The sequence below is a fragment of the Pelophylax lessonae genome (genome assembly GCF_965119305.1).
Source record: "Pelophylax lessonae genome assembly, chromosome: 4".
Taxonomy (NCBI): Eukaryota; Metazoa; Chordata; class Amphibia; order Anura; family Ranidae; genus Pelophylax; species Pelophylax lessonae.
The window spans coordinates 309,422,984-309,549,152 of NC_138771.1; the positions used below are offsets into that span (position 1 = coordinate 309,422,984).

A 126,169-nucleotide genomic window follows, 5' to 3' on the forward strand; every position below is an offset into this window, starting at 1 on the left:
AAGCCGCAGTCAATGTGAACAAGGGCTAAGGTCACAAAGTGATTACCAGCCGGAGACAGAGCTTTTCAATATCCTTTCTTGAACCACTCCCTTACTGGCTCTGAACTCTGCAGAATCTCGCTTGCTAGCAACAGGTTTGCGAAAGTGCGACATCTCCCTAAGGCCATTAGCGGGGGAGCTATTCTTTTGGAACTGGCAAGCAGTCACTTAGGGCCGATTCGCACATAGTGCAGTGACTGGTCTTTTTCCACACTGGAAGAATGCCATTCACCTCTAGGACACACAAAAAACAATTGATTTCTTCGTGCCCTGTTTGCACTGCAATGCAGCCTGGAGGTGTGGTGCAGGGAGCTGCGGTAAAAATGCTGCATTTTATTGCAGTGCACAGGAAGGCTTTACATGTCACTTAACACCAGCACAATGTGCTGTGCTGCTGTACAGGGACAGGAAAGAAGTATCACTTTGTGCACTTTACATAATGTTCGTTTAAAAAAAAAGAGCATTGTGCAGTGAAATGGAAATCAAACTGCCCCCTGCTGCAACCTGAACAGAGAGCTGCCCACACACTAAACCAGAGTGTGCGCAGTGTGAACGGGCCCTTACAGACACTGGCAATTTGCAGCCAGTTTTTATTTATCCGTGGTGGGGCAAAAACTAAACAAAAAAAACCTGGTAAGTGAACACAAATAAGGTGCATTTGAACACACACAAAAAAGTGCACTTAGGTGTGTGCTTTGTCCACCCCCTGAAGGGGTAGGACCTCTACCTTGATTCCCCAGGGTGCAAGGCTCCTGACAGGGACAAAGGGTTCCAATGGTCTGCCTAGCCAGAAGGCCTGGCAGACCACGTTCTTCTGGGCAGCTGAAGCTGACCCTGAATACCTGGTCAAGGGGCTTTTGTAGCCAGTATCTTAGATTGCCCATGTGACATCAGCCTTATGGTGGCTGCGCCAACCTGCCCTACATTTGTCACCTCTGCCTTCCTGCCTAGTTTGGCCGCTGGGAGTGATAAGAAATACCTGGTACTTGTGGGTATGGGAGAGTATGTGATTCACTCCCCTTCCTCCCATGTGACCGTTCTGGAGCTTGGCAAGTGACTGCTCTGGCACCAATGCTGCCACATGGAGATAGGGAGAGCCCTTAGCCTTGTGTAAGCCCTAAGTTGACTAGGCATTTGTATAGGGCTTCTTCTACTTTTAACTTCCCAAGGCAAACAGATCAGTAGGGTGAGGGAAGAGAAGGTAAGCATAAGCTCATGCTGGGGCCAATATTAAAGCGGTTGTACAACTCGCTTGGTTATTATTTATTTATTTATTTTTTTTTTCGTTTTACCCACAGGTAAGCCTATAATAAAGCGTACCTGTAGGTAAAATTAATTTCTCCTAAACCTGCACAGTTTAGGAGAAATTCACCCTGCATGCAGCCACTGACATCAGCGGCGAATGCGTTCTGAAGGTCTGTCGTATCGTGCCGGAACTTCAGAGGTCCTTGCTGGAGCCCGCAAACCTGGAAGAAACACCAGGGGAACATGTCAGCCCCCTCAGAGAAATCTTTTAAATGCAACACTTGCCAGTGGCAATTATCCAATGGCTAATTTTCTGTAGTTTGGAGAGATCTTTAATTTCCCAAGACGGTTCTTTACCATACCCTAGTCCATTGGTCTCCAAACTTTCTAAGAAGAAAAGGGCCAGTTTAGTGTCCTCAAGACTTTAAGGGGGCTGGACTGTGGCCAGAGGGAGTAGAAAATGCCCCGACATCACTGGCCCATCATTAGTTTTAGTGGGAGAAATTGTGCCCCATTGTTGATATCAGTGGAAGAATATTGCACAATTGATGGTGTCACTATAGGAAATGGTGCCCCATCATTGGTGTCAGTTGGTGAAAAAGGGCCAGATAAAGGCAAACAAAGGGCCACATCTGGCCCCCAGGCCGCGATTTGGTGACCACTACCCTAGGCTATCCAAAACCTAAAAACAGGTTGGCTTTACACATTCATGTACAGTTGTGCTCAGTTTACATACCCTGGCAGAATTTATGATTTCTTGGCCATTTTTCTGAGACTATGAATAACACAAAAACATTTTTCACTCATGGTTAGTGTTTGGCTGAAGCAATTTATTATCAGTCAACTGTGTTTACTCTTTTTAAATCATGATGACAACATAAACTACCCAAATTACCCTAATCAAAAGTTTACATACCCTGGGGATTTTGGCCTGATAACTTGCGCACAAGTTGACACAAAGGGGTTTGAATGGCTATTAAAGGTAACCTTCCTCACCTGTGATCTGTTTTCTTGTAATTAGCGTGGTGTGTATAAAAGGTCAATGAGTTTCTCGACTCCTGACAGACCCTTGCATCTTTCACTCAGTGCTGCACTGACGTTTCTGGATTCTGAGTCATTGGGAAAGCAAAAGAATGGTCAAAGGATCTGTGGGAAAAATGAGGGGTTCTGTTGAAACCAAACCACGGTCAGGTAAACCTACTAAAATTTCAGCCACAACTGCCAGGAAAATTGTTCGCAATGCAAAGAAAAACCCACAAATAACTTCAGGTGAAATATACTTCTTCTCAGGTGAAAAATACTTCTCTCTGAAAACATGCGGTGTGGCTGTTTCAAGGTGCACAATAAGGAGGCACTTGAAGAAAGATTGGATGCATGGTCGAGTCGCCAGAAGAAAGCCATTACTACGCAAATGCCACAAAGTATCTCGCCAAACCGCACAGAGACAAGCCTCAAACCTTTTGGCACAGTCATTTGGAGTGATGAGGTCAAAATTGAGCTTTTTGGCCACAACCATAAACACTACATTTGGAGAGGAGTCAACAAGGCCTATGTACAAAGGTACACCATTCCTACTGTGAAACACGGAGGTGGATCGCTGATGTTTTGGGATGTGTGAGCTACAAAGGCACAGGAAATTCGGTCAGAATTGATGGCAAGGTGAATGCGGTATGTTATCAAAAAAATACTGGAGGAAAATTTGCATTCATCAGCCTGGAAGCTGCGCATTGGACGTTCCAACATAATGATCCTAAACACAAGGCCAAGTCGACCTGCCATTGGCTACAGCAGAATAAAGTAAAGGTTCTGTAGTGGCCATCTCAGTCTCCTGACCTCAATATCATTGAGCCACTCTGGGGAGATCTCGAACATACAGTTCATGCAAGACAGCCTAGGAATTTACAGGAATTGGAGGCTTTTTGCCAAGAAGAATGGGCAGCTTTACCATCTGAGAAGCTTAAGAGCCTCATTCACAAATACCACTAAAGACTTCAAGCTGTCATTGATGTTAAAGGGGGCAATACACGGTATTAGGAACTGGGGTATGTAAACTTTTGATCAGGGTCATTTGGGTAGTTTCGGTTGTCATTATCGATTTTAAAGAGAGAACACAGTGGCTTCAGAAAAGATTGTGTTCTCATTCATATTCTCGGAAAAATGGCCAAGAAATCAAATTCTGCCAAGGTATGTAAACATAGGCGATCCCAGACATAAACGTCCACACGCCCCCCAACGAAGCCGGCTGTTTATCCATATGCTGACCTGGAGACTTGCGGGACGCCGCGGTTAGATCCATGACCGGCACATACTACATGCCTGTTTTTGTCTTTTAAATTGTAAGTAGTTTTTTTAATAAATTTACCTATTGGTTTACGGGATTACGCTATGGGCCTCTGTTTCTTTCTACATATGGCTTTACGTTCAATGGAGTATATGAGAAGTTCCAAGTGTGCCACATATTAATGTGATCGGTTTAACAACACACCGGAAACGGCTTTCGGCTTTTGGAGTCTTTCGAAGCACCTGAGCTTGATATCGGTTGACCTACTGGTTTACTACTAGCTGGGAGAGGCTGTCTCATTAAATTGAGCAGCCACGGAATTTCGGTAAGCTGCTTGTTATACCTGAGCACAAGGGTGTCCCCTTCCTACACTTTTCCCTGGTGTCACTGGAAGAAAGTTATTTTGCACGTGGATTCACATCTCTGCACTTAATATTGGGACTATTCATTTGGACATTATCCCCTCTCCTTTTTTGTTTTCTTTATATGAGCTTTTCAGCTATATAATTGTATACTGATTTCAGCGCTGCACTTTTTGGTTTTTATTGTATTTTTTGAATCACTGTTAGTTGATTTTGTGCCAGCTGCTCACTATTGTTCTTAATCATTTGGTTTTCTGTCACATCTAGCGTGGAAATTTTTCTTCTATTTATATTACATATGTAAACTTGTGAGCAGCTGTAATTTTATATCCTTATTGTGAAGTATGAAGTAAGGCTCCGTGTACACTACAGTTCCTAAACTTGTTTTTTTTTTTTTTTGCCAAAGCTCCTAAACTCAACTCCATAAAAGCCTGGGTGTTCTTGTACACATAGGCTTTTAGGATCGTTTGGGAGCTGCTGCAGTTAGGGGAGCTTCAACCTCCCTCTCCTGAACATGGAAGAATTGTGTTCAGGATAGGGACATTTTGACCAGCGGCCACGAACGTGGCAAGATTTTGCCGCATTTTGCGTTCTCCCACGGCCGGTGGTCAATGTAGGCTATGTGTATGTGAAGCCTTAGGAGCCCAACTGAATTTTCAGTTTAAAACCACTAAATACATTGCCGATGCCAAAAAAAAGTGCTTAATGTCTTACAGAGTAGAAAGTGTGTGTGTGTGTGTGAGCAATGGTCTCTCTACATTGGTCGGTCTGATCCCCCCGCTACTGAATCAGAACCAGAGCTGTCAGCAGGAACAGTGAGCTGTGGCTTGACTCAGCAGGGGGAGAGTCAGACCTCTACAGGGACACCAAAGGTAAGTCTGTAATTCTGCTATACAATGTCATAAAATTATTTTTTCAGGTCAGCTTGTGGAAGTGGTTGCTTTGTAAACCAATGTGCAGAAAGGGAATGTACATTAGTGGGCTTATATAAGGGAGTTCAGGGTGAATATTACCAGTGTGGTGATCTTCATTAGTAGTCCAAAGCACAGGGGGAGATGGCGCAGTGGAAGGATGCAACCGATTTCCACATCTTTAAAAAAAATACACCCCCCCCTTAAAAAAAAAAAATGTTCTCAGTTGGGCCCCAGCAGCTTTTAGCCATTATGGGCTAGTATGCACATTATTGCAGATTTCCCTGGCTAATGATCCCCTCCAGCATCAAGCTGTCAGCTCTCCCTTTTGGTCAGACGCTGCCATCTTCTCCTGGTATCCTCTCTGGGTTCTGACTCTTCAGGCACTTGATTGGCTGGGTTGCAATGATGTCACTCATACATGTGCACAGGAGTCCCATCATCACAGCAAAGAGCCATACCATACATATGTGCACAGCTTGGTGTACACATGCTGACAGGCCATACGAAGGGTTGATGGCAGAAGAGCTCAATAGGGTCTTTTTTGTAAAAAGAAAAAATCCTTACTTGTCACATTAGGCTTTTTTTTTTTTTTTTTTTTTATATATATATAAAGGTCATCAATGTGTTTAGCAGGTACTGAAATTATTATTGTGCATTTAGCCATTTAATTTAAAGTGGATCAAAAGGCAGTTTTTTTCGTATTGCATTCTATGCATTAGGATAAAACCGCTTCTCTGTGCAGCAGCCCCCCCCCCCCCAATAATTACCTGAGCCCCATCACGATCCAGTGATGTTGCATGAGAACCTTGGCTGTCTGGGACTCGCCCTCCTTATTGGCTGAGACCTCAGCCGGTGTTCCGTGAGAATTACCTACCCTGTGAGAAAAACCTACCCTCGTCACTTCCTGCCAGGAACAGCTGAGCAGCGCAGCAGTGCGCATGCTCACAGCCCCGGATACGTAATGGAGCAGCTGAGGATCAGAAGAGTGCGCATGCGCACTAGTATGAAACGATCACGGTGTCCGTGAAAAAAACCTACCCACGCGGCGGTTACATTAAAACAGCTGTGCTGCAATACGAGTCCTCTCCGCTCCTGTCCCTGTCACTACCCTGATCTTGGCTAGTAAATATAAAAGCGGCTCTAGGCTCCGTGATTTATCTTTTCATACACCCGCCACTGCTTTTATATTTACTAGCCCAGATCAGGGAAGTGACAGGGACAGGAGCGGAGATGACTCATATTGCAGCACAGCTGTTTTAATGTAACCGCTCGCGTTACACACACTGCCGTGAACCGGAAGTGACGAGGGTAGGTTTTTCTCACGGGTAGGTAATTCTCACGGAACACCGGCACCAAAGTCAATGAGGAGAGAGAGGGGGTGGGGCCGAGCTGTGGCTCTGTGTCTGAATTGACACACAGATCTGTGGCTTGGCTTGGGTGTCCCATAGCAAGCTGCTATGGAGGGCCTAGGAGCGCTGGCAAGGGACCTGAGAAGAGATGGATCTGGGCTGCTCTTTGCAAAACCACTGCAAAGAGCAAGCAGGTAAGTATAACCTGTTTGTTTTATAAGAAAAAAACAAGACTTTAATATAACTTTTAAGTTGACCCTTACCAATCATTTTTCTTTGCTATCTCCACAGGCTGCCTCGCCACTGCCGGTGCTTTGACATATGGGCTTATTGCTTTCAAGCAGGGGAAAACCCGCCAGTCCCAGCTTTTGATGCGCACACGTATTGCTGCACAAGGATTCACAGTCGCGGCCATCATGTTTGGAGTCTTTATGGCTGCCGCAAAATCCCCACCTTCTCCTAGTTAAAGTCCTGATTTTTTGGTTGAAAGAAATCATACTTCAGCTCATCATGAGTAATCGAGGACCTTATGGGGTCAAGCTGAAGCCTTTGGAAAAGAGTTGAACTTTCTTATCAGGTTATGGGGTAAATGTTTGTGATCATAATAAATATCTACACCAAGTATACCTGAATCTTCTTTGTAATGGCAACATGTATTGATAGCCAACAACTACTAAAGCCAACCGCTGTATAACTCTTCATATCTTGTATACCACAGCATCAATTTTGTTTGAAGAAATATGCTGTTGCCTTTTTTCAGTCCGCTTTGCCAATGGTTGGTGATTTCAATCCCATGCTTGTTACAATTCCATCATCATGGTAGTAACCTTTTATTTTTTTCATGCTGAAGAAAAGGTTTCTGGACTGCTTATTAAGGTGTGCGGGAATCCTGCATGCAGGGCTCTCTAGTTCTCAAGGGTATATAAAGGACTTGGGTGCTTCCAAAGTAGAGCATATGGTGCAATGTATCCCTAAGTGATACCTTTTTTGAATTGGTTTACGGGTTATTTTCTCAAGAAGGGGATTTGTAAATCTAACAACACTGGTTTTGCTGTTTAGTAAGCATATATTATCAATATATTTTTTGTAAATAAAACCCGAAAGCTACCAGGTTCTTTTTTTGTTTGTTTTAAATATAAAGTAACTTTAGAGTATGAATGTATTAAAACTTGGGAGTTATTTGATCCTTTGTTACAGTAGGTAACTGAATGAATTATAGCTTCTGTAATGGCTTTCTTCTACCTACATGCTCTACAGGACATCAGGTTCAACTGCATCCATATCAATGATTGGTCTTTACATGGACATTTAATACAAACATCATCATGGCACAGTGTTACTCAGATTTTAACCTCTCGTTGCTTGCTTCTGGGTTAAGGGTGCGTGCATAAGCACCCCACTGACAATCACAGCAGGAAGTCAGTCAGCAAGTCCCAGCCAATGATTCATGGCTGGGACCTGCTGATCAGCTGTATACAATCAGGGCCCAGTGTAGACAATCAACAGATGCTGTACAGAGGAAACATCTCTCTGTTTCTTATCCCTGCAAAGCAGGAGACATTTAGTAAAAATCTGCACCCATTACATGTTGTTAGAATCACATTTAACACATTGCCCTAGAGGATAAACTAAAACTAAAATCCCTGCATCCTATAGATGACATTCTAAGACTAACCTATCTAGCCCTGTAAAGAAGAAATCCGTATGCATACCTTTTCTGAAGCTGAGCTGTCAGCCAAGCCTTCACTTTTGTGAGATAATGTTCACTCACCGGCCACTTTACTTGCTGGTATCGGGTTGGACTCCCTTTTGCCTTCAAATCTGCCTTAATTTTTCATAGCATAGATTCAACAAGGTATTGGAAACATTCCTCAGAGATTTTGGTCCATACTGACATGATAGCATCACGCAGTTGCTGAAGATTTGTCGGCTGCACATCCATGATGCAAATCTCCCATTCCACCACATCTCAAAGGTGCTCTATTGGATGAGATCTGGTGACCGTGGAGGCCATTGGAGTACAGTGAATTCATGGTCATGTTCAAGAAACCAGTGGTGAGATGATTTGAGCTTTTTGACATGGTGCATTATCCTGCTGGAAGTAGCCATCAGAAGATGAGTACACTGCAGTCATAAAGGCATGGACACGTACCATGGTCAGCAACAATACTCAGGTAGGCCGTGGCGTTTAAACGATACTCAATTGGTACTACGGGGTCCAAAATGTGCTAAGAAAATATCCCCCACATCATTACACCACCACCAGCCTGAACTGTTGATACAAGGCAGGTTGGATCCATGCTTTATGTTGTTTACGCCAAATTCTGACCCTACTATTTAAATATCGCAGCTGAAATCAAGATTCATCTGACCAGGCAATATTTTTCCACTCTATTGTCCAAATTTGGTGAGCCTGTGTGAATTGTAGCCTCATTTTCCTGTTCTTAGGTGACAGGAGTGGCACGCGGAGTGGTCTTCTACTGCTGTTCAAGGTTCAATGTGTTTTGTATTCAGAGATGGTATTCTGCATACCTTGGCTGTAACGAGTGGTTATTTGAGTTTCTGTTGCCTTTCTACCATCTCAAACCAATCTCCTATGACCCCAACAAGGCGGTGCGACTCAGTGTTGTGCGTCTGACCGGGCGGTGCGACTCAGTGTTGTGCGTCTGACCGGGCGGTGCGACTCAGTGTTGTGCGTCTGAACGGGCTGTGCGACTCAGTGTTGTGCGTCTGAACGGGCTGTGCGACTCAGTGTTGTGCGTCTGACCGGGCTGTGCGACTCACTGTTGTGCGTCTGACCGAGCTGTGCGACTCAGGGTGGTGCGTCTGACCGGGCTGTGCGACTCAGTGTTGTGCGTCTGACCGGGCTGTGCGACTCAGTGTTGTGCGTCTGACCGGGCTGTGCGACTCAGCGTTGTGCGTCTGACCGGCTGTGCGACTTAGTGTTGTGCGTCTGACCGGGCTGTGCGACTCAGTGTTGTGCGTCTGACCGGGCTGTGCGACTCAGTGTTGTGCGTCTGACCGGGCTGTGCGATTGTGTTGTGCGTCTGACCGGGCTGTGCGACTCAGTGTTGTGCGTATGACCGGGCTGTGCGACTTAGTGTTGTGTGTCTGACCGGGCTGTGCGACTCAGCGTTGTGCGTCTGACCGGACTGTGAGTGTTGTGTGACTGACCGGTGTCAAGTGAGTGGAGCGGAATACCAGAGGGTGAGAAGGTAGCGTTAGGAAGCCAGGAAATAGCCACATAGGATAGACTTAAATCGCTGAATCCCCATTAGATTAGATTTGTAGGTACAATGCCCGGCGGGTGTGGAGATGCGACTCGGTGTACATCTTGTGATATGTATGCGTTCCTCGGACATGTGATCGAGGGCGAATACAAATGCGCAAAATGTAAGCACGTTGCTTCCCTGGAAGCTCAGGTCCTGAATCTAGGGAAGCAGCTGGCAACACTGAGACGAATGTCCATACCGGAGGAGAGCCAGGATCGTATCAGTCAGGTGCAGACAGGGGCCTGCACAGAGGTGGGCGGAGTATTGGAGGTGCAGGCATCAGAGCAGAGTAGAGGGGTGACAGTTAGGAGGGGTAGAAGGGGACAAGGCAAGGAGGCTGATCCTGGGCTGGAGCACCCCAATAGATACGCCCCGTTGTGTGATGTTGGGGAAACCAGTCAGGGACCAGCATTGCTGGAGCAGAGCGACGCCCCTAGCTGCCAGGGGAAAAACTCCTCCAGTGAGGCCGGGAGAAAGGGAAAGGAAAGACAGGTGCTGGTGGTAGGGGACTCAATTATTAGAAGGACAGATAGTGTAATCTGTGACAAAGGCAGTGTGCGCCGAACAGTCTGTTGTTTGCCGGGCGCTCGGGTTCGGCACATCGCGGATCGGGTGAACAGATTATTGGGTGGGGCTGGGGAAGACCCAGCTGTCATGGTACACGTGGGTACCAATGACATAGGCAGAGGAAGAAGGAGAGTCCTAAACGATTTCAGGGACTTGGGCGCTAAGTTGAGGACTAGGACCTCCAAGGTAGTATTTTCCGAAATACTACCTGTACCTCGAGCCACACCAGAGAGGCAGCGGGAGATTAGGGAAGTTAACGAGTGGCTGAGGAGCTGGTGTAGTAAGGAGGGTTTCGGGTTCCTGGAGAACTGGGCCGACTTCTCAGTCGGTCACCGGCTCTTTGGTAGGGACGGATTGCACCTAAATGGGGTGGATGCAGCCGTACTGGGTGCGAGGATGGCCAAAAAGTTAGAGGGGCTTTTAAACTAGGGAATGGGGGGGAGGGTACAGATGTAGAATTAGCCAGTGGAAAGCAAGTTTCAGAGGGAAGAAATGGGGGAATTAGCGGTAGGGTGTTCGGAGCTCCTATACCCAGGGTGGGTACGGGGAAAAATCAAGAGAGGAGCCTAAAAACATCAAAATTACGAGGCTTGTATACCAATGCCAGAAGCCTGGCCAACAAGATGGGAGAGCTGGAGCTGCTGATGTTTGAGGAGGACTTAGATTTTGTGGGGATAACTGAGACTTGGTTTGACAACTCTCATGACTGGATGGCGACCATTCAGGGGTATTCCCTTTATCGCAGAGATAGAGAGGGTAAAAAAGGGGGAGGGGTATGTTTGTATATTAAGAACAGTATACAGGTAAATATGAGGGATGATATTAATAATGGAGCTATGGACGAGGCAGAATCCCTATGGGTAGAGCTTCAAAGGAAAGGCACGGTGGGGAAGGTAATATTGGGCGTATGCTATAGGCCCCCCAACCAGAGGGAGGAGGGTGAGGCGGACCTCATGTTACAGATAGGATTGGCAGCAAGGATGGGAAATGTCATTATAATGGGGGACTTTAATTATCCTGATGTAGACTGGGCAGAAGGAACCGCGCATTCAGCCAAGGCTCGGCAGTTCCTAAATGTTTTGCAGGACAATTTCATGGGTCAGATGGTGAATGCACTGACAAGAAACAATGCGGTACTTGACCTACTGATTACCAACAATACAGACCTGCTCACGGATATAGAAATACGGGACAACTTAGGGAACAGTGACCATAGGTCAATTGGTTTCAGTATTAATTACAGTAATAGGAAACACAAGGGTAATATAAGGACACTGAATTTACAAAAGAGCCAATTTCCCTAAACTGCGCTCGCTGCTAGAAAATATCAAATGGGATAGAACCCTGGGAACAAAGAACACGGAGGAAAAATGGGAGTGCTTCAAGAGCATACTTAACAAGGGGGTGGGCCAGTCCATTCCACAGGGAAATAAATTTAAAAGAGCAAAACTAAACCCTGGGTGGCTAAACTCCAACATAAAAATGTATATTAGATCTAAAGAAAAGGCCTTCAAAAAATACAAGACTGAGGGGTCATTGACAGCATTTAAGCACTACAAAGAGTGTAATAAGAAATGTAAAGACAAAATCAGGGCGGCTAAAATAGAACACGAGAGACATATAGCGGAGGAGAGTAAAAAGAACCCCAAGAAGTTCTTTAAGTATATAAACAGTAGGAAAGCAAGGCCAGAGCACATTGGCCCCATAAAAGATGATAAAGGAAAAATGGCCACAGAGGACAGAGAAAAGGCGGAAGTGTTAAATCATTTCTTTTCTTCAGTCTTCACAAAGGAATCGGGGGGCTACACGAACCCCGCTTGTAAGGCCGAACTAAATAATACACCTCAGGAAGTGCCGCCATGGCTAACAGAGGATAGACTTAGAGCTAAACTAGAGAAACTTAACATAAATAAATCCCCGGGACCGGATGGCTTGCACCCAAGGGTTCTTAATGAGCTCAGCCAGGTGATTGCCAGACCATTATTCTTGATCTTTAAGGATAGTTTACAGATGGGTATGGTGCCAGCTGATTGGAAAAAAGCCAACGTGGTACCAATATTTAAAAAGGGGCCGAGATATATCCCGGGTAACTATAGGCCGGTCAGCCTAACATCAGTAGTCTGCAAAATTTTGGAGGGGATGATAAGGGACCACATACAAGACTTTAGTAATGAAAACGGTATTATAAGTAGTAATCAGCATGGATTCATGAAAAATCGTTCATGCCAAACCAATCTATTAACCTTCTACGATGAAGTGAGCTGCCACTTAGATAAAGGTAAGCCTGTGGATGTGGTGTATCTGGACTTTGCAAAGGCCTTTGACACCGTTCCCCACAAACGCTTACTGTACAAACTAAGGAAGGTAGGTATGGACCATAAGGTGAGTACCTGGATAGAGAACTGGCTCCAGGGGAGAGTACAGAGGGTGGTGATTAATGGGGAGTACTCGTATTGGGTGGGTGTGGAAAGTGGGGTCCCCCAGGGTTCTGTCCTGGGACCAATCCTGTTTAATTTATTCATAAATGATCTAGAGGAGGGGATATCTAGTACAATCTCAGTATTTGCAGATGATACTAAATTAGGCATGCCAATATCTTCTATGCAGGATGTGGAAATCTTGCAAGCAGACCTGAACAAAATAACGGGGTGGGCAACTACATGGCAGATGAGATTTAATGTAGAAAAATGTAAAGTAATGAACTTGGGGGCCAGAAACCAGAAAGCAAGCTACTCACTAGGGGGGGGGGGGGGGAACCTCTGGGTGAGTCTAGGATGGAAAGGGACCTGGGGGTACTGGTAGACAACAGGCTTGGCAGTGGCATGCAATGCCAAGCCGCCGCAAGCAAAGCCAACAGAATACTGGGATGTATAAAAAAGGGGATTCACTCCAGAAATAAAGAGATTATTCTCCCGCTCTACAAGACTCTGGTCCGGCCACATCTGGAGTATGCTGTCCAGTTCTGGGCACCGGTCCTCAGGAAGGACGTGCTGGAACTGGAGAAAGTCCAGAGAAGGGCAACAAAAATAATTAGGGGAATGGAGGACATCAGCTATGAGGAAAGACTACAAGCACTGAACTTATTCTCTCTGGAGAAGAGACGATTGAGGGGGGATATGATATCAATGTACAAATACTGTACTGGCGACCCTAGCATAAGGAACAAACTATTCAGAGAAAGGAGATACAATAAGACACGTGGCCACTCACTAAAACTTGAGGAAAGGCGGTTTAACCTTAAAGTGCGTAAGGGGTTCTTCACTGTAAGAGCGGTAAGGATGTGGAATTCTCTTCCACAAGCAGTCGTATCAGCGGGGAGCATTGATAGTTTCAAAAAACTATTGGATGGACACCTTAAAGACCACAACATACAGGGGTATACAATGTACGGTTAAAAGCAAACACACACACACATCATAGGTTGAACTGGATGGACTTGTGTCTTTTTTCAGCCTCACTAACTATGTAACTATGTAAATATGTAAGGCATTTTTGTCCACACAACTGCTGCTCACTGGATATTTTCTCTTTTTCTGACCATTCTCTGTAAACCCTAGAGATGGTAGTGCATGAAAATCCCAGACTATCAGCAGTTTTTGAAATACTCAGGCCAGCTCTGGCACCAACAACCATGCCATGCTAAAAGGCACTTAAATCGCCTTTCTTTCCCATGCTGATGCTTGGTTTGAACTTCAGAAAGTCATCTTCACCACGTCTAAATGCCTAAATTAGGTTTCTGCCATGTGATTGGCATATTAACAATTTGTGTTAACAAGCAATTGAACAGGTGTACCTAATAAAGTGGCCAGTGAGCGTATATTTATTCGTACACAGGATCGTTAGCAAATGTTTTTTCTTTTTTTTTTTTTTTTTTTAATAGAAGGGGGGGGGGGGAGTTTTAAGGCTAGTAAGGTGTATCTGTGAAAAACATGGAACCTGGCTGCTTCCTTGCAACTGGCCAGGGTGTCATACTGAGTTACTTTTGAGTCACTTATTAGTGACCTGAAACAAGTGGATAGATAATAACTTCTCACTTTCCTGATCTGCTTACTTGTTTCAGGTCACAGACTCAGAAAGGACTGAAACTATTAAAGCAGAACTAAACCCTCTTATCCTTTACAGGCAAAGAAGCCTTTTAGCCTCAGTTTGATCTGCAATTGCCAGGGTGCTGCGCATGTGAGCAGGTATGACACCAGCTATTTTGATGTCTTCGTTTGAGAGCACAGGCAACTGTGACAGCTATTTACGGCATACCTTGAATGGAATGGTTTTGGGAAACGGCTAAATCGATAGGTTTGGTTTCATTTTATGTCAGTATAACAACCAGACAACATGCATTTTTTAGAAGGAGCGGTCAAAAACAGCCCTTGCTTCTGTCTTGTGTTGGGTCTACTCTTGCTTTTTAGGCTCCATGTACACGGGACGTTGTTAAAAGTCCCTTTGAATGCTGGAATTTTTAGGACGTTTGAAACGTCCGTTCGGGTCGCGTTTGTACCTGCGTTTAGCGGGCGTTTAGCAGCGTTTGCGGGCGTTTGCGTTTAGAAGCGTTCCTAGAGGTCAAAAAAATGATTCCCCTTTAAAATGGAAAAAATGCAAACGCTAAACGCGGGTCATCGCGTTCGGACGCGTTTGTGTTTGAAACGCCGGGAAACACACGTTCGAACGCAAATAATTGCTTTCTAAAAAAAGTCCCTGACCGCAACTGCCTGCAAATGACTGTAAACGACCTGGTGTACATGGACAGATAAGATAAAATGTAGATGGGTTCAGGGGCTTCTGAAAAAAACGCCCAACTGCTCCTAAACGGTCATTTCCAGCGTCCCGTGTACATGGACCCTAACACTTCCAAATGTGAAGCTTTGGTGATCAGAGTCCCTATTGCTTTCAAAACTCACATTTCAAACTTTTTATTGATATACTTTTTAAATGACATGCTGTTATGTGGCAGTCAACATATGATTGGCAATATGCAGCTGTGCTTCTAATTGTGAATTTGTTATTTTAGAGTTAGGCTCCTTTCACACAGGCTTTCCGTTTAGGTCCCCCTGTCAGTTTTTTCAGGCGGACCTGATCGGATGCTCCATGTACCTTTCCGCTGACACCCGCTGCTATCCGATCAGTGAAATCCAGACGGATGGTAACCCTATTTTCTATCTGTCTAGAGGATCGGATGAAAACGGACAGGCGGTCTGTTTATATCTGATCTCCCATAGAGGAGAGCGGGGCTCTGACAGATCTGTCTCTGCAAAGTAAGCGGAGACGGAGCTGTCATCCGCCTGCTCAGCAGGGATCATCGGATCGATTCCCGCTGAGCAAATCTAAGTCCGCCGGGTGGAAAGCCCATGTGAAAGGACCCTAAGGGTCCTTTCACACAGGCTTTCTTCAGTGGGGGATCGATCTGCTGATGCCAGAGATGTATAGTAACGAAGTAGAACTACTTAAGTACTGTACTTAAGTACCGAAATGCGGTATCTGTACTTTCCTAGAGTAGAATTTTTTTCTCCTACTTCTACTTTTACTTCACTACATTTTTTCGATGATTTCGATACTTCTACTCAAGTATTTTTTTTTGTGCTGCATAGTTACTCGTTACTTTTAAAAAAATTACCACTGCCAGAACAGTAGATGGCAGGTTGCATAAAGCTCAAAAAAATGTGTATAATGTCATTTGTAAATCAGCGCATACGAAAATAAAGGCTGTGTATAATAAAAGCTGCTATACCAAATCTTTCCAATAAAAAGAAAGTATGAAACAAACAAATAAATGGTGCTACAGCGCTTAAAGTGCATCAAGAAACTACTAACAAACACAGGTTAATCATTTGAATAAATCATTTGAAATAATAAAAAACAATATGATGTTCAAACTTTTGACTTCTTTCTTTAATAACTACATAACACAGTACTTGTACTTCTACTTTCAGTACTTGAGTAGAATTTTTTTTTCAAAACTACTGGTACTTTTTACTTTTAGTACTTAAGTAGCAAATTTTTTGAAAAAACTACTTGCAATACTTAAGTAAAAAAAATGTTGAATACTTTAGTACTTCTACTTAAGTAACTTTTTCTGCGAGTACTTCCACTTCTACTCAAGTCACTTTTTGATCGAGCACTTGTACTTTTACTCAAGTAGAAATTTCGAGTACTTTATACAAGTCTGGCTGATGCCCACTGAGCAGGTGTGGATGACAGGTCCGTCTCCTCTCACTCTGCAGAGACAGATCTGTCAGATCCCCCTCTCCTCTATGGGAGATCGGATGAAAACGAACAGCCTGTCCATTTTCATCCAATCCCATCCGATCCTCCAGACTGATTGAAAACGGAAAATTTATATCAATACTTACCGTAATTTTCCTTTCCTGATAGAACTCCATGGCAGCACACGTATGGGTAGGCTCCGCCTCCTCTCCTACCCTATAGGACCCCACTCCCATAAATTTTTGCTCCAAGCCAGGAGCCGTGTTCCATATATAGACTACTCCAGCAGATGGGAGGGAACTCCTGCTGCCATGGAGTTCTATCAGGAAAGGAAAATTACGGTAAGTATTGATATAAATTTTCCGTTTTCCTGACAGACTCCATGGCAGCACACGTATGGGAAATAACTAGCCATACACACCCGGGTGGGCAACTGCTGGTCAAACAGAAATAGGTTTAATTTGCACCGTCAACAGACAAAATTTTTAAACCAAAATCAACTGAGGATAAAGAAGCAGGTTCAACACAATAGTGTGACATGAAAGTGTTAATTGAGGACCATGAGGCCGCTCTGCAAATGACATCTGGTGCAACATGAAGGGAAGCCGCCCAAGACGTAGAAATCCCTCTGGTGGAATGAGCCGTCACCACTTCCGGAGGAGCCAGTCCCTTGGCTCTATATGCCCACTGGATGGTCTGAACTATCCAGCTAGAAATTGTTCTGGAAGAAGCCCTCTTGCCTCTGTTCTTTCCATAAAAGAGAACAAATAGATAGTCTGACTTGCGAAAGGAAGCTGTGAACTTCAAGTATGTTTGAAGGACTTCGCCCACATCCAACGGATGGGTACTCTGGTCATCTTGAGACTTGAATGTAGGTAAAACAATCTCTTGGTTGACATGAAAAACTGAATTTACCTTCGGATTGGACCCTAGCATAGGGACCAGGACAACCCGATCAGGAAAAAATGTCAGAAAAGGTTCTTTGCAACCTAGGTCACTAATTTCAGAGACACGTTTAGCCGATGTGATGGCTACTAAAAAGGCCGTCTTCATAGACAGATTCTTAAGGAAGAAGGAATCTCCATGTTCCAAAACTGTTGTTGAGAGAAACTCAAGGACTAGTGGAAGGTCCCATTTGGGGAACCTGGGTTTCCTGGGAGGTCTCATTCTTGACGCACCTCTGAAAAACTGCCGGACCAGAGGATGTTTTGCCCATGAGGTCCCCGTGAAGGCAGAGATTGCTGAGATCTGTACTCTGAGAGAGCCAACAGCCAGAGATAGGTCTAAGCCTGTCTGGAGGAACCCCAGAATGTGATGGATCTTAGGATTAGTGATGAAATCGGATTCATTAGACATGTAATCCTCAAACTTAGACCAGATCCTCTCGTAGACTTTGTTGGTGCCCGGTCTCCTGGCACTCATCATTGTGGACATTGCCGCACTTGGACAGCCAAGAGCCTTTAGTCTTTCCCTCTCAAGGACCATGCCATGAGATGTAACTGCGCTGGGCATGGATGCAGCACTGGACCCTGAGATAGAAGGTCCGACCTGAATGGCAGGGGAACAGGATCCCGAAAGCTCAGTTGGAGCAGCAGAGGAAACCAGGGCCTCCTTGGCCAAAACGGAAGAATTGCTATGATTTCTACCCTCTCTCTCCTGAGTCTCTGCAGGAACTTGAATATCACTGGGACCGGGGGAAAAGCATATGCTTTGTGGAACTTCCAGTGGTCCGTCAGAGCATCTACCCCGTAGGCTTGGGGATAACGCCATCTCGAGTAGAATTTCGTCAGTTTGGCATTGTTTGGAGAGGCAAACAGGTCTACTTCCGGAAGAATCCCCAGAGAGATGACCCACTTGAAGGTTTCTGGATGAAGAGACCATTCGTTGTTGTCTAGATTGGTTCTTGACAGAAAATCTGCCTGAACGTTCTGGACTCCTGGAAGATAAGCAGCTGATAGATTGGCAAGATTCCGTTGGGCCCATGCCATGATCGGTTTCACTTCTTCCAGAAGGGAGGAACTGCGGGTGCCCCCTTGCCTCTTGATATATGCGACTGCCGTCGTATTGTCTAGCCGTAGAAGGACCGAGGACCCTTTCACCAAGTGACGGAAAGCCATGATGGCACGAAAAGCTGCCCGAAGCTCCAGGACATTTGAGACCAACCCGAGGGTGGGAAAGTCCCACCTGCCCTGGGCCACCTCTGACAGGCAGTGCGCACCCCAGCCCGTCTGGCTGGCATCCGATGTCACAACGATCCAAGGAACGGGAACGATCGAATGACAATTCAGGAGATTTTCCCGTTGTAGCCACCAAGACAGACTCGCCCTCATAGAGGATGTTATCCGTACAGGAGTGTCTGGATTCCCAGAGCTCCATTGGCGGAGGAAACCGATTTGAAAGGGCCTCATCCTCCACTGTGCCCACTTGACCATGGGGGCCGTGGAGACCATGGTCCCTATTATTTTCAGACACTGTGATGCCCGAAGATAAGGAGTTGACATTGCCGGTTGTATTCTGCTGCGGATCACCGGAATCTTCTCCACTGGAAGAGAGATGGTGCCTCTGGAGGTGTTGAAGAGTGCCCCCAGGAAGATCAAGGATTTTGACGGATCCAGATGGCTTTTCTCCAGATTCAAGAGCCACCCGAATTCTTGAAGGGTGGAGATTACCTGAGATCTGTGTTGCAGAATCTGTGCTTGGTCTTGAGAAAGAAGAAGCAGATCGTCTAAGTAGTGAAACAGTCGGATCCCTTTCGATCTGATCAGAGCTACAATAGCCAGTAAGACCTTTGAAAAGACTCGAGGTGAGGTGGTAAGCCCGAAAGGGAGACAGGTAAACTGGAGATGCACTTGACCCACGGCAAAGCGAAGAAACTTTTGTAGTTCTGCTGCCACTGGGACATGGAAATAGGCATCTTTTAGATCTATGGAGATCATCCAATCTTCTGGTTGCACCACTTGGCGGATAGTGAAGAGTGTCTCCATCCTGAACCTCTCTTTCTTTATGAAAGAGTTCAGATGAGTCAGGTCTATGACCGGTCTCCAAGAACCGTTTTTCTTTAGCACCATGAATAGAGGTGAATAAAGGCCTTGAAACCTTTCTTCGGCCGGAACTGGGATGACAGCACCTTGAGAGATCAGGGAATCTACGTATGACAGAAGAATTGACTTCTTTTCTTCCACGCGAGGTAGAGCCGTAGGGATGAACCGCAGAATTGGAGTTTCTTCGAAAGACCAAACGTGACCATGAGACACAGTCTTGACGGTCCACTGGTCCGTAATCAAGGCTGCCCAAACGTGCGCAAACTGACGTAGACGAGCGCCTACTCGCAACGCTTGAGCAGGCCTGATATCAAAAAGACTTTGTGGTCTCCCGACCACTAGAAGGTGTTCCCTTGTTGAACTTCTGACCTGTAGGTTGAGATCTTTTCCAATTCTTTCTGAACTCACGTCCAGGCCTGTAAGATCGAGCTTCTCTGGATCGATCCGAACTTGGTTTGTGCTGAAATCTTCTGCGGTCAAACAAACGGCGATCCTGAGGGAGGAAACCTGATTTACCACCAGTGGCACGGGTAATGGCACTGTCCAGCTTGTTGCCAAAAAGGGACGCACCCTCAAACGGAATCCTGCACCAGGCTTGTTTGGAAGCAGGATCGGCCAGCCAAGGACGTAACCATAAAGCACGTTTGGCCGTGACAGAAGAGAGCATGACCCGCGCCACCAGGCGAATGATATCAATGGAAGCCTCTCCCAAAAAGGCCGTTGCCAACCTTAGTTCATACACAGCCGAGCTTCTGGCTGCTTCCTCTGAGACACCTTTCAGTGTGGTCTCCACGTTATCTACCCAAGCCTCCATAGCTTTGGATGTGGCTGCAAGGGCTAGGGCTGGCTTGCAGGTCATACCAGCTAACAGATAGATCTTTTTGAGATCCGTATCAATTCGTCTATCCAGACCATCTTTAAATGAGACGGAATCTTCCAAAGGTAGGGTAACGTGTTTGACTAGCCTCATCAAGGCTGCGTCTATTGTAGGTGCAGAATCAAGATGCTTCACCTTGTCGGTCTTAAAAGGATATAACCTGGAAAATTTGGACGATAAGGAATTCTTTCTCTCAACTCCATGCCATTCGTCTGTAATGATTTCCCCCAGCTCATTCAGAAAAGGGAAATGATCCCGTTCTTTCTTGAGATGTTTAAAGTATTTCTTCTGTTTTGCTGGGGAGTCTGCTGGCTCTTCCCATTTTAACGCCTCTTTTACCGCTCTTACTAGCGGAGAGATCATGGCAAAATCAAAACCTGAACTTTGGTCTTCTAGGTCATCCTCACTTTCAGAGGAATCCGAGAAGCGACTCGGCTGGGAAGTGCCTGGCTCTACGTCTTCCCTCTGAGGGAGAACAGGAGTATCGGTTGTATGCCCAGACAGCCGGTTGGAATCCCAATCCCTTAAGGATTCTTGCACGATCCGTCTGACCAGGGTTTCCACTGGTGGATCTGGGACTTGTTTTTCCTTGATTGCCCGAGAATAGCAGGCATCACACAAGGATCTATCCTCAGGGACTACAGCCCTACAACCCCAGCAAGATTTGTGTGCGGGGCGGTCAGCATGTCGGGAAGACCGGCTTGGACAATCATCATGGCGCCTAGACCTAGACCTGGATCTATGGTGCCTGGATTTGGATGATGCATGGTGATGGCCTGAAGGTGATCTATCCTTTGATCCCGATGCAGGACGTTGGTCAGACCTAAAAGGGCTGAAAACAAAGGAAAGAAAAGCTCAGGCTACAGTAAGCCAGCTGGCAGACAAGCGAGAGTTAAAAGCTAAAGCTCACCTGTTGCGCAGGGACTGGCCACCGGGGGGCGGTGAGGCATCCATTGCAAATCACAGCGAGATAACCTGCAATAGGAAGGATGTAAGAACTCAATCTTACCTTCCCATAGCCGCCTTTCCCCTCCCCCATTCAAGCAGGACTGACCCAGCACAGGACTTACCAAACACAGGCAGAGACACAGCGTGGGGAGGCCGCCGCAAAAGCCCACAGACATCCCAAGAATGACAGCTCCATCAGCTGTTTAAATTTCCCGGGAGCCGTAAAGCCACGCCCCCCCCGACGCCACCGCGCCATGGAGGACCGGAAGTGGCGTGCGCACATGCGCAGACCACTTAGGAACCAAGCCTCGCAATGAACACCCAACTGGGAATCAGGAGGCAGGGGGAGGAGCCGAGAGCGACGGCCTGGAACGCAGGAGCGCTCCAGCCGCCATACTAACCAGGAAGCAAAACGATATAAAGTATAAAGTAAGCAATACATTACCACCGATACCGACAGCAGGACCTGGAACGCTCCTCAACCGGAGACTAGCGTGTGCGTCAGGGCATAAGGGCCTCCCGCTAGTAGCAAGGACGTTTGGCCAAGCGATGCAGCCCACCTCTCATTCAGGATTTATGGCATCTTCCGGCATCATTTCAAATTGCCCGGGTCCACCCAGTAGTACTGAGATTGCTGGACTAAGGTAGAAAGGCATCATCCAGGAAAGCCACACGCCACCAGGTATGTAAGAAAACGCATCCTATAAGGTAAGACTTCTCTTGCGGAAGGAGGACAAAAAAGGAACACGGCTCCTGGCTTGGAGCAAAAATTTATGGGAGTGGGGTCCTATAGGGTAGGAGAGGAGGCGGAGCCTACCCATACGTGTGCTGCCATGGAGTCTGTCAGGAAAATAGGGTTTCCATCCGTCTGGATTTCACTGACAGGATCGGATAGCAGCAGGTGTCAGCGAACATGTCGTCGCTGACATCTGCCGCTCCATAGGGGTGAATGGAGCTTCCGATCAGGTCCGCCTGAAAAAACTGACAGGCGGACCAGCTCGGAAAGGCCGTGTGAAAGGGGCCATCATCATTTTTCATATGGTGATTCTTATTTTATCCACCTCTTGTAGCCTTTTACTTACAAAGTATTGGCTGGAAATACATAATTCGTTCAACACTATGCTGTTCAACATACTACTATCAGTTTAAAGTGTATATGTGTGGACAAAAAATATTTAGTACAGCCCTAAAATACATTTGCATTTCCTTATGTTTTGCCTTTTTAAAATTCTGCAGGTACAAAACATTACCCATTGGCCTGCCAGAAATCCAGTAAGCTCTTGAATTTTTATACAGTAGTATGATTGCACTGATGCAATACAATAGAAGATAGTGTTATCAGCCCTGCCCAATTCACTTCTGTGTGCTAAAGAACACCTCCTGCTTATGTTATGAAGATGAAAAGGTGATCTGTAGTTATAACACAGTTCCTTTCCTAAAATGGTGCTCCTCCATCAGCACAGTACAGCCAGTGACTGTTATCATCCTATGTCAGAAAGTATGTTGCAGGCAGGATCATCAAGTGAAAATAAAGGGGAAAAAAGAAAACAAGGGGAAAAAAAAAAAGAAAACTAATGCAACCTCCACATCTAAGGATTGATAAACTGCAACATACCAGTAGTTTATTTTAGGTGTATTTGAAGATGTAGTACAACAGCTTCCTCTAGTGGTCATGTTTGGTCACTGAATCTCATTAGTTATATTGCTGAATGGAACTATTGTGAAATAAAATACCATTTTTGGCGAAGGTTGATGTTGAACAGGTAATTCTGCCACGAGAAACAAATCGCTAGTGGTAGGATTGCTATAGCGGAAACATGTCTGTCCTTTTGGAGTTGCTCCCTTTGTAACCATACATAGTGAGATGGTTCCATAAATATATTGATGTATGTTTTAAGAAATAATATTTTAAAACCAATAAATAAAGGCCGTGGCCATCTGGTTATCCAACAAAAGAGTGTTAGTATTTATTGGTTGTTGTCTGGAATGAATGGTAGCTGCTTGCCTTCCCATAGCCAGCTTCAGTAGCTAGCCATGTTATTCAGTGCAGCTGCTAATGACCATGGAGCACTAGCAATTTGTAATTGCATATACAGTAAAACCTTGGTTTGAGAGTAACTTGGTTTAAGAGCGCTTTGCAAGACAAGCAAAATTTTCAAATACATTTTGACTTGGTTTACAAGCGATGTCTTGATATACAAGTAGCCTCAAGTCACAGCTGAGTATAAAAGAGAAGAGAGGCGCCTCTAAGTGTAGCAATATGGTTACATTTAATGAAGGTACAACATTTAGCAACTCACATGGTTGATGATTGGAACAGGCACATCTAAGTATGCAAGCATCCAGGCTAAAGCTGTCCACATAGACCATCCTCCGCACCGCCATCTACGTCATCCCTTCCATGCTGCCCCTCGCTTTCAGATCCCTTTACTGCAGGGTGGTCTTCCCGGTCAGGATTACAGACTGGCAGCCGGCGGTGCAGAAGATAGTCCATGTGGACAGCTTTACCCCGGATGCCTGCATACTTAGATGTGCCTGTTTTATTCATTAACCATGTGAGTTGCTAAATGTTGTACTTTCATTAAATGGAACCATATTGCTACACTTAGAGGCGCCTCTCTTCTCTTTGATACTCTGTAGCTCCTACTGGATTTTGCTTCTAATCCCCTTGTGGAAGCGGCTATTTGTGGATGGACATTGTATGGTTATATAACCTATCGCAATGCTATAATCTTTTTATATGGACTATAAACTGAAGGACTTATGAATAAATGGTTGTGGAACGAATCATCTGAGTTTCCATTATTTCTTATGGGGAAATTTGCTTTGATATAAGAGTGCTTTGGATTACAAGCATGCTTCCGGAACGAATTATGCTCGCAATCCAAGGTTTTACTGTATAAACACTGTAGCCTGCTACACAAGCCACTCTGTAGCAACCACAAATCACCAGAAAAGCAGAAAGCTTTATAGCTGATAAAGATTTTAGCTACAAAATTGCTAATGTGACATGGCCCTAAGGCTAGGTTCATATTTGTGCACCAGTATCACGCATTTTAGTTCACTGTACAATTATAAAAAAGGGGCATGCAATTCTTTTTTGTGATTTCTGCATGCAATTCTTGTAACGCATTGTTTTAACAGACGTGTGCAGATTCAAGCTTTATACGTTTGATCTGTGAATGAATGAAACAGTAAAAACAAAAGTAACAATGTTACTTTGTATCTCTGAAACTGCTGTGAACTGTTTTAACACTGTCATACATGTTTTTTATTTTTACAGCAGAGGCTATAATAGCTGCTGTATTGACACAGCAACTCCTGACTGTTATGTAGGTAGGCATCTACTCTCCTACATGTATAAATTGGTGCTTACTCACAGACCCCTCCTTATTTTATCAAAGAATGTAAACCCTTTGGGCTCACCTTCGTGGGACTGTGGCTGCTTCCCCCCCCCCCCTTTTTTTTTCCTTCTCAAAGATGTGGTAATGGATGTTGCAGGTATATTTTGTTGCAGTATTGGATGTATGGCTCATTTAGGAATTCCCTGAGTTTTCCCAGGTGGGCTTTGAAAGCCAATCTGGACGCATGAGATTATTATAGGATGCTGGCCCAGGGTCTATATAAGGCGACTTAATGCGGTTTAGGTCCTCTTTGGGCTGAACCCCCCCCCCCCAGCCTGTTGCAATATTTTATGTGATTTTCTGCCACCCTAGATCCAGGAAGGGGGGGTGTTGTTTTTCTTTATATATGCTCAAGTTCTAATAACTGAGCAGATAAGTTGGTGAATCTGTTTCTTTTTGTTATTTGAATTCAAATCTTCTTACAATGATTTATGTTGTATTTGGTAAATCAATAAGGTACCGTGGCCACTTTATGCTATGTCCTGTGTACAGTGTTTTCTTTATTATTAGTATTGATGGTATGGTGGGGATTTCTGCGGCCTGCAATCCCATGGGAGCGAGAGCTCGGGTCTAAAGCTAGATACACACTATACAACTTTTGTTGTTAGATTTCCTTTAGATTTACCTTCAACTATGTAGTGCAAGGGCCTGACTGATTGCATACAAATTGAAAGTGTTTATATTTTACCTCATATTATATGGTTTTGGTAAATCTAAAGGAAAAAATCTAAAGACAATTGTATAGTGTGTATGGCCCATAAGTTCTCCCCTCCACAGATCCAGAAAATTCTGCACCTGGCCCCCTGGCACCTGGCCCCCTCCATTAGTACTCATATTCAAGAATCCTCTTACAAATTTTTGATTAGGTGGTACAGAACACCCTCTCTTCTCGCTCAGATATTCCCAGGGATGGATCCTAGTTGTTGGTGGGGCTGTTCCCAACGCGGTACATTCCTTCTTCTTTGGTGGGATTGTCCAAAGATTTTGTCTTTCTGAGAATCAATTACACCCTGGATCCAGAAAATGACCCTTTGCCTACTTTAATGTATCCCTCTTCAGGTTATTTTGCATGATGTAAGGTTCTCAGTCCAGCGATACAAGAAGAGTGTAACTCTGTAAGATTCTGGTACCCTTAATTTCCATTTCCTTTTCAACTTTGCGTCCCACCTTTCTAGTTAGGTGGAACGCATACACCTTTAAGACGGATGACGTCATCGCCGAGCGCCGCAGAGCGGCTATTTCAATCGCCGGCGTTCTCTCTCACGTTGTTCGTTCAATGTGCCTATGTGCCTACAAGCTCACAAGCCTTGTCTCGCTGTCGGAACCTCCAGCTATTTTCCTTTACCTGGAACAGACCGGAACCTCGCAACTGATCCCGTATCTCGCTACCGGATCACTCCCTCACTACTGGACCCCTCTACTTACTAACCTTACTAAGTGATAAGTACCCCACAGGGGAATCCTCCATACTAACTTACACTATCTACCTCTGCACATTAAGGACTGTTACTATCTATCCATACCTATTCTATCATCTGCATTGTTACATAGATTGCTAGCTCTTGAGTCTACTACCATCTATCCTTGCACTGGGTTAGTCTATCCTGTATATGTCATCTGCTGTCCTTACCACCTGTTACCATACATGATTACTAACCTATCTGCATTCTACCTATTACCATCTACAACTCTCCTGAACATTACTATCAAGTGCTTACCATTACTGTCACTGCTCACACCTGTCCCTTCAGCACATCACCTCCATACTATCATATACATCCTATCACTCCAGGAACATCTTATTGAGTGTGTGTATATCTGTATGCTGAAGCTGACAGGCCCACAGTGATGAGTCTTGAGAGTTGGATCTGGTATTCCAACACATCTCTACATGACTACTGAGTGGAGATTCTGCAGCTGCAAATCCAGCTTACTATAAAACGCAGGAGCGTTACAGATTGAACGAACCTAAAAAAATGGATTCAGCAGAATTACCCACTCAAGTGACACAATTAACACAACAAGTAAATGCATTAATACTTGCTCTTACTGAAGTAAAAGAAGATAATCAGACTCTGAGACAGCAGGTAACCCGTCTTTCACAGCTTACTGCTGCTCAGCCCCCTGAACCTAAAATAAACCCTCCTCTAGTGTTTACAGGTGATCGGAAAAAATTTTGTGAATTCAAAAACGCATGTCAATTGCTTTTTTTGCTAAAACCTCGTACTTACCCTACTGATCAAACTAAAGTCTGTACCGTTATTTCATACCTAACGGGTGATCCACGGGCCTGGGCAGACTCTCTCTTTGAGAAAAATGATCAGCTTCTCAACTCCTATCCTTTATTCCTAGCGGAACTCGCTAGTTTATATGAAGACCCCAATAGGCAGAGTACTGCTGATATCCAATTGAGGGCTTTAAAACAAGGTAGGAGACCTGTAGAAGACTTTGTAGCAGAGTTCAAAAGATGGACCCTTGATTCAGGGTGGAATGATACATCTCTGCGAACTCAGTTTAGACTCGGGTTGTCAGAAGCCGTTAAAGACGAGCTCGCCCGAGCGGATTTACCTGGCACTCTGGATGCCTTAATACAACTCAGTATCAACATTGACAGGCGACTTTGAGAAAGAAAGGCTGAGAAAATGGGAATACCATTATCTAGTCCTTCTCGGATTTCGTCCGTTGACCCTACTCCTATGGAGGTAGGAACCATACGCCCACCTTTATCAACTACTGAACGAGCCAGGAGAAGATCCAGTAATCTCTGCATGTACTGCGCATCCCCGGATCATCTGATAAGCGTCTGTCCCCTTGTCCGCAAAAAAGAGGGTGAGTGTTCACATGTCTTGCTAGGGGGATTAACGACTTCCTTTTCTAATCCCTATCTCTTTGTTCATTTAACATTACAGTGGGACCAGACTAGGATTACCACCAAGGCTATGATCGACACAGGATCCTGTGGGAACTATATCGATACACGTTTTGTTACCTTAAATAAAATACCTATTATTTCAAAACCTAAACCTGTTTCTGTTAGTTTCATTAATGGTATCCCGCTATCTTCTGGTCCAATCACCAATCAGACGCAAGCACTCCTTGTCACTGCTAACGAGTCTCATATGGAGACCACCTCTTTTGATATACTATCTTCACCCCATTTTCCCATTATTTTGGGACTCCCTTGGTTACACACACATCAACCAATCAAAAAACATCAAAAAACGGACTTTAATTTTCTCTTCTCACTATTGTGAGATTACGTGTAACCTCCCATCTTATGGAAAGATCCTGTCTGTGGTGTCAGATGAGATTGCACCACTATGCTATCAGGATCTGTCCGAAGTATTCCTTGAGAAAAATGCTCAAGTGTTGCCTCCCCATAGGGATTATGATTGCACTATCGATCTTCTCCCTAACAGCAAATTGCCTTTCGGTCATGTTTATCCTCTTTCACAGGATGAACTCTCTCATCTCAAGGAATACTTGGATGAGAATTTGACAAAAGGGTTCATCAGAACCTCTACTTCTTCCACAGCTGCAGGACTTTTCTTTGTCCGCAATAAGGATTTAAGCCTTAGGCCTATTATCGATTACAGGCAATTAAATACCATTACGATAAAGAATCGCTATCCTTTACCGCTCATCCCTGAACTCATTGAACAAGTGCGTGGGGCTACTTACTTCTCTAAATTGGACCTAAAAGGGGCATACAACCTAATCCGAATCCGTGACGGAGATGAGTGGAAAACAGCATTCAGAACCAGATACGGATTATTCGAATATCTTGTGATGCCATTCGGGTTGTGTAATGCTCCCGCAGCTTTTCAAAGGTTCATAAACGACATCTTTAGAGACTTACTTGATGTCTGTGTTGTGGTATATCTGGACGATATACTTATCTATTCTCTATCTCTGTCTGAACATATAAAACATGTAAGACTTGTGTTATCCAGATTACTCGCACACAATCTATACGTGAAATTAAAAAAATACCTATTTCATAAAGAAGAAATATTATTCCTAGGATACATCATATCCAAAACCGGAATCAAGATGGATATGAAAAAGATATCGTGTATTCTGGATTGGCCTGTACCAACAACTTGTAAGGCATTACAGCGATTCCTTGGATTTTCAAACTTTTATAGAAAGTTCATCAAGAACTTCTCTGCTATTGTGAGACCTCTCACACAACTTACAAGTATAAAGAAACCATTCAAATGGTCAGAAGAAGCAGATGGAGCTTTCCGCTTGTTAAAATCAAGCTTTACTTCTGCTCCCATACTACGCCATCCAGACCCATCTCTCCAATATATTCTGGAGGTAGATGCGTCAAATATGGCAGTAGGAGCAGTTCTCTCCCAACGACCAACAAATACTTCACCACTCCACCCAGTTGCTTTCTTCTCAAAATCACTAAGCAGCCCAGAGGTGAATTACCCAGTGGGTGAAAAGGAGTTGCTTGCCATAAAACTGGCACTGGAGAATTGGCGACATCTACTTGAAGGTACCCAATTACCAATACTCATATATACAGACCATAAAAACCTTCAATACCTCCAGACTAACAAAACTCTTTCCCACCGGCAGGTACGATGGTCATTATTCTTCCTAAGATTTAACATCCTAGTGACCTACACGCCTGCAGACAAAAATAAAAAAGCGGATGCGCTATCACGATTAACCGAAGATAACTGCGCCAAAATCCCTTCTATTCCTATAATACCCTATGAACGTATTATTGGTGTTGTTCGTTCCCTGAAGGAAGAGATTTTGCACAATATAGGATTGGATTCACCTCCACCACAACTAAGTACTGATGCAGAAGGCTTCCTCTACTACAACGACAAACTCTACATACCCCCTACTATGCGTACCAAGATCTTGGAGTTATCACATGATGTGCCCATGGCAGGACATATGGGTATGACGAAAACCCTTAATTTGCTTACCAGGCAGTTTTGGTGGCCTGATATGAAGACGTCTTTACAAAAATTTGTTTCTTCATGTGACATCTGTGCAAGGTCCAAAATTGACACTACAAAACCATCTGGTCTACTCTGCAGTCTACCAATACCCCAGGTTCCATGGGAAGTTGTCTCCTTAGACTTTATAGTAGAACTACCACCTTCCAAAGGATTTAATACCATTCTAGTGTCAGTGGACCATCTGACAAAGATGGCACATTTCATTTCTATTCGCAGACTACCTTCATCTAAACAAACAGCGGAACTACTAATGAAACATGTGTTCAAGTTACATGGAATTCCAAAGACTCTTTTGTCCGACCGTGGTTCACAGTTCATCTCCAAATTTTGGCAAGCTCTATGTCAAATACTACGGATTGAGCGAAAGCTCACTTCTCCCTACCACCCTCAGACCAACGGACAGACTGAAAGAGTCAACCAGTGTATAGAACAATATCTGCGTTGCTACACATCATACCTACAGGATGATTGGGTGGACCTCCTCCCTCTGGCGGAATTTGCTTATAACAACGCAACCCACAGTACTACTAAGCAAAGTCCGTTCTACTTGAACTATGGGTTTCATCCCACACTTCTTCCACCACGCATCCTACCATCAAGTAACCCAGTAGCCTCGGATTATCTTACCCAAATAAAAGACTCTCTGGGTTTACTTCATACCACCATCTCACACGCTCATAGTCAACAAAAAAGGTACTACGACCTTCGTAGAAGACCTTCTCCGCAATATGCTATTGGGGACCTCGTTTGGCTATCGACAAAAAACTTAAGGTTAAAGATCCCTAGCAAAAAGCTTGGACCTTTATTTCTGGGACCCTTCCCAATTCAGAAACTTATTGGAAAAGCTGCAGTGCAACTCACCTTACCGGCAGATCTCAAGATACATCCCATCTTTCATGTGTCGCTACTGAAACCCCATGTTCCTAACCAAGGTATAAGGCCTACCATCTTGCCTCCACCTCCAGTACAAGTTGAAGGCTGAGAAGAATATGAGATTAAGGAGATTTTGGATTCTCGTATCCACAGAGGAAGACTCCAGTATCTCATAAGATGGAAGAACTATGGACCCCAAGACGACACCTGGTTGGATACCTCTGATGTTCACGCACCTAGGCTTATACGAAGGTTTCACTCGAAATACCCAGAGAAACCAGTGCTATAGGCCTTCCAGAGCCGGCCTTAAGGGGGGGGGGGGTACTGTAAGATTCTGGTACCTCTGGTACCCTTAATTTCCATTTCCTTTTCAACTTTGCGTCCCACCTTTCTAGTTAGGTGGAATGCATACACCTTTAAGACGGATGACGTCATCGCCGAGCGCCGCAGAGCGGCTATTTCAATCGCCGGCGATCTCTCTCACGTTGTTCGTTCAATGTGCCTATGTGCCTACAAGCTCACAAGCCTTGTCTCGCTGTCGGAACCTCCAGCTATTTTCCTTTACCTGGAACAGACCGGAACCTCGCAACTGATCCCGTATCTCGCTACCGGATCACTCCCTCACTACTGGACCCCTCTACTTACTAACCTTACTAAGTGATAAGTACCCCACAGGGGAATCCTCCATACTAACTTACACTATCTACCTCTGCACATTAAGGACTGTTACTATCTATCCATACCTATTCTATCATCTGCATTGTTACATAGATTGCTAGCTCTTGAGTCTACTACCATCTATCCTTGCACTGGGTTAGTCTATCCTGTATATGTCATCTGCTGTCCTTACCACCTGTTACCATACATGATTACTAACCTATCTGCATTCTACCTATTACCATCTACAACTCTCCTGAACATTACTATCAAGTGCTTACCATTACTGTCACTGCTCACACCTGTCCCTTCAGCACATCACCTCCATACTATCATATACATCCTATCACTCCAGGAACATCTTATTGAGTGTGTGTATATCTGTATGCTGAAGCTGACAGGCCCACAGTGATGAGTCTTGAGAGTTGGATCTGGTATTCCAACACATCTCTACATGACTACTGAGTGGAGATTCTGCAGCTGCAAATCCAGCTTACTATAAAACGCAGGAGCATTACAAACTCATTCTTTTCTAAATGCTGCTATGTGCCTGATTCCAAGGTATTGGAAATAGGCTTCATGCCCAAGACTGACTGGAAACAAAAAGTGGACTATATCATGGAGGCGGAACCCTGGGGGCATACTGTTGAGGACCAGCGGGACCGTTTTCGTGATATTTGGTCGGGATGGATTTACTACTCTAATGAGATTCCTGATGCTTTATATCCTTTTTGGATTCAATAGTAGTCCCCCTAGGTCCAAATTCCACATTGGAATTTTAGGCCTCTATGCAGTTTTAGGTCTTGCTGAGGTGATCCTGATACTTCACAACCATTCCTGGTTTTATTCTTCTGTTATGTATTTCGAAGTGTTCATACCCTCTACACCCATGTTCTTCCAGGGATGGTAAATCCCCGGTGGTTGGTATTAGGAGAACCCCCATTAAGACCATAGTTGTTTTGATGTTTTTCTTTTTGCTATTTTCTTTTTTTTTTACCCTTATCCACTGTCTGTTAGTGATGGTCCTTTATTGTACATTTAAATATGGGATGACGGTACCTAGAATTTGTATGATATTCCTTATCTGGGTATGTCTTTCTACTTTACAGGTTAAACTTTGATAAGTATATCAATTGATGTACTTTGTTTCGCCTATGGGCACAATCTGTTGATATGCATTCCACCCTATTGTTCTGCCTTATTGCATACTGTCAGGACTTACTGTATATTACAAATGTTGTTCCCTTTTTATTTTTTATTTGATATATGTATTAGTTCTTTTTTGTATTATTGTCTCGTACAAATTTTCAATAAACAGTGATTGAAAAAAAAGAAATGCAGTGAGGTTGGGAGCAGCAGCACGGGAGAAGGACAGATCATACTACACATACCCAATGTACTTCAATCAAGTTTTTTGGGCATGTGTACCACACCCAAAGTCCATAACTGGTGATTCTGTGAGGCCTAATAGTTAAATTTAAAACAAGTGCAGCTCGATGCTCTATATTAAATCCTTTGGTCTGCAGTCTGTCAGGTGCCGGCCTCCAGGAACTCGTCTTAGCCCTGTCTCCACCCTGCACAGCAAACAAATAAGGAGTCGCCGCACACTGATGACCTCACGTCATACATGTTTATTGCACCCTGGCTGGCTAGATGACAGTTCCTGACTGTGGCCACACCCCTTTGATGCTTTGCACCTCAATGGGTTTAATAGTAGAGGTCCACAGTTAAGCTTATTGGAGTGAAAAGTCTCAGCGTGGCCACAGGCGAGGACATTTATCTAGCCAGCCAGGTGCAATAAACACATATGGAGTGAGGTCATTAGTGTGCAACTCCTCGTTTGCTCTAAGGCTCAGTTTACACTGGGACAGCTTCAAGGTCGCCCGACTCTGAAGCCACCCAGTGCAGCGCGACTTCAGCGTGGCTTGCAAACTACTTCTCTAATAGAAGTCAATGCAAGTCGCTCCGAAGTCGCCTCAAATAGTGCAGGAACCTTTTTCTAAGTCAGAGCGACTTGAGTCACTCTGATTAGAACAGTTCCATTGCACTGAATGGAGCGCGACTTGTCAGGCAACTAAGTCACCTGACAAGTTGCTCCAGTGTGAACTGGGACTTAAATAAAATAGGTGTTTCATCTTATCACTAAAAAAAAAAAAAAAAAACCTTCTTATAAATAAAAAACATGGAAGCTGACATTGCTGACCACTTCTTTGAAAGTTGTTAGGATGTTAAACCAGCCCTTTAGCTTCAATACTTGGAGATAGTAAGTTGAAACAAACAAGCAGATACGGACGTCTCATTATTCTGATCTGCTTACTTGTTTCAGGTCACAGGTTTAGAAAGAATTGAAGCCATTAAGCCAGTATAACAGCCAGGCAACTTGCATTTTTAGTGGGAAAGGTCAGAAACAGCAGCCCCCATTTTGTCTCTGACATAAGTATAACTGACCTGATGTCCTACAGTTTAGCCATACATAAGGAAGGAGTCATCTGCTCCTTGTACAGTGAAATTACTGTTGGGTTAGGTCTTATCCTGATAATTTTGCTGTGTACAAGTATATTTAATAAGAAATGCATGCTTTGTCCTACTTAGAAAAAAAGACAGTCTTGTAAATTCCTAATTCTGTGCGCTAATGACAGTGCTTAATGCCAGAGGCACCCAACCTTGTGCCCAGAATATGTGCACTAAAGCATATACATAACATGGGAAAGCTGTAAAAATACTCATTTACCTGGCTGTAGGCATTGTACAGGCAGCAAGTCATACTAAGTATACAGTAGATAACCACTATTTAGAAATCCTTCACTAATACTATATTTAGAAAAAAAATGACAGTCTTGTAAATTCCTAATTCTGTGCGCTACAGACAGTGCTTAATGCCAGGGGCACCCAACCTTGTGCCCAGAATATGTGCACTAAAGCATATACATATTATGGGAAAGCTGTAAAAACACTAATTTACCTAGCTGTAGGCATTGTCAATTTTCACAACACAGGCACTGAAATCGTAGCTCTTTTTTATGACAGCAAGTCTTGGCAGCCTGCCCACTTCTAATTTAAAAACAGCGGGTGTTTCTAAGCTGTTAGAGTGGTATGCAAGGGCTTGTTTTAAAGCCTTTTTAATGCTTGTTAAGAATGTGTAATTCGTTTAAAGCAGTAGTAAACTTGAGGGGGAAAAAAACTCTCCCTGCAAGGTAAAGGAAGAATGTGCTAGTATGCATTGCAAACTAGCAGATTATGAAAGACTTACCTTAAAACGAAGCCCTCCAGCGGTGCATTGTCATCGCTGGAGAGGCTTCCATCTTCACCCAGTCTTCCTTCCACTTCCACAGTCGAGTGACAATGACGTCACTTCCGTGCATGCATTTGGGAGTTGCGGCCACAGCACACAGCTCTGAAGGAGCGGCACGGTTTTGCCGTTGCATGATAGCACATGCGCCAGTAAAGTCACGGGCTGCTGCTAACTAGAATATCTCCTAAACAGTTTACCCACCACTTTAATGCCCCTAGTTTTGGTACATGGGCGCTTTAAACATAATACAGGCAGCAAGTAATACTAAGTATACAGTAGATAACCACTATTCGGAAATCCTTCACTAATACTATATAGCGTTGCAAAAAAATGAACATATATAAATTCAGCATACACCCAGACGGGCACTGAGATGTAAAATGAGCAAACATGTAAAAAAGGCTGGTGGGCAAAAATAACTCACAGGCTACTGGTTGGTAACTACAGCAAATGGCACAACACTGGCTATGAACATCATTTTGTGCCTCTAAACACCTGGAAATGCCTATGTGTGCATGGACACATAGACTAACATTGAGGGACATTTAGAGACAGAGAAAAAACCCACCAAACTCGAAAAGTGCCATTTTTAACACCCTGTGTGCACGAGGCCTAAATGAAACACAACTGAGATTCCAGCAAATCTCAAGCTGGAACTACGACTGCTGCTGCTTTTTCAATTTACAAATCACATCAGTTCTGCAGATTTGTAAAAATCTCTGACCTTGTGTTTATGTCATGTAGATGCCAACAAAGACTAAACAATGGAGGGTGTGATACATAGAAAGGCGATGATACAGCAAGAAGAAGTATAAGGACCGAGAGAGCCAAAAATGCTGGTTTTGAAGTGTATCTAAACCTAAAAAACAACAAAAAAATGATCTAATACAGCTTTCCAGCAGATATGGTGGCTGCATTCATTTTTAGGCTAAGAACATTTTCAGCAAGTACAGAAATTACCTGTTGATTTTGGCAGAAATGTCAGTGTCTTTGTCACTTCCAGTGAGTTTAAGGCTCTGTTCACACCTGAGCATTTTCGAGCTCGTAAAACGCTTATCTCTGAAGTCTCAAAACGCCCAACAAGAAAAATCCCATTCATTTCAATGTTCACATATAAGCGTTTTGTCGCCTGAAGCAAAACGTCTGAGGTTTAAAAAAAAAATTACATGAGCTTCTTTTTTGGCAGATTGCAAGCGTTTTTGTTAGATGTCAATGTCTGCCTCCAAACACCTGCAAAAAATGCCTAAAAAAACGCCCGAAAAAACGCCTGAAAACAATACACTCAGGTGTGAATGGAGCCTTAAAGAAAGCACAAAGATCCTAATCGTTATTGTGTAAACTACTAGTCCCATCAATCAACCACCTAATGGAGATGAACAAAGGCGGATATTAGAAGTTAGATGTTAGAAGCCCAGTCTGTGTGACATCCATAGATACAATGGAAAAATTAGTGTAGACACGAAAAGACAGGAACTTTTTGAGGACACATCACAGATGTCATGTACTTTTACAATTATAGATTCAACTTCTTTATGTCACAAAAACACCACAACAAGTTTACAGTTTATCATTTTAGATTTATTGATTTGGAAATGCATTGTGCACAAATCATATGTGTCCTTTGCAATGCAGTACGTTTCCCTTGCTCTCTTGTTCATTATATAGTGAATCCAACTTGTATTGCCATGACTATAAACAACATTCCACCAAGAGACAGATTGCCTTGATTATCTATAGACGGATGTACAGCAGGAATCCTTTAAATACCATTCAGCATAGCAGAACAGAATGCTTACATTCAGCATTATTGAACAGAATTGGAAAGATAGAGTCCTCCACAGCAGCTGCTGCATTTGCATGTTGGCTTTAGAGAAGACCTGTCAGCATTTTAAATGGAAGGTATGAGATGAGACTGATAGGTACGTATCACAAAATTATTTTACTTCTGTCTGGTGGAACATGTGTGTTGTGCATTATATTGTTCAGTTCTCCTGCTGCTGCGTCTGGTTGGGTGTAGGAAACTATGTACCTCATTGGATTCCATGAATGATTTAGACCAGGGGTCTCCAAACTTTTCAGTGCAAGGGGCACATTGTATATTTTACAAATATTTGCAGGCCTAAAAAAAACCCAACAAACAATTCTAAGTAAATGAGCCTCACCTTATGTTAGGGTTCCCATCAGGGTCTCCCCTTACATCGGGGTCCCCTGTCACAGTCCCTCACCCCCTACATCAAGAACCCTATTAGAATCCACCCTTATCTCAGAGTCCCCAAATATATCAGGGTCCCCAACAATGTTCCATCCTTACAAGATAGTCCCCATCAGAGTCCCTCTTACCACTGGCTTACAGTAAGACTGTAGCTGCAGGGTGGGAGCTGAGATGCAGGGCAGGTCTGGTCAGAGGAAGTTCATAGTGGTCCCAGTAACCAACAATGGGGATAATGACAACAAAGCAGGGGGGAACCTGTGCTGGAGACTGGAGGCAATGGCAGGATGACCAAAGGCAGCCTCTACTGACCTGAATACTCAATCTGTTCACATTGAGGCTACACCACTCTACTGACCTGAATCCTCAATCTGTGCACATTGAGGCTACACCACTGACTCTAACTGCGGCCTGGATGTTACCCATGGGCTGTAGTTTGGAGACCTCTGTTATAGACAGGTAGAGCTGGATGAAGACTGGATCTAGCAGTACACAATGCAACATTTTATATGGGGAACCAATGCAGGGGAGGCATCCCCTTTGATAGACATTACATCAGCATTTTACTTGCAATATATAGCATTTCAGCACTGCAAAAACGGACATGACTGATACAGAAGAACTACACCAACAAATGCGGCTCCATATTTTGATCCAGCAATAAAGACTTGTGCCAAATTATACTTAAGCGATTGGACAAAACTGCCACTTTTCTAAAAGCTATACCGAAACATACCTGTAAATTATATGCAATATTGATAGTATCCCTCCCTTTAGAAATTAAAAAAAAAAAAAAAGTCATGTTTGTTGACCTGAAAATAAATTAAAAGATAATTTTAGAGACTGCTTTTAAAATACTGGGATGACTGAGAGAACAAAACAAACACAAAAGCCTTTGATTAAAATAATACTGGATTAGAACTCATTTATGGTTTAATACTACCAATAAATATAGGAAAATGCTTGAAAGATGTATCGTGTATTATTAGTTCGAAGCGTTCTAAATTACAGCTATTTTTTATTTTTTTCATTAAAAAGGAAGGCTTTAGAGATCCCAAAGTTGGTTTAACTGAAATCTGTACAAAGGCATAATAGGTCACCACTACAGGTAACATACAAGTCAGACTTCCCATAGTACAATAGGTAGGTGGGGACAAATATTGTTTTATAAAAGAAATATACGTTTCACCATTCAGCTTAGGATTTCTCTAGCTTCCAGTTAAATGTCTCTGGAAACTGGTGCAAGTCAGCCAATCAGAAATTGTTCTGTTATTGGTTATGACAGAACTCTCTCTCTTAGCTGCTATACAACTGAGAAGACCAATAAAAAAAATTGTTCTGTCAAGAGACAGCTTACATATGTATTAAAGTGGAAGTAAACCCTCCTATCGTTTTAGCCAAGGAAGCTGCCATCTTGGCCTCTGTTTAATCTTCAACTGCCATGAAGCTGCACATGTGATCAGTTATGACGATTGCCATTGGATGGTTTGACAGTTTGGTTGAGAGCATAACCACGGTGACAGTTCCATTTCCAGCACGTGCCGGGAATGTAATGTAATTTTAAAACGATGGGTTTACTTCTGCTTTAAGAGACCAGTTAAATGGAAGATACAGCTGGACAGAGAAACTTGTGCAGTCTAACTGGAAGTGTTATACAACTAAAATTAGATTTTCTTTAAATAAATGATCAGATTCGTTAAAGAATTAATTTATTTGATGTTAGCTATCATTTTTCTATCAAGACTTTTGTCATAATGCCTCTGCATAGTTTTTGTACCCTATTTAGAGGGGATTTACAGTACTTTGCACCTTGCCTCCCAAGCTTTACTTTTCCTCAAACAATTTATGACCAATAAACAAGCAAGCATTCTAAAAAGACAGGCACACAGAGAAAAATAAAAATATCTCATAAGCTTTTCTTCTACCCACCACATGCTTCTGTAACAACAGCCAGCATACTTAAATGATCAAATCACAACTCAAAGTTGACGTGGTGATGCTTTACTGAGAGTTGTAGTTTGAGTTCATTAAAAGGTGTCTTAATGAGGGGAAAATGTGGGATTGGTGCCTTGGTCATGTTTATACCATAAATGCATGGGCCTCTGACCCGTGTGGATGGATTCTTTGGTATAATGTGAAGCAGGGAGGTGAGGTGAGGTTGGATAGGAAAGGTTAGCGAGACAGAGGTGACTGTTTCATTGAGATAAGCACAGATCTCATGCGAGACACATCTTTTGACTGCTTGCTGCTTTTGGGGTTGAAATCGCAAAGTCGGGCAACGCGTTCCCATTCAGTGCCGGTCTCATCATCCTTGGTCTCAGAGGCAAGAACCTCATCCGATGCTCTGGTAAAGGAACAGTAGAGAGGTTAGAAACAATACCTGTGCAGATCACCAGTGAGCATGCTTACTCCTAACATCTGCACATGTTTGAGGTGAATCTTTTCAGGAGAAATATGGGAGCTGCCATTGTTAACGCCCTTCTAAAATTCAACTTGCCTAGCTATTTTGCAACCAAAGCGAAACACTATGCAAAGGGGCACACATAGGAAGATTGTTTCCATAATAAACGTAATAATAGGCCTCTTGTAATACCTGGTATTATGCAATGCTTTTAAATGTTTAGCACATGGGATGGTACTTACATTGAATGAGAAGTGTCCCTTGTGCTGGTGTCAGTTGTCTTAGTTAAACTCTTCTGCCCTCTGTCTTCCTCCCCATTCCCCTGCAGCAGTAATCTTCCAGTGCTTTGGGGGTATTAGGAGCCACTGCACCTGTCATATGCACTCGTCTGACTATGCCGACCCTTTCGACCCACCTCCTTTATTCATAGAAGCAGAACTTTAGCTTCCAGCAATGATTGAAGGCTAAGCAGATGAATGGACTGTCTAAATCCTCCATTCACAGTTAGCTTTTCATTGCTGGAACTATAGTACAGCTTCTGTGAATGAGAGAGGGGTGCAGAAAGGGCAGGTATAGGCAGCACTCTTGATAAAAGCCTATAATACCTCCAGTGGCTCAAATTAATCCCTGTAGTCAGTGCTGTATTTTGGCCTAGGCCAACAAGGCCTAGGGCGTAACTTTGCAGGGGGGCAGCAAAAAAGCCGCCCCCTTCCACCTGAGACTCTATTGGCCACTGGTTGCTAGAGCTACCTCTCTCATCCCGCCTCTCTCTCACACACCCCCTCTCTCTCACCCCTCCTCTCTCTCATCCTTCTCTCTCTCTCACCCCTCCTCTCTCTCTCTTTCATCCTTCTCTCTCTCTCACCCCCCTCTCTCTGACCACTGGTTGCTAGAGCCTCCTCTCTCATTGCCCCCTCTCTTTCGCTCTCATCCCCCCTCTTTCTCACACCCCCCCTCTCTCTCTCACCCCTCCTCTCTCTCTCATCCCCCCTCTCGCTCTCTCACCCCCCTCTTGCTCTCTCATCCCCCCCTCTCTCTCACTCACCCCCCTCTCTCTCACTCACCCCCCTCTTGTGAGATCTCAGGGGTTAATGCTGGGACTTGTAGTCCTTCAATCTTGGAGGGAGCCACATCCGTTAAAAAAAGGAGTGGGGCAAATTTACATAGGAGGGGGAGAAAAAGAAAAAAAAAGAAAGAGAAAAAAAAAAAAGGGGGGGAGAGGGAGCGCCCAATATTAGTCTTGCCTAGGGCAGCACAAAACCAAAATACACCACTGCCTGTAGTACCAGATTACCGCTGTGGCGGTATGGGGGGGGGGGGGTGGAAGATGACCAACCAAGAGAGCAGCCACCGGCACAAGGAACACTTCTCATTCAATGTAAGTAATGTTCCTTGTTCTTGTATAACCTTAGATAAATTAAGTCTACCCTGTGGAGTTGGTCCTGTGGTCTCTCCTAAAGTATTCAAGCATAGTTACCGATTGGCTGGCTTTACACAAAAATACATTTCTCAAGTTGCTTTGGTAGAGACCACATGACTGATGCTGGAAAGGTAAAGAATTGTAAGTACGCCACAACGTTTTTTATGTTGGTCCTTTGCGTTTCTTCATTTTCCTAAGGGTAACACAATGGTTATTTTACAGTTCAGGTCCACCTAAATTGCTCCATGTTGGGCTTCACACACAAAATACAGATGATCTAAAAGAAATTAAGACCTTAATATTTTTTTCTTTTTTCTCAAGTTAATGAATAGAAGATCAATTAGCGTTTTATTAACTGATATTCATTTAAGAACCAATATTGTGAAAAATATTGCATTCTTATGACTGTGAAATTAAAAAGGAACCCATCTCCTGAATTCTATCACTGTATGTATTAACCCCAAACACCTAAATACGCTGATCAGTCATAACATTATCACCACTGACAGGTAACGTGAATATCACTGATTATCTTGTTACAATGGCATCTGAAAGTTGGTGGGATATATTAGGCAGCAACTGAACATGCTGTCCCTGAAGTTGATCTGTTATAAGTAGAAACAATGAGCAAGAGAAAGGATTTGGGTAACTTTGACAAGGGCCAAATTGTAATAGCTAGACCAGTGGTCCTCAACTCCGGTCCTCAGGGCCCACTAACAGGCCAGATTTTAGGTATTACCTTGGGGAGATGCAGACTAGAGTTCTGCAATTACTGAGCAGAAAATTATATCACCTGGGATATATTTCAGTTATCTTGCAAACCTGGCCTGTTCGTGGGCCCTGAGGACCAGGGTTGAGGACCAAGGAGCTAGACAACTGGATGAGAAATCAGAGCAACTCCAAAATTGCAGCTCTTGTGGGTCTTTCCTGCTCTGTAGTGGTCAGGACCTGCCTAAATGGTCCAAGGAAGGAAAACCAGCGAACTGGCGACAGTCGTGAACGGTCAAGGCTCACCGAGTGAAGGCTGGCCTGTGTATTCTGATCCAATAGAAGAGTTATTGTACCTAAAATGAATGAAACAGTTAATTCTGGTTCTGATAGAAAGTTTTCAGAGCACAGAGTGCACTGCAGTTTGTTGTGTATGGGGCTGTGTAGCTACAAACTGGTCAGGGTGTCCATGCTGACCTTTATCCACAGCCAAAAGCACCTACAATGGGCAGGTGAGCATCAGAACTGGACCGCAAGAACAATGGAAGAAGGTGACCTGGTCTGATGAATTCAAGAATGGTTTGAGGAACACAACAAAAACTGTGGCATCTGTGGGATGTGCTGGAAAAACAAGTCTGATTCATTTAGAACCCACCTCAAAACTTACAGGATCTGCTATTGACAGCTTGGTGACTGATACCACAGCATACCTTCGGAGGTCTAGTGGAGTCCATGCATCGATCGGTTTTGGTGAGTGGTAATAATGTTATAGCTGATCTGTGTATATAGGTTGCCATTGCTGACCTCTCTTTTTGAAAAACCGAGTCGGACAAGTCACTGCCTTGGAATAAGCAAGCAGCAAGATAAATCTGGGTAATCTGCCAACTTCATCTAGGTTAGTGTCTCTGAAAGTGTTAAAGCCACTGGATTAAATGGACAGCCAGGACACAAGCATTTTCAGAAACAAGAGCAAGCATTGGCAGCTCTCCTGTTTCTCTCATGATGTGCATCTCTGCTGGGTAACATTCTTCTGAGCCCCTGAAAGTCATAAAACCCCTGGGGCCAGAGTAATCCATTGAGCTTCACCCATACCTGAGATAAGCTTTGGAATAAATAACACTTTATATTAAATTTATATTTGTTATACATTCAATGTAATTTTACCTAAAATGGCAAGGAAACTAACATGTTAATAAACAGGGCACCAAACAGAAGTACCATATAAATCCATTTCAGATGTGCTATCATATACTATACTAGACAGACAGACAAAGCTATGCACAAGAACCTGATTATATCACATGACCACTATATTGTGATAGCTGTATTCTATTCAGCAGCAGAAAGATTACATCAAGAATTAGGAGATAAAGGATAGAATAAAGAGAACATACACGTAGCCAATGACCTCAGCATTAGGCTGCTGGTAAAATGCTTTGTCCGCAATCCTGGGTTAACAGCGTGCAAAAGACAATAGGAGAGAAAGATGTGAAGAAGAAAACAGAGAGTTAGTGCACACTAATGTCAGAGTCAAAGCAGCTGTAAGCAAAAACTGAACATAGACTTTAAGGACCTGTTTTACCTCCCTAAAACATATCTAATCAGCGCATCAAAATTCCATGTAAAATAGTCCCCTTTAAATGCTATGTAACTGTTCAGATCTGCGCACTTTGGTTTTATACAGTGCGCTGCGCTTTTGCAAAATCCTGCGTGCTGCATCTTCCATTATATCCAATGGTAGTGGTCCAAAAATGCAACGTGTGTTTTTTTAAGTGTATTTGTGGAGTCATTGTCCATTTTCCAGGTGACCGAGAGAGAAAATCACATGCAAAATGAAAAAATTGGGGGGTGGGGCTTGGTGGAGAGGAGAACATCCGCTCGAGCGGCCCGAGCGGAAGTGGGAGCTGGTACCTGTCAAAACGAGGTACCCGCTCCCCCCCCCCCATATCAGGGGGTCAGGAGACCCTAAAGCGGAAGTTCCACTTTTGAGTGGAACTCCACTTTAATGTAATTGTATGCTTACCAGACCAATAGGAAGTATATAAGAGATGTTTATCATCAGCGTTTACTTACACTTTAAGATTGACTGTTTATAGGAGGAATGCTGGGCCTAAACTTACCTCCCATCACTGACAGCTATGACATAATGAGAACGAAGGGCAGCAGCATGCAGTTCCTATTTCTTATAATTTTCCCACTTTTTTTTGACTGGTAGAGCAATGGCAATATTAAAAAAATAAAGTGGCCTATTTATAAGGTGGCTAAAGTCAAGATGATTTTTATTTCCCCATGGAATTCAGTAAAGTATATTACAGTAAACAATAAAAATATTATACAACACAACCAAACCGCAGTACTGCCCCTTCCACTCTCAGACTGAGGCTGCATTCATAACTGAGCTTAGCGTCTTTAAAAGTTTTTTGCATGTTTTTATGCGCCTTTTTTATTAGCCAGTAGACAAAACTATCATTTGTTACATCATTTGTTGCTAGGTTTTTCAGCTTTTTTAGCTTTTCCATCAGCTTTTATTTGTTTTCCTATTAATATTATTTATTTTTTTAAAGGAGTTAGCGTTATGGTGGGGTTAGGGCTAGGTATAGGGGTTAATATTTTATTTATTGTCTTAATATTAATTTTTTTGGTACGGTTAGGGTGTTAATATTACTAATACTAATAAAATAAATGTAAAATAAATACATAAATAAATACAAATAATAATAAATAAATGCAATAAATGAATACTATAAAATAATAAATAAATAATTAACCCCTAACCTAAAATATATAAAAATAAAATAATAACAATATTATTATTAAAATATTAAACAACCTAACAAAAAATGTAAAAGGTAATAATAATAATAATAATAATAATAAAGGACTATTATCATTATTATTATTTTTTGTTTGGGTGTATATCATTATGTTTTTTTTATAATTTATTTATTTATTATTACATATTATTAATTTATTTTATTTATTATTTAGGTTGATTTTTAGGTATTTGTGTATTTATTTTAGTTATTTACTTATATATTATTACTCATTTTTTTTACATTATTTTCATTTGAGCAGAAAATCATGCAAAGATGCACGACAAAATGCGCAAAAGTGCATTTCTATTAATTTCTATGGAAATATAAATGTGCCAAAAACGTTCAAATCTGCCCAATTTGAGCTACAAAAAAGGCTCCAGAACTTTTTTGAGCTTCAGGTGTTTGGCTTCAGGCAACTTGTAGTGGAGATGTGAACCAACTACATAGAGAAGAATTGATTTTTTTCTCCTCCAGTATTTTGGAGCTTCGAACTTTAAGCTACAAAACGCTGAGTTGTGAATGGGGCCTGGATGCTGCTGAAAGGAGGATTACAGGCGGCTGTTGTTCACTGAGATTCTGGATCTTTTGCCAGCTCTCTATAGAAATATGTTTAATGATAGTTAAAGAGACAATAATTCAATTAAATGATGTCTTTTTATATCTGCCTTTGGACTGTAAGCTTTATGAGCTGGGCCCTCCTATTCCTTCTCTATTGAACTGTATTGTATTTGTATTGTCGCCCTTAATATTATAAAGTGCTGCGTAAACTGTTGGCGCTATATAAATCCTGTAAAATAATAATAATAGTAATAATAATCTGTCAAAGTTTCTGCAAACTCCTGAGCTGGACTAAATCCAGATTTATTAGTTAATTCCTGTTCAGCTAGTTCTAGGTGTCTCTGTATAGTACCAGCTGTCTTCTACTGCACTCTAGTGGCCTCAACACCTACAGTGCTCCATTGTGCAGATACTGACTTTAATTAGAAGAATGGAACTTTTTTCTGCACCTCACTACTGTCCCATCAATCATAGTTAGGTGGCTGAAGACGATCAAAGCCATAACTTGCTTTTGGTATTTGATTACATCTGATCTCAGGGGGAACTAAGAGTCAACCCTTGCAGTGGGGCTACCTCCACACTGCAAGGGTTACCTATTGTTTAGTCTAGGGCAGTTGTCTCCGGGGTCCAGATGCTGCCCTTTGTTTGCTTTTATCTGGGCTTTTTGGATTATCCCCCCCCCCCCCCCACTGTCAGCAACAGTGAGGCATAGTTCCTGCCACTAACACAGACAACTAGACACTATTTCTCCCACTGACATCAATAATAAGGCACTATACCTCCCACTGACATCAGAGATGGAGCACTATTCCTCTCACTGACACCAACAATGGGGCACTATTCCTCCCACTGACACCTATCATGGAGCACTATTCCTCCCACTGATATCAATGATGGGGCACTATTCCTCCCACTGATATAAGCAATGGGGCACTATTCCTCCCACTGATATAAGCAATGAGGCACTATTCCTCCCACTGACACCAACAATGGGGCACTCTTCCTCCCACTGACACCAACAATGGGGCACTCTTCCTCCCACTGGCACCAACGATGGGGCACTCTTCCTCCCACTGACACCAACGATGGGGCACTATTCCTCCCACTGACACCAACGATGGGGCACTATTCCTCCCACTGACACCAACAATAAGGCACTCTTCCTCCCACTGACACCAACGATGGGGCACTATTCCTCCCACTGACACCAACGATGGGGCACTATTCCTCCCACTGACACCAACAATGAGGCACTCTTCCTCCCACTGACACCAACGATGGGGCACTATTCCTCCCACTGACACCAACGATGGGACACTATTCCTCCCACTGACACCAACGATGGGGCACTATTCCTCCCACTGACACCAACGATGGGGCACTTTTCCTCCCACTGACACCTATAATGGGGCACCATTCCTCCCACTGACACCTATTATGGGGCACCATTCCTCCCACTGACACCAATGATGGGGCACTATTCCTCCCACTGACACCAATGATGGGGCACTATTCCTCCCACTGACACCAACGATGGGGCACTATTCCTCCCACTGACACCTATAATGGGGCACTATTCCTCCCACTGACACCTATGATGGGGCACCATTCCTCCCACTGACACCAATGATGGGGCACTATTCCCCCCACTGACACCTATGATGGGGCACTATTCCTCCTACTGATACCTATGATGGGGCATCATTCCTCCCACTGACACCAATGAAGGGGCACTATTCCTCCCACTGATATCAACGATGGGGCACTATTCCTCCTACTGACACCAATGATGGGACACTATTCCTCCCCCTAATATCAAAGAGGGGGCATTGTTTACTTCCACTGACATTAAGACATTTTCTCCTCCAGCTGGCCACAGTCCAGCACCCATAAAGTTACCTGGCCCATACAGTAACCTGGCCCTTTGTTTAGAGTTTGGGGAGCCCTGGTCTAGGGGATGAAAAAGCACTTTTACTTATCTGATTCTTCACTCTCCCAGCAGGTGGCACTCCCTACACTCTGGCAGTGGACTGCCCCTCAGCATTCTCACGTCCAGTGCATCGGTCTGGATTATGTCAAAGGACCTTAGACCAGACCACCGGATTTCTGGAGAGAAGGGGCTGCAAAGATCAGTCTAGCAGCACAGAGGGATCGGAGGATCAGGTAAGTAAAACTGCTTTTCTTGGTTCCATAGGGAAAAAACAAGCAGTTTACCCCAGCAGTGCAGGTGCAGATTCAGAGTTCAGCTTTAGTTTTAAAATAACATTGGTAGTCTATCACTTTTAGTATCACTAAACTACAGCATTACTGAAAGGTCATTCAAGTTTATTAAAGTAAATGTAATTTATTTTATTATTTATTTTATTTTATTTACAGGTACTTCTATAGCGCTGTCAATTTATGCAGCGCTTTACATATACAGTATTTATCGGCATATAACACGCACTTTTTCCTCCTAAAAACGGATATTAAAAAAAAAAGTGCCAAGAAACATCGCCGAGAGCAGAAGGGGTGGGCCGGACAGAGGAGAAGGAACGACGAGCTGTCATTAGAGCAGAAGGGGGCGGGCCGGGCCGAGGAGAAGGAAGGACTAGCTGTCATTAGAGCAGAAGGGGGCGGGCCAGGCAGAGGAGAAGGGAGAACAAGCGAGCGCAGTGATCGGAAGTCCCGCCTATGACAGACGTCACACGTCTCGGCAGAGGAGGCAAGACTTCCGATGACTGCGCTCGCTCGTTCTCCCTTCTCCTCGGCCCGGCCCGGCCCGCCACCTTCTGCTCTTATGACAGCTTGTCCTTCCTTCTCCTTGGCCCGGCCCGCCCCTTCTGTTCTCGGCGCTGCTTCCCGCCCTTTTTTAAAACCTATTCGGACAGTACCAATGGCGCTTGCGAGGCTGCATATTTGGACACTGCGCTTGCGAGGCTGAATATATTGAGGCTGCATATATGGACACTGCTGATGGGCTGCATATATGGACACTGCATATATGAACACTGCTGGTGAGGCTGCATATATGGACACTGCTGGTGAGGCTGCATATATGGACACTGCTGATGGGCTGCATATATTGAGGCTGCATATATGGACACTGCTGGTGAGGCTGCATATATGGACACTGCTGATGAGGATGCATTGCTGGACACTGCTGATGAGGATGCATTCATGGGCACTGGTGAGATGTCATTTGATTTGAAAAAAAAAAATGTTCTGAGTTCAAAGCTGTTTATTTTAAATTTAAGCTTTTTTTCCTGAAATTTCTCTCCAAATATTGAGGTGTGTGTTATACGCCGGCGCGTGTTATACATCGATAAATACGGTATATATTGTACATTCACATCACTTAAATCTTATATTAGCTTTACCATACTAACATTTTCAAAAGTCATTTTTAAATCTGCAGCTTTCATTTAAATAATACCTAGCGATTAGTGATGGGCTCAGATTTGTACGGGATCCTAGTCCCAACCTACTTGAGCAATCCCGCCAGGAAGCCCTCACTGCACACTGCCAATCATAGGAAGAGAGGCATTTCCCAATCTGTGTAGCTGCGGGCCGGAAAATGCCTCACTGCCTATGATTGGCGGTGTGCAGCGATGGCTTTCTTGCGGGATTGCTCAGGTAGGTTAGGACTAGGATCCTGAACACGCCTCAGCCTATCACTACTAGCAATCCTGTCTTAAAGGTTATTCTTTACACATTTTCTGTTATAGGGCGACAATGCCCTGCCCCTGTTTCCCAACTGCACCCCTGTATTGTCACCCTGGGCTTTCGACAGGGGACTGTATACAAATGGTTGTTTAGATACATTATGCAGGTATGGTCCACTTTATGCAGGTATTGTCCACTTTTTGTCCTGAGAAATGCCAAGGATCCATTACTGGAATGCATGCAGGTAGACGTTAAGTGGCTACAAAAAGAGTATAGTGGATCAGCAGTAAGGCTAGCCATACATTATAAAATTTTCTTGTACCATTTTACTTTAGATTTACCAAAACCATATAATATGAGGTCAAACCTAAACACTTTTTATTTGTATGCAATCAGGCAGGCCCCTTGTACTACATAGTTGAAGGCAAATCTAAAGGAAATTGAAGAAGAAAACTGTATAATGCATGGTCAGCTTTAATCATGTGGAATGCAACTTTACAAAGTTCCTGCAGTCTATGCTGCTTAGGTAACTTTTTGATCATGCTTTTATTGCATATAGGAAATGGGTGTTGCCTTACAGAACAACTGACTTTAGCTTAATGATTAACTCTGGCGTCTGCTAGTGTTAGCTCATTGTCTCGTACACACCTTACTACTACATAGTACAAAGTACAAGCAAGACAAAAAAGAGCTGAGTGCAAGAATTATGGCAGCCATACACAGCAATCTTTAGCCAATTGCAACTTCTTGCATCCACATTATAAGCACAAAATGACAGAACATATCAATGCAACCTACCACCAACAGCTTAGATCATTTTATGGCTTCAATTGTAACTGCTGGGGGAAGGTTACATTGATCTGGCACAGTACATATTGCGGATCCCATTATGATGTGAGTGGGAATCTGTCACATCTTCTTGGATGACAGCTGGAGTAACCACTGTCTGATGGCAATATGCAGGCTGCCATTGACAATATACAGGGACAACATGACTTGAAAATACTTTCAGCTAGAGATGGGCTCGGGTGTGTTCGAGTTCCCACATGCCTGATCCCGCCAGGAAGCCGACACTGCACTCTGCTAATCACAGGCAGTGAGACATTTCCCGGTCCGCAGCTGTACAGATCAGGAAAGGTCTCAGTGGCTGTGATTAGCAGAGTGCAGTGTCGGCTTCCTGGCGGGATCAGGCACGTGGGGACTCGAACGCGCCCGAGCCCATCTCTACTTTTAGCCCTGGTTCACATTGATGCTACTTTGAAATCAAGCTTCTTCACTTGCAGTAGTGCGATTTCAGGTACTACTTGAAATATATCTCTGCAGCTTCATGCACAAATGTCTATTGGAAGGACTACTTTTGCAAATCAGTGCTGCGGCACCACAAAGTTGGCGTCACACCGATTGAAACGGTGTCACTGCCAGAAATAGGCTGCGACTTGTCATGCAATTTGACCTGTCAAATTGCATGACAAATCGCTCCTATGCGAACGAGGGCTTGGAGATACAGTGGTGATTTATTCTGCTTACCCAGGGAAAACATTACACTCTGTAGCAGATCTCTATTATAAGCTATAACCCTTAGGCTCCTTTCACACATATGGACTGTTCGTCCATTTTAATCTAATCCGCTGACGGATGAAAAACAAACATTAATGCATTCCTATGAAAAAATGGATGATAATCCATTTACATCCGTTTTCATCTGCTTCTGTCAACATCCGTTTTTTGAACAGATGAAAGTCCTATTTTTCATCTGTCAAAAAAAAAAAAAAAACGGATCGGATGAAAAACAGATGACAAAGGATGAAAAACGGATGAAAAACAGATGACAATGGATGAAAAACGGATGACAACAAATGAAAAACAGATGACAATGGATGAAAAACGGATGACAACAAATGAAAAACAGATGACAATGGATGAAAAACGGATGACAACAGGTGAAAAACAGATGACAATGGATGAAAAACGGATGACAACAAATGAAAAACAGATGACAATGGATGAAAAACGGATGACAACAGGTGAAAAACAGATGACAAAAGATGAAAAACAGATGAAAAATGGATGTCTAATGCCCCGTACACACGTGCAGATCGTCGGCCGAACGATCGGCCGTCTTTTGTCCCCGGGCTGTCGTGTCTGTTGAAAAGTGCAAAAGACTGCACAAGAATTTTGTCGGCGAACAACAGCCGACTGCAGAAGTGATGCCATGTGATGGTTAACTTTCCCTGTGTTTTTTCTTTTCTGAGCATGCCCAGTCTTGCAAATCTGCTGTCTTTCGGCCGAATTCTGTATTGACTGGCGAACAATCGGCCGCTCTGATGTCGGCATACAAAAATTTTAATGCCTGCACGACAGATTCTTTTCGGCCGAAAGTGCGCTGTCGGCTGTTGGAAGCATCATACTAACAAGCATACAATCGGCCGATCGGTCGTCGGCCGAAGCTTTTCGGCCGACAATCTGCACGTGTGTACAGGCCTTTAGGATGGCAACAGCTGAAAAACGGATGACAACGGATGAAAAACAGATGACTTAGGATGGCAACAGCTGAAAAACGGATGACAACGGATGAAAAACAGATGACTTAGGATGGCAACAGCTGAAAAACGGATGACAACGGATGAAAAACAGATGACAATGGATGGAAAACGAATATGAAACTGATGTTGACTGAAAAAACTGATGACAAAAAAACCGTGACTGAATTGATGAAATTAAACCGTCTGTATGTGTGAAAGGGGCCTAATAATTTTTATGCAAAAAGTTATACAATGTGTCTATAAAGTATAAATATGTCAGTACATAGTATTTAAAAAGCAACTGTGGGAAAAAAAATCACCGGTTAACAATTCACTGGTGTTAAACTTAAAAAAGTTTGTATGGCTTACCTTAAATGTGACTTCTATGTTAGTACTTTACATTTTTTAATATCAAGCTTTCTGTACTACAGACAGCCATGAGCCTGCAGTGGGTGGGTTTGGTGATAACTCCCCTGTATCACAAGGGGGATTTGTGATGATCACCAATAAAATGGAGCGAAGTTGTCTCCTGCACTTCTGCAATGCCTGGATTAAAAACTGAATACAGATTAGCGATGAGCTCAGGCATGTTCAGATCCTAGATCAAACCAACCTGAGCAAGCCCGCCAAGAAGCTGTCACTGTACTGGGCCAATCATAAGCGGCCAAGGCATTCCCTGCCCTGCAGGCGCATGTATACGTGCTTCCTGGATACATGCGGCTGCAAAGCAGAGAATTCCACAGCTGCAGATCATTGGCCAAGTACAGTGACAACATCCTGGCAGGCTCGCTCAGGTGGGTTCATACTAGCATCCAAACAGACCTCAGCTCATCCCTATTATTGATAAAGTAGGCCATGCTGCTGGCATCTAACTCGAGTGAAATTAAAGTGAAATTATACTTATGTTATGTCCCTAGGTAAAATAGTGTATAAAACTTGCAAGGATGTTTAGAAATGCTTTTGCATTGTTTTATCTGTTTCTGTTCTGTAGATAATGCTCTTGCTAAAATTAATACAAATGAAAGGCTTTGCCTTTACTGTAACAACATGAGCAGCCTCTATGGCAGGGTTTCTCAACCAGGGATTCGTGGAACCCTAGGGTTCCTCCTAAGGTTGCTAGGGGTTCCTTTAAAAATGGGCAATTTCTGCCTCTCAGATAAGTTCCCAATGACACCATTGTTCCTTTTAGCTATCTGTAAGGGGGTAATTCTTCCCAATGATGACAAGAGTAGGGAGCATTCTTCCCACTGACTGTCACAATTATGTGTCATTTTTTCTATTTTAATTTTTAGCAGGGGTTCCCCGAGACCAGAAATTTATTTTAAGGGTTCCTCTGTGTTGAAAAGGTTGAGAAAGGCTGCTGTATGGTGTAATAAGAAACACTGCAGCAGTTCTGCTATGGTAAATATTTAAAGTAGTTGTAAACCTCAGACATAAAATATGAACAAAACATATCCCTCTATAGTGTGCACTTTAAAAGAATGTAAAATCCGCACTCAGTGTAAATAGTGTAAATAAGGAAAAATATAGCAGCCACTTAACAAACACCAGTTAATATATTAAAAAAGAAAAATAAGTAGCTCTCCAAATAATGCAACAATATATAACATTCAATTGTACAGAAAAAAGTGTTCATGTGTAAAATAGAACTCAATCTTAATAATGGAACACCAAAAAAAAATCAAAAATAGTCCATAAGTGAAAAACAATCCAATGAAGAAATGATCCATGCAGAGTGAAAGTAAAGGGATCCATCATCAGCAACACCCTCACACTCAGGATTCTTACCAGATGTCCAGGACCATAAATTATAATGGTTAAACAAGCAGCAACAAATTTATCCAGGAGGGTAACCTTTATATGGATCACAGATCGTATCGGGGAGACGTATACACGTATAATGATATAAAAAAAAAAAAGGAGAGCTCCCATAGTGAAGCCCATCATAATATCAAAGAGTTTAATTTAAAAGATGGCTTCAATGGCCGAGTCCCATCCTCCCAAGACGTCTTGATGTTGACGAAACGCGTCAGTGAGTGGCCTAACAAGGATGACATCACGCACTCCAGACTTGCTAACCAGCAATAGTGTTTAAAGCTGACAGCCTGCTGCTCTTTTGTTATACAAAACAAATGCTTTTTCTGTGTTGTATGAAGGTAATTGTAGCCATCTTTTAAATAAACTCTTACATTATGATGGGCTTCACTATAGGAGTTTTCCTTTATCGTTAGTCTCCCCAATACGATCTGTGATCCATATGACGATTACCCCCTGGATGAACTTGCTGCTGCTTGTTTGATCATTATAATTTATGGTCCTGGACATCTGGTAAGAATCCTGAGTGTGAGGGTGTTGCTGGTGACAGATGCCTTTACTTTCACACTGCACGGATCATTCCATAATTGGATTGTTTTGCACTTATGAACTGTTTTTGATTTTTTTGGCAGTACCGACGCCAGGAAAAAGTGGCTGTAAAAACACGCTTGTTGTAGCTTTTTGCATTGGCGTTAATACATGTTTAGCGTTTAGCAGTGTTTCTCTGCATCTTCTATTTTCCACTCCCAAATGCAAATTACTACAGAGCATTGTAACTAAGTCGCATGACATGTCAAAATCAATGGTTCCCTATGAGAGTCATACCCTGATCTGACTTTCAGCCCATTCATTTGAATGGAAGCCGCATCCAAGGCAGATATTTACAGCTGTAACGCAGGTCCTCAGAACGCTCTGGCCCTGGGTTTTTTTGCAGCTTGAAAACGCCTATGCCACTTACCACTCCTAAAGGCCTATGTGTGCATGGACATACAGAATACCATGGAGAGGCATTTTTTAAGTTAAAAAAATCTGATACTGATAAAAGCGGCTTTAAAAAAGGTTTCATGCGCACAGGGCGTTTTTACAGCCGCTTTTATCAGCGTCAGATGTTTTTTTTTCTCAGCTTAAAAAACGCGTCTCCATCGCCTAAATAGCAAATTGGATTGTGCAGTAATTATATAATTTTTTTTTAATAAGCTTAGTTTTTCCTTTTAGTTTAAAGGCTTCTATGGGGTCATACCCAGAGTACATCCAGCCCCTTAAAAGTCCATGGGAAGCTAGAATTCTACATAGTAATATATGGAGAATATTCCCTTGGGGGAGGAGAGGCAAGAAACGTGACTTTTAATAGCTGTATCTGATTTACAGAGAGCTCATGGTTGGTGATCAATCTTTACACCACTCCATTCAAAAGTCAAAGAGCTTTAGATGGAGTTGCTATTTAAATGTTAATACAGGCTATTGTAGACAAGCACTACAGAATAGGCAGTCAGGCTACTGACCTGTTTGTAATCTTATTCTTCTCTATCTGTTCACTCTGTCTCTGGTACCACTCCTCTAGATCTTTCTTGGCTTTCTCTCTCCATTCCTGTTCCGTCACCTTGGCAGCCGCATCTGTTACATGCAAGTGACAAACATAATAGCAAATTGTGTAAAAGGAGACAAGTGCACTAAGGAAAGTTGGCTGGATTATTTCATTTGCTGAAAGAGAAGAATGTTAGCATTTGAACCAATTTAGCTTTTCTATTTTTTTTATAATCTGCGCTGGAAAATATTATGATAGATTAGCTGACATTGTATATGTTTCAGTGTGGGAGACCATATATGTACGGAGACAATGCATACAGAACCAGGATGACAGAATTGTTTAGCAATACATTATTTATTTTTTTATGGTCCTTGATTAATATAAATTTATTGCCAATGTTTACTTACATTCTCCTTGATCTAATGCTGTCCCCAACTTCTGTCTAGCGCTGGCAATCTTTTTCTGGTCTTTCTGCCTATTTTCTGTCAGCCCATCCTGTCATTTATATGTCGCTATATTTACTCTCCTGCACTGTGCGATAAGTCTCAACGTGGTGTCAAACTTCTATCTTGACATAGTACTGCATGTGAATAATGTGCTCCTCGCTGCCCTCAAAAGACTGGGGAGGTCCAATATGACTAAGTATAGGAAACAAAGAAGGCATGTGGGCCTAGCGCATCACCCTCAAAACAAGTTTTATTAAATGGTATAAAACGGAGGTGAATGTACTCACAAGCCAATGCAAGCATCATAGCTAAGACATAACATCATCTGCTTAAGTCCATATACGTCAATTCACAATGCTTGTAGACACATCGGCTAACGAGTTTTGAGGTTACCCAGGTGTCAGAAGTGCTCTAGGCAGTCAGTCCAGGGGGTGTCTTTCTCTTATCAGGTTCTGAAGAAGAGGGTAACCTCGAAACACGTTAGCCGATGTGTCTACGAGCATGTGTCTATGACAATTATGAATTTACGTATATGGACTTAAGCAGGTGATGTTATGTCTAAGCCATGCTTAGACATAACATCAGACCTAAGCGCTAGGCCCACACGCCTTCTTTGTTTCCTATACTTACTGTCATTTATATTTCCTATATTTATATTTCCTATATGTCATCTTTGTTTCCTATACTTACTGTCATTTATAACTGGAATTTTATAATTAATAATACATTGCTAACAGGGAGAGATTTTTGCTTTTTACAGTTTGTTGAGATCAGATAGTGCAGTGTATACCACAAAGTATATATATATATATATATATATATATATATATATAGGCACTTCAGTTTATATCAGTTTATGTTAGTATTGCTGAAAAAAACAGCGTGCCCCCCCCCAGTCCATACCAGGCCCCTCAGGTCTGGTATGGATTTTAAAGGGCGCCCAAAATAAAAAAAAAATAAAAAAAAAAACGACGTTCCCCCCTTACATCCATACCAGACCCTTCCCTGAGCACACAGCCTGGCTTCCCAGGATGGGGGTGGGGGCGAACAAACCATACCAGACCACATGCCCTCAACATGGGGGGGTGCTTTGGGGCAGGGGGGCTCTGCCCCCCCACCCCAAAGCACTTTGCCCCCATGTTGATGGGGACAGGGGTCTCTTCCCCACAACCCTGGGCTGTGGTTGTGGGGGTCTGCGGGGGGGGGCTTATCGGAATCTGGAAGCCCCCTTTAACAAGGGGACCCCCACATCCCAGCCTGACATGGCTGCATCCTATAAGGCTTGACCCGTTTCTTGGATTCGCTCCACTTCCTAAGGAGCAGATGTTTATCATAGCTGCAAAAGACATAAATACCAGTATAAGTCTAGTATTTAACCAAAACATTGGTAAGGGAATAAAAGCGGGAGGAAAAGGGTATCCAACCCTAAAATACTAAAATATGGCTAAAGTTCAAAATTTGCGGTACTCTAGGATGAGGGTTTATCTGTTAATCTCCAAACTACACTTGTTTTCTCTTTCTTTCATAGTCCCAAATGGGTACTGGCTGTATTTATCTATGGCAGCAGCACTATCCAAACAGGATGGTTATACATCCTTTCTTAATCTTATAGATACTTTTGGAGCTACTATTTTATACCAACACAGAGAACAACATGGACATCCTTATCCTTCTGGGGACATGTACTGTATGTGTGCACCCAATCCTTACATGGGTTTCTATCACCACAGCTCCCGGGACAGACATTCTTAGTGGCCCTCTTCCTACAGTACCGCATATTTTTAACTTTAGCTTTATGTAAGTATTTTAGGGTTGGATACCTTTTGCCTCACACTTTTATTCCCTTACCGATGTTTGGGTTAAATACTAGACAATACTGGTATTTATATGTCTTTTGTCTATTATAAGCATCTGCTCCTGAAGAAGTGGAGCAAATCCACAAAACGGGTAAGGTTTATAGGATGCAGCCGTGTCCCCAATATACAGTTTATTTTCCATTTAGACCATACCATGCAATTTTTGCTATTTTAACTGACTCAATGACAACGGAGTATTAATGTCTTACATTACTGGTAACTGCAATGTGCTACAATGATATATAGGTACATACATGAAATGCAATATGTCTATGGTGTGTGTGTGTGTGTATATATATATATATATATATATATATATATGAAATGACCAATATTTGTTCATGTAAATAAACAAGTCAATATATTTTTTACGTTGTTTGTCACTTGTCTCATCTAAAGTCTCAAACTACCCCATTTATTTCCAGAGCAGGTAAGTATAACATGTTTGTTATTTTTTAAACAAAAAAAAAACCCCAAGACTTTAATATCACTTTAAGAAAAGAGAACACCGACACACAGTTGCAATAATCAGTTTCTGTCCAGCTCAGGGGTCTTCAAACTATGGCCCTCCAGTTGTTCAGTAACTACAATTCCCATCATGCCTAGTCATGTCTGTGAATGTCAGAGTTTTACAATGCCTTATGGATTGTGTAGTTCTGCAACAGCTGGAGGGCCGTAGTTTGAGGATCCCTGGTCCAGTTCTTGTGAATATGTAAAGTACTATAATGAGACCGTATAGAAAACACTGTGTTCCATGCAGTTCTCTGCCCAGCCTCCCCCTTCATATAGTATTCTATCCTTCATTCCCCTCTGATCTGTTCAACGTTGGGAGTGAAAAGAAATACCCAGTATTTCTAGGTATTAGGATCATGCAACTCAATACATTCTGTTGCATGAAGGCCCTGTGTAGCCTCTCTTCATCATTTTCCAGTACAGATTAAAGGGAAAACAAGTTGCTATGGGCAACACTGACAGTTCTTTTAGCTAGTTTGGTAAATAAGAACTGACACTATTGTGACAGGTTTATAAACTAGAGAAGTGGTCTCCAAACTGTCGCCCTTCGCTTCCCTTAATCCAGGTCTTTTGGTACTATTCTTCCCATTTATATAAGGTACTATTCCTCCCACTGACACCAACTGGGGGGCACAATTCCTCCTACTGACACCAATGATGGGGCACCATTTCTCCCACTGGCACCAATGATGGGGCATTATTCCTCCCTATGGAACCAATGATGGGGCACCATTCCTCCCTATGGCGACAATGATGGGGCACCATCACCTCCCCCTGACACCAGTGATGTGGCAGCATTCCTCCCACTGACACCAATAATGGGGCAGCATTCCTCCCACTGACACCAATGATGCAGCAGTATTCCTCCCACTGACATCAATGATGAGGCAGCATTCCTCCCACTGACACCAATAATGGGGCAGCATTCCTCCCACTGACACCAATGATGCGGCAGTATTCCTCCCACTGACATCAATGATGAGGCACCATTCCTCCCACTGACACTAATAATGGGGCAGCATTCCTCCCACTGACACCAATGATGTGGCAGTATTCCTCCCACTGACACCAATGATGCGGCAGTATTCCTCCCACTGACATCAATGATGAGGCACAATTCCTCCCACTGACACCAATGATGCGGCAGTATTTCTCCTCCTATTGACCAAAGGCACTAAGTAATTTTTTTACTCCCATTATTCCCCCTGATGTTTAGAAAGTTTGGAGACCCCTGAACTAGAGAAAGAGAAGACACAATTTGTTGCCCAGGGAAAGCAGACTTCATCTGGCATTTGGTGTTTTAGTTTTCTCCATATTTTTAAATAAGCACCACCATGAATTGAAACCACTGCAAATCTTACCCAGCTCCTCCAAGCGCTCCTTCTGCTCTTCTCTCCATTTGCGGAGACTCTCTGGCTCTTGGGTGAGGCGGTCAGCTTGTGCTATAGCTGCATATCCATCGTAACTTGAAGAATCCTAGAACAGGTACAGCATGTTGTGTTATAACTTCCACATATTTATCATATGTAGTGCTGAAATCCAGAGAACTAGGCCTATTTTACTGTGCTTTTCCCATAAATTCAGATCTTTGCAGCCATACAAGCCCAAGGAGCTCATATCAAATAGATAAGTGTATTCTCCTTCTAATGAAATGATAATTACTTTTTTTTTGCCATTCAAAGTCCCACCCCCAGGGGATCTTTTTGCAATAGTCTCTATCCAGGGATGTTGGTAATTTCCAGGGTAACCACCGCATCCGAATTCTCTATTCGATAATTACTTATTGTTTACAAGCTGCATGGTTGCTTAGAAAAGATGGCATAAAAAAGAAACAAGTGACAGCTTGCCTCCTCAAACCCATTGCATTGATATCCTAAGCCAGTGGTCTCCATACTGCGGCCCAGGGACCAGATGTGGCCATTTGGTTGTCTTTATCTGGCCCTTCGGCAATGTTCCTTTCACGGATACGAGACACTATTTCTTTCACTGATATCAACTATGGGGCACCATTCTTCCTACTAACACCAATGATGGGGTACCTTTTATTTATACTGATACCAATATTGAGGCACTATTCTTCCGACTGACGTCAGTGATGGGGTACTATTCTTCCTACTAACACTAATGATGGGACACTATTCTTCCTACTGACACCAATGATACGGTACTATTCTTTCTACTGATACCAAAAATGAGGCACTATTCTTCCTACTGACTCCAATGATGGGCACTATTCTTCCTACTGACACCAATGATGGGGTACTAGTCTTTCTACTATCAATGATTGGGTACTATTCCTCCCACTGACACCAATAATGAAGCACTATTCTTCCCACTGACATCAATGATGGGGAACTATTTTTCCCACTGACACCAATGATGGGGTACTATTCCTCCCACTGACACCAACAATGGGTACTAATTCTTCCACTATCAATAAAGGGGGAATTCCTCCCACTGACACCAATGATGTGAACTATTTTTCCCACTGACACCAATGATGGGGTAACTATTCCTCCCATTGACACCAACATCCTGTCCTCCAAAAGTCTGAAGGACAGTAAACTGACCCTTTGTGGAAAACGTTTGGAAACCTAAAACTAGGTCTATGTGACCTTTCGACAAATCTGGGCCTGATTCAGGGGCTATTTGATATAAATCAATCAAAATTCCAGCCAAATATAATAAGATAAAAATGAATAGCCCTTTGAAAGATAAAACAATAAACCAGCATTTGATGCAATTTCCAGCTTCAATCCATAGATTTCCCCTGCAGTATTTTTTCTGCCACTAGAGTCCTCAGTCTAATGTCCAGCATCATTCAACCCGGTAACTCTGAGCCAAAGTCATTCTGCATCTGCCCCCTTTCTGTGACTAGACAGTGAAAGGAGAAGTAGCTCAGCAATAGGCTAATATCTCCATTACTCTGCTGTCAGCACATAAAATGACTGGCTCCTTGTGCTGCTCCTAACGCTCAAACTCCAGCCCTGCTATACAGAGACTACAAGAGGCTGATACCAGGTCAAATTCAGGTACTTACACTGCTTGTGCAAAAAAAAAACATTTCAATGATGTATTAATTATTACAAAGCTGTATTCATTTTTGTCTTTTACATCTGTCTAGAGTTCAGCTTGAATTATTGCTCCATACAAACAAAACCAATCCCTCATTTCTAAACACCACAAATATAATTTTAGAAAATTGCCTTCAGTAGAAAATTACAATAGCACAACACTTTAGTTCTCATGCACAATAGACGGTTTTTCAGCTGCTGTTTTTGGCTTCAGACATTTTCTCTGCAGCCAATAAACCCCCCAGCATGTTATCCTATGTGTCCATGCACACATAGACTGTTATCAGCAGCTTTTGGCAGGGGTGTTTTCTGGCTGGAAAAAAAAGCTCAGAACTAGTGGGTTTGTAAGAGGAGTTTTCCAGCTGTAAAAATGCTCTAAGGCCCCTTTCACACAGGCTTTTCGATCAGGTCCATCTGTCAGTTTTATAGGCGGACCTGATTGGATGCTCCATTCACCCCTATGAAGCGGCGGATGTCAGTGATGACATGTCCGCTGACACCCGCTGCTATCTGATCCGATCCTGTCCATGAAATCCAGATGGATGGAAACTCTATTTTCCAACCGTCTGGAGAATCGGATCGGATGGGATTGGATAAAAACAGAAAGGTGGTTCGTTTTCATCTGTTCTCCCATAAAGGAGAGCGGGGGATCTGACAGCTCCGTCTTAGCACAGTGAGCAGAGACAGACCTGTCCTCCGCCTGCTCAGTGGGGATCGGCGGATTGATCCCTGCTGAGCAAAACGGAGTCCGTGGGGCGGAAAGCCCGTGTGAAAGGACCCTTAAGGCGCACACACACACTATACGAAAATCGGAAGTAAAATTTCCTCCGACGAACGACCTGCCGATTTTCGGATTGTTAAGGACCATACACACTATAGGATTTTCTGAAGACTTTTTCCTTCAGATTTACCTTTTCTGTGTAGTGCAAGGGCCTGCCAGATTGCATACAAATTGAAAGTGTTTAGGTTTGACCTCATATTATATGGTTTTGGTAAATCTAAAGGAAAAAGTCTTCAGAAAATCTTATAGTGTGTGTGGCCCATTAGTATAGTGCTTTCGACAGCCGATTACGAATTTTCAGACGACAAAATCTGTATGTGCAGGCTATAAAAAGTTTTATCGTACCTCAACACAATGTCTGATTTTCGTTTAATTAGTACAGTTATCGTCCGAAAAAAATTGTAAGAGCAAGACTAGGCATGCTCAGAAACGAAAGAACACATACAAAACAATTCAACACATGACATCACTTCTGAATTGTGAATTCTGTCGTACGAGAATTTTCGTATGAAAGTAACCTCTTCACTTTCGATATGAGACTAGCATGCAACAAAAATTGGACGCAAGATCATTCGATAATCTGATCGTGTGTACGAGGCTTAACTCTGATGAAAGCTTAAGAATGCCAAAAAGCGCTGAAAAACATGGCTATTCTGCGTTTATCAGCGTTTTTGAGCCATAAGCTTCTGTGAGAGTATAATACCGCTACAGCTGAAAAACGTAAAAAAAAAAAAAAAAACGCTACTGCAAAAAGCGTCAAAACTCCTTCTATAGCTACAGCTTTCTACTAGCCTTTTGATAACGTCTAGTGTGCACGAGGCCTTATTGTTCTGAAATACTTTATGGCCCCTTCCACATGGGCATTCAGTCTAGATCAATCTGTCCACAATGATCTGGATTCAGACTGAACCACAATGTATGTCTATGGGTGGGTGGATATATTATTATTATTATTATTATACAGGATTTATATAGCGCCAACAGCTTGCACAGCGCTTTACAATGTGAGGGAAGACAATACAGTTACAATACAATTCAATACAGGAGGAATTGGAAGGCACTGCTCGTTAGAGCTTACAATCTAGAATGGAATAAACAAATGATCATCTATTTACATCTGCCTAATTCCTATAGGAAAAAAAATAAATAAAAAAAATGAAAAGCCTTATTGGTAGTCCTAGTTAAATCATCAAGGCCAGGATCCGAACAATTGTCATAATACTTAGTGAAATGAATCACTCCTAACCCTCATAGCCAAAAAAGCTGAATTGGGTTTGGCCTGGACCTTAGCTCATCACTACTATTGAACTGTCTTTGTTATTCTTTATATGGGTTCTACATTATCTCTTGGCAGCTTTAGTTTTTGGGAACACTTCTATAAGAAAGGTACATTCGTAGGTTTGTGTTTTAACCCATGCCCCATATTTTACACTCACCTGATGAAAATCTCCATTCACTGGAGTAGTTACTAGGTCATCATACCCACCTGTAAGAGATAATGGTAGCAATAAATGACCATACGTATTAGAAAAGTACACATAACAAACATCCCAGAATTACAAGTTGTTCTGCCATATACAGTGAAACAATAAAAAATGGAGCTCATTCCTAACATGTTTGTGAATCCCCTTTGCACTATTTTTTTTTTAAATGTACCTAGAATATCCATCTAAAGGAAACCTGCAGTGAAAGAAATACAAAGGTTACAACTGCTAGTTGCCTGGCTATCTCTGACCTCAAAACGCGATGAGTCACTGACCTGGAACAAGCATTCTGCAAGTGAGATCAGGGGGAAGTTAGAACTCCTGAGCTGCAGACTTGTTCTGGTCAATAACATTTTGAAGCCTTTGGAGCAGCATGGCAGTTGGGCAACTGATGGCTCTGAGAAAGAGGGTTCTCCCTGGAAACGCGTTAGCCCTATGGACACCTTCAAGTTTGCCTGTCATTATTAAGCATCACGGTCCCGTGGTCCCTGGACAGCTGAAGGAACTCTCAATCTTTTTCGCTTGCACCTAGCTTACTCTTGTGAGTAGACCGCGTGATGTGTTTTTAAAGTTTGTCAATAAAAATGTTATGGTACTGCACTAGGTCGCCCTTCTCTTGTTTTTTGCTTTCAGTTGGGCAACTAGCATTTTCAAAAGGGGAGTTCAGCATCAGCAGCCTACGTATTTTACCAGTATAGGTTTCATTTAAACGTTACTAAACCCACAACTGTAAATTCAGTCTGAAACTCACTGTGGAACCTAAGATGTTAATCCTGTACACACAGATCCTCCCCATCTTGCATTGTCCCCAAAACATGTCCCAATAAGAAAGAGTTAGTGGAGTCAGCCTGCACATGCTCAGTTTAGTGTGCATTGCTAGAGTTTTTTTTTTTTCTTGGGAAAGTGCACTGTTCAGACAGAGGGTCAAGGGTCCTGAATCCTGATAAGACAGCCAGTACAGTGCAGTATAAAAGCTCCTCCTACAAGCTTTTACCAGGCACTAATAGAAGTCACAAGACTGCTACAGTGGGTACGGAAAGTATTCAGACCCCCTTAAATTTTTCGCTCTTTGTTATATTGCAGCCATTTGCTAAAATAATTTAAGTTCATTCTTCTTCCTCATGAATGTACACATAGCACCCCATACTGACAGAAAAACACAGAAGTGTTGACATTGTTGCAGATTTATTAAAAAAGAAAAACTGAAATATCACATGGTCCTAAGTATTCAGACCCTTTGCTCAGTATTTAGTAGAAGCCCCCTTTTGATCTAATACAGCCAGGAGTCTTTTTGGGAAAGATGCAACAAGTCTTTCACACCTGGATTTGGGGATCCTCTGCCATTCCTCCTTGCAGATCCTCTCCAGTTCTGTCAGGTTGGATGGTAAACGTTGGTGGACAGCCATTTTTAGGTCTCTCCAGAGATGCTCAATTGGGTTTAAGTCAGGGCTCTGGCTGGGCCATTCAAGAACAGTCACGGAGTTGTTGTGAAGCCACTCCTTCGTTATTTTAGCTGTGTGCTTAGGGTCATTGTCTTGTTGGAAGGTAAACCTTCGGCCCAGTCTGAGGTCCAGAGCACTCTGGAGAAGGTTTTTGTCCAGGATATCCCTGTACTTGGCCGCATTCATCTTTCCCTCGATTGCAACCAGTCGTCCTGTCCCTGCAGCTGAAAAACACCCCCACAGCATGATGCTGCCACCACCATGCTTCACTGTTGGGACTGTATTGGACAGGTGATGAGCAGTGCCTGGTTTTCTCCACACATACCGCTTAGAATTAAGGCCAGAAAGTTCTATTTTGGTCTCATCAGACCAGAGAATCTTATTTCTCCCCATCTTGGAGTCCTTCAGGTGTTTTTTAGCAAACTCCATGCGGGCTTTCATGTGTCTTACACTGAGGAGAGGCTTCCGTCGGGCCACTCTGCCATAAAGCCCCGACTGGTGGAGGTTGACTTTCTACAACTTTCTCCCATCTCCTGACTGCATCTCTGGAGCTCAGCCACAGTGATCTTTGGGTTCTTCTTTACCTCTCTCACCAAGGCTCTTCTCCCCCGATAGCTCAGTTTGGCCGGACGGCCAGCTATAGGAAGGGTTCTGGTCGTCCCAAACGTCTTCCATTTGAGGATTATGGAGGCCACTGTGCTCTTAGGAACCTTAAGTGCAGCAGAAATCTTTTTGTAACCTTGGCCAGATCTGTGCCTTGCCACAATTCTGTCTCTGAGCTCTTTTAGGCAGTTCCTTTGACCTCATGATTCTCATTTGCTCTGACATGCATTGTGATCTGGAAGGTCTTATATAGACAGGTGTGTGGCTTTCCTAATCAAGTCCAATCAGTATAATCAAACACAGCTGGACTCAAATGAAGGTGTAGAACCATCTCAAGGATGATCAGAAGAAATGGAAAGCACCTGAGTTAACTATATGAGTGTCACAGCAAAGGGTCTGAATACTTAGGACCATGTGATATTTCAGTTTTTCTTTTTTAATAAATCTGCAACAATGTCAACAATTCTGTGTTTTTCTGTCAGTATGGGGTGCTATGTGTACATTCATGAGGAAGAAGAATGAACTTAAATGATTTTAGCAAATGGCTGCAATATAACAAAGAGTGAAAAATTTAAGGGGGTCTGAATACTTTCCGTACCCACTGTATATACTACTGATGAGACAAGGTATTTAGCAGTTTATATTTACTAACATAATTGCATTTTTATGTTCTGTGTACCGTGGGAAACCAGATATAGTGCATGCAGGGTCCTGGGTTTAGTAATACTTTAAAGGGATTGTAAGGTTTCAAAGTTTTTCACCTTAATGCCTTCTATGCATTAAGGTAAAAAACCTTCTTTGTTGCAGCCTCCCCCCCAGACCTCCCCTTTTTCTTACCTGAGCCCATTAATTTCAGTGCCGTGCACGAGCCCAGCAGCTCCAGCCGCAGGCTCTCATCTCATTGGACAGATTGATAGCAGCAAGAGCCATTGGCTCCCACTGCTGTCAATTAAATCTAGTGACATGGGGGGCAGAGTCCCGCTGTCTGTGTTGGATGCAGCAGCAGGACTAGGTAACGCGCCCACACGAGTGCCCCCGGGGAAGGCGGCTTTCACTTTGTGCAGAGCTCAAAAAATAAAAACTGCACTGGTGATTAAATACCACCAAAAGAAAACTCTATTTGTGGGAAAAAAAAGGGACAGAAATGTTATTTGAGCACAGGGTTGCACAACAGCGCAACTGTCAATAAACTAACGGTGCCGCATCACAAAAAATGGCCTGGTAACGATGGGGGTAAACCTTCCGGAGGTGAAGTGGTTAAAACACAGAATTACCATTATCTTTATTTTATGTCACTTTTTAAATTCTTTGAGACATATAACATCACCAAGAATACAGGTATCTGTTCTGAAAACTGGGAGCATTTGCAATGCCTATTCAAATTCCGTACGGTCTGTGTTCCAACTTGTTAATGTAAATTGCCACCCACTTCCTGAATTTAATGCAAAGTGAGCTGCTACGTACAAAGAGACACTAATGTGCTACAACAATACAGTGTACAGTTTATCTTTGTTTCCTTGTTGGCTATGTGTGCCTCAATCCCGGATGGCTTTGTTTGCAGGATGTATGGAAAAACTACCCATGCAAAACATCCAACACAGTTCAGAGTTGGTCAGCCCCTGCTGTCACTCCTTCAGCCTCTGGGGTGGGGGATGCAGGAGAGCACTCCTCCCCATTGCAGATACAAATAAGGCTCCTTTCACACTTGTGCAACTTGTCATATTACTTTAGACATCAGAGCTGCACGACATGTCGTTCCCCATGTTTTCCAATGATAACCATTCATATAAGCGCAACTTAAAGCGGAGTTCCGGCCACAAAATCGATTTTGGGCCATCCGCTTGCTCTTGGTCACCTGAAAAAGAAATGGATAATTAGGATTTTTTTTTTGTTTACTTACCTTGTTATTGAAGAAAAATATACTCACCTTTCTACCACTTCCTCCCTCTGCGGCCGCCATCTCTTTCCGGCTTGCAATGACTCCTGGGAGCTGAACTTCATCGCTCCCAGGAATCAATGCGCCTGCACCGGCCCCGCTCGTCACTTCCGGTGCGGCGCCTCATTCCCTGCTAAACAGCTTCTGGGCATGCCCAGAAGCTGTGGAGGGATGACGCGCCCGCACCGGAAGTGACGAGGGGGGCTGGTGCAAGCGCATTCTGGGAGAAGAGGACACGGAAGAGAACGCAGAAGAGGACGCGCTGGCTTCAGCTGCCCACATCCAAGATGGCAGCGCTGGAGAAGAAATTTTCAAGGTAAGTATTTCTTCTTTCAGGTAAGTGCGACCGGGGACAGTACAGAGGCTATCCATTGTGGAATGTACTAGCCCTGACTGTCCCGGGGTACTTTTATTGAAAAAAAAATTTTGTGTCCGGAACTCCACTTTAAAGTTGCAGCAACTTCAAGGTAGTTCATGCACTACTTTGGTCCGACTTTCATGCAACTTGAGGGCCATAGACTTCAATGTTAACCCTCAGAAGTTGCATGAAACTCATACCTGAATGTTATCCAATGCAACTTGTGTGCAACAGTTGTCCATTAAGGCCCCTTTCACACTTATGTGACGCGATTTTACCGCGATTTTGCCGCGAATCGCGGCGCGATTTTGAGCAATGGCTCAGGGCTATATACCTCAAAACGCATTAAAATCGTGCCAACGTAGTGCAGGAACTACTTTGAAGTCGGTGCGACTTCAAAACGCACCGATATGAATGGGGCTCATTGAAAATAATGTAAAACGACTTGTCATGCGATTTTGCGGTCCAAAATCACGGGACAAGTTGCACTAGTGTGAAAGGGGCCTAAAACTGATCAAAGCCAAAGTCGTATCCAAGTTGCATCCATCCAAAGTTGCGTCAAAGTTGCATCAAAGATGAACTCCAAAGTCGGCACATCTTTGGAATCGTACAAGTGTGAAAGAGGCCTAAGGCCCTTTTCACACTCGTGCGACCTAAAAGTCACGCAATTTTGCCGCATTTTTTTGCCGTGATTTTGACTGGACTTGAAGCAATACCTATGTCTATGGACCTCAAAACTCCTCAAAGTTGGACCAAATTAGTGTAGGGACTACTTTGAAGTCGTTGCAACTTGAAGTCGCAGAGATATAAACACTACTCATTGGAAATCATAGAGTACGACTTGTCATGCTACTTTGCAGTCCCAGATCGCAGGACAAGTCATACAAGTGTGAAAGGGGCCTAAAGAAGATTCACTGCAAATGCTAAAGCCTAGTACACACGGGCCAAATGTCGAATGGCATCGGCCTGTTCAATAGAAACCAGCGGACGTTCAGCCCATGTGTATGGCAGCCGGTCCGACAGAAGTCCAACCAACTTCTGTTTAAGGGTCTGCCGACCGGCTCCCGATCAGCCTGAGAGCGCTAACCAGTGTTCTGGCTGGGGGGCGTCCCACAGTCAGAACACAATAGCACAGCAGGGGAGATCGCAGTACTAACATCAGATTGTTAGTTCAGCTGTTCCGACCTAAGCTGTCAGGTTTTTTTCGTTCAGCGAAAAAAAAAAAAAAAAAAGTGTTGTACGAGGCTTTAGTAATGGCTGGACTTTTGTTGCGACAATAAGAAAAAATGTGATATGCACTGGTTTCTGATAAATATGGGGCAATAGGTAACATAGGGATACTGGTGTAGGAAATAAAATGAAAGTGGTGTCACCAATGGCAATTACCAGGCTTACCAATCTTTTTAAGAACTGGCTAACTGCAATATTATAAATCCTTGATTTTTGAATTAATACCACTCTAAGCCCCCGTTCACACTGGGGCGACCTGTGAGGCGACCTGGTCGCCTCACAGGTCGCCGCAGGTCGCCTCCCATAGGGAAGCTGCGGACCCGTTCTGATAGGAGCGACACAAGTCGCTCCGACTCAGAAAAAGGGTCCGGAGCTTCTTTGGGGCGACCAGGAGGCGACCGCCATAGACTTCAATGTTACGAAGTCCGTGGCGGCCGCTCCGAGGTAGCGGCGCGCTGCTCGCACCGCGACCTCGGAGGTCGCGGTGCGAAGTAGCGTCGCCCCAGTGTGAATGGGGGCTTAATGGAAAAGTGAGACATTTACAAACAATTCTCTATTGTTTTTATTGTGAACTGAACATTCAGGTACAGTAGGAGAACAATAAATTTAGTTATGTATTCTAACCACTTAAGGACCAGGCCTATTTCTGTCACTTGTTGTTTACAAGTTAAAATCACTATTTTTTGCTAGAAAATTACTTAGAGCCCCCAAACATATGTTTTTTTCAGCAGAGACCCTAGAGAATAAAAGTGTCTTACAAACACAATTTTTTTTTAGAAAAAACAGACTTTTTTGAATAAAAAAATAAGAAAACAGTAAAGTTAGCCCAATTTTTTTATAAAGTGAAAGATAATGTTACGTCCAGTAAATTGATACCTGACATGTCATGCTTCAAAATTGCGCATGCTCGTGGAATGACGACAAACACTGGTACTTAAAAATCTTCATAGACGACACTTTGAAAATTTCTATAGGTTACCAGTTTAGAGTTACAGAGGAGGTCTAGGGCTAAAATTATTGCTCTATCACTAAAAATCACGGTGGTACCTCACATGTGTGGTTTGAACATTGTTTACATATGTGGGTGTGTGGGCGCGACTTGAGTATGTGTTTGCTTCTGCATGCAAGCTCTAAGGAACGGGGCGCTTTAAATTTTTTTTTTTTATTATTTATTTTACCTTTTATTTTTTATTTTTACACTGTCCCTTAAAAAAAACACATTTTTTGATCACTTTTATCCCTATTATAAGTAAACATCCCTCGTAATAGAAATAAGCAGGACAGGTCCTCTTTAACGTGAGATTTGGGGTCAAAAAACCTTAGATCTCACATCTACCCTTAAAAGCAAAAAAAAAAAAAGTATTTTTTTTTCAGCAAAAAAAAAAAAAGGGGCCCTTTAAGGCCATTGTGAGGAAGTGACATATGATGTCGCTCCGGTCCTCCAAGGCCATAGAGTCGAGTGGGGGTCATCTTGCCCCCACTCGACTTCCTGCCTGGGTCATGGACTGATCGGATTGTTTTCCCCGCTACTTACAGCTCCAGGAAGCGGGGAAAACGACCAGAAAGCGGTGGGAGGGGGGTATCTCCCCCACCACCCATAAAAGTGATCCTGCGGTGAATACGCCACTGGGACCACTTTTATGTGAAAGAGGACTGCCAGCCCTGTAAGAAAATATGCTGTTATAGCAGCTATCTGCTGGCATAATGCCAGTATTTAACATCAAACTACCGTTGCGGCGGACGGTCCGGAAGTGGTTAAAAGAGCAAGAACATATTCATTTAAATTCCTTAAAGCGAAACTAAACCCTCCTATCAATTTCAGCCAGGGAAGCTGCTATCTTGGCCTCTTCGATTTTCAATTGCCATGATGCTGTATATGTGATCAGTTATGACACCAGCCTCTTGATGGTTTGACAGTTTGGTTAAGAGCACATCCAATGTGACAGTTAAATTCCCGCACGTGCCAGGGATGTAACTGTTTTCTGAAACTGGTAAATCGGTGGGATTAGTTATGCTTTAATAAGCCCTTTTATCATTATCTTGTAATCCTCTTTGCAGCAGTATTCAGACTTGGAGATGAAGGGGCAGCACTCTGAGCCAACCAGGCTCTGCCTAAATGCACATGTGCTGACAAGAAACATGCTGATAGAAGGCTAATTTCAGAGGAGCAACTCTGCTACCACTGGCTAATTAGCAGCTATAGAGTGCCATCCACTTACCTCTATGGCAGTGGTCTCCACACTGCAGCCCTTAGCTCGCCTTTATCCAGCCCTTGGATTACTTTTTCACCCACTGATGCAAGACACTATTCCTTTCACTGACACCAACAGTGGGGCATAATTCCTGGTGGTGACATCAACAACAGGGCACTATTTCTCTCATTGACAAGAACGATGGGACACTATTCTTCAAACTGACACCAACGATGGGGATCTATTCCGCCCACTGACATCAACAATGAGGTACTATTTCTCCCACTGACACCAATAATGGGGCACTATTCCTTCCATTGATACCAATGATGGTTCATTTGTCCTCCCACTGACACCAATGATGGGACACTATTCCTACCACTAAATCTAAGGATCAGGAAAAATTCCTACCACTAACACAAACGACGGGGTGCTATTCCTCCCCCTAAACCAAAGATGTATTGTTTACTCCAGGGCTTTTTTCCTCAAAGAATAGGTGCAGGACTGAGTCACTCCTTACTCCCCTACCCACCACCGAAGACAGTTCCTTAGTTTCTACCCCTTGCCCAGCTCCCAGTACTGCCCTTTATAGAGAATACAGAACCAATTATAACTTTTTCGTGGCAAGTAATTTGTATGGAATTTGTAAATGATAACAAGAAAAGCAGTAAAATAGATCCCCTACAACCAGCAACAATAATAGACCCTCCATCAACAACAAGAGATTCCGCCCCTCCAAAAAAATCTCCCAGAACAAAAATAGACCCCCAGCAGCAACAACAAATCTCCCCACAGCCAGCATCAACAGGCCACTTCCCCAACAGTAGATCTCTCCCAGAAACAACTGACCCCCAGAGAAACATAAGACCCACCCCCACAACAACAGATCCTCCACCAATAACAACAGACTTCCAAAGCAACAACAGACCCCCCTCCTGCAAAAACAGATCCCCGACAGCTACAATAGATCCCCCAGCATCAGTAGACCCTTCAGCACAGTCCAGCATCCCTTGCATACATTCAGTACTGGAGGTGCTGGAACTGCGTTCCCCCGCGTTCCTGCAGAAAAAAGCCTTGGTTTACTTCCACTGACACCAGGAAAATGTCTACACCCAATTTGCTACTACCCAGTCTGTTCCCCATAAAATCTGAAGGACAGTGAACTGGCCCTTTGTTTAGAAAGTTTGGAGACCCCTGCTCTATGGAATCGCTCTCTTGATGGCCCTGAATACTGCTGAATCTCTATCGCTAGCGATAAGAGGGATATCTAGCTGCCCCAGCTAGTGCAGGGTGCGATTCCATAGGGTCAGACAGGCAGCGTCCTGTCGCTGGTGGTTTATCGCTTGCAGCAGAATTATCACTCTGACATTGGCCGAACAGCAGTAGAACGGTGACTTCATTTCCTCACATTTAAGGCCTAATACTTTTGGGGATATGTTCAACCTTCCATTCTAAAAGAAGATGGTCATTCGGTGTACAGTTATCTCACTATTATACTCTATGTATTTCAAATAATGTAAAAACACAATCTGAATTCAAAAAGTCGCTACATACGGAATGTGTTTCTTTTACAGAATTCCTTCTGACAAAAGGCATGTTAAATCCACCCCACCAAATGCCGAACAACAAACGCAGCCAAGCAAGAGGCACACTGAGCACAGAACTGAACACTGCATTGTGTAGGGTGCAAAAGTGCTGATGTGTTTATACAACACTACCACGAGCTGCTCAATTGTACGCACATCCTCCAGTGTACGTAGTCTTGTTCATATAAGAGAATGTCTATTATTTCAGTCGTCTCGCGGAATGACTTGTTGAAAAACAAAACCTCATTGTTACAGAACAATACCCATCAGTGTGCATGTTGGGTATTCTTTTGTTTTGAGACAACCCCCACCACTGATTCCGTTTCGATCCACTGAACCCCTCCCCTGATGCTGTTTAGATCTATTAAAGCCCCACCTTCGGCTCTGCTTAGATCCATTAAACCCCCAACTTTAAAGTGGAGTTTCACCCTAAAATTATACTTCCCTCCATCTTCTCGCTCCGGGTCACCTAAAAAACAAATGGATAATCGCAATTTTTTTTTTTTTTCCTTACCTCGTTTAGAAGAAAATATACTTACCTTACTTCCTTCTTCCTCCCCTCGGCGGCCGCGGCGAGTCGTCACTTCCTGGCATGCAATGATTCCTGGGAGCTGAACGTCATCGCTCCCAGGAATCAATGCGCCTGCACCAGCCCCGACGTCAGTTCCGGTGCAGGCGTCGTCATACCTTGCAAAACAGCTTCTGGGCATGCCCAGAAGCTGTGCAGGGATGACGCTGTGGCACCGGAAGTGACGGCGGGGCCGGTGCAGTGCATCGTGGGACCGAAGAAGAGGGAAGAGGACACAGAAGAGTATCGCGCTGGCTTCAAGCTGCCCACACCTGAGATGGCAGCACTGGACAATACGTTTTCAAGGTAAGTATTTCTTCTAAAAGGTAAGTGCAACCCGGGACAGATCGGAGGCTAGCCATTGTGGAATGCACTAGCCCTGACTGTCCCGGTGGTATTTTTATTAAAAAAAACGTTCACTAGGTGGAACTCCGCTTTAACTCTATTAAGATCCACTGAACCCCAACCTCTGACTTTTTTTTAGATCCAATGAACCCCAACCTCCGACTGTTTGGATCCACTGAACCCACACCTCTAACTCTGTTTACATGTAATGGATCCCCATTTTTGACTTGGTTTAGATTCACTGAACCCCCACCTCGGACTGTCTTGATTCATTGAACCCTCATCTCGGAATTCTGTTTAGATCCACTGAACCCCCACCTAGGATTCTGTTAAGATCCACTGAACCCCCACCTCCAACTCTGTTTAGATCCATTGTACCACCACCTTCAGCTCTGTTTAGATCAATTGAACTACCACCTTTAGGTCTGTTTAGATCTATTGAACCCTCGCGTCCAAATATGTTTACTGTAGTTCCAGTGAACCCCCACCTCTGACTCTATTTAGATCCTTGGAACCCCCACCTGCAACTTTGTTTACTGTAGTTCCAGTGAACAACTACCTCTGACTCTATTTAAATCCATTAAACCCCCACCTCCAAATATGTTTAAATCCTTTGAACCCCACCTCCGACTCTGAAATAATAAAACATGGGAAACTAGATGAAAGCAAAACCTTTTTTCCTACTGTATTATGTTTTAATAAACACATGGTGACATACAGTATTGGCTTCTATTCTGGGCTTGGGGAGCCACAGTTGACATGTACAGGCCACCTAAAAATGAATGTCTATGCGCAGCTGTACTTGGGTAAATGCTGATGCTTTCTTGCATGGATGTTTATGTGTGCATGTGTTATACGTGCATGCGCGTTTAAATGCAAAAAAGCATCAGCATTTAGCCGAGTACGGCCGCGTACAGCTATTCACTTCTATGGCCATCTGTGGGTCCTCGGTATCGAAAACATGGGTATTTTCACACTAGAGCATATCTGCACCTCAAACCTGATTTCATATGAATAAGGCAGTTTATAAGCATTAGGAAATCAAAAATTATTCTTCATAAAAATGTTCCTGTTGCTTTCTTTGAATAAACAAGTGCGGCTCTAGAGTCCCCATGGCTGCCTAGATCAGAACCAGGGGCAATGCGGGTGTTTCATGACATTAGACATGTTAAACATTAGACATTATTGTTTTCAACCAGACAGACCCTTTCTGGTAAGCTTTCAGGCTGATAAGAGGATCAGCAAGGCACAACATATGATTAAAATGCATAAGCAGAGGTTACCTTCAGAGAAAATGCCACAACGATAAGCAGGTCCAGATATCGTACATACAGTATATAAACTGATATAGTGATAACTGATATCGTAACTGTGGTTAAGGGCTTGCTGGCCCACTTTTACATTTCAATATTTTTGTTATTAAAGTAACAAGATATTGTCATACAAGGCACAGTATTTGAACAGTGCAAATAAATGTTCAACTTATCACAAATATAAAAATGCCTTTCCCTCAAAATGCCCATAATTATGAGAAATCTTAATAGCAAACAGAGAGATCTCAACATTAAATTCTCTTGGCGGGAGTCTGGCAGGAATAACGATACAAAATATACTGAACAAATTTATAAACGCAATACTTGTGTTTGCCCCCATTTTTCATGAGCTGAACTCAAAGATCTAAGAAAAACGGGATTCATCCGTGAAGAGAACACCTCAGAGTGCCAGACGTCATTGAAAGTGAGCATTAGCCCACTCAGGTCCATTCCGAAGACGAACTGCAGTCAGGACGATACCCTGATGAGGATGACGAGCATGCAGATGAACTTCCCTGAGACGGTTTCTGACAGTTTGTACAGAAATTCTTTTGTTATACCAACCGATTGTTGCAGTAGCTGTCCGGGTGGCTGGTTTCAGAAGATCTTGGAGGTGAAGATGCTAGATGTGGAGGTCCTGGGCTGGTGTGGTTACACGTGGTCTGCGGTTGTGAGGCCGGTTGGATGTACTGCCAAATTCTCTGAAACACCTTTGGAGACGGCTTATGGTAGAGAAATGAACATTCAATTCACGGGCAACAGCTCTGGTGGACATTCCTGCAGTCAGCATGCCAATTGCACTCTCCCTCAAAACTTGTGACAACTGTTTCACTGTGCTGTGTAATAAAACTGCACATTTTAGAGTGGCCTTTTATTGTGGCCAGCCTAAGGCACACCTGTGCAATAATCATGCTGTCTAATCAGCATCTTGATATGCCACACCTGTGAGGTGGATGGATTATCTTGGCAAAGGAGAAGTGCTCACTAACACAGATTTAGACAGATTGGTGAACAATATTTGAGAGAAATAGGCCTTTTGTGTACATAGAAAAAGTCTTAGATCTTTGAGTTCAGCTCATGAAAAATGGGGGCAAAAGTGTTGCGTTTATAATTTTGTTCAGTGTAGAAAGATGCAAATCACTAACAAAAGGGCCGAGGAATATACATCTGATCCACCAGGGACCAACTGTGTGGTGTTCCATTGAGCCAATTGGACCGGCAGTACAGGGAATGGCTATGTCATAGTGAAAAGGGACAGGGGGCGAGGTGCTGGCCCACAATTGTTAAACAAAGTCTCTTATGTTAGTATTTTCCCACACAGGGGTTTCAGCTTGACAAAGCGTTATAAGCAAAAACAGGTAATGAAAAAAATACCAAGCCACCTGGCTTACTCTTTAGCAGCACCGCTGCTCTTGTCAGGATCCTTCAGACCCATCTCTCTGGCTCACTCAGCCTTTAGTTACAGTACCTAGGTGCATGGACCCACTCCTGACCTCTAGATAGGTTACCTCCTGGCACCTTGGGCTCTCTTAGGCTGGCCATACATGATACAATTTTCTGTCCAATTTTCTTGATATTTACCTTCAAGTATGTAGTATGAAGGCCTGCCTAATTAGATACAAGTGAATGTGTTGTTTACCTTTGACCTCACATTATGTGGTTTGTGGTAGATCTAACAGAAAATTGTACAACAAAAGTTGAACATGTATGGCCAGCCTAACTCCCCTTAGATGTACAGACTCTCAGCCTCAGCTCTCCTAGTCTGTCAAACTCGCTTAGCTGTCCCGACTATCTGAGTCTTGAGGATGAGGAATCTCTTCAACGTGGAGTGCCATCTCTTGAGCGTATCACCTCTCCTAATGGGAGCACATGGCTCTCTCCTGTTGGGAGCTCTGAGCTTTGGCTAAGGCCCAGGGGTCTCCAAACTATGGCCCTCCAGTTGTTCAGGAACTACAATTCCCATCATGCCTAGTCATGTCGGAGTTTTACAATGCCTCATGGGACGTGTAGTTCCGCAACAGCTGGAGGGCCATAGTTTGGGGATCCCTGGGCTAGGCCTCGCTTATAACAAGCATGCACACCACTCACACAACCTGCAGGTCTCTAGTAAGACCTGGACACAGGATTAAAGGCTTCATCCCACCCAAGACACTTTGAAGTCTGCAAGCTCCAGACCCTGATCTGAGATTACCAGACCCAGAGAACACTGACAAGCCAATCGTCCCTACTCTGAAACAATACTCTGGAGCTTCTCAATCTGCATTAGCGCAAATCGTGTGTGTCTCTTCTGTCTATCCTCATACATGGGCAAAGCCTAGCACTGCCACTATACAGTATATACACACTATATATATATATATATATATATATATATATATATATATATATATATATATATATATATATATATATATATGTAATGATAGCATCTCTGTTTTCTCCATGTAATCTCATAATCTGATTGATTGAAATATGATTGCACTTGTGAATAACGATTCATGTGCTGTCCATCAATGCAAATTGACCAATCATTTTCCGTTCTGGCTGATCATCTCGATTGTTTTAATCCAACCAAAACTGAGTCTAAATTAAATCGGAAGGGAAGGTATGTTCTATTTTATTATTTGTGGTTTAAATTGTTCTGATTCAATCAGATGAAGTGTGTGTGGCCACTTTTATGGAGGGTTATTACCCCTGTCAGGTTATTTTTGTCATATGTGTCCCACTGGGGAGATTTCCAATCCCTTACTCTCTCATAACCCCCCCCCCCCCCCTCTATTCGGTTTCTGGTGAAAAAAATGTAGGATTTTCTTTCATTTTTAATATCATAATTACAGTCGGTTCACACTGATCCGACTCAAAGTCGCCCCGACTTCGGGCGACTAATGAAGTCGCCCGTGCATCGCGACTTCGGCGCGGCTTGCAACATCTTCACATAATGGAAGTCAATGCAAGACGCTCCGACTTTGCAAAAAAAAGGGGCAGGAACCTTTTTCTAAGTCGGAGCGACTTGAGTCGCTCTGATTAGAACGGTTTCATTGCACAGCATGGACCGCTACTTGTCAGGCGACCAAGTCGCCTGACAAGTTGGATCAGTGTGAACCGGCACTTTTGGTCACCAGGACAAATAGAGAGGGGATGCAGACTGCAAATAAACTATGACAGGGGTTCTAATTCCTCTGCACTCTATCCAAAAACATAAACATTGGCTGCAATTGCACTTTAACATTGGAATAGTTGAATTCTTGCATAAGCCTAATTGTGACTGGTTCTCTAAATTGTCATAACTGCAACACTCATCTCTGTGGATGCAGGTGGCTGGATTTTGTTTGAAAGAAATTGGCTAATCAAGGTGTGTATATTATCCCACCCCATACACGGCCTCCTCCCTTCATTATAAATACAAACAAGTTTTATGGCATTCCAGTTTCTACCCCTCCCTGCTCAGCTCTGCTACAACCTGCTGCTTTGTATTGTCCAAGCTTTGTTCAGCTATTGTACGGTCAGTACCCACAGGCATCAGATCATGGGTACCCTAAACCCACAGATCCCTCTGGCTGATGGATGCCAAGGAAAGTCTACTGTTTCTTTTACAAAGAGTTTTATGTTTTTTTTTAGTTTTTACAATAAAGAGAAAAAAAAATGTAAGCACTTCCGTCTAGCAGGACTAGGGTCGTCGGTTCGAATCCTAACCACGGCACTACCTGCCTGGAGTTTGCATGTACTCCCTGTGCCTGCGTGGGTTTCCTCCGGGTACTCCAATTTCCTCCCACACTCCAAAGACATACTGGTAGGTTAACTGGGTCTAAATTGGCCCTAGTGTATGAATGTGAGTTAAGGACACCTCAGATTGTAAGCTTCTTAAGGGTAGGCAGTGATCTGACTGTACAATATATATGTAAAGTGCTGCGTAAATTGACAGCACTATAAAAGTACCTGTTATAATAAAGGAGCCGAGAAACAGTGCAAACAGTGTGGCAAAGAAAGGCACATGCCATCAGGGACAGTGTCACAGCTGCATTTAGCAGCTCTAAATAATAAAAAGAAAAGGCCTATAGAAAACATTTACATTGGGGTGGAATGAAAGGCAAATAGACTGTGCACTTTTCAAATGCAGTTACACTCTGCAAGTGCAGTTGCTCCAGAACTTAGTAAATGAGGGGAAGCTTCACTTTTCCAAGAACACCCAATCATATGCTAAGGAGAATAATAAAACTGAATTTTTGCTTGCACATGATTGGATGAGACCAGCAGAGCTCCCCCTCATTTACTAAGCTCTGGAGCAACTGCCCTTGCAGAATGCAGTCTATTTTTGCCTTTAGTAAATCAACCTCATTGTGTTCACATGAAAGTCAGCTATTCAGATGTTGTACCCAAACACCAACTGAAAGTAAAACAATGCCTGACAAAGGAGCCAGGAAGTGAAATATGAGTTCTAGTGTAAAGTAAAGAATACATTTTCAGTCTGGCTGTGGCCTGAATGGCGAGACTGTAAATAAGCGTGTAATACTTTTAATATTTTCTGTAAGTCACTTTTATTAGTCAGTATTTCCTGGAGGCCAATATCCCACAGTCAGGGAAGAAACTAAAGCTAAAATGAGGCTAGAATTTCCAACAGGACCATCCCCAAGAACACACCTCAAAATCAAAAAATAAAAGTCTAGTTTTTTTTATTTATTTTTTTAAACAAGGGTCCTTTCACACGAGCGATTTGATCAGATCCGCCTTTTAGTTTTTCAGGCGGACCTGATCGGATCCCCCATGCATCAGCGGAGACATGTCCACTGACACCCGCTGCTATCCGCTTCCGTGAAATCCGGACGGATGGAAACCCTATTTTCCATCTGTCCAGGGGATCGGATGAGAGCGGACAGGCAGGCCGCTCTCATCCAATTCCCCCATAGAGATGCATGGGGCTCTGAAATCTCCCTCTGCTCACACAGAGCGCAGAGGGTGCTGTCACCTGCCTGCTCAGTGGGAATCGGCGGATCGATCCCCCCCCCCCCCCGCTGAGCAGCACGAATCCGCCTACGGAGGCGGACCATGTGAAAGAAGCCTAACAAACATGTTATACTTACCTCCTCTGTGCAGTTGGTTTTGCACTGGGCAGCCCCGATCCTCCTCTTCTCGGGTCCCCTGTTCCTGCTCCTGGCCCCTCCCTCCTGTCGAGTGCCCCCACAGCAAGTAGCTTGCTATGGGGGCACCCGAGCTGAGCTGCAGCTCCGTCTGTCCATTCAGACACTGAGCTGCTGTTTGGCCCCGCCCCCTCTCTCCTGATTGGTCTACTGACTTTGGTTGACAGCTGCAGGAGCCAAAGGCGCCGCGGCTGTATCTCAGCCAATCAGGAGGGAGAGTCTCAGGACAGCTGAGGGACTAGTGGACGTCGCTGGACAGAGAGGAGGCTCGGGTAAGTATTAGGGGTGCTGGGGGGGGCTGCTACACACAGAGGGCTTTTTATCCTAATGCATAGAATGCATTAAGATAAAAAAACCTTCCTGATGTTACAACTCCTTTAAGACCTAATCACATCTATGTATTGTGGTATTGTAAAGTAAAATGCACATTTCACCACCATCAATTCGCTATAATGTATGAACCACCCACTAATGATTAGAAAAACAAACAAATGTTCTTACAAATAAAATTGTCAATCAAGATTTTAATCGTTTATACCGAGCTTTTTTTTTTTGCATGCTAGACGCTATAGTGAAAATGAAGAGGTTGCTAAAGTTACAAAAATTCTTGTACGACAGAATAAAAATTCAGAAGTGATGTAATGTATTGTATTGTATTTTCAGACGAAAACTTTACTGATTAACCACTTGACATCTGGAAGATTAGCCCCCCCCCCCCCCCTTTCATGACCAGGTCATTTTTTTGCTAAACAGCACTGTGTTACTTTAACTGACAATTGTGCGGCAACACTGTACCCAAATAACATCGATGTTCTTTTTTCCCCATAAAGAGAGCTTTCTTTTGGTGGTAATTGATCACCACTGCGTTTTTTTTTTTTTTGCACTTTAAACAAAAAAAATAAAAAAAATAATAATTTTGAAGAAGGCATTCATATGTTTTAATTTCTGCTATAAAAAATATCCAATAACAAAATTTAAAAAATGTAATTTCTTCATCAATTTAGCCCAATAGGTATTCTGCTACATATTTTTGTTAAAAAAAAAAAACCTAATAAGCGTAAATTCATTGGTTTGCGCACAAGTTATAGTGTCTACAAACGTTGCGATATATACTGGAATTTTTATTTATTTATTTTTTTTTTTTACTAGTAATGGCGGCAATCAGCAACTTATAGCAGGACTGCAATATTTTGGTGGACATTCAGGCACTTTTGACATGTTTTGGAAACTAGTGACAGTAAGTTTACGTTTTCACTATTTCGACCCCAAACTCATGTGATTTAAAGTTCGACTTTGAGTGCAGCTTTGATTCAAGTCGCATTAAAAAGTCACTTTAAAGTAGAGCAGGCACCTTTTCAAAGTCGCTGATTTTCAAAGTCACATAGATTTGAACAGGTGCCATTGAAATCAATGGGCTGTGATTTGTCATGCAACTTTATGTGTCTAAAGTCCCACTAGTGGAAACATAGACTAATACAGTGATCAGTGCGAAAAATATGCACTCTCACTGTACTAATAACACTGGCTGGGAAGGAGTTAAACATCTAAGGAAATCAAAGGGTCAAATGTGTGCCTAACCAATGTTTTGGTGTACTGCGAGGGGTGCTTTTACTAGGGAAAGTAATCGATTTTTTCCCCTGCTTTGCAGGGAAAGAAAATCTATAGCTTCCCCGCTGACAGGACAGGGCTCTGCCTTGGTTACACAGGCAGAACCCCATACTGTGTAAATTTATAACGATCCCCAGGTGTCGGGGGTAATCCATTGGCAGGCACCCATTGGTCGACATCTGTTGTGTTTAAACACAGCAGGGCCAGGTTGCCGGTGGCATGTGCGTGCGCCCTGTACCTGGAAGTGTCAGATCACGTACTAGGTGTACATGATCTGGCACAGCTGAGCCGCCTTGCCACCGTATATACGGACGGCAAGCGGTTAAACTAAAATTTTCTTGCTTGCTCCATCAAAAAATATCAGATTAACTGTCGTGATCAGCTTTCGAAAAGTTGCGTACTAACGATCAGACTATTACACGATCGCTTCAAAAGTGGTATTTTTTGTACGATTTTCTGATCGCGTGTATGGGCCATTAGTCATTCAAAGGTTGGAAGTCAGAGGGTCAGTATGACCTCCAGGAAATTAGTATTTTCAATATAGAAAACCAACCATTTTTTTTTCCTTTTCTGTTAAAACATCTCTTTGAAACCACAAAGCACAAAAACATACATAAAAATGAATAAATTAGATTGTAAGCTCTTCTGAGCAGGGCCCTCTTAATCCTCTTGTATTTTATTGTATTGTAACTGTATTGTCTCCCTGTTATATTGTAAAGAGCTGCGTAAACTGCTGGTGCTATATAAATCCTGAATAATAATAATAATAAATTGATTTAAAAAAAAATCTTTTTTTTTTTAAGGAACATAACCTAAATAAAAAAGAGAAAACATTTAGCTTACTTGCACCATGAAACAATATTAAATGTTTGAAATGTGTCCCACAGGTGCTATATAAATCCTGAATAATAATAATAATAAATTGATTTAAAAAAAAAAATCTTATTTTTTTTTTTTTTTTTAAAGGAACATAACCTAAATAAAAAAGAGACAAAATTTAGCCTATTTGCACCATGAAACAAGATTAAATGTTTGAAATGTGTCCCAAAGGTGCTATATAAATCCTGAATAATAATAATAACAAATTGATTTAAAAAAAAAAATCTTATTTTTTTTTTTTTTTTAAAGGAACATAACCTAAATAAAAAAGAGCCAAAATTTAGCCTATTTGCACCATGAAACAAGATTAAATGTTTGAAATGTGTCCCACAGATCCATACTGGAGCCGTCACGTCAGTAAATGAACTACTACTGGCTTGATTTTTGCATACAAGCTGGCTTCCTGCACTACATTGCTTGTCATTTGATCAGGCTAAGTAAATTTGAGATAGCCAAGGCTTTTCAAGACCAGGTACTATACGGACATTGCATAAAGACAACACCTTTATGGAAATTTACAACCGATTGAGTCATTTTGTGTTTATTTTATACTCCTTACTTGGCAGATTTGAGCATCCTATCTTCCCTGCTTTAGGTACGGCCGCATGGAAGATAACTAATGAAAATTGCATTATACCTTCATTTTAAAAATTGAGGTTATAGAATAAAAAAAATGAGTAGGTGCTATAGGAACAATCATAGATTTCCACTGCTCTGCTCCAGCTTTCAAATCTTTTATCTCTGGACTGCAGTTGGCAAATGTATGGTCTGCAGATGGATGAGATATCCATTGGGAAAGGGGTCATTCGGTTATATTACTCAGCTAATTAGGGTAACAGCTGAATCACCTTGTGTATACCAATCCTTTTGTGTGTGCAGTGCATGATTATTGACCTGTCTATGAGAGGAGGTCCAAGGCATAAATCTTGTAATAGGATGCACTTAAAGAAGATATCAGGTGTCCTACACATGGAGTCAAATGTCCATACCATTCAAATGACTGGTGAAACATTGTAGCTGTGTATAGGAGAACAATGACCATGCAGACTCAAACTGGATTGTTCACACCTTTCTGGTCTTGCAGAAATCAGCCGACACTGGGGGGGGGTGTCTATTTCTAAAAAAAATTGTTCGGTGAATGTCATACACTTTAATGCAGGGTGCACAAACTTTGCCCATAATTTTTGTAATAGATTATTTTCTATGATCATGGCCAAAATACGACATTGTTTTTTTCAAATACCTCAAAAGGAAAATATTGAAGTTACTAAATGGAGTTGAAGGGAATTAATCTAATACAGAAGATAAAGTGGTTGTAAACCTCAGACGTGAAAGATAAACAACGCATATTCCTCTTGTCTCAATAAAGAGCACGAAGTGTCATTTCTGTCTGCTGCCTTGTTCCTCTGTTATCAGCATGAGTCACTTCTGACAAGTTTTCCTGGCACCAAGAGAAAAAAGGTGACAGGGGAGGGATCTCCAGCTGATTGACGGCCTAAGCTCTGTTCCTGTGTGCTGTGTGAAACAGGGGTGTGCCAAATCGGCAGTCAGATTTCTTCAGCTCTCCACCCCCTGTTTTCTGACAGCTCAGACAAACTTTATATATGCTGCACTTTGAACGGATGTAAAGAAGAGGAGAATGCATATATATAGGCACGGCTGCTGTTAGAAATCACGACCCCCCCCCGAAAGACACATTTTTAACTAAAAATACACTAAAATCATTATTGACGGACACAAACATAACAGAGAACTAGTGTGAATCGGCCCTTAATTGTTTTTTACATTTTAAAAAAATATATATCATTTTTTTTTAAATGTTAAAAATGTTTCAAATTATTTTATTTTACATTTTTTTTAGAATTATTTATTACAATGTTTAATTATTTTTTTTTTACAGAACAGGGAAGTCTGCAGCGCTGCGGGAGGGGGGCGGGCATCATTAGCAGGCAGCACAGGGAGGGGGATCGGTGTCGGAGAAGCAATTAAAGGAACGATGCCCTGTGTCTGTGTCTCTTCCAGCAGCAACTGAAAGCTGGCAAGAGGGGGAGAAACTGGCTTTCAACTGCTGCAGAGAGGCGCACAGGGCTTCCTTCTGTAATTGCCCCTCTGCCCGACTGCACCGATTCCCCGTGCAGTTGGGCCCTCCCTCTGTGCCCGGGCACCCTACAGGAGGACTGGTGGTCCCCCCCATCAGAGGCCCTGTATACAGCTACAACTTATGTAAGAAGTTTTTGTTTCCTCTGTATCACCAGAGGCCAGTCACTTCTCTGGGTATTGGTATGGGTTTACAACCACTTTAAAAGTAGAAGTCTGGGCTAAATCTAATCTTGAACCTGCTCCCATCCCATTCTAAGTCCTATACTAACTACCCTGTAGAAGAAAGATGTGTATACTTACCTATTCTCAATGTGTGCTGGCCCGGTCACATGATTGGCTTCCAGCGCCAGTTTCAGGGGAGAGGAGGGACAACCAACAACAGATGCCCCATGGTAAGCCTATGGATGATGTCACTGCCCAGGCATTGCAGCTGTTGTTGCTGCTCTCTCCTCTTCCCGGAAGCTGGCACTGGGAGCCGATCATGTGACCTATACAGGCTAGCTAGTATTGAACCTGGAATGGGGGTGGGAGCAGGTTTAGGATCAGACAGGGTTTGCCTGGATTTACACTAAGGCCAAAATTTGTACAGCTTGCTGCCACACGAATGTCAGTGCCATTTGTCCAATGAGAGTTTTATAAATAGACCCCTGTGTGTAGTACCATGCAAGAATAAATCTACCAAATAAATGCAGAGGGTAAAATAACCTTTTATTATAGTGGTGGTGATAGGTGGTGAATTCACATATTAAATCTACAACAAGTCCAACTGATCATTGTGGTAGCTGCCGAGAAACTACCATGAAAAGAAAACCTTTGGCAAAAGAAATATGGAACCTGCTGACCTTCTTATGAAAAGCCTAGTTACCTGGCCTTTGTGAAGACCCTTTCACACGGGGGGACCGATTGGGTCCTTCTGTCAAGTTTTCAGATGGACCCTCCATTATTCTCTATAAAGCGGATGATGTAATCAGATATGTGTGCATTTAAACCCGCTAACATCCAATCTGATCCACTAAAAACAGACAGATGCGGATCCGTTCACCATTCGCCTAACAGATCAGATCGGTTGGCAGTCAGGTGTAAATAGACAGGCGGTCCCTTTACATCCAACCACCCATAGAGGAGTGTGCGGGCGTTGCTGTGTCCGCTCTGCATAAGCAGAGCGGACACGGACCAGCCATGCACCTGCTCAGCGGGGATCAGCGGACAGATTCCCCTCTGTGCTGGCGGAGACCACCCCGTGTGGGAGGTGCCAACCCTCTGACTTCAATGCTTTATGAAAAACTGGTCCTAAAAAATATGCAGATCAGACATTCTGAGTTTGTTTCTGGTCAATGACTCTGCGTATATTGAAGACAGGGACAGCCGGGTAGCTAGTAGTTTTTGAATGAAGGCCATCATTATCATTAGTATGAAGAATGTTGATGGCTCACCTAACTCTGTACTAGTGCAGTAAAATATAGGTCTAGATTTGGAAATGTTTCGCTCATTCCAGTATTGGTCCCTTTATTGCAGTCTTTCCTGTCTCATCTACAAACACCTGCAGTTGTAGGACCATAGACCTTGTTCGTGTACATGTCACATTGTCATTGCAAGTAGGTTAACCCAGGAGATACATGGCAGGCACTTCCCTGTATTACATGGTACTTTTACCATTCTCGTCTATTGGTTCACTGCAACGTTGCAGCCTCCAGAGCTCATATACAAATGCAGCCCTCCCAAGAAATGATTTTAATTTGGGTAGACATACCCCCCCACCAGAGGACTGAGCCTGGCGATAGGTCATTGAGCACTGTATTCATAGCTGTGGAAGGAGCAGACATGTTTACCCCAAACCTAGAAGCTGGTGTTTGCTAGATGGCTGCAGATGCTATGCATGGGGTCATTTTGCTTTCTAAGACCAGGTCTTTTGTTGGCCATGCACACTTTTATTTTACTATTAGAGTAATGTAAGATCAAAATAATTGAATCAGCAAACAACTGAATAATCATAAATTCCCTTCCAATCTACGAGGGGAGTTCAAGTCAAATCAGGACTATTACAGGTATAAAAAGGGATGCTAGCATGGCGGTACTACATGCAGTAGTAAGTGGTAAGTGTGTCCTATAACTGTTAGGTGGCACACATGTTAAGGGGGCTAAGAATATGCATGCATCATACATACTAGGGGGAGTAGAAATGATGGAATCCATAGTGGAGAAGGACATGGGTGTTCTGGTAGATCATAAGCTTGATAATAGCATGCAATGCCAAGCTGTGGTTTCCAAAGCAAGCAAAGTCCTTTCTTGTATTAACAAAGGCATGGACTCCAGAGAGAGAGATATAATTTTGCCCCTGTACAAATCATTAGAAAGACATCATCTGGAATATGCAGTGCAGTTTTGGGCACCAGTTCTCAAAAAGGATATCGGGGAACTGGAGAAAGTGAAGAGAAGGGCAACCAAACTGATAAGAGGCATGGAGGAGCTCAACTATGATGAAAGATTAGAGGAACTGAATTTATTCTCTCTTGAGAAGAGGAGATTAAGGGGGGATATGATCAACATGTATAAATACATAAGGGGTCCATATAGTGATCTTGGTATTGAGTTATTCACTTTAAGGTCAACAAAGAGGACAAGGGGGCACTCTTTACGTCTAGAGGAAAAGAGATTTTATCTCCAAATATGGAAAGGTTTCTTCACTGTAAGAGCTGTGAAAATGTGGAATAGACTCCCTCCAGAGGTGGTTCTGGCCAGCTTAGTAGATTTCTTTAAAAAAGGCCTGGATTCTTCCCTGGGTGTACATAATATAACTGGGTATTAATATCTATAGGTAAAGTTGATCCAGGAAATATCCGATTGCCTCTCGGGGGATCAGGAAGGAATTTTTTTCCATTGCTGGATCAAATTGGATCATGATTTGCTGGGGTTTTTCGCCTTCCTCTTGATCAACTGTGGGTATAGGATCGTGTATATGGGATTGTATGGCTGGGTTTTCTTTACTGCTTTTTGTTTTTTATTGGTTGAGCCGGATGGACTTATGTTGCCGGCCAGTACAGAGACTGTTAATCAAGATGGCATACAACAGTGTTAGTACGTAAATGGAACAGCATGTGATGATAAAGTTTCTTGTGAACAAAGGTGTAAAACCCATGGGTATCTACAGAAGACTTCAAGCACAGTGCGGTGATGAGACGCTCAGCCACAGTAAGACATTTGAATGGTGCGGCCATTTTTGAAATGTTTCACCATCAGTGAGGATTCCAGCCATGGTGGTTCCCAGCCCACAGCAGTCATTTCTGTGAACATTCAGCGTTTGGAACTCCTGATCCTTGATAATCGACACGTAACCTTTCATGAAATTGCACAAGAGAAATCTTTTTGAGGTATTGCCACATCCTCCTTACAGTCCAGACCTCGCTCCGAGTGATTTCAACCTGTTTGGACCCCTATAAGAGTTCCTCGGAGGTCAGCACTTCAGTACTGATGACAAAGTGAAGCTGTCCTAGGATGGTTCAGATGCACTGACAAACCTTTCTATGCTGAAGCTTTCCAGGTATAAGTTAAACGCTGGGATAAGTGTATAAATGTAGCAGGGGAGTACAGTAAACCCCCCTCCATTGCGGGGGTTACGTTCCGGACCCAGCCGCGAAAAGTGAAATTCCGCGAAATAGAAAAACCCTATTAAAATGCATTGTAGGCATGTTTTTTTTACTGTCACTGTACGTGTAGAAGCATTTTAAGGTCTTTAAACACACTTTTAAAACAATAGAAACTCATTTAAACACATAAAAGATACTGAGAGACATAGCAAGAGCTATGGAAAACACAAAAATATTTCATTTTCAATGATTTATATAGTAAAATAACATTACAAAAAAAAAACGCGAATTACCGGGACCGCAAAAACTGAACCGCGATGGAGCGGGGGATTACTGTATGCCGAAAAATAAATGTAGTTTCCACACAAACTTGTTCTTTTATTTTACAAACTCAAAAGTCCTTGTTTGACTTTAAGGCCCTTCGTATTTAGACTCAATTTAGAGGAAAATTTTTGATTGTGCTGCCTTAATCAGAAGCTTTGTTCAATAATTTGATCATATTTCAATCAAATCATGAGATTGCATAGTGACAACATCGATGCGAATGATAAATTACAATCGCAACTTCCAATTCGATTCAATAGGTTGTTGATTAAAGAATGATTAATCCTATTGGGAGAGATTGATTATAAAAGAAATTGATCATTTATCAAAGCATGTATGACCACTGTAACAGATTTGCTGAAAGACCTCAGAGTTTGGTCAGGAGACACTGCAACAAAAGATAAATACAATATTTTTAAGTAACCATCGCGATAGGGCTAAAAGTATGCTGTCCAATTTCCTTGAGATTTACCTTGCCTGATTTATATTAAAAAGAAAATTTTTCCCCCATGCGTTTTTTTTTTTGGATCCCCTCTTAACTTATATTTGGGTTAATCCATAATTACCATACTCGCATGCCCAGCAAATTCAGCATTATTCTGCTGTTATCTGCCAATCCCTTGCCACATGCTGGGTCCTACGCCACCATCTTATCTTCTATGCATTTGGGAGACGGCTGTCTCTTCTGGATTTATGCAGCCCCCCCTGATGGTGCGCTGCCAGGTCTGTCCCCCTCCAGCCACAAGTCTTCCCTCCTCCACCAAGGTGAAGCCTTCAGGGATATCTAACATTGAAATCCCAGGAGGCTACTGGATAAAAAGACATTGCATGCTTGTAATATAAGTGCATGTATGTAGTGGCAGAAAGTTTGGGATTTAATGCCCAGCAGCTATATGTATGTGTCCACAGTGGCCTGAGGTTCTGTGCTGAGAGCATGTTCCCAGCACACGGATCAAGCAGTCTCTGACAGCTGTTAGTAATAACTTCTAATTGAGAGCAAGTGGGATGCGCTCCCGATTTTGTAGGAGCCAATTACAGCGATCACATGATAGAGAAGCTGTGCCACCCTGGTATTAAAGCCCACTCAAAGAGCTGCTGGGAGACAGTGTTAAGAAAAAGGTATATTGGGTACATTTTACACGTATTTTGGGAATGTGAAAAACTAGCTCCTACATGGCAAGAGGTATTTACTCTTAATAACACATAGGTTGGCAAACAGGTCAATTTAACTTATAAGATTTGTCTATTGTTTAGTGTTATCCCTGACTTCAGGGCTGGGACAAGGGGTGGGCAGGAGGTGGAGTTGCCCTGGGAGCAGTGAAGCAAAGGGGCAAAAATGGATGCAGGGTGGTACACCCATTCTACAGCATGTATTAATAGTAGGGGAGGAGGGTGCTATTCTGGATCCTAGCCCTGGGCGCTGGACAACCCTGTCCCGGTACTGCCTAACTTGCCCTTATTTTCTTTAAATTGAATACATACTATATTTGTAGTCACTCACTGGTCCATTGCCCTACAACATTCTTTTCTCACAAATTATAGCAAGATTAGATGTTATTATGCTAATGGAAACAATTTTTATACTCTACATCAGTGGTCCTCAACCCTGGCCTACAGGGCCCACTAACAGGCCAGGTTTGCAAGATAACTGAAATACATCCCAGGTGATCTCATTTGCTGCTCAGTGATTGCAGTACTCTAGTCTGCATCTCCCCAAGGTAATACCTAAAATCTGGCCTGTTAGTGGGCCCTGTAGGCCAGGGTTGAGCACCACTGCTCTACATAGATGTAAATGGCTATTTGATTCTAAATTGGACCCTTGGTTTTTATATATACTTCCAAACGATGCTTCATCCTCATAATCATGAACTTGAACATTTTAAAATGATTCTAAAGTCTAGCTTTTTTTTTTAGTTAAAAATAACAAACATGTTATATTTACCTGCCCAGTACAGTGGTTTTGCATAGAGCAGCCCTGATCCTCTTCTTTTTGAGTCCCTCGGCGCTCCTGACCCCTCCCTCCTGTTGAGTGCCCCCACAGCAAGCAGCATGCTATGGGGGCACCCGACTTGAGCTGCAGCTCTGTGTGTCCATTCAGACATGGAGCCACAGCCTAGCCTCGCCCCCTTTCTCTTCTCATTGGCTGGCTAAATGTGATTGACAGCAACGGGAGCCAATGGAGCCACGCTGCTGTCTCAGCCAATAAGGAGAGGAGTCCCGGGCAGCCAAGACACTCCTGCAACATTGCTAGATCTAGATGGTGCTCAGGTAAGTATTAGAGGGGCTGAGGGGGGCTGCTACACACAAAAGTTTTTTTTATGTTAATGCATAGAAGGCATTAAGATAAAAAAAAAAAACCTTCGGACTTTACAACCACTTTAATGATGTAATCATTATTTTTTTTTCTACACGCAGCACCTTATTGTTGAGTCAGTGCAGTTACCTTTTCTCTTTTTTACATGTGATACCTATACCTACTTTGTGCCTTATTTTATTTTTCTCTCTTTCTTTTTAGATACAGTATCTCACAAAACTGAGTACACCCCTCACATTTTTATAAATATTTAATTATATCTTTTCATGTAACAACACTGAAGAAATGACACTTTGCTACAATGTAAAGTAGTGAGAGTGTACAGCTTGTATAACAGTGTAAATTTGCTGTCCCCTCAAAATAACTCAACACACAGCCATAAATGTCTAAACCGCTGGCAACAAAAGTGAGTACACCCCTAAGTACAAATGTCTAAATTGAGCCCAAAGTGTCAATATTTTGTGTGGCCACCATTATTTTCCAGCACTTCCTTAACCCTCTTAGGAATGGAGTTCACCAGAGCTTCACAGGTTGTCACTGGAGTTCTCTTCTACTCCTCCATGATGACATCACGGAGCTGGTGGATGTGAGAAACCTTGCGCTCCTCCACTTTTCATTTGAGGATGTCCTACAGATGCTCAATAGGGTTTAGGTCTGGAGACATGCTTGGCCAGTCCATCACCTTTACCCTCAGCTTCTTTAGCAAGGCAGTAGTCGTCTTGGAGGTGTGTTTGGGGTCGTTATCATGCTGGAATACTGCCCCAAAGCCCAGTCTCCGAAGGGAGGGGATAATGCTCTGCTTCAGTATGTCACAGTACATGTTGGCATTCATGGTTCCCTTAATGAACTGTGGCTCCCCAGTCCTGGCAGCACTCATGCGTCCGCCCTTCCAGTACTCCTTACCATTAAGACCAGTTATAGGTGGAGGCGGTGACCACTTTTTGCATTATCGTTGATATCTATATTGAGCCAGGCAACGCACTGACACCTTTGCTGCCATTGTGCGATGTGCTGGGTGCTCAGTGTGACCCTGTGCCTTTAAGGAGGGGTGGGCTCCCTCTAGTCACCTGTCCTCCATCTATCCCATTAAATACATGTGCTCTCATTGTAGAGACTCTTTAAATTGTAGAGTTAGGGACTGCAGATATCAGGGTGCCTTGCCAGGGCCTGCAGCTTACGCATGTATTTGCAAATGTGTACAACGAAACCCCTGTTTTTAACGCAAACTGTTAGACAGTTCAATTTGGTTGGTTGCTGGCTGGTTGGTAAGTTGTGACTGGAAATCTCTTCGGTTTTTTTTTGACCAGACCATGACACTCCCACCACCATGCTTGACTGTAGGCAATTCACACTTGTGTTTGTACTCCTCACCTGGTTGCCACCACACACGCTTGACACCATCTGAACCAAATTAGTTTATCTTGGTTTCATCAGACCACAGGACATGGTTCCAGTAATCCATGTCCTTAGTTGGACAGTTGTCTTCAGCAAACTGTTTGCAGGCTTTCTTGTGCATCTTCTTCAGAAGAGGCTTCCTTCTGGGACGACAGCCATGCAGACCAATTTGATGAAGCGTGTGGCGTATGGTCTGAGCACTGACAGGCTGACCCCTTCAACCTCTGCAGCAATGCTGGCAGCACTCATATGTCTATATCCCAAAGACAACCTCTGGATATGACGCTGAGCACGTGCACTCAACTTCTTTGGTCGACCATGGCGAGACCTGTTCTAAGTGGACAAAGAGCAAATGACTCCAGGGCTCATTTGAGGGGTGGCCTTGCAGCTGGTAACCTGAAAATGCGATTCAGGTCGAATTGTAGTAAGTGAGTGGAACCTGTCCTGTTAAACCGCTGTATGGTCTTGGCCACCGTGCTGCAGCTCAGTTTCAGGGTTTTGGCAATCTTCTTATAGCCTAGGTCATCTTTATGTAGAGCAACAATTCTTTTTTTCAGATCCTCAGAGAGTTCTTTGCCATGAGGTGCCATGTTGAATTTCCAGTGACCAGTATGAGAGAGTGAGAGCGATAACACCAAATTTACCACACCGGCTCCCCATTCACACCTGAGACCTTGTAACACTAACGAGCCACATGACACCGGGAGGGAAAATGGCTAATTGGGCCCAATTTGGACATTTTTTACTTAGGGGTGTACTCACTTTTGTTGCCAGCGGTTTAGACATTATTGGCTGTGTAAATTATTTTGAGGGGTGTACTCACTTTTGTGAGATACTGAATATACTTAAATATACACAGTATCTTTGAGATGTAATAGAATAATATATATTATTTTATGGTGCACACTTCTAGGAATTAACAAGAAAAATGTAGAGATGGGGTGGATGTACTATTTGTCAGAGATACCAGATGATTGAGTATATCCTCTTTTATAACTTTTGGTAACCTATTTGTATGTTTTGAACCAGATTAGCATTATGATTTACTTCCACTTATCGGGTTATAGAAGGTAATGCCTTCCTCTTACTATTACCCTTTCTTTTTCTTCCACCCCTTTTAATTCTCCCTTTTCTTTTGGTTCTCTGGTGTATCCCAGGTAATGAGCTACCATGACGGTACATAGGCTGTTTACACTCGTGTTTTTTTTTCTCTTCACTATATTTATATGTACTTTGGAATATAATATAGCTTCAGAAGCACTTTGTTTACTAAGCTCTGTCTACTCGTTATGTACATCATCATTGTATGTTCCCAGAGAATGCTTGAAATTGTACTTAATTGGTTTGTTCCTTTTCTACTGTTTGAAATTCAACAAAATCGAATAAAAAAAAAAAAAAATAAAAATAATAATAATAAATAATAATAATATATATTATGTTATGCAACGATTGTATGCTTTTTCGTGGATGTACTATACTTGTTACTTTTTATTTTGTTATATAAACTACTCTTGATAAAAGTTTGTAAAACAAAAAAAAAAAAAAAAAAGAAGCAAAAGGTATACTAACAAACAATAAATAAATAAATGAAGGAATGAATAAAATGTGGGTTTTATAGATTGTGGAGGGGCAAAGGGTGCAAGGGTGGGAGTGAAGGTCCGCTTAACGGAATGGATTGTGTAGGTTTGTCCTCATATTACATATACAGAGATTGTCCAATCAGATTGTATGGTGTACAGTCACTAACACAAATGATAACAACATACAATAGGGGATATTTACTAAAACTGGTGCACACAGAATCTGGTGTAGCTGTGCATAGTAACCAACCAGCTTCTAGGTCTTATTGTCAAAGCTCCAAGACAAGCTTCATCTTAAAAAGGGAAGCTCCGCTTGTTCACACCCTAAACCCCCCCCCCCCCCCCACTGCCACATTTGGCACTTTTTGGGGGGAGGGGGTACCTGGTTTTGACAGGTACCCACTCCCACTCCTGGATAAGATCCAGGACAAGATAAGATCTACAACATTTCCACCCCCTTCACCCCGCTGCCTTCTGGGAGATAGGTCCCAGATAAAGGCGAGACCATTCAGAAAGCGCAGTGTGACTTGTGCATGCGCAGTAGTAAATAGGCTGTGAAGCTGCAAGGCTTCACTTCCTGTTTCCCTTACTTGCAATGCTGACGCCTGCACATGAAGCCGATTGTCGAATCAGCTAGGGGTTCTGACATCGCAGGGTCCCTGGACAGGTAGGTGTCCTTATATTAAAAGTCAGCAGCTACAGTAATTGTAGCTGCTGACTTCAACTTTTTTTTTTTTTTTTTTACAGACTAAAACTTCATTGAACAAGCTGAAGTTAGAAGCTCATTGGTTACTATGTACAACTGCACCAAATTCTGTGTGCACCAGTTTTAGTAAATCTCCCCCAATCTGTCTTACTGAGGCAAGCAGCACCTTTAAATTTAAAGAGAAAGTAAAGTCTTATTTTGTAATTGTACCTACAGGTAAGCCTATAATAAGGCTTACCTATAATAAGGCTTACCTGTAGGTATTGTGAATATCTCCTAAACTTGGTTTTGGAGATATTCAGAGTGCATGCAGCCAATGGCGTCATTGGCGCACACGCTCTGAAGGGCCGGCTTACTGTGCCGTCCCTTTAGAGCTCCGTGCCATAAACGGGGGGGGGGCGCGCATGACCGGGAGTGACGTCTTTGCGGCTCCGGCCACTCACAGTGCAGTGCTGGAGCCCACGAACCCAGGAAAAAACACCCGAGAATATGTCAGCCTTCTCAGTGGTGAGCGGGCGCCGCTGGAGGGCTTTGTTCTAAGGTAAGAATTTCATAATGAGCTAGTATGCCATACACACTAGCTCATTATGCCTTTGTCTTACAATGGAAAAAACGAGAAAAGCGCCTCTAAGTGCAGTAATGTTAATGGATCAAACACAAGCCCAAGTGCAAACTCACATAAGCAAAGGAAATGAAGTCTCATCTGAATGCTGGAAGCCCGATGGTGGTTGTATCACTGAAAACACCCAGGGTCCAGATATGTCGGCCAAGATAGCTGCAGGAGATGGGAGGAGTGCCGGCTTGCCTGCGTCTTCCAGATGCGGCCTCACGGAGGGTCAGCCTGAGATGCAACATCAAGCAGCGCGTGACATCACCGAAGGGCGGAAGGGGAACACAAAACGTTTTAGAGCATGTGCAGGGCCCCAACTGGGCATGCATGCTCCTTTATTAAGTGATCTGGGTTCCAGCATCCAGATGAGCCTTCATTTCTTTTGCTTGTGTGAGTTTTCACTTGTGCTTGTGTTTGATCCATTAAAATTACTGCACTGAGGCGCTTTTCTTGTTTTCTCCTTTGTATCTCACTGACAGAGTTGACTTCACTCTGCCCTCAGTGCATGTTACTGATCAAGTCCTCCCCCCAAATTTACAGATGCACTCACCCTTCTTATGGATACTTTTTATGGACATTCCCTAATGGACTTATGGATTGTGTTTTGTGTATTTAGTTGACATCCACCCTGTGCGCTAAAATTAACCACTTGCAGACCACCCGCTGCATATATACTGCGGCATGCTGGCTCGGCTGCGCAAATCGACGTGGGGGTACGTCGGTTTGTGGGATTGGTTCTGGGGGCGCTGGCGCTGCCGGCAGCATGCTTCAGCCCCAACTAGGCAGCAAGGATGCCAATCCACCTGACCATCGGCTGCGATTGCCGCCTGGCACCCGGGATCGCTCCCTGCTGGGAGAGGAGGACGGTCAGCTGTTGTAAACACAGCTGACCGTTCTCTCTGAGATGATCACAGAGCTCCTGTGATCCTTCTATACAGGAATACAGGTCTCTATGATCATTTCACAAGTCCCTCCCCCACAGTTAGAAAACACCCCCTAGGCTCACACTTAACCCTTTGATCACCCCTAGGTTAACCCTTTCCCTGCCAGTGTCATTATTACAGTCACAGTGCATATTTTTAGCACTGATTACTGTAGTAATGTCACTTGTCCCCCCAAAGGTGTCAAAAATGTCAGTTAGGGGTCTGATCTGTCCGCCGCAATGTTACGGTCCCGCTAAAAATCGCAGATTGCCGCCATTACTAGTAAAAAATAAATAAAAATGACATAAATCTTTCCCCTAGTTGGAGATGTGATAAACTTTGGCGCAAACCTATCAAAATACGCTTATTGCAATTTTGTTAGCAAAAATATGTAGCTGAATACAAATTGGTCTAAAAGCATTTTGTATTTTTACATTTTTTTTTGGGAATGGTATATAGCAGAATGTGAAAAATATTGTTTTTTTTTCAGAATCGTCGCTCTTTTTTTGTTTATAGCGCAAAAAATAAAAAGCGCAGAGGTGATCAAATACCACCAAAAGAAAACTCTATTTGTGGGGAAAAAAGGACATCAATTGTATTTGGGTACAGCGTCGCACGACCACACAAAGTGTCCGTTAAAGTAACGCAAGAAATGGCCTGGTCATTAAGGGGGCAAATCCTTCCGGTCCAGAAGTGGTTAAAGGAACAACACAACGTAAGCTGAAGATTTCCACCCTGACTTCCTTTCCCGCTCTCTGATCCCCAAAAAACATCCTAATTGATCTAAATTAATGTAAAGAAAAGAGGGGGTGTAATGGAATAACCTCCTGCGTTTAGTGCGCTTGCAATAATCTGTAAATATATAAATGTGTGTATCTATATATATGATATCACCTCAAAATTGTGCAAACAACCAGCTAGGCGCAATTATTGGCGCAGGTGAACCCCCTTTTTATTTGATCTAAATGAAGAAATAGACATTCCAGCCATTGATTAATATAAAAAAAGGACTTCCATTGAAGGGGCCATCCCATGCCAGTAATGGCCTTCATGGGTGATAATGTGCAATGCAGCAAATGTAAGAGAATATGAGCCATCAGGGTTGTCATTTCCCCAAATTCACCTGTGATTTCCTAGCATGGCTCCTGCTATTACCATAGCCATGCCCTATATGGTACAATGGGTCTCCTGCTATCACCATAGCCATGTCCTATATGGTACAATGGGTCTCCTGCTATCACCATAGCCATGTCCTCTATGGTACAATGGGTCTCCTGCTATCACCATAGCCATGTCCTATATGGTACAATGGGTCTCCTGCTATCACCATAGCCATGTCCTATATGGTACAATGGGTCTCCTGCTATCACCATAGCCATGTCCTCTATGGTACAATGGGTCTCCTGCTATTACCATAGCCATGTCCTATATGGTACAATGGGTCTCCTGCTATCACCATAGCCATGTCCTATATGGTACAATGGGTCTCCTGCTATCACCATAGACATGTCCTCTGTGGTACAATGGGTCTCCTGCTATCACCATAGCCATGTCCTATATGGTACAATGGGTCTCCTGCTATTACCATAGCCATGTCCTATATGGTACAATGGGTCTCCTGCTATTACCATAGCCATGTCCTATATGGTACAATGGGTCTCCTGCTATTACCATAGCCATGCCCTATATGGTACAATGGGTCTCCTGCTATTACCATAGCCATGTCCTATATGGTACAATGGGTCTCCTGCTATCACCATAGCCATGTCCTATATGGTACAATGGGTCTCCTGCTATTACCATAGCCATGTCCTCTATGGTACAATGGGTCTCCTGCTATTACCATAGCCATGCCCTATATGGTACAATGGGTCTCCTGCTATTACCATAGACATGTCCTCTATGGTACAATGGGTCTCCTGCTATTACCATAGACATGTCCTCTATGGTACAATGGGTCTCCTGCTATTACCATAGCCATGTCCTATATGGTACAATGGGTCTCCTGCTATCACCATAGCCATGCCCTCTATGGTACAATGGGTCTCCTGCTATCACCATAGCCATGCCCTCTATGGTACAATGGGTCTCCTGCTATTACCATAGCCATGTCTTCTATGGTACAATGGGTCTCCTGCTATTACCATAGCCATGTCCTATATGGTACAATGGGTCTCCTGCTATTACCATAGCCATGTCCTATATGGTACAATGGGTCTCCTGCTATTACCATAGCCATGCCCTATATGGTACAATGGGTCTCCTGCTATTACCATAGCCATGCCCTCTATGGTACAATGGGTCTCCTGCTATTACCATAGCCATGTCCTCTATGGTACAATGGGTCTCCTGCTATCACCATAGCCATGTCCTCTATGGTACAATGGGTCTCCTGCTATCACCATAGCCATGTCCTATATGGTACAATGGGTCTCCTGCTATCACCATAGCCATGTCCTATATGGTACAATGGGTCCCCCCCCAGGCAGGTAGAAGAAGGGATGCTGATAGGATGGGATCAGCTCCATGTTCCACCATCTACATCCTGCACCTGCTGTCCTTTGACCTTGACAAAGTGATCACCATCAAGCCAGCACAAAATGTCAGCTCTGCGGCCAAGCACTCACCCAGGTCGGACTGCTCTATGGAGGAGGCTTGGCTGGCCACCAGCACGGCTCCGAAGCCCTCGTCGTTCTCTATGCCGGCGATCTCGCTCTCTTGTTGGGCCAGGAAAGCGGCAGCCGGGTCTTCTTCTGTCTCTGCTGGGGCCCCGGCACTCTCCGAGGAGGAGAAGAAACCGAAATCATCAGACATGTTTGCTGGGTGAGAGGTGATCCTTCCTTAGCTGTGTGTGTGTGGGTGGGTGTCACCTCCTAGATGTACAGATCGGGCCAGATCCTAGCAGGAGGTCCGAGCCATTCCCAGTGTACACAGCACCCAGCCCTGTGACTGCTGATCTCCCATCAAGAGGCAGGACTATGACATCAGAAACTGACATTTCCCACACTACGCCGCCAGATGGCGCTCCTCTACAATCCCCTGCCCACTGTCAATTGGGCTGTGTCATCCAGTATAGGCAAAGGAGGCATCACAGGGCCTGCAAGAAGATCTGCTTGGAAAAGGACTCCTGCTTAGTCCCCCTCACACTTGTGCGACTGCAAAGTGGCATGACAAGTCATACTCCATGATTGGAGTACCATTCATATCTGTGGAACTTCAAGTTGTAACAACTTCAAAGTAGTCCCTGCACTACTTCAGTCCAACTTTTGGAGGTCCATAGACATAGGCATTGCTTCAGGCCCAGACTTAAGCCTCGTACACACGCATCGATTATTGGCCGGGAATTTTCGGCCAACGTCCGATCGGCCGATTTTCGGCTTGTTAGTATGATGCTTCCGACAACCGACTCCGACTTTTTGGCCGAAAAAAATCTGGTGTGCAGGCACGGCTGATTGTTCGTCAGTTAGTACAGATTTCGGCAGACAAAAATCTGATGAGCAAGACTGGGCATGCTCAGAGAAGAAAAAACACACGGAAAGTAAACCAGCACATGATATCACTTCTGAAGTAGATTTTTGTTGGCCGTGAAAATTCGTGTGCAGTCTAGGCACATTCCAACCAACAAAACACCACTCTGGACAAAAGTCGGACGATCGGTCGGCTGATAATCGTTGCGTGTGTACGAGGCTTTAGGCATTGCTTCAGGCTCAGGTTCACGCCTGAGCGTTTTTTCCGCTTATCTCTGAAGTCTCAACAAGCAATATCCTATTCATTTCAATCACCCCTCATAAGAGCGTTTTCTCGCCTGAAGCAAAATGCCTGAAGCTCAAAAAAAGTACACGAGCTTCTTTTTTGGCAGATTACATGCGTTTTTGTTAGATGTCAATGCCTGCCTCGAAACGCTTGAAAAAATGCCTGAAAAACACCCAAAAAAACGCTTGAAAACAATACACTCAGGTGTGACTGGAGCCTGAGGCTTCATTCACGTATAGGCGTTTTGGATCACGGGCAGAATTGGCGTGATTCTGCACCATTGCAAGTCGCGGGACGCCCAAGCAATTCCCGGACTTACAAACCACACACAGAGCAATTGTTGCCCGACGAATCGCGGTAAAATTGCGCAAACAGAATCGCAGGACGCCTGACGCCAGAAAGAAGTTCTTGTACTTCCTTTGGGCATCAGGCGTCCCGCAATTCTGATTGCGCGGTTTTACTGTGATTCATCGGGCCACAATCGTGGCAAAATCGCACTGCGTTTGGGGTGCCATTGCAAGTCAGGGGAATCCTTTGAGCGTCCCGCGACTTGCAATGGTTCGGAATCGCAAGCAGAATCGTGGCAATTTTGCCCACGATCCGAAACGCCCATATGTGAACAGAGGCTTAGGCTCCATTCACATTTGAGTGTATTGTATTCAAGCGTTTTTTTTTTTTGGGTGTTGTTCAGGTGGGTTTTTTTTGGCGTTTTTCAGGCGTTTTTTTGCAGGTGTTTGGAGGCAGACATCTAACAAAAATGCTGATTCTCTGCCAAAAAAGAAGCTCATGTACTTTTTATAGCTTCAGGCATTTTGCGTCAGGCAAGAAAACGCTCAGATGTGAACAGGGGCCATTGAAATGAATGGGATTTTGCTTGTTTGGCGTTTTGAGCCTTTAGAGATGAGCGTTTTACAAGCTGAAAAAAGGTTCAGGTGTGAACATGGCCTGGAGCAAAAAAAAAGTACATGAGCTTCTTTTTTGGCAGATTATAAACGTTTTTGTTAGATGTCAATGCCTGTCTCCAAACACCTGCAAAAAAAAACGCCTGAAAAACGCCCTAAAAAAATGCCCAAAAAAACCACCTGAAAACGATACGTTCAGGTGTGAATGGAGCTTCAAGTCCAGTCAAAATTCACGCGCCTTATAGGTCGCACAAGTGTGAAAGGGGCCTTTAAGGGATTGTAAACAATCACCTTGTAAAACAACCTAATCAGTTCAAAATAAAAATGAAAGGCAAAACATTTTTGTATAGATATAAAAAAAAAAATTACAAATACATTTTATATATATATATATACAGTATATCACATTCCCTCTGTTCTTAGCTGCATCAGGTGCTCAGGTGTGAGTCCCGGTTCACACATATGCGATGCGCAGTGGTGTAGCGTGGGTTGTCAGCACCCGGGGCAAGGCAGGTAATTTGCGCCCCCTAACCCGTGGGATTTTAGCACTCGAGTCTCTTCCACTAGATTAGTTAAAGAAACCCTTACCCCCTAAGCACATGTATTGTTTGTCATGAAAATACTGATGTAATTAAAGTAAAATGCATCTAAATACAAATTTGAATGACCAGCATGCCCCCTTTCAATGCAGAGAGACCTGGGTGCCCCCTTTAAATGCAGAATGACCAGCATGCCCCCTTTCAATGCAGAGTGTCCGGCATGCCCCCTTTCAATGCAGAGTGTCCAGCGTGCCCCCTTCAATGCAGAGAGACTTACCTGCAGCGGCGGCTTCTCCTCAGTTCCCCGCGTCTCCTCAAGTCCTCCCACCTACTCCTCGGCCAATGGCATGCGTTCGCCTTTCGGCCAATCAGGAAGCGGGTCTCGGACCCGCTTCCTGATTGGCCAGGAGGAGGATCCGTGTGACAATAGCAAATTTTCATTCGCTATTGTCACACAATGTGTGAGCTCGGGGCGCATTGCTCTGCGCCCTGGGTCCACCCTTTTTTGAAGCCTATTAGAGCTAAAAAACCCACTCTGTGACAGCGCCAGGCTGCTGACTCACTCGCTGCTAAACTGACTGAGCAGTGAGGAGAGGCGGCATAGGCAGGGCTTGGCTTGCAATGCCACCCCACCCTACACCAATGGACAGGTGAGGCACAGTCCAGCCCCACCCGACCCGCCATTTTCAGCCCTAGGGCGGCCGCACTGGACATCTCCCAGCATAAAGATGGAGGCAGCCGCAGACAGTGTGTGAACTGTGTATGTCAGACAGACAGAGTGACACTGCGGATGCGCCCTCCCAGATGTTGCGCCCGGTGCAGTTGGCCCCCCCTGCACCCCCCACGCTACGCCACTGGCGATGCGGGAACCCTGTGAATCCACTGCGGGTTCCCGCATCGCATTCAACTCGTAGGCAGTTCACACTTCCATATGCCAATCGCTGGGAGTGTCAATACAAAGTTGACGACACCCCCAGATCAGTTTGCATATCACAGTGCGAACTGTCAGTTAAGACATGAATCAGATCGCATAGATGTGAACACCCATGCGATCCGATTTTGGTGCGGACCCAAAAAAGGGTCCTGTGCAAGTTGTCCCCAAATCCGATGCAAATTCATCCATACAATCTGTATGGCTGAATTTGCATCGCACAGACATTGCATGTGATTTGCAGAGCGCTGCAGACCGCCAATCTGTCACAGATGAACACAGGGATCCTTTGTTCCTACTATTTAGGAACACAGGTCTCTGTGTTCATCTATTGAGTTTATCCCCCACAAAGTTAGAAAGCACTCCCTAGGAGCACACTTAACCCTTTGATTGCTCCTGGTGTTAACCCCTTCCCTGTCAGTGTCATTAGTACAGTAACAGTGCATATTTTTAGCACTGATTACTGTAGTATTGTCACTGGTCCCCGCAAAAGTGTGAGTTAGGTGTCCGATCCATCTGCCGCACTGTCGCAGTCCCCCTAAAAATCTCTGATCGCCACCATTACTAGTAAAAAAAAATAAAAAAATTGGAAATTATATAAATCTAACCCCTAGTTTGTAGATGCGATAATTTTTGCGCAAACCAATCAATTTACACTTATTGGGATTTTTTTTTACCAAAAATTTGTAGCAGAATACATGTTGGCCTAATTTAATGAAAAAATTAGATTTTTTAATTTTTTTATTGGATATGTTTTTTAGCAGAAAGTAAAAAATATTGTTTTTTTCCAGAATTGTCACTGTATTTTTGTTTATAGCGCAAAAAAAAAAAAGAAGAAAAAATGCAGAGGTGATCAAATACCACCAAAAGAAAGCTCTATTTGTGGGAAAAAAAAGGACATCAATCTTATTTGGGTACAATGTTGCACAACCGTGCAAATGTCAGTTAACGTAACGCAGTGCTATATTGCAAAAAAATGGCCTGGTCATTAAGGGGGTAAAACCTTCTGATCCTTAAGTGGTTAAATAGTGTGCTGGTTTCCAAAAATGTTGAATTGTGCTTGGCACAATCTGAAATCCTCAGTCATCCTACTCTTCTGGAGCCTGACTGTTGCTCATTCACATCTTATCCGCATCCATTAAAGCAAGGGCACATAGTAAATGATTGTCTTTTGCGTGCCCTGTTTACGCCGTAATGCTGAGTTGAGGTGCTGTGCAAAACAATGCAGCATGTTTGCATTTTCAAGTAGCGCAATGCAAGATGCAAAGACTTAAATGAAGTGTCATTTTGTGCCACTTCAGTAAAGTTAAAGAGGAAGTAAACCCTCCTCTATAACTTGTACCTATAGGTAAGCCTATGATAAGGCTTACCTATAGGTACTGTAAATATCTCCTAAACATGTACCGTTTAGGAGATATTTACGTTACATGTCGCCAGTGACGTCACTGGCGCATGCTCTCTGAAGGAACGGCCGATCGTGCCGTTCCTTCAGAGCCCCGTGCCGTGACTGTCGGCTCTAGCGCGCGTGCGCGGGAGTGACGTCACCGCGGCTCCGGCCAATCAGATGGCCGGATGCCGCGATCCTGGAAGACGGGCGACTAGACATGTCGCCCGTCATAGAGGTGAGTGAGCGGCACGGCGGGGGCTCGTTCTGAGGTAAGTATTGCATAATGAGCTAATATGCGATGCATACTAGCTCATTATGTCTTTCTTTTGCAGGGTGTAAAAAAAAAAAAAAAACTCAAACGAGTTTACAACCTCTTTAAGAAAAAAAAGACAACAGCCCGATGCGTTGTAACAGTGCATTGCTCCACCCTTCACTGCCACTACACAAGGAATATGGGCACACATGTGTTTTACCATTCAGACTGGGGTGAATGAGCTCTTATGAAAGGTCTCATCATGGCAGTCTGCCAAGATATTACAAAGATATTGCATGCCTGTCTTCCATTGGTAATAGGCGCCCTAAAGGCCAACACTAGGAATTAAAAAAAAATTCCCCTGTGCTGGCTTCCCTCATACTTGCTAAGACTAGGAGTGCCAGAATAAAGAGAAATACCTTATTCTGCGCTCCAGCAAGGTCCCTCCATTGGTGCATCCAGTCCCCTACATCCTCCTCTCTCAGGCACTCCTGGTCACACACAGCCCACAAAATAAGTGTGTAAGTATGTAATAAGTGTAATAAGTATTTGATCCCTAAGCAAAACATGACTTAGTACTTGGTGGAGAAACCCTTGTTGGCAAGCACAGAGATAAGACGTTTCTTGTAGTTGGTGACCAGGTTTGCACACATCTCAGGAGGGATTTTGGTTCACTCTTCTTTACAGATCTTCTCCAAATCCTAAAGGTTTCTTGGCTGTCGCTTGGCAACTCGAAGTTTCAGCTCCCTCTATACATTTCCTATAGGGTTAAGGTTTGGAGACTGGCTAGGCCACTCCATAACCTTAACATGCTTCTTCTTGAGCCACTCCTTTGTTGCCTTGGTGGTATGTTGTGGGTCATTGTCATGCTGGAAGACCCATCCACGACCTATCTTCAGTGTTCTGGCTGAGAGAAGAAGGTTCTCATCCAAGATTTTACAATACAGTCCATTGGCCCCTCAATGTGGCAAAGTCGGCCTGTACCTAAAGCAAAGAAACAGCTTCCAAGCACAATGTTTCCACCTCCGTGCTTCACTGCAGGGATGGTGTAGGGATAGTCAGCATTTTTTCTTCCTCCAAACACAGCGAGTCGAGTTAATGCCAAAGAGCTCAACTTTGGTCTCATCTGACCACAGCACTTTCTCCCAATTCTTTTCTGAATCATTTAGATTTTCATTGGCAAACTGTACATGTGCCTTCTTGAGAAGGGGGAACCTTGCAGGCACTGCAGAATTTCAGTCAATGGCGGGGTATTGTGTTACCAGTGGTTTGTTTGGTGACTGTGATCCCAACTGCCTTGAGATCATTCACAAGCTCCTCCCACGTAGTTCTGGGCTGATCCCTCACTTTTTTTATGATCATCCTTACCCCTTGAGGTGAAATCCTGCATGGAGCTCTAGACTGAGGGCGATTGATGGTTATTTTGTATTTCTTCCATTTGCGAATAATCCCTTCAACAGTTGCCTCCTCACCAAGCTTCTTGCTGATGGCCTTGTAGCCCGTTCCAGCCTTGTGCAGGTCTACGATCTTGTCCCTCCTTTGGTAGCTCTTTGGTCTTGCCCATGATGGAGAGGTTTGAGTAGAAGAAAGAGATTCTCTGGGCATATGTCTTTTATACACATAGCGAGTTGTTGTTAGGAGAACTTTCCTAAATAGACAGGACTAATCTGTGTACCACATGAGCACATACTGTAGCCAGTCCGTGGGAGCCAGAATTATTGTTGGTTGGTAGGGGATTGAATACTTATTTTACTCACTGAACTGCAACTCTTGTATCATGTGTTTTTTTCTGGATTTTTGGTTGATATTCTGTCTCCATTACTTAAAATACAGCTATGATAAAACATTATAGACCCTTATTTTCTTTGTAAATGGGAAAAATAACAAAATCTGCAGGGGATTAAATAATTATTTTCCCCACTGTACAATACAGGGTTAATATTCCTGCATTGTATGTGATGACAATGCCTTTTTCTGTGCCTCCTACACATAAAGTGCATTTAAAGAAGTATTAAACCCAAAACCAAAAATGCAATAAAGTATTAGCTGGAGTTTGGCTTCAATTTGTTGGTGTATTTAAATCTGCTTTACTTCTAACTCCCCCCCCCCCCCAGACTGGCAATGCTGTTGTCTGCTGTGCCTCCTATGTTCATTCCTCCAGAGTGGTGTCTCAGTAATATAGGATGTGTGTTACTGCCCAGATCACCAGGTGAAAACGGAGGGGAGAAAAAAGCCAAAAAAAAAGGAATCTAATGCAGCCACCACAACTAAAGATTGATAAACTGCAATATATATCAGTGCTTCTCAACCAGGGTTCCTCCAGAGGCTGCTAGGGGTTCCTTGAGCAAGGAGCAATTTATGTCTCTCTGATGAGTAATTACTAACTCCAATGATCTTTTAAGCTATTTTTAAGGGGGGATTCTTCCCAAAGACCACAAAAGTAAGATGTAATACAGAAATCACATCTTAGAATTGGTAGGCTGCAATATAATAAATGTTTGCTTTCATGTTTAACAGATTTGCGCCTAAGGGTAAAACAAATCCAAATGCCTAAGTGCCGGTTCACATTAGTGCGATGACAGAGATCGCATGTAATACGGAGTGCACTGCTCCTAAAATTACATGCGATCTCTGTGCGGTGCAAATTCAGTGAAGGAGTGTCAGGACAAGTCTGATCATTGGAGGAGGATACACTGAGTTCCCAGCATATCTAAAGAACTGACCACAATGTGTTCTCCTGCTTAGTGTGGTCAGTTTTTAATAGAAAAGCAGAGGGACTGGCAGGAACACCAGGGATTTCACACAAAGCAAACAATACAAAGAGAACAGGATAGTTTCTCATTATAGTACATGGTACAGCAGCCACATTTCAGGAATATGAAGTGTTGGAGTAACAAACGCTGTCCTCCTCCCCCCTCCTATACCACATTTGGCATATAATTTTTTTTTTTTTTACATTCCCACTTTGGCCCCCCTCTCTTCACCCTTAGCTTTCTGAGACATGTCACAGGTCCCAGAAGGCTGCAGGACCATTCACAATGTGCAGAGTGGCTTGCGCATGCAAGCTCACACAGCTGGCCTCCCACACTGAAGATGCCAGCACCATGGACCCAAAGACTAGTGAAGAACTAGCCCGGGTGAGGACAGTGCAGGATCCATGGACAGGTAAGTGTCCCTTTTTTAAAAGTCAGTAGCTACAGCATTTATATCTTCAGAGTTTCATTTTTTTTTTCTAGAGTGAAGAACCGCTTTATTGCATTCCTTGCAAGTGAAAAATGTTTAGGCATCTAATTCACCCCCCCATACTTACCTGAGCCCTCATTCGATCCACCGCCGTGCCCGTCTGCAGTGGCTCTCTCCCCTCACTTCCTGCTCTCACAGGTTTTGCCGAGGCAACAGAAGCCAATGACTCCGGCTACTGCCAATCAAAACCAATGATGAAGGAGTGGGGGGCGGGACTCAGCCCCTTGTCTGTGTCTATAGACACAGGCAGCAGGGCTTGGAAGCGAGCCTGCAAAAGTGCCTGTATAAGAGTGCCTGCACTCGCCAGAGAGGAGGAGCCAGAAGCACCGACAGGGGACTCAAGAAGAGGATTCCATTGCACAGAGCAGGCTCAGTTCACACTACTGCAGTGTGATTTTGCTGTGATTTTCACTGCGAGTATGTAGTTTGACTTTGATGTGACTTGGCTGTGTTTTTGCATATTCTATGGAGCCAAGTTGCACCATAAATCGCACCAAAGTTGCACAGGAACCTTTTCCAAAATCACACTGTGCTGTGTCGCATTGATGAGAAAGGGTGCCATTGAATATAATGTGATTTCCCTCATCATGTGATTCAGTGTGACTGATCACATTAGAACTCGCACTAGTGTGAATCAGCACTAAAGGCCCTTTCACACCAGGTGCACTCAGACTGCTCTAAGTCTTTGACACAAAAACTTTACCTGCGTTGTGGTACATTGTAGTGCATCGCATGTTACTGTAACAGTGCATTGGGCTGCCATCCAAAATGAGTGGCATTGCACCATTTCAATGCAAGTTACTTCAATGCAAAGATTTTAATAGGTCCTTAAAGCGGAGTTCCACCCTAAAAATGAAGGTTGCTCCGTCCGCTAGCTTAGATGAACCTGAAAAAGAATTGGATAATTACATTTTTTTTTTGTTTCACTTACCTTGTTTTTAATGAAAATATACTTACCTTCCTTCCTCTCCTCCCTCTGTGGACACCGCCTCCGACATCACTTCCTGCTTGCATTGACACCTGGGAGATGAGCGTCATCAATCCCAGGAGTCAATGCGCCTGCACCGGTGTCCCTCGTCACTTCCGGTGCAGGCGTCATTCCCTGCTGAACAGCTTCTGGAGATGCGCAGAACCAGCTGCGGGATGACGCGTCTGCCCCGGAAGTGACGAGCAGGGCATTCTGGGACTCCGACATCACGGATGAGGACACGAAGAGGGACGCTCCGGCTTCAGCTGCCCACACCTGAGATGGCAGCGCTGGACAAGACATTATCAAGGTAAGTATTTCTTCTTACAGGTAAGTGAAACAGGGGACAGTTCAGAGGCTATCGTTGCTTAAATGCACTAGCCCTGACTGTCCCGGGGGTATTTTTAGCTAAAGAAACATTTTTTGCCCGGAACTCCACTTTAAAATAGAACTATTGGGAAAACTGTTTTTTTTTTATCATTTTTGATAGAGGTTTATATACCCTGTAAATTTATTTTTTGCCATCTGTGTCCCATTGGGATTTACTTCCTGTCCCATATCCAAAACAGGAAATGAGAGGCAATCCCCATAAATTAAGAGAATTCCTTGGGGCCCCCCCAGGTCACGAGAACTAGTGTCCCCATTGGAAAATTTCCCATCTATTACTTTTCTGGAAACAACCCAAAATGTGGTGTTTTCTTTACTTTCACTTTTGATGATAATGGTAAACAAGACAAATAGAGAGGGCGATTCTTCCTAACGGGAGAACAGACAGCAAATAAAACCTAATAGGAGTTCTAATCCATCTCCGCTCTGTCCAAAACTAAAAAAAAAAGTTTTGCCTTTAGTTTTACTTTATGATCTGTATACACTCAGTTTATATATATCACCCTATTACAATCTTACTGTACTGTTTTGTATCTCTATGTCATCATTGTGGCTTTGGTTTGTTCTTGTATACTATTATTTTTTTTAAATAAAAAGTTTGTAAGCAAAAAAAAAAGATTTGACAAAAAATGTTTTCCCTGCACTATGGTAATATAAATCACTTATTTACAGCTGTTCATCACCTTGTGATCACTATAAAAAAAAAACAACAAAAACACAGCGCAAAACAGTGAAACAGAACTTACTCTAAATGTGTATAAAACCTAGATAAATGTAAGTGCAATAAGTTGCATGAAGCAGAAATTAAAATACAAACCGAAAATATATTAAGCATGTGTACAGTAAAATACTTTTTGTGCAAAACATGTGCCAAAAGGAATCATTTCCCCAAAGAAAAAATATTTGAATAATCCAATCAATAAAAAGTCCAAATCAGCAAGTGTCCAGTGAAAGAATATATCATGCTCAGTGCTCTCTTCTTAAATAAAAATTGTGCCAATCTGTGCTTTCTCATGCAATTCGTGATGGTGCACCCCCACTTATGAATGCACTTACCAGACTGTGTGGACCCCTTAGCAGTACTACATGTGGGTCACTCAAGCTTAGGCCTGGTAAGGATAAAGCACTTTTTTTCCTTTGTTGGTCCAGCAGAGACGGAAAGGTATTGGAAATGGTATGGATCCCCCAATGGACATCACTCGAGGCAAAGGAAGAAAAGACTTACCACGGAAAAAAAAAAAAAAAAAAAAAGATTTGTATACTGAGATTTATAGGTATAGGTGTGTTTTTAGCTATATGCAAAAAGGGAGATAAACTGAATTCCAGACAAACTGCTAAATACATAGATAATAAGGTGTGTGGCGCTATACTGTATCTGCAATGAACCTCGAGGAAAATCAACAATACACCTCCCTCTACACAAAATGTATTAAACCTGATACTAGTGTAACCAATTGGTATCCATAGTCTATATCGCATCACATAGTTTATTGTGAATAGTAAGGTAAACTACAAAACACCTCCCACTATATATAAATTCAAGAAACTTTTACAAAAAAAAAATGTATAAAGATAAATAAATTATGAAAATCATATATAAATAAATTATTAAATATTATAAAAAATCAGGACTACAAACCACCTTCCTCCAATGTTAGAATGTGAATAAATACCATGTAAAAATTAAGCACTTAAAGTTAAACCAGTGCTCTAAATTAATCTATATGCAAATGGATATATTCCAAATCCTTTACAACCTAATTACATAAAAATGTCATACAAATATTACACTTTAAATAATAAATCAACATGGTTATATAACAGTCTGCCCAAATTTAATTGTGATCTTGAGAAGTGTAGCTTAAACGTGCTGTTTCCATGCAGGTGCAAAAATGCTTCCACTCGTGTTCCCCCTCCAAAACCGCACTCACCAAAATGTAAGACCCCTTTGGTTCACATTTCACTTTGCAAAGGCAACTCCTCTGGTTGTTAGTAGCAAATAAAAGCTCCTTCTTCTCACTCCCTTTATCAATCTTCCATTATTCACAAGACAGGGTCGGATGGAATGCAATTACCAAAAAGCAAGCTTCCATAATGGTAATCCATTGATTTTTATTTTAAAAAAAAGTATAAAAATACACTTACAACATACAGTGGGGAAAATTATTTTTTGATCCCCTGCAGATTTTGTAAGTTTGCCCACTTACAAATAAATTAAGGGTCTATAATTTTTAACATAGGTGTATTTTAAACGATAGAGATGGAATATCAACCAAAAATCCAGAAAAAACACATGATACAAATGTTATAAAATGAGTTGCAGTTCAGTGAGTAAAATAAGTATTTGATCCCCAAGCAAAACATGACTTGGTAGAGAAACTCTTGTTGGCAATCAAGACGTTTCTTGTAGTTAGTGATCAGGTTTGCACAGATCTCAGGAGGGATTTTGGTCCACTTAAGCCCCGTACACACGATCAGATTATCGAACGATCTGTCGTCCGTTTTTTGTGGCATGCTAGTCTGATGTGGAAAGTGAAGAGGTTATTTTCATACGAATTTTCCCGTACGACAGAATTCTACTTCAGAAGTGATGTCATGTGTTGGATTGCTTTGTATGTGCTCTTTCGTCTCTGAGCATGCCTAGTGTTGCTCTTAAGATTTTTTTCCATCAAAATCTGTACTAATGAGACGAAAATCGGACGTTGTATTACGGATGACAAAAATTTTATAGCCTGCACATCAGGATTTTGTCAGCCGAAAAGTCGGAGTTGGCTGTCGAAAGCACCATACTAACAATCCGAAAATCGGCAGATCGGTCGTCGGACGAATTTTTTCTACAGATTTTCTTATCGTGTGTACGGCCTTTACAGATCTTCTCAAAATCCTTAAAGCGGAGTTCCAGCCACAAAATCGACATAGTTGATTTTGGGCCATCCACTTCCTATTTGTCACCTGAAAAAGAAATGGGAAGTTACGATTTTTTATTTTTTTTACTTACCTTGTAATTGCAGAAAAAAAATACTCACCTTTCTTCCACTTCCTCCCTCGGCCGCGCCGTCACTTCCGCTTTGCAATGATTCCTGGGAGCTGAACGTCATCGCTCCCAGGAATCAATGCGCCTGCACCAGCCCAGACGTCAGTTCCGGTTCAGGCATGTCATACCTTGCTAAACAGCTTCTGGGCATGCCCAGAAGCTGTGCAGGGATGACGGAGGGGCTGGCGCAGTGCATCGTGGGACCGAAGAGGATGGAAGAGGACGCAGAACAGGATCGCGCTGGCTTCAAGCTGCCCACACCTGAGATGGCAGCACTGGAGAAGAAATTTTAAAAGTGAGTATTTCTTCTAAAAGGTAAGTGCGAACCAGGACAGATCAGAGGCTAGCCATTGTGGAATGTACTAGCCCTGACTGTCCCGGGGGTATGTTCATTGAAATTTTTTTTTTGTGGCCGAAACTCCGCTTTAAGGTTTCTTGGCTGTTGCTTGGGAACTCGAAGTTTCAGCTCCCTCCATAAATTTTCTATAGGCCACTCCATGACCTTAATGTGCTGATTCTTAAACCACTCCTTTTTTGCCTTGGTGGTATATTTTGGGTCATGCTGAAAGACCCATCCATGACCCATCTTCAGTGTTCTGACTGAGGGAAGAAGGTTCTCATCCATGATTTTACAATACATGTCCCCCATTCATTGGCCCCTCAATGCGGTAAAGTCGTCCTGTTCCTTTAGCAAAGAAACAACCACAAAGCATAATGTTTTCACTGTTGTGCTTGATTGTAGGGATGGTGTTCTTAGGGTCATCGTCAGCATTTTTCTTCCTCCACACACGGTGAGCCCCCCTCTTTTAGAAGGCACATGTACAGTCATGCCGATGAACATCTAAATGATTCAGAGAAGGATCAGGAGAAAGTGAGGTGGTCAGATGAGACCAAAATCGAGCTCTATGGCATTAACTGGACTCGCCATAGAAAATTTATGGAGGGAGCTGAGACTTTGAGTTGCCAAGAGACAGCCAAGAAACCTGAAGGATTTAGAGAAGATCTGTAAAGAAGAGTGGACCAAAATCCAACCTCCTGAGATGTGAGCAGACCCAGTCACCAACTATAAGAAACGTATTACCTCTGTGCTTGCCAGCAAGGGTTTCTCCACCAAGTACTAAGTTATGTTTTGCTTGGGGGTCAAATACTTATTTTACTCACTGAACTGCAACTTAATTTATAGCATTTGTTTCATGTGTTTTTTCTGGATGTTTGGCTGATATTCTGTCTGTATCATTTAAAATACACCTATGATAAAAATTCTAGACCATTCATTTCTCTGTAAGTGGGCACACTTACAAAATCTGCAGGGGATCATGTAATTTTTTTCCCACTGTATAAGATGTAGGGGCTATAAGAAAAAAAATGTCCAGAATGCCCTACTATCACGTACCTGATCAGAGGCCGAGGTGCTGAGAGGGCTTCCCTTGTGGCTAAGTGCAAGGCACCCCTGGAGGTGGAGACAGGGAATGCTGTGCCCAAAGGAACAGGGGTCGCCAGCTGCGGCAAGCTCCGGTGAATAGGTGACTGCGGTGGTTGTAGACACGTAGTGCGTGCTGAAATGCAGGATGCCTTGAAGGTGACTGGAGAAGGTAGCCAGGCGTGCGACAAGAGCGAGGTCAAGATCAAGCCAAGGGGTCAAACACAGTTCATCAAGCAGAAGAGGAGTCCGTAGGAGCAAGCCGGGGGTCATACACGGGAACAGCAGACTGAAGCAGAGTGGGTAAACAAGCCGATGGTCGGAGCCAGGAGGAGAGACAAGACAGGTGAGACAAGCCGGGTCGGTAACAGGTAATCCAAGTAAACAGGAACAGGAACTCAGGAACACAGGAAACAGGAAGCTGAAGATCATCCAGCAACTAATGGCTGGAGCAGGCTGGTTTAAATAGGCCACTGGGCGTCGCTGCATTAGTGTGGGCGGAAGATCCAGCTCTCTTGTGGGAAGTTCCCTGACAGTGCCCCCCCCCAAAGGGCAGCCTCCGGATGCCCAATTGGGCCTGCTTCTCAGGATGCTTGTTAAAAAATTCTCTAAGAATTTTGGGGGCATGAACGTTATTTGCAGGTTCCCATGAACTTTCCTCAGGTGAATACCCTTTCCACTTAATCAGGTATTGGACCTGTCTTCCCCTCTTTCGGCAGTCTAGGATGGCCTCTACCTCATACTCAAATTCCTCACCCACCGAGATGGGAGGTGGAGGTGGATCACCCCTTCCTGAGAAAGGGCCAGAAGAGGCAGACTTGAGCAAGGAGATATGAAAAACAGGATGGATCCTGTAGGAATCCGGTAAGGAAAGTTCGAAGGCTACAGGGTTGATTTCCTTCTTGATTTTGAAAGGGCCAATGTACCTTGGACCCAACTTCCGTGATGGGCAGGGTAGTTTGAGGTTTGCCGTGGAGAGCCACACTTCATCCCCCACTTTCAAGGCTGGATTCTCCTTTCTCTTCTTGTCATATGACCTCTTATAATCTTCCTGCGCTTTACGCATGGTTGCCTGGAGGGTTAGGTAGTTCTCTTGGATAAAGGTTAATCTATCCTGAACCGCGGGTACCGTTGCTTCTGGTACAGAGTTGGGTAAAAAAGAGGGGTGAAAGCCGTAATTGGCCCAGAATGGGGATTGGTTGGTGGTAGCATGAATAGAGTTATTGTAAGCAAACTCTGCGCAGGGCAGTAAGGCCACCCAATTATCCTGTGAGAAGGAAGAAAAACAACGAAGGTATTGTTCCAACGTTTGATTTGTTCTCTCCGTTTGGCCATTGCTCTGGGGGTGATAGGCAGAAGATAGGCAAATCTTGATATCCAAAGCCTTGCAGAGGGCCCTCCAGAATCGAGAGGTGAATTGTACCCCCCTGTCCGAGACAATACTGTTTGGTACGCCATGTAGCCTTACAATCTCCTTGATGAAGATATGTGCTGTGTCCATGGCTGAGGGAGTGCCCACCATAGGCAGGAAGTGTGCCATCTTTGATAAGCGGTCTACTACTACCAGGATAGTGGAAAAACCTTCAGAAGGGGGCAGTTCTACAATAAAGTCCATAGACAACATCCTCCAAGGCTGGTCCGGAACAGGCAGAGGTCTTAGCAAGCCCCAAGTCTGCGTGAGACTTCCTTTACTTCGGGTACAGGTCGTACAAGAACTTACATAGTCTTTGCAGTCCTGTCTAAGGTTGGGCCACCAATAGGAACGTTGGATCAGTTCTAATGTCTTGCGGACTCCAAAATGGCCTGCCAGCTGGTGGTCGTGGAACGTTTTAAGAACCTGGACTCTGGCTCCCTCGGGTACAAAAATCTTATCCCTGTGCCACAAAAGACCTTCCTGCCTTCTAAGTGTGGGGATTTCGGACTCAGGGCACCGGGAAGAAACCTGTTCCAGGGTGGCCCTTAGATCAGGCTGGATAAGAAGAAAGTTCTGGGGAGACAGAATGGTGCTGGGGGTGGCAGTATTTGGGGTCTCAGGGAACATTCGTGACAGAGCATCCGCTTTACCATTCTTGGATCCTGGGCGATAGGTGAGGTGAAAATTAAACCTTGAGAAAAACAAGGCCCACCTGGCCTGTCGTGGTCTCAAGCGCTTGGCAGATCTGAGATACTCCAAGTTCTTATGGTCGGTGAATATCATAATTGGGTGCGCTGCACCCTCCAGGAGATATCTCCACTCCTCCAGAGCGACTTTGATGGCCAGCAGTTCCCGATCCCCAACATCATAGTTCCTTTCCGGCTGAGAGAGCTTTCGGGAGAAGAAAGCCACTGGATGCAATAGTGCTTTAGGGCCCAGACGTTGAGATAGGACGGCCCCTGTGGCGACTTCAGATGCATCAACCTCCAGTACGTAGGGCAGGGCGGGGTCGGGATGCTGCAGGACAGGGGCAGAAGTGAATAACGCCTTTAATTTATCAAAAGCCTCTTGAGCCTCTTGGGACCACTGGAAGCGGCAGTGTTGGCGGGTTTGCTGGGTAATCGGGGCGATAATGCCAGAAAAGTCCTTGATGAACCTCCGATAGAAATTCGCAAACCCTACGAACCTCTGAATGCCCTTTTTGTCCGTGGGAGCTGGCCACTCCAGGATGGCAGATACCTTCTGGGGGTCCATGGCTACCCCATCAATGGAAATGATCAGACCCAAAAATTGTATAGAAGTCTTTTCAAAGGAACACTTCTCTGCTTTTGCATAGAGTCCGTGTACCCTTAGTGTGGACAGCACTTTCTTGACATGGATTCTATGTAGTTCCAGGGTAGGGGAGAAGACAAGAATGTCGTCCAGGTACACAATCATGAAGTTATCCAGGTATTCTCTAAAGATATTATTCACGAAGTGCTGAAAGGTAGCTGGAGCATTACATAGACCAAAAGGCATAACCAGGTACTCAAAATGCCCAAAACGTGTTCGAAAGGCTGTTTTCCATTCATCGCCCTCGCGAATGCGTACTAGGTTGTAGGCACCGCGCAAGTCCAATTTAGTAAAGACCCGGGCGGTACGGAACCTCTGAAAGAGCTCAGGAACAAGCGGAAGAGGGTACCGGTTTTTAATTGTGATTTTATTGAGCTCTCTGTAATCCACACAGGGTCTGAGGGTATGATCTTTCTTTTCTACGAAGAAAATTCCGGCGCCAGCTGGAGAAGATGAGGGGCGGATGAATCCCTTTTTAAGGTTTTCATCAATGTACTGGCGCAACACCTCAAGCTCAGTCTCTGAAAGTGGAAAAATCCTTCCAAAGGGAACTTCTGCACCAGGTAATAGCTCGATAGGGCAGTCGTAGGGGCGATGAGGTGGTAGTATATCGGCCTTCTTTTTGTCAAAGACGTCCAGGAAATCATGGTAAACTGGAGGAACGTCCTGGCTGGAGTCGGAGACTGGCTGGACGGTCAGGCAACTGGAAGGAGACACAGGTTTGGGCATCAGACAGTGCTGAAGGCAGTAGGGGGACCCAAAGGAGATCTCCCTTCGGATCCAGTCTATCTGCGGGTTGTGTGCCTGCAACCATGGTATCCCCAGAATTATGGGGAACATGGGGGAACATAAAATATCAAACTTCAGGAACTCTTGATGGCCAGAGTCAGTAATGGTAAGAATAGGTACCGTCTCGTGAGTAACAGGCCCGGATCGAGGAGTGGTACCGTCGGCCAACTGGACCTTGAGTTTAAGTTCTTTAGTCTGAATAGGAATCCGGAAGTCCTTAGCAAGGGTTACATCCATGAAGCAACTACATGCCCCAGAGTCAATTATTGCTGGGAGTCGGACCTCCCCTTTCGCTACCTGTAGGGAGACATGGAGAACAAGATGAGTAAGGGAAGATCCTGGGACTTGCTGATACATGGAGTTGTGTGGGGAAGACTTACTGGGCCTCACAGGGCAGTTGCGGAGAAAGTGTCCAGCCTCCCCACAGTAGAGGCAGAGGTTAGCCCGCCTGCGGCGGAGTCTCTCATCAGAGGTCAGGGCAGAACGAACCATGCCAATTTGCATAGGTTCTCCTTCAGAGGAGGCTGCTGTGGCTGGAATAGGTGCAGGGACAACTGGGACCTTGGGTAGCATCCAGGAAGGCCGGAAGGACTGAACACGTTCAGATCGCCGCTCCCGCAGGCGTCTGTCCAGTTGGATGGCGAGCTGAATGAGGCCCTCCAAACTGGTGGGGCTTTCTACTCGTGCCAGCTCATCTTTGAGGGCCTCGGATAGGCCAAGTCGGTACTGGTGCCTGAGGGCGGCATCGTTCCATTCAGTATCCGCTGACCATTTGCGGAAGTCCACAGTGTAGTCTTCAGCAGGGCGCCTCCCCTGCTGTAAGGTATGGAGAGTGGCCTCTGCAGTGGCCCTGCGTTGTGGGTCATCATATAGTTGGCCCATGGCTTCAAAAAAGGTGTCCAAAGTGTTGATGACAGGACTTTTTTGTTCCAACAGGTGATGAGCCCAGGACTGCGGTTCATCGGATAGCAGAGAGATGACAAATCCCACTTTAACTGTTTCCAGGGAGAAGGTCCTTGGTTGCAGAGCCAGGTAGAGAGAACAGGCATTCTTAAAAGCCCTGAACTTCCTCCGATTGCCGGAAAAACGCTCTGGAGTGGGCACCCTGGGTTCAGGAGGAGGAGCCATCATCATAGGAGTGGGTGAGTGACGCTCCGGAGTCAGTGAGGCTGATGCAAGACCTGCAGAAGGAGGAGCTGTAGTTGCGGAAGATACTGCCAAGTTCTGTAAACGACCCTCCAACTGGAAGTACCCGTCCTGTAGGTTGGTCACTGCTTGGGTGAGGGCTGCGACTTGCTGGCACAGAGCCTCCAGCTGGGAAGCACCTCTGTCGGCCTCTGACATATTCTGGCTGGATGATACTATCACGTACCTGATCAGAGGCCGAGGTGCTGAGAGGGCTTCCCTTGTGGCTAAGTGCAAGGCACCCCTGGAGGTGGAGACAGGGAATGCTGTGCCCAAAGGAACAGGGGTCGCCAGCTGCGGCAAGCTCCGGTGAATAGGTGACTGCGGTGGTTGTAGACACGTAGTGCGTGCTGAAATGCAGGATGCCTTGAAGGTGACTGGAGAAGGTAGCCAGGCGTGCGACAAGAGCGAGGTCAAGATCAAGCCAAGGGGTCAAACACAGTTCATCAAGCAGAAGAGGAGTCCGTAGGAGCAAGCCGGGGGTCATACACGGGAACAGCAGACTGAAGCAGAGTGGGTAAACAAGCCGATGGTCGGAGCCAGGAGGAGAGACAAGACAGGTGAGACAAGCCGGGTCGGTAACAGGTAATCCAAGTAAACAGGAACAGGAACTCAGGAACACAGGAAACAGGAAGCTGAAGATCATCCAGCAACTAATGGCTGGAGCAGGCTGGTTTAAATAGGCCACTGGGCGTCGCTGCATTAGTGTGGGCGGAAGATCCAGCTCTCTTGTGGGAAGTTCCCTGACACCTGCGCTCCTTGGACTGGATATTCCAAGAACTGGAAGTGACACAATGACGCAAATGGCTCCCAACGCATTTCGTCAATGTGACATCATCAGGAGTGGCCTTAAACAGCTTAATACACCTTGCTTCTCTGCACAGCCAGGCAGTTTACACCATTGTTTTAGGTTCAGCTTTGCACTTTTTTAGGTCACCCCTCCATCTGCAGCTTGCGCATAAGATAATTAATCTTCATCATCACACTTCTGTTATATTTTTTCTGTGAACAGGCAGGTGACATAGGAAGCTGATCTTGAAAGCTGTAGGTTTGTCTTCCTGGCTGTGCAGTGTGGATGCATTAGGCGAATCACAAGATTGGCAAAATAAAATGACAAAAACAGTCCTCATGAAAGTACTCTTCAAGCTGTCTGCCTATGGTTTAGAGATCTGTTGTCAGATGTTGATTATCCCATAGACAAAAAGCAGCTGAGAGTGGATCATCAGCTGATGAAATGTTTTGTAATTTGTATAGAACTCTTCATTAAATATTTACTGCACTTATAAAGCAAGTGAGTCTGGTTTGCCACCAGATTTATAAACTGCTGTGCACCAGCAGCCATAAAAACTTCAGTGTATTAAAGATCAGTAGAAGTGGTTATTATTCTGTATGCTCCCACTTAACATCATTGCACTCAGCCCCCATTCTCAATTGGACATTTAATTACATTTTAATTCCCTAATATTTTTTCTTTTTTTTTGGGGGGGGGGGGAGGCATCAAAAAGTGACTTGAGTAGAAGTACTAAAGTATTCAACATTTTTTGTACTTAAGTATTGCAAGTAGTTTTTTAAAAAATTTTGCTACTCAAGTACTGAAAGTAAAAGTACCAGTAGTTTTGAAAAAAAAAATTGCTACTCAAGTACTGAAAGTAAAAGTACAAGTACTGTGTTATGTAGTTATTAAAGAAAGAAGTCAAAAGTTTGAACATCATATTGTTTTTTATTTCAAATGCAGCTTTTATTTATACATACAGAAGCATTTATTTTTGTATGCGCTGATAATACACGTTTTGAGCTACATGAAACCTGCCATCTACTGTTCTGGCAGTGGTAATTTTTATAAATGTAACAAGTAACTATACAGCACAAAAAAGAAATATTGGAGTAGAAGTACTGAAATAATCGAAAAAATGTAGTGAAGTAAAAGTGGAAGTAGGAGAAAAAAATTCTACTCTAGGAAAGTACAGATACCGCCTTTCGGTACTTAAGTACAGTAGTGAAGTAGTTCTACTTAGTTACTATACATCTCTGGCCGCAAATCAACATTGTTGCAGATGTATACCGCCCAATGTGTTGTACTCAATGCACACAGACAGTCAACACTGTCAGCGCACAATGATACCTGATGCCTCCTCTGTAGTTCCGGCTCCTGTGAACTCAGAGGGTGGCGCCGGGAGTAGTGCAGAGGGTACGAGGTGAAGAAGGAGGGGACTTCCAAAGGCAGCGCTAATCACAGACTGTGGGAGGGAGCATGGAGCTTAAGTACATGGCTGGATAAGGAGGTGAGATCCAATGATGTGTCTGTGTAAGGTAAGGCAGCAGTGAGATGCAGAGTGCTGGGAGGGGGGCAAGAGAGCCAGAGCATTGTGTGTATAAGGCATGTAAACTTCGTGCTAGTGGTCCATGGGATTCAAAATTGTTAGTTTAGTGGTCCATGAGGTACGAAAGGTTGGCAACCACTGTTCTACAGCATATATGCTGACACACAGCTTCAGGGGGTCACTGGCTTCTCCTGGTTCTTGCAGATGACCCCCTGATGGTGTATGCTGGTCATCATTGCTGATGAAATGTTTTGTAATTTGTATAGAACACTTCATTAAATATTTACTGCACTTAATAAGCAAGTGAGTCTGGTTTGCCACAAGATTTATAAACTGCTGTGCCCCAGCAGCCCAAAAAAACGTCAGTGTATTAAAGATCATCAATGCATGCAAGAACCCAGAGGAGACATTGGTCCCACAGTAACTTAAGTATTTAAGGTGGTGGCATGGGATCTGGGATGTAACAATGGATTGGTAAATTGCAGCACAACAACACTGGAACTCCTGAACATGTGAGTATGTATTAACAGGATAACCCAGGAAACCAGAAAAGAGGGGATTTTAAACAAATACATGAGGAAGTTGAAGTTCCTCTTAAGGCTCGGGTCACACTATTGCGATGCGGGAAGGCTGCGAATTCGCAGCCTGTTCCCGCATCGCACACGCACCCCCGGCAGTTCACACTGCCATATGCGATCCGCTGGGGGTGTCAATGTAATCTTAACGACACCCCCAGTTTGATCGCATATCGCAGTGCGATCGTGCAGTTCGCACAGGATGGGATCGCACAAGTGTGAACCGCTGTGCGATCCGATCCTGATGCGGCTGCAAAAATGCCTCCTGTGCGTGTTTGCACCGGGTGCGATGCGAATTTAGCCATACAAACTGTATGGCTAAACTCGCACCGCACAGCTGATCGCATGTAATGTCGGAGCAGTGCGCTCCGACATTACATGCGAACCCGGCACTCGCATGAGTGTGAACCGGGTCTTAAGGAGAAATTCAACTATTGGCTTTGTTTTGATCAAAATTGCAAAGCAATGTAAAAATATAATATGGTGGTTTTGATTAACCACAAGGAGATGGGATTGAAATTGCCCCTGTGGATCCTGGCATAAAAACCAGGTAATTGTCTAAAACTAAGACATTTTTTTTAAACTGGGCAATACATTTCTTAGTTTTTGGAGATAACTTGTGATGGTAATTACTAATAGATAGTGTTTGAAACTGACTAAAGTCTGCCATGTGTAAGGTCAGCTTTAGTCTCAGTCTGCATTCATACTGGTACGACTTGTCAGGCGATTTGGTCAGCCTGACAAGTCACGCACCGTCGCGTCCCATAGTGTAGTACAGGACCGGTTCTAATAGGAGCGACACAAGTCGCTCCGACTTAGAAAAAGGGTCCTGTACTACTTCGGGGCGACCTGGAGCGACTTGCATAGACATTCATTTTATGAAGTCCGTGCAAGTCGTGCCGAAGTCGCGGTGCACGCAACTTCACAGGTCGCCCCCTAAGTCGGATCGCCGTAGTGTGAACCGACGCTTACAGTGATTGTAAAGGTTAAAATTTTGTTTTTTTTAAATAAAAAAATAATAAACGTGTACTTATCTGCTCTGTGCAATGGTTTTGTACAGAATGGCTCCCTAACCTTCTCTTCTGGGGTCCTCCTCCCTTCTGAGTGCTCCCATAGCAAACTGCTTGCTATGGGGGCACTTGTGCAGGCTTGATTGTGAGCCAGGCTGTATATGTCTTTAGGCATATACAGTACAGCTCGGCCCAGCCTCCCTTCCCCTCCTGCCAATGGCTCCTGCTGTTGTCTGAGCCAGTGCTTTAAGTGGCCCAAAAGAGGTGCCAGTACTCTATTATAGCCTATACATTTTTTTGCCCCCCCACCCCACATCACGGTCCCCACAGAGCACCCCCCCTGGCCTGGGCTGGGACTCCAGAGCAGGGGGACTCACTGGTGGTGATTGGTCTGGCTCTGGAGTGGGAAATATTCTTGGGGGGGGGCAATTGAGGGCGCAGATGTCCAAAATGAGCGTACTGGTACGCTAAGGCGCACGGAGAGGTGGCGGTATGTTCAAGAGCCATATTTGGAAGTGGCGGTACTGAGAACCAGTGCATACCGGCCCACTTAAAGCACTGTTCTGAGCCATTTTCAGCCATTGTATCCCCACTATCCCTTCACATGGGTAAATTTTTACCATTACCACACTGTGTAATTAAACATTTTAGATCCAGTTTATATATCTTTTATTACTTTTTGAAAACACTAAACTGTTATAAAATAACTTCAGCAAGCAGAAGACTCCCTGAAAAACTGTCAGTACTATTTTTTGAGGTACATGTAGCATAGATTAGGAACCTGTGGTGTAGGCTCCATTCACACCAATGCGTTTTCATGCTTTTTGCAGGACATTATTTTTAACATGGGCTCCTATGGAACTCGTTCACATCAATGCATTTTGGTGCCTCTGCGTTTTTGGAAAGGGCCAGGGATTTTTTAAAACGCAAAACTGTGCTTTTTTTTCACTTTTTTGTTTCAATAGACTTAAATGGAGAAGCTGCAGAATGTAGTGCGTTTTTACAGCGATTTTTCTGTGATTTGCGTTTTTAATCTGCCCAACAACAAATTTGGCCCAAAAAAGCATAAATTGTGGCAAAAACGCATCAAAATCGCAGTAAAAAATGCAAAAAAGCACAGCAGAAAGCACTGCAGAATCTCTCAAAAGCAAACTACATAGGTGTGAATGCAGCCTAAAAACAGGTGGGAGAAATGAGCATAGACTTGAAGGGACATGAAGTATGTTATTTGCAGGATCACAGAGTAAAAATGAATTAAATCAATCCTGAAAATAATGCAACCACCACACCCAAGGACTGTTAAGCTGCAATATGTTATATTTGTGTTTTTGGGTTTAGATGCTTTGGGTTTAAACAAGTAGAAGAACATCTATGTCCTGAAAATCTTTTTTCGGCCTGGTTCACACCTATGCGTTTTTTAGTGTTTTTTTTTTTTTTTTTGCAGAACCGCACTACAGTCCAATTAATATGATTTCCTATGGAACACGTTCACATCTATGCTTTTTTCAGCCGCTGCATTTTTAGAAAGGATCAGGGAGAAGCTGCAGAAAAACATGTAGTGCATTTTTGCCACGATTTTGCCATGTTTTGCATTTTTAATCTGCCCAACAACAAATTGGCCACAAAAAAAGCATAAAAAGCAAAACGCATAAAAAAGCGTCAAAAGCGCATGTGCAAAATTGCAAAACGCACCACAAAACTGCAGAAACAGGTCAAAACCAAACTGCATAGGTGTGAACCAGGTCTTAACCTTTTCGCTGCCAGAGCCATTTTTTACTTTTTGTTTACATGTTTAAATGATTTTAGGTTTGAAGATTAGTTAAAACCCCCAAATAGTATATACAGTATTTTGTGAAAGCAGACACATTGTAGAATGAAAAAGTGCTAACTCCAATATTTTTATGCCATAAAATAGTTAAGCAACAGTTTAATAAGTGCATAAATACAACTAGGTACGTAATATAATGTAATATGACACATACATGGCATGGCATGGGAGAAAACATAGCTCCCATGACGACCTCACCTGAAGGAAGGGAGGGCAGGTAGCAGGCATATATGGGCGGACATCACAAATGCCTCCCCTGTCGAATATGGGAGCCAAAATAGCCTTTTGCTTGTCCTGCTCTCTGCAGGGTATATATATATATATATATATATATATATATAGATATATAGATAGATAGATAGATAGATAGATAGATAGATAGATAGATAGATAGATAGATAGATAGATAGATAGATAGATAGATAGATTTTGTAATTTTTTTGCAATGCTTGCTCATCCAGGTGATTTTTTCATGTATTAATATACATATTAGTCACGTTTTTTTCCCCTATGGAATAGGGCTCCCATATTCGCCGGGGGAGGCGTTTGTGATGTCCGCCCATATATGCCTGCTACCTGCCCTCCCTTCCTCCGTTGTTCCTCTGGTTGTATTTATGCTTGGTCATATTAGTTTTTGTATTGCATTTATTTTTCTTTCTTCTTGTTTCTTTAAAAATAGATTTGGAATCAAGTTCTCTATGTAAACATATAGGAATAATCTAAACAGCCCCTGAGGAAGCTGCTGAGATCTCTATACTGCTTCTCACTGGTCCTTTGTGGTATTGCTTTAGAGTTTTTCCTTAATCTACTGTATGTTTCAAGATGACCTGTCCTTTGTATATTTCTGTGTGAATGAATGGTTTTATGATGATATAATAAATGTTTATATTTTATATCTTTAGTGTATGTTTAGTCCTATGGTACCACAAAAGTCCAATATGCCTCTTCATTCTTTCACCAAATTAATTAAGACATAGGTACTTTTGTATGAAAACTACTGTGACACCCTGCAACTTACTTACCCCCATTTTCTCGTTACTCCTAAACAGTCCAGGGTATTTGGTTTGATATTTATTGTGGAACTTGGATGGGAGAAGGAAATAGTGGGATACTCCAACTGAACTATTCACAGAAGATAAGGACAACTGTCACTTGGCCTCACCAGGTTATTTGTGGAAGAATACACTTTAACCATACTGCCACTTGTATGGAAGAATTAGGTCTTCTTGCTTTCTCTAGCAGCAACTACTTTCTCTTCAGGACACTCTCTAGCATCCCCTTGACTGGCACCCATCCACTAAAAGGATGGCCCTCACTTGATAGGCCCCATGACACAGACCTGTACTCGCTGTAGGCAGATTTAGATCCTCTCCAGTATCTCCCTTCCAGTCAGCTCTGCAGGACATCTGAGTTCAGCTCCTATCTGACGTTCGGGCCCTCAGGTCGACTACCTGAGGCCACATGGCAGCTTCTACAGAGGAGGGGCAACAACCCCCTCCCTCTGGGACCCGAGCACATGTGCCCTTGGCATTTATATGGTCACCCAGCATGCACCGATGCGCTTTCCTCTGCCAATCACCAGGGCTGTAACAATGCCTGTGCCCTCACTTGTCAGGTTTCCTCCCTCTGTCCAATATAACTCCCTATTGGACTAGTGTGAAACATTTCAGAAAAGCTGAGCTGCACCTGAGCAACATGAGCAGACCCTACCAATGTATCCTGTTCTCTGGTAGGCAGAGAGCACTATAAATTTACCTGGCAATCTCTCTGGTAAGCAGAAAGGCCCAGAAACGATACTCTCTTCTAGCATCTACCTAGGAGGGTGCTACACTAGGGCCAATTTAGACAGGGGCTGAACTCTGTGCAGGTAATGTTCTGGTTGGGATTCAAACCGATGTCCTCAGTGCTGCAAGGCTGAAGTGCTAATTTTAGACCTATTTTATTTACTCATTTACCCACATAACGCTTCAGACAGTGCCAACTAAGTAAATTGTGTTGTTTTTTTTTTTTTTTTTTAATCCAAGGCTGTCATTGAAAGGTTCTAAACATCTAAAGAAATTGCTCATTAAAAGCAGCTCCAGAAGTAACAGCACCTGTCTTTCTGGTTTAACAGGTTTTCTTTAATAGCATCTGTAATAAAACTGCTTCTTGGTTGCATATAAAGCCAGCCACACATCAGTCCTAAAATGGCCTTACTGTATTTGCTGTAAATATTACCTTGCATTTACAATTAATATATAGGAGTATGTTTATAAAGTAGTGAATCTGACATTCACTGCTTATATTACTGGTGCATGTGCTTTAAATGACACTGATTGCTTCACCACTAAATGTTTGTTGGAAGTCACATTTACAGCTTTCCCCTGGGTGATTCGATCAGGTCCGCCTTTTAGGTTTTAAGGCGGAGCTGATCGGACCCTCCAGTCTCTTCTATGGTGCGGTGGATGTCTGATTCGATCCTCCTAGTAGATACATATTCCCCAGCACACCAAGGATCTTGCAAAAGCAGTCCAAAAAATTTTATTCCAGATAAGATCACATTAGAAAAATATAGTGCAACGTTTCGGAGCCGCACAGGACCCCTTTGTCAGGCATGTGATGCCTGACGAAGGGGTCCTGTGCGGCTCTGAAACTTTGCATTATATTTTTCTGATGTGATCTTATCTGGAATAAAGTTTTTTGGACTGCTTTTGCAAGATCCTTGGTGTGCTGGCGAATATGTATCTACTTGTAACTTATCCAGTTGCCAACTGGTGATCGCTTCAGCACCCAGTACACACGAGCCTACAAACCAGGAAGGTGTGCGATAGAAATATGAACTATACTGATTCGATCCTCCTGTCCACCAAAAACTGACAGATGCGGGACCTATTTCCCATCTGTCTGGCAGATCTGATCGGATGGAAATGGGCCGCCTGTCCATTTCCATCCGATCAGATCTGCCAGATGGAGGGGGAATAGGTCCCGCATTGCCCCATAGATGAGAGCGGTCTGTGCCCTCCTTCTGAGAGATTCCCTGCTGAGCAAGCAGATTCTGTTCCACGGAGGCGCCCATGTGAAAGGGGCCAAAGTATTTTGTTTAATACGTTTTTACACTTTTTAAATCAAATGTCTTACATTTTAAATGAATTATATTGGCAGCTGGAGGTAAGCAACAAACAAGTGCACCATCATTCCCTATTTATGTTAACACAGCTCCTTCTCCAATTTAAAAAAAAAAAATAGTGCAACTGAGTACGTTGATGATCATCCTGCATTCTAAAGCAAGGTATAAATCTGGCCATACACATATATATTTTTTTTGTTCAGCCTATGGGCTGAATGGAAAAAATTACAATAGATGTCTCCACCAATGCTATATAGTATGGATGGACAAATTCCTGCTGCTGAGCTATTGTATTTTTCTGACACCAACATGGCAACATAGATGTGATATATCTCCACCCATTTATCCACCTACAGAACCTGTTGAAATCTGTAAAGGAAAGCAAGAGCAACCTCCCACATTCTCACTCACCTAATGAATAGTAACCTAGCAGATGCCTTTCCTCTACTGCCTTTGGTCATGAAGTTCCAGGGGAGACTTTTGTCTGAGAGTCTGACTGTGATAGCAAGCATGCCTGATTGGCCTGCAAGCCTTGGATTTACCCTAGCCATGGAACTTAGTCCGGACTAAGCACTTCAGCTACCAATATTTCCACAACCCCTGTGCAAGGATGGACTGGAAATTGAGAGGGAAAGATTAGAGGACTTCATTTCTGGCAAGGTTCCAGAAAAGATGTCAACAAATGCTTTTTACTCTGAAGTCTGTAACAGGTTTGCAGTCTCCGCAGCTAAGCAGAATTTTGATCCTCGCAACCTGGAGGTTTCCCAGTTGCTATCACTTCTTCACATGGATCTGGATTTGGGGCTCAGCCTAGTTCTGTAAGGCCCCTTTCACACAGGTGGACCGTTAAGATCCGCCTGTCTGTTTTTTTGGCGGATCTGAACGGTCCCCCCATGCATCTCTATGGGGGATCGGATGTCCGCTGACATCCGATCCGATCCGTCAAATCTGGACAGATGCAAACCCTATTTTCCATTCA

The 126,169-nt window shown here is 43.5% G+C and overlaps 1 protein-coding gene across 1 annotated transcript; it reads right to left on the reverse strand.

Moving 5' to 3' along the window:
• Positions 1 to 35,863: 35,863 nt before the first annotated feature.
• Positions 35,864 to 97,792, reverse strand: CLTB (clathrin light chain B). Its single transcript, XM_082255669.1, has 7 exons — positions 97,442 to 97,792; positions 62,036 to 62,085; positions 58,106 to 58,220; positions 53,904 to 54,015; positions 42,440 to 42,493; positions 36,875 to 38,860; positions 35,864 to 36,828 (listed from the first exon to the last, which is right to left on the reverse strand). Exons 1-6 carry the CDS (start codon positions 97,626 to 97,628, stop codon positions 38,689 to 38,691), a joined length of 690 nt encoding a protein of 229 aa, XP_082111795.1. The 5' UTR covers positions 97,629 to 97,792; the 3' UTR covers positions 35,864 to 36,828; positions 36,875 to 38,688.
• Between the last annotated feature and the right edge of the window lie 28,377 nt (positions 97,793 to 126,169).

What these genes read in the sequence shown, in the direction of transcription:
- CLTB (XM_082255669.1), bottom strand. Translation starts at nt 97,628, where the DNA reads ATGTCTGATGATTTCGGTTTCTTCTCCTCCTCGGAGAGTGCCGGGGCC. An exon ending in TGAATGGAGATTTTCATCAG is followed by an intron (nt 58,221 to 62,035) that starts GTGAGTGTAAAA and finishes TACCTGTTCTAG; the next exon opens with GATTCTTCAAGTTACGATGG. An exon ending in AAGAATAAGATTACAAACAG is followed by an intron (nt 42,494 to 53,903) that starts GTCAGTAGCCTG and finishes CTGTTAACCCAG; the next exon opens with GATTGCGGACAAAGCATTTT.